The sequence below is a fragment of the Salmo salar genome, chromosome ssa01 (genome assembly GCF_905237065.1).
Source record: "Salmo salar chromosome ssa01, Ssal_v3.1, whole genome shotgun sequence".
NCBI lineage: Eukaryota > Metazoa > Chordata > Actinopteri > Salmoniformes > Salmonidae > Salmo > Salmo salar.
In genome coordinates, this window is record NC_059442.1 from 35,310,413 (window position 1) to 35,454,591 (window position 144,179).

Consider the following 144,179-nt stretch of genomic DNA (forward strand, 5'->3'; position numbering starts at 1 on the left):
CTAAAACAACGTTGGAGGCGGCTTATGGTAGAGAAATGAACATTCGATTCTCTGGCAACACCTCTGGTGGGCATTCCTGCAGTCAGCATGCCAATTGCACACCCTCAAAACTTGAGACATCTGTGGCATTGTGTTGTGTGACAAAACTGCACTTTTTAGAGTGGCCTTTTATTGTCACCAGCACAAGGTGCACCTATGTAATGAGCATGCTGTTTAATCAGCTTCTTGATATGCCACACCTGTCAGGTGGATGGACTTTCTTGGCAAAGGAGAAATGCTCAATAACAAGGATGTAAACAAATTTGTGCACCAAATTTGAGAGAAATAACCTTTTTGTGCATATGGAAAATTTCTGGGATCTTTCAGTTCATGAAACATGGGACCAACACTTTACATGTTGCGTTTATATTTTTGCTCAGTGTAGATTAGATAAAGGCTGGAGTGCAGGAGTCATAGTCAGGCACAGCAAGGGGTTGTGGTATACGATACAGTGGTCACAGCAGAGACTAGGGGGCGGAGACAGCACATTGGTGTTGGCATGGCAACAACAGTTACATTGATGTACATTATTGGACCAGATAATCAGTGTTTGGATTTTTTGTCCATGGTCCCTCCCTCCAGCTCATCTAGCTAGGCCTATGAATGGCCTCAAGAGGAGAGAGGTTGTTGTCTAATCTCATTGGTATGAAAGAGATGGGACATCACAGGATGGTTGATGGTGGTGCTTCTGACAGAAAAGACGCCTGTGAGCAGGTGGTGGTAGGTAGGAGGAAGGTTTTTGGCACCTTCACACTGGGGGGGATAAAGCAGCTTGTGTGTGTGTGTGTCTCTCCCAGGTCAGAGTTGTCGTGGTATGATGGTGAAAGGGAGTATGGGGCTGGAGGCCTCTAGCTCCAGGGCGGTGAGGAAACACTCTGTAGCAGCAGCAGCGTTGCCCTGAGCCTGCAGCACCTCCCCCAGGCTGTTCCACACGTCATGGGCCGTCGAGTTCACCTGCACCGCATCCCGAAGGATCTTCTCTGCCAGGCTGTACCGCTGCAGCTGGTGCAGGATCAGACCCTAGGAGATAGGGAGAGAGAAGGAGTGAGTGAGTGACAAAGTGAAGGAGTGAGAGAGGGGGGTGAACAATGTTCTCTGCCAGGCTGTACTGCTGGTGCAGGATCAGACCCAAGGACAGAGGGAGAGTTAATACAGTCTGTAACACTGACTCAGAGAGGAGCGAGGAGTTTAAACACTTCTGTTTATCACTGCCCAGCTGACTCCGTCCTAGTGACACACAGAGACAAAGAGAGAGAACTGTACAATCACACACTCCATTTAGTCACATCCTACACTCATGTAATCTCATCCTTTCAATTAACTTCTCAAAGCAGCCAGCCTTTAAAAACCAGGCTAAGTAACTGTTAATCTAACACAAAAGGCCAGCCATTGTCGCTACAGTAGACAGCTAAATCATTCACAGAGCAACCTTGAGGCTCTTTCCCCAAGAAACGGGCTCAAACGGACGGACACACACACACACACACACACACACACACACAGAGAGAGAAAAGAGAGAGGAAAGAGATTGAGAAGAGAGCGAGACAGGGAAATAGAGAGCGCGAGAGAGAGGAAGAGAGAGAGAGAGGAGAGAGCAGTCAGCACAGTTAGAGGCCAAGGAGAGCCATCACCTCCACCCTGTACCTCTCCACAGAACTCTGGCTAAATGACAGAAAGAGGTGTGTATGTATATGTGCCCCCTGTCGCTCCCCCGAGTTGACAGGCTGTTGAGATGTGACAAGCCTGCTTATTGCGGAGACCAATGTTACAGACGCCAAAATAAATCCAAAATGAAAAGCTCAGATACAGCAGAACTGACACAGAGTGATGTGTGGCTGTGGTCCCGGCCGCAGCAAGCTGCTCTGAGCTGCTACGCTGCTTAATTAGTCAAATGTGTATGGGAAAGCAGGACTGGCACTGTAGCCAGAGACAGACACCCCTGGGACACGCCACAAGGATAGATGGAGAGAGTGATATTGAGAGAAAAGGAAAGAATACAGAAATAGGAGAAGTCTGGACCCTGCCCTTCCTACATTAACACCAACTCCATTTCAATGGAACATTTAGAGAGACAGAGAGAGACAGAGAGAGAGAGACAGAGACAGAGAGAGAGAATAAAGAAGGAGTAAAAGTCATTGCCCCTTTAACAGCATTAACTGTTAAAAAGTCGCTGGCTGCTGCTACTGCTGCCAGTGCGGCGCATCGTTGGCATCTTCTCAGTAGAAACAGTGAAAACTACATCTAATAACTGTCCCACAGCATCGAAGAGCTGGCACACCACTGCTACAGCATCAAGCTACCAGTCTGGTCCCAACAACGTAAAACAGCCGACTCATCTGCTGCTAAAGCAACAGCTCAACTGATACCACTGCAACCTGATCGATCAAGTAGTGGTTCACAGCAAGTTAGCATTAACGGAGAAACACTACCCGTATAATACCGCCACCAAACTGGAAGACGTGCAGCACCATCACTAGATACGCCCGTCTATGCCTATCAAAGAGCTCAGTAACACAGACTATTTGGGGGATACAGGATCTGTGTTACTGTTGTCGCGATACCAGAATTTTGACTTCAGTACAGATACCAGATTTAGTATCACGATACTCGCTACCATCACAATACTGGATACCAAAACGATACCAGGGCAAAAAAAGATAGGGTTATTAGCCAAAGAACTTGATCCAGATATACATTACCAGTCAAAAGTTTGGACACACCTCCTCATTCAAGGGTTTTTCTTTATTTTTACTATTTTCTACATTGTAGAATAATAGTGAAGACATCAAAACTATGAAATAACACATATGGAATCATGTAGTGACCAAAAAGATGTTAAACAAATCAAAATATATTTTATATTTGAGATTCTTCAAAGTAGCCACCCTTTGCCTTGATGACAGCTTTGCACACTCTTGGTATTCTCTCAACCAGCTTCATGAGGAAGTCACTTATTTTATGGTACTGATCAACAACATTTGCATAGAAAAAGCAATCTCTTCTTTTATAAAAGTGTGCACTGTCTCTTCAAGACCCATGACGTCATTCACAAACAGTTCGAGGAACAAGCAAATATTATCTTGACTGGAAGAGATGTGAGGCGTGGGAGACGAAGGGGAATGAAAAAAGTTTTTGGTCACAATCAGCTTTGAAATCAGCAATATTTTGCGTTATAGTTTGCATATTATCCCAAACAAGGTACTAGGGTAGTGAATTGACAGAAAGTTAGCCTACAAAGCTGGAAGCTACTGGTATCTTCTTGAATTTTATAGTGTTCCAGCCTGTAATGGACATTGTTTTGTTAACAGTAATTAACAGTTTCAACCTTTCTACATGCCGTGTTGCATTATTGATGTGTGTTAACTTCTGTGCAGCATAAGTGGTGATGCAGCCCAGACTCCCAGTGAGTGCAGTGGCTCCTCAGGACAGGCTAGAGCTGGCTATGAGCAGGCACGGAGGAGGCATGGAGGAGGCACGGAGGAGGCACGGAGGAGGCACGGGTACCGGAAGTTGTAAAAAAAAATCTAAAAATCCAACATTCAAACCGTTTTTCATGTTCTAGTATCGAAAAAAACGGAGGTTTTGGTATACGGTGCAACACTAATCTGTGTTACCACACGGACAGACATAGTAGATCCAGGGACAGTATGGTCGTAGCCAGTCCGGAGAGGAAATGAATAGCTCATGAAAAGTGGAGGGAAGATTTGAGGGATGAAATGTGGAGAGGGATCTCTAAGCCTGATTCCTGGATCCAGTCTAGAAGTCACAGCTGTATCAACAGGAACCCTCCCTCCCTCCCGCTCTTCCGCGCCATCCCTCGCCGCGTCTCTTTTTCCGTTTGTCAGTCAGAGTGGTGGAGTGATGCACAGCCCTCCACAAACTGGCCTGTCAAGGCAGAGGGATGGAAAGAGTGGTGGATGGAGGGAGGAGGAGTGTATAAGAGTGTATAAATCGTGCCATACAGTGTGCAAGACCCATTACCACGTCGCTTTACCAGCTCTGACAGACAAACAACATTGTGCATCCCAGACGCGACACACGGCAGAACAATCACACCACCCAGCAGCCAAACACCGCACCCAACGCCATCCATCACACCAGTCACAAACTATTACAGTGACAGTCACCATCCCACCACAAACTAGTCCAGTCACCATCCCACCACAAACTAGTCCAGTCACCATCCCACCACAAACTAGTCCAGTCACCATCCCACCACAAACTAGTCCAGTCACCATCCCACCACAAACTAGTCCAGTCACCATCCCACCACAAGCTAGTCCAGTCCCCATCCCACCACAAGCTAGTCCAGTCCCCATCCCACCACAAACTAGTCCAGTCCCCATCCCACCACAAACTAGTCCAGTCCCCATCCCACCACAAACTAGTCCAGTCCCCATCCCACCACAAACTAGTCCAGTCACCATCCCACCACAAACTACAGTCAGAGGGACGAGGCTCCACTATTCAGCTCAATAAGGGCTGTGTGTGTGTCCACTATGGCAGCAGTCAGGACTGCTCTCCTTAGTGTTTCTCTAGAAGAAAGAGGCTCATTTATAATTCAACAGGCGTTGGAAGGAAGTCTCCACCCAGTGATCAGCTTAGCTTGGTGTAGAAGACAAAATAAGGCATTTAAAACAGACACATTTTTAGATTTCATTTTCAGCAGGATACAGGAGCACGGTCTTTCTACTACAACACAGTTAAAGCAGAGACTTTGACCTGGGAAATCGAACACAGAGAGTAGAGTTATCAGCAGAGAACACAAATCAGGTCATGGTGAATAAGGACTATTTCTTCAGTCAGTCAGCCAATACGTTGCTCTGCTCTTTGCTGCTGGAGGACTAATCCTGTTCCTGTCTCAGCACCATCTCATCCTAGAGACGCAAGGACACAGATCCACACGCGCACACAGTTGAGTGAACAGGCACACACATTAAGACAGTTCTCCACTACAGCCCCATGCATTATCCCATTCTAGCTAGACTGTTTACAGTCACAACACAGTAGAGAAGCTCTAAACTTCTCACTTTTGCACCAAGCTGTACAGATGAGAGAGAGGAAGAGCAAGAAAGAGTGCGAGAAAGAAATAGCGAGAGAGAGAGAGAGAGAGAGAGAGAGAGAGAGAGGTAAAAAGAAAAAGATTGGACAATCCCCCTGCTTGAGGTGCTGACACAGCACAATGTGGTGGGTTCTTCTGCGTTTATTCTGCATTCACCACCAACCAATCACAAGCTCCCATTTTCAAATTTCCATAATTGGGTTTTTACTATGAGCTCATCAGATAGAGATGCTGTGTCTCTTGTTCTTGTTCTCTCTCGGTATCTCTCCCCTTCTCCTCCAAAAGGCCCTTTTCATTAGGCTCAATGCAGCCTTTTCATCCCAAAAGTGTCTCGTTTGTAATAAACAGAACGAAAAGCTAATCTGCTAACAGCATGAGTCAGACCTGCAGTCTCTTCATTCAAAGTGATGAGCAAGCAGCATGGAGGTTTACAGGGTGACAGTAACAATGGGCTTTCCCCCTCTGTCTGCACCACTTGACTATGACCTGAGAGAGCGACTCTGGGAGCTATATGACTGGGAGGCACTATGGCTATGGGACTGGGATGACCCTAAGAGTGACAGAATGTCAGCTGTCAGGCTGCATGGTTGACGTGGCAGTAGTAGGGAAGACGAGAGAGGGAGAACAGAACAGATGTGAACAGAGGGATGTAGAGGTTCTGGACTCACCAGTCTCTGCATAGTCTTGACGTGGGTGGGGCTGATGATGGAGAGAGAGATAGCGAGAGACATAGAAGAGGGGAACAGAAGAAAAGAGAGACTCACCAGTCTTTGCATGGTCTTGACGTGGGTGGGGCTGATGGAGAGGGCCTCCTCATACCAGCGTTTGGCCTCGTCCACGTTGCCCCGCAGCTCAGCCACCTGGCCCCGAATAAACAGCACGTTGTGGGACATGGGGAACAGGTTGGCAGCCTCCTGGGTGCAGGCCGTCGCCTCCGCAGGCTTGCCCATGCCAATGTACACCTCCGCTAGAGAGAAAGAGACAGGAGAGAGAGAGAGAGATTGTAGATCGGGGAGAGGAGGACCGTGAGGCGACACACTGACACAAATAACTAGGACATACACTGACTGACTAACAGAAACGGTTTCAGACAGACCCACAGACACACACTTCCTATGGTAATGGGAGGTGCAGCAGACCAGAGGGGTGATAGCTGTCTCTTGACTTCATGATTTCATCAAGAGAGGAAATGAGAGCTTCTAGCAGGTGGCAGCCAGCCTGATAAATATCACACACACATCTTATTGCTTTGTAAATAGGGACTTAAAGTAAAGCCCATAGATTACATACAGACAGAGACCTGAAAGTGAGTTTTCCAAAAGCAATAAAACACAGACTTATATCCAAAGATCCTATCATGTCTCCTCATTGTCTTCCTTTTGGGTGAAATAGCTGAAAAACTAGAATAATAATTATGAGCAAACATGACCTTATAGTGGCACTGATGTGTGTGTGCGAGTCTGATTGTGCGAAACTGTCCCCGTGCTTCTGTATTTGTATGGATGTGTGTGTCCGTGTGTGTCTATGTATGGCTCTGTCTGTCTGTCTGTCTGTCTGTCTGTCTGTCTGTCTGTCTGTCTGTCTGTCTGTCTGTCTGTCTGTCTGTCTGTCTGTCTGTCTGTCTGTCTGTCTGTCTGTCTGTCTGTCTGTCTGTCTGTCTGTCTGTCTGTCTGTCTGTCTGTCTGTCTGTCTGTCTGTCTGTCTGTCTGTCTGTCTGCGTGTGTCTCCAGGCAGGCTGTTCTCTAAGCAGCCAGCTAAGCCTCCAGTGCTGTCCTCATTTGTTGGTCCCAGAGAAAGGAGGTTATATCCAGGACACCATCCCCCATCTCTCTATTCTCTGGCATTTTGGAAAATGTTCATGGAGCGCCACAGCTCTGCTCAGCCTCCAGCAGCGCGTGGACGAGACTGTTTGAGGTTGGTTCACAACGCCTCAGCAGCACTACTAGATAGGCAAGCAGTAGCAGCTGGATGAGGGAGGGAGGGGACCTTGCTCTGCTCTGGCCTCCGCTTCTGGCATTTCAACGCTCTGCAGTGAGAGCAGGAGAGGATTTATCTCCCTCTCCCTGCACCCCCCTCCTTCTCATCTTCTCTCTACTTGCCTTCTCCCCATTTTTCTCTATCCTCTCTCTACCTTCCCCTTCTTTCTCTCACCCCATTTCCTTCTCTCAATGCCCCCCTCTCCTCTCACAATGCCCCCCCATCCATCCTTATATCTCCCTTTCAGAGCTGATTCAAAAGGGAGGCAGTTTTATTGGGAGGTGACGTCCCCTTGGTGTTCTTATCAATGTGAGTATCTAAGTATCTAAGGCTGGCAATAAGGATAATGACCAAAAAAGCAGTCAGTGTGTTTGTGTGTGTGTGTGTGTGTGTTCTTTCCCACCCATCGCAGGAGGACTGCAAATGAAAGGCAGCAGCAACAGTCCAGGAGGCCCTGCCTGGGATATGTTAACGCTTAACAGTCAGACCACCTCACAGGAACATATCGATTCCATTAAGCTGCTGTCTGCTACCCCACCTCCCCTGAGTCAATGGATTACCACTCCCACACACACCCTGCCAATCACTAACACCACACACATGCATGAACACAAGTGCACACACAACTCCAGGATATCATTTTGGATAATGGATATCATTTTTGGTACACATAATTAATGAGAGTAGGATAAGGGTATAATACAATAACAGCAGGATAGTACAGCAGCATTATACTAACTCCCCTCTGGCTGTCCAGCCAGTGTGTTACTTACAGAGGTGTAGTGACTCAGTGTACTACCATAGCTGTGTGTTATAGTGGTATAGTGTACTACCATAGCTGTGTGTTATACTGTACTACCATAGCTGTGTGTTATAGTGTACTACCATAGCTGTGTGTTATAGTGGCGTAGTGTACTACCATAGCTGTGTGTTATAGTGGCGTAGTGTACTACCATAGCTGTGTGTTATAGTGTACTACCATAGCTGTGTGCTATAGTGGTATAGTGTACTACCATAGCTGTGTGCTATAGTGGTATAGTGTACTATCATAGCTGTGTGTTATAGTGGTATAGTGTACTACCATAGCTGTGTGTTATAGTGGTATAGTGTACTACCATAGCTGTGTGTTATAGTGGTATAGTGTACTACCATAGCTGTGTGTTATAGTGGTATAGTGTACTACCATAGCTGTGTGTTATAGTGTACTACCATAGCTGTGTGCTATAGTGGTATAGTGTACTACCATAGCTGTGTGTTATAGTGGTATAGTGTACTACCATAGCTGTGTGTTATAGTGGCGTAGTGCACTACCATAGCTGTGTGTTATAGTGGCGTAGTGTACTACCATAGCTGTGTGTTATAGTGGTATAGTGTACTATCATAGCTGTGTGTTATAGTGGCGTAGTGTACTACCATAGCTATGTGTTATAGTGGTATAGTGTACTACCATAGCTGTGTGTTATAGTGGCGTAGTGTACTACATACCTGTGTGTTATAGTGGTATAGTGTACTACCATAGCTGTGTGTTATAGTGGTATAGTGTACTACCATAGCTGTGTGTTATAGTGGTATAGTGTACTACCATAGCTGTGTGTTATAGTGTACTACCATAGCTGTGTGTTATAGTGGTATAGTGTACTACCATAGCTGTGTGTTATAGTGGCGTAGTGTACTACCATAGCTGTGTGTTATAGTGGTATAGTGTACTATCATAGCTGTGTGTTATAGTGGCGTAGTGTACTACCATAGCTATGTGTTATAGTGGTATAGTGTACTACCATAGCTGTGTGTTATAGTGGCGTAGTGTACTACATACCTGTGTGTTATAGTGGTATAGTGTACTACCATAGCTGTGTGTTATAGTGGTATAGTGTACTACCATAGCTGTGTGTTATAGTGTACTACCATAGCTGTGTGTTATAGTGGTATAGTGTACTACCATAGCTGTGTGTTATAGTGGTATAGTGTACTACCATAGCTGTGTGTTATAGTGGTATAGTGTACTACCATAGCTGTGTGTTATAGTGGTATAGTGTACTACCATAGCTGTGTGTTATAGTGGTATAGTGTACTACCATAGCTGTGTGTTATAGTGTACTACCATAGCTGTGTGTTATAGTGGTATAGTGTACAACCATAGCTGTGTGTTATAGTGGTATAGTGTACTACCATAGCTGTGTGTTATAGTGGTATAGTGTACTACCATAGCTGTGTGTTATAGTGGTATAGTGTACTACCATAGCTGTGTGTTATAGTGGCGTAGTGTACTACCATAGCTGTGTGTTATAGTGGCGTAGTGTACTACCATAGCTGTGTGTTATAGTAGCGTAGTGTACTACCATAGCTGTGTGTTATAGTGGCGTAGTGTACTACCATAGCTGTGTGTTATAGTGGCGTAGTGTACTACCATAGCTGTGTGTTATAGTGGCGTAGTGTACTACCATAGCTGTGTGTTATAGTGGCGTAGTGTACTACCATAGCTGTGTGTTATAGTGGTATAGTGTACTACCATAGCTGTGTGTTATAGTGGTATAGTGTACTACCATAGCTGTGTGTTATAGTGGCGTAGTGTACTACCATAGCTGTGTGTTATAGTGGCGTAGTGTACTACCATAGCTGTGTGTTATAGTGGCGTAGTGTACTACCATAGCTGTGTGTTATAGTGGTGTAGTGTACTACCATAGCTGTGTGTTATAGTGGTATAGTGTACTACCATAGCTGTGTGTTATAGTGGTATAGTGTACTATCATACCTGCGTGGAGCCAGATCTGAGCCAGAGTCATCCAGGGGTGTAGGGGCCCATGTTTGGGGGCACTGCTCTGCATGGAGGATGCCACCTCTGACAGGGCCTGTTCCACCCGCGACGCCGCCATGGATGTGGCGTGGACCGAGCCTGCAGAGAGAGGGGGAGGAGGAGAGGACGACAGGGGAGAAGAGGGGGTAAGCACAGCAGCACCAGCACCTCCTCATGGTAAAATGATGCAACTGTAGGCTAATGTTACTCCACTCATTCTGCATCCATCGTTCAGGACATTAGCTGCACAAAACTTCACACACAGATGGCTTCATGCCTTCACAAAAAGCTTCATGTTATATAGGCTACTAGTGACAGGCAGCGTTACTAAGTCAGCAGCTATTAACTGTATTATCCTTGCAAACCACTGATTCACATATCCAGACGTATTGACGTACAATAACCTGGCTGTAGCTGTACAAACTAGGCCAACTGATTTGGGACTGGAGTTGGTTGAAAATACTATTTGGAGTGGATACTACTTTCCCCGGCTCTAAAGAGCGAGAGCTTTCATTATTGGCCTTAAAGAGCTTTAGATTAAAGCACAAATGGTTCCTATCTTCAAATCCTGTCAAGAAGATCTAGTGAAAGCACCGGGGCAAAGAAAAGTCCTGTGATGAATTTAGGGGGGAGAGAAAATATCCCTGGCTATAGAGAGATGTTTTTGATAAGGTCTTGCGAGTTGGGAGGAGAGATTGGATTTGTGTTTAAGCTGAAATGCTGCTAAGAGGATTTAGTGAAATGGGAATAGGAATCAGTTTCTGGGTTCTCAATCTGCATGGCAGGCTTTTGGTGAGGCACACACAGCCACTTCTCTCTCTCTCACACACACACACACACACACACACACACACACACACACACACACACACACACACACACACACACACACACACACCACACTTTCTGCATACTGGAGCTAAGTGACTCTTTTAAGCTATAGACCCTTTAACAACCAGTAGCATCCATCTATGGTCCACATGAACCGTTCTATATGGTTATAGCTCTATGATCTGAACACAATAGCTCCTCTAAGAACTCTCTCTCCTACCACTACACATCCTCATCCTTCACTCTGAACACCCACACCACAGGATTACAGGCAGGCAGGCAGCCTTTCGCGTCAAACCGCTTCACTCTTCTCTCTCCTCATATCAGAAAAATAACACGTTTGCTGTCTCTCTGGCTCCCTGGTTATTGACTGAAGCGACAGTCACACATTATGCATCTAAAAACCCTGTCAGTGTCCCAAATTGCATCCTATTCCATATATAGCACACTACTTTTGATCAGAGGCCTATGTAACCTGGTCAAAAGTAGTGCACTGTAAAGGGAATAGGGTGCCATTTGGGCTCAAGCCCTGAGATCGATACACTTCCCTCCCTCACAGCAGCACTAAGCCTACAGAGCCCCAGTCTCAGCCCTAGAGCCCACATTTAGCATGCAGACTGGAGACACCAGCTCTGTTCAAAAGTAGTGCTCTATATCTGGAATAGGGTGCCATTTGGGATGCATCCAGCGTCAACCATGGAACTCCACAGCCGTAGACCACGTCAGCCAAATTGAGCGTATTGGCAAGGTCTGAAGGGCTTTACCTGTTCTAGTCATTCTATTTCTATGGACACACCAACTTGATATGGCTGAAGAAGGTTTAATCGCAGAAGGAAGGAACACCCGGTTGCGTGGAGGGATTGAATGTTTTAAAAGGTCCCTGGATAGATGGAGAAAGAGCACCAGGAGCTCTACCATCAAGACAGACAGCTGTGTGAAGACAAGCAGGCTGTAGAAACTCGTTTTATCCAATGAAGTCAATTAAATGGCACCCACTGCAGGTGAATGGGTCAAATTAAGCCTGGATTAAACCGGTGTAATCTTAACCTGGATGAGTGAAAATGGTAATCCATGCATTTAGGAAAAAGTACACAAACACTCTCTCACACGCGCACACACACAGCGGGCTAAAAGGGTAGCCAAAAGTGCCTTCATGCAAGGTACAAAGCGCAAGGCACTAATAAAGAGCGATGTGGAGGGTGGGTTTTCAGTTCACAGCAGCACAGAAAGATTCGACATGTTCTTAAAGAAACAGTATCCATTTCACCGGGGCATGAGAGGACAGAGCTGCTTCCTCCTCATCCATTCCTCTCTTTTGTTTTGTTTCTAGTGAAGTCCAAGAGAATGTCAAAGAACACCGGGCTGGCCGTATGACAAGAGAGTGGCCTGTGTGTGTTTGCTGTCAGGGAAGCTTAAAGGAAACCTATTAATAGTCTGTGAAAGCCTTGAGGCCCAGCAGTGAAAGTAACTGGTCTCCACAACACAACAGTCAGTCATGGACAACATAGTCCACAGCCCTTTAACTAAACACAAATAAAATTACAAACGAAAAAAACAAAAACACGGCTAGCCCGTCTGGGACTGGTCTGGCTAACGAGCTATGTATTGTATGGTGGAGGGAGCCCATACGATAAGGCTGTGTGTCTGGTGGATAGAATAGAGCAGCCAGCCAGGGGAAATGATACTGCCTCTTTAATTATGGAGCTGCCTACTCCATAGCTGGCCCACCGAGTCGGGAAGCTCAGTGAGCTAATTGTTTAGCTGTAGCACAAAGGGCCTGAGGACAAAAATAAATAAATGAAACTAAAAACTAAAACAAAACAGAAAATAAGGTGAGCTAGCGAATAGCGGCCGGACAGCCTCCGGTACGGTCCACACATGACTGACTGACTTTAGGAGCACAGACAGACAGAGGGGCAGGCAGGTGGTTGGTGGTGACGGATGGATACATTGACTGTGGAGGAAAAATCAGGCCAAGGCCAGGAGGCGTGATACATCAGTCAGAGTCCAGCGTCAGTGGGCAAAGAGAGAGGCAGCGGAGGGAGAAAAGCGCTACTTACAAACTGAAAACATGGAGTAAAAACCATGATACTGATGAAAGTTAGCATCTGGAGGGCTGCCTTTAAAATAACAAATCAACAAACAACAAAGAACAAAGATTACTTAAAAGAGAAAATTAATTAAAGAGGGAAAATTAAAGAGATACAGCTAGGAGAGAACTTTAAAATGACTTCCACTCAACAACAAAACTGAAGTATACTTAACAGAAACATTTCAAAAGACACTAACATTAGTGAATGCTGAAGTTATTTATGCTAAGTTAGTGCCAGTGAAAATGGATCCACACAATGATTCACGATCAATGTGTCAATCCAATCCATTCTAAACTGTTTCTCCCCTGAAGGTTTTTGTGGTTGCTATTGCCACCAGTGCAAGCTTTTCCTTCCTTAAATCACCTTTATCATGTTCCTTATTTAAACATCAAACATACATTATGATGGCAAACATAAAAACCTTGGACCTCTATTGCAGGTGTAAATACACTGTGGTTATTTGAAGTGCCTCAATCCGATCTTTTATCTAGCAGTAAAACATAAAATGGTACAATGGAAGGTGGCGGGGGAAAGATAGTGGAACACCAAAGGACAAATGAACAGAGTGATGAATAGAAAGAGAAAGCCAGGGGACACAGAGAGCTAGATAGAGGAGAGAACATAACAGGAAGTACTGTGACGTGTGTGTGGAGAGTGAGCGTGCTTGAACGAGTGCGGGTGGGTTTTTACCTGTATTGCCGGTAGAGTGTACCTGTAGTTCTAGTGCCTAACCAAAACCTCTCCTCACACTCTGTATCCTACACTTCCTCTGTTAACCCCAAAACATGCCAACTGAACTGACATCCTGTTTGTCCGAGGTTGTCGTTTCATCCTCTCTGTTTGTGGCTGGTAACAGATAAGTGAACCCCAGTCTGTCTTAAAACCCAGTCAGTCAGATAGATTGACAGGATACGGGGCCGTTCATTCTCCTCTCTTTCACTCTTTCTTTCCTTCTCATATCCTCAGTGTCTGCTGACTCATTCAGTCGAAGCCGGACGCGAAGGCCACTCAGGCAGATTAGGGACTTAACGTCGTCCACTCAGTGTCTCCATGGCGATGGGATGGTGATAGGCTGACAGGATCCTGTTAGGCCCACAGGACTGGACACACCTGACTCACTATTGGGCCAACCCAAATCATACTGTGCTGGCTGGCTTTGATATGTTTTCACCTTGTCCTTTCCAGCATGGTTTTTAGCACTGTTAAGGAACTACACATAGAACGCACACCACACCACAGCCCAGAACACTACAACTACTGTATCTAGAGCTTAATCAGTGAAGTCACTTTCTAGATGGCACCTCATTGCCTATAGTGCAGGGTCAAAACTAGTGCACTATGTAGGGAAAAAGGTGCCATTTTGGACGAGTTAAAAAACACACACTCAGCAAGCATTGTTGTGATTGGGCAGTGAGTCGGGCACACCACAACATGCCATTGGCCGCACGTGGTGCAGAGGAGCATTACTATTGGTGGACTGTCGTCGAGGGATGTGGTCACAGAAAGCATGATGGCCGCCGGCCGGCTTCGGGGGATGCAGAGGGGGGTCGGCCTTGGGGGGTGTGATGGGTGGAGGGTGGTGGGAGGGGCCGGTGTGAAAGAGAGGGGAAGAAGGGGAGGAGGGCTCGGACCCCGAGAGAGAGGAGGAGCCAGAGACTAGAAACAACAGAAAAGTAGAAGATGACAGATATATATATAAAACACAGAACATATGAAGACTGCAGCCTTTCCTTAGCAACAGCTAACTGAAAGTAGAGAAAAATGGCATATCTGACTTAGAGACCTTCCAGTTGATCAGTCTGAGGAGTATTTCTGTCTTTGTGGGGAAAAACTCATTCTGATTGGCTGGGCCTGGCTCTCCCGCCCCTACCCAGTCATGTAAAATCCATAGATTAGGGCCTAACGAATTGACTTAAATTGAATGATTTCCTTATATGTAACTAAAAAAAAATCATTGTTGCATGTTGTGTTTATATTTTTGTTCAGTATACTCTGATACGGTATGGTGTAACACACAGATAAAAGCCTTTATTGTGATTGGAAGGAAAAGCTGTTGGATATTGAACACTGCAGTAAAAAACGTTAATATTTAGAAAATGAAAGATGTTGATCAACGGTCACACACTTTGACAGGATGTAGTCTACAGGGTGTGTCTTCACACCTCTGACAGAGACAGAATGGGGAAATACAAGATGTGATGTTTAAATGTCTGGACAGACTGCTTTAGTGACGTTTTTTAATTTTTTTTCTAGAATGCTGAGGAGGCTGGTGAGAGGAGCTATAGGAGGAAGGGCTCATTTTAATGGCTGGAATGGAATAAATCACATCAAACAAATGGAAACCACACGTTGAACTCCATTCCATCAATTCCATTCCAGCCATTACAAAGAGCCCGTCCTCCTATAGCTCCTCCACCAGCCTCCGCTGCTAGAATGGTATTCCTTGGCTGAATCTCCAACCCACCACTTCTACTGCTCTGATCACTCAGTAAAAGGCTGAGTGGTTGTTCGGAGGTTCAGCCCTTAACAACAGCAGCTTGTAGTTTACTCCAGTATGGCCATAAACCCTGTAGCCATGGAGACAGAGAGCAATATACAGGTGTGGTTGTAGATACAGTAGTCATGTTGAGACAGGACACAGTGTGACTACAGTGACATGGATGTACAGTTACCGTAGTAGATTCATGTGTATATATGTAGCTTCTGCTGGAGAGGCTTTAACCTGCATGTCCCTGGGGATTCATTTTAATACATTTTCATGACCTACAGACATTTGAAGGTTTCCGCTTCCCTCATAATGGGATAGCGACCATGTTAAGTAGCCTGGTCACATGATCTGTTGGTTCTCTTGCCAACTCCACTGTCAAGCCCATGATGGCACAAACAGACACACACACTCAGGCTACGTGTTCAGTGTCCTGGGGTAAGCTAGTTTTCTGCTTTATAACTCCTCTCCATTTCTCTATGGTTGTGAGGTAGTGGCAGTGAGGTGAGACTTACCCGTCTCTGGATCACTGAAGTCAGGCAGCGTCATGGCATTGAGAGTCCTTCGGTCTGCTATGGCTCTGTCCAACAGGCTGCTGCCTCGACCTGAATCACTGGATACACACACACAGAAAATAGGTAAAACACCAACTAGAGAGCTAAGCTTCCTGAAAATCCTCCCTGCCCATCTATGCTCTTAGCATGACTGCTGCGCAGGTTAAGAGCTGTGTTTTTGTCTGTCTTAGGTAAGATTCACAGTTACTGCATGGGATAGGTGATGAAACCGAGAGCAACGCTCCAAGTTTAGGAAGGGGTAAGGTAGCGGGCAGCGGACTGAGTCTGCCTCTGCTACAAAGACTAATGCAAAATCCAGTTCATGAAACAGAAGGATGGACTGGATAGTCACGAAGTTGGAGATATCCCCTAGTCAAATGTCACAGGGACAGTTAAACATTCTGATGCATTGTTCTGGGTGGATTACTGGTCCCTGTCTGAACTCCTGCATCTTTCTACTCATTCTGTCATATCCAGGAAAATCACAGCCACGAGCGAAAGGAGTGCAGAGTCCAGTTCTGTCTGTCGTTTGTTCGGGACGGTATATTTCAACAGCATTGACGGGAAACGCAGAGGCAGTAAAACTCAAAATGCGAGACAGAGGAACCGCCATAAAACAGAGCTCCTGACGAACTTTAACACAGCAATGTGTTGGCTGAGGTAAACGCTATTTCACCGTCTATAATGACCAGCGAGTATACACAGACAATACATTATATGAATAGTAGGGCGACAGTAGCCTCGGCCCCTGTCTATGGGGGGTGGGTGAGTGCAGCAGAGGACCAGGAGGAAAGGAGTCTGGTTACTTGTAATTGATCTCCGTGGACTAAACTTCTTCAGTTTAACGATAGTCTGGTGAGGGACTGATCTGTCCACACTGACTCGCTCTCTCTCTGCTGCATGGCTACCATTAGCTGCAGACGAGCTGTGTCCCAAACAGCACCATATCCATATTGTAGTTCACCACTTTTGACAGGAGTCCATAGTGTAGTGCACTAACTAGGGAATAGGCACCATTTGGGTTACGGCTATATGAGATTCACTAACCGTAAGGAAGGGAGTCTACTGATGTAATACGTCATTTAGCTCAATCAATCAACATTGTATTTATAAAAACCTTTTTATATCAATAGTAGTTACAAAGTGCTTTCCAGTACTCTGCTCTCAGGCCTGTGTTTCTCTAAGCAAAGCTTTAGTGAATTTTTTAAAGCGTCTTAAAAAGCCATGGATAAAAAAATAAAAATCAGGGAAGCAGTGCTGCTCGATCTCTCGTGATAGTTAATACCGGTGTTTTGCAGGAGATTGTGGCTAAAGTCGGTGCACATATTTACAAAAGGAGATCGTGATAATGCACATTTGGCCCCAGACTCAGACCAGTCTCACTCGCTCAGTCCTTTTCTGACATTCCAAAACACTACATTATACGGCATAATATTCCTGAAGGTGGTTTGTAATACTGCAGGTTGCAATGGTAGTGTGTCCAACATATTTTACTGCTATTTTCATACACAGTTCCGTTCTATCTAGCGGACAAAACATGTTGCCTGCGTAATGGGTACTACTATACTGTACCTGGGGTTGGTGAGGTTGTAACAGGACTTCCAGATCTGCAGCATGTGTTTGCAGGTGAGCAGAGCCTCCTCAGGTCCTCGACACAATGTCTCCAGCTTCACCTTGGTGAACAACAGGCTGCGGGGAGACACCCAGTTATCTACAGCGTGGACTCTCTGCATCTCTATATAATGATACAACTCAGATAAAAACGTGTAGTAATACAGGCGGTGTGGGAGAAATGTCGTATTTTCCACCCAGCACCAAAGCAATGTGTACACAATGTTGTGAGGTTGCAGAGAGAGGTGAGCACTGCTACACACTCCATCGTCAACGAGTAGCATTAGAATTGTACCTCCAGGGTGCCTGGGAGGAGATCTAGCGGAGGAGGGGTGCATTCACCAAGAGGAGAGAAGCGTTTGATGAAAGCCTATGTGGACACTAATTCGCTCCCAGAGAGAGAGTAGAGTGTCAGAGTGAGAAAATTCCATTGGTGAGGGGTGGTGGACAGTGCTGTGAATTAAGTTTCCATTTATAGACCCCTCCCCCATCTCACCCAGCCTTCTCTCCTAGGCTAACGCGTTCCTCCCAGTGCAGCACTGTGATATAAATACAACACGACCTTACCGTCACCTTTCCATCTCCTCCTCATCCCAACATACACACAACCGCCCTCCCTTCCCAATTTGTAATTTTTTTTATGAAAATAAAACACTAATATATATTGAATACATACAGTTGAAGTCGGACGTTTACATACACTTAGGTTGGAGTCGTTAAAACTCGTTTTTCATCCTCTCCACAAATTTCTTGTTAACAAACTATAGTTTTGGCAAGTCGGTCAGGACATCTACTTTGTGTATGACACAAGTAATTTTTCCAACAATTGTTTACAGACAGATTATTTCACTTATAATTCACTGTATCACAATTCCAGTGGGTCAGAAGTTAACATACACTAAGTTGACTGTGCCTTTAAACAGCTTGGAAAATTCCAGAAAATGATGTCATGGCTTTAGAAGCTTTTGATAAGCTAATTGACAAAATTTGAGTCAATTGGAGGTGTACCTGTGGATGTATTTCAAGGTCTACCTTCAAACTCAGTGCCTCCTTGCTTGACATTATGGGAAAATCTAAAGAAATCAGCCAAGACTTCAGAAAAACAATTGTAGACATCCAGAAGTCTGATTCATCCTTGGGAGCAATTTCCAAACGTCTGTAGGTACCAAACAATAGTACGCAAGTATAAACACCATGGGACCACGCAGCCGTCATACAGCTGAGGAAGGAGAAGCGTTCGGTCTCCTAGAGATGAACGTACTTTGGTGCAATAAAAGTGCATAATCAATCCCAGAACAACAGCAAAGGACCTTGTGAAGATGCTGGAGGAAACGGGTACAAAAGTATCTATATCCACAGTAAAACGAGTCCTATATTGACATAACATGAAAGGCCGCTCAGCAAGGAAGAAGCCACTGCTCCAAAACCGCCATAAAAAAGCCAGACTACGGTTTGCAACTGCACATGGGGAATGAAATCGTACTTTTTGGAGAAATGTCCTCTGGTCTGATGAAACAAAAATAGAACTGTTTGGCCATAATGACCATCTTTATGTTTGGAGGAAAAAGGGGGAGGCTTACAAGCCGAAAAACACCATCCCAACCGTGAAGCACGAGGGTGGCAGCATCATGTTGTGTTGGTGCTTTGCTGCAGGAGGGACTGGTGCACTTCACAAAATAGATGGCATCATGAGGGAGGGAAATTCTGTGGCTATATTGAAGCAACATCTCAAGACATCAGTCAGGAAGTTAAAGCTTGGTCGCAAATGGGTCTTCCAAATGGACAATGACCCCAAGCATACTTCCAAAGTTGTGGCAAAATGGCTTAAGGACAACAAAGTCAAGGTATTGGAGTAGCCATCACTTCAATCCTATAGAAAATGTGTAGGCAGAACTGAAAAAGCGTGTGCGAGCAAGGAGGCCTACAAACCTGACTCAGTTACACCAGCTCTGTCAGGAGGAATGGGCCAAAATTCACGCAACTTATTGTGGGAAGCTTGTGGAAGGCTACCCGAAATGTTTGACCCAAGTTAAACAATTTAAAGGCAATGCTACCAAATATTAATTGAGTGTATGAAAACTTCTGACCCACCTGGAATGTGATGAAAGAAATAAAAGCTGCAATAAAATCCTTCTCTCTACTATTATTCTGACATTTCACATTCTTAAAATAAAGTGGTGATCCTAACTGACCTAAGACAGGGAATTTTTACTGGGATTACATGTCAGGAATTGTGAAAAACTGAGTTTAAATGTATTTGGCTAAGGTGTATGTAAACGTCTGGCTTCAACTGTAAGTATTCACACCCCTGAGTCAATACATGCTAGAATCATCTTTGGCAGCGATTACAGCTGTGTCTTTCTCGGTAAGTCTCAGAGGTTTCCCCACCTGGATTGTACAATATTTGCATATTATTCTTTAAAAAAATAATCAAGCTCTGTCAAGTTGGTTGTTTATCATTGTAGACAGCCATTTTCAAGTCTTGCCATAGATTTTCAAGACGATTTAAGTCAAAACTGCAACTACGCTGCTCAGGAACATTCAACGTCATCTTGGTAAGCTACTCCAGTGTATATTTGGCCTTGTGTTTTAGGTTATTGACCTGCTGAAAGGTGAATTTGTCTCCCAGTGTCTGTTGGAAAGCAGACTGAACCAGGTTTTCCTCTAAGATTTTGCCTGGACTTAGCTCTATTCCGTTGCTTTTTATCCCCCTAAAAACTCCCTAGTCCTTGCCGATGACAAGCATACCCATAACATGATGCAGCCACCACCATGCTTGAAAATATTAAGAGTGGTACTCTTGGATTTGCCCGAAACATAACACTTTGTATTCAGGACATAAAGTTAATTTCTTTGCCAAATGTTTTGCAGTTTTACTATAGTGCCTTACAAACAGGATGCATGTTTTAGAATATTTTTATTCTGTACAGGTTTCCTTCTTTTTGCTCTGTCATTTAGGTTAGTATTGTGGAGTAATTACAATGTTGTTGAGCCATCCTCACTTTTCTCCTATCACAGCCATTAAACTCTGTTTTAAAGTCACCATTGGCCTCATGGAAAATCCTTCAGCGGTTTTCTTCCTCTCTGGCAACTGAGTTTTATAGTGACTGGGTGCATTGATACACCATCCAAAGTGTAATTAATAACTTCACTATGCTCAAAGGGATATTCAATGTTTGCTTATTCAGGTGCCCTTATTTGCGAGGCATTGGAAAACCTCCCTGGTCTTTGTGGTTGAATCTGTGTTTGAAATTCACTGCTCGACAGAGGGACCTTAACAGATGTATGTATGAACTACAGAGACGAGGTAGTCATTCAAATATCATGTTAAACACTAATATTGCACACAGAGTGAGTCCACGTAACTTATGTGACTTGTTAAGTATAACAAGGCTTGCCATAACAAAGGGGTTAAAGAGTCAAGACATTTCAACTTTTCATTTTTAATGAATTAGTTAAAACAATTCTAAAAACATAATTCCAATTTGACATTATGAGGTATTGTGTGTAGGCCAGTGACACAAAATGTCAATTTAATCAAATTTTAAATTCAGGCTGTAACACAAGGCACAGTAAATATTCACAGAACTCACCCTCGGCGTCATGTTTTTACACGCACACACAGGCGTGCGCACACACACACACACACACACTTCACTCTCCCCCAGGGAAAGCCGAAGCGCAATCAAGCTTGTGTAAAAACAGGGCAAAAAAAAAGAATACAAAATTGGAAAATGAAAAAGCGTGTTCTTTTTAATGTTATGTAAGTGGCTGAGGCAGAGATACCGAGGCACAGAAGCCAATACTGTGGTGCCCTGAGGGTACAGCAGACTAAATCTATTAGAGATTGTGAAATTCAAACACCGGAAACAAACAGAGCAGGGAAAAGAGAGAAGGAAAAAAATGAGGATCTCAGAGTTACGTAGAGTCAGCGGTGTGAGAGTGGCAGGGTTTGTGCACAAATTAACCATCAGACAGAGGAGATGGAGAGACGGCAAAGGAAAAAGCAAACGTAGAAATAATCTGTATAGCTAGCACTCTGATTTCCATCAGTAACTAACACACAACTCTGAAAATACAATTCATTGGAAATTGCTGTCTCTCTCTGCCGCCAAAATAACCAAGCGGATCTGTGTGCCGGTCTGTGTGTGTGTGTGTGTGTGTGTGGTGGAGATGGCTGGCATGCCGTACCCACTGCCCACTCCCTCTGCCCTTCCTGGTAGCAAACCCCCCCATCCCCAGCCATCACACTGGTCTAATTAAGGATGCCAGGTGCTGATCTCCCTGATGCCCAGGACAATGTTAATAACACACTGAGCAGAGTGGCATGCTGACTGATCCTTTGGTTAATGTGTTTGTTCACATGCCAGCGCCAACGTTATAGACTAATGCCTCTGTGATGGCCTGCGTGAGTATGAGGAGTTTACATTTACATTTTAGTCATTTAGCAGACGCTCTTATCCAGAGCGACTTACAGTAGTGAATGCACACATTTCATATTTTTTTTTTATCCGTACCGGTCCCCCGTTTAGAGTGAGTATGAGGAGTTTAGAGTGAGTATGAGGAGTTTAGAGTGAGTATGAGGAGTTTAGAGTGAGTATGAAGAGTTTCGAGTGAGTATGAGGAGTTTCGAGTGAGTATGAGGAGTTTCGAGTGAGTATGAGGAGTTTAGAGTGAGTATGAGGAGTTTAGAGTGAGTATGAGGAGTTTAGAGTGAGTATGAGGAGTTTAGAGTGAGTATGAGGAGTTTAGAGTGAGTATGAGGAGTTTAGAGTGAGTATGAGGAGTTTAGAGTGAGTATGAGAGTCCGATGTGGAGAAAGATTCCAGACTCACATGAAGCTTTCTGGGTACTCGCTGAGCGCCATCTCGATGATGTTGAGAGCGTCGTGGTAGTGTTTCTGGGCCGACAGCAGCAGGGCCAGCAGGTGGAGAGAGTGCACGTCGTCTCCCTGCAGCTGCAGAGCCTGACGCACGTACCCCAGCGCCTCCGGGATCTACAGCACACAGATCACATACACCACCGGTCATCCACAGCCAGAGGTGCTGCTATCTGGCCATGCTGGAGAGGACACAAGTATATAGGTACCCTAAACTTCACCCCTACTACATCTGAACTCTTTATTTGGCTAAAGTTACAGTAGAAAGCACTTCTGACCACAAATGTCATTTTAATCACAAACCCCTAACCCAATGGTTCCCATCTCCAGTCCTCCTGTACACCAAACAGCAGTCCCGGACAAATACCTGACTCATTGAGGGCCTGATGATTAGTTGACAAGTTGAATAGAGGTGTGCTTGTCCAGAGCTACAATAAAACATGTGTACTGTTGGGGGTACTGGAGGACAGGAGTTGTGAACCACTGCCCTAACCTAATTTAGGGCAAACAGCTCATGTACTTGCTCAGCAGTTTTTATGTATTCCACCCCCCCCCAACGCCCATCTTGTGAAAACCAATTACAGACATAACAGGGTTATATCTATGCTCTCGCAGCTCGGGCCAATCACACGTCTGAAGGAGTAGATACATGCTCAAAAACAGCTTACTCGTTAACACCTGCTTCCATCTACCCACTAATGACTAATATAAGGTCCTTTACATTTGTCTTCCACTTCCGAAAATCAATGGTATATGTTAGCTGTGAGTGTGTGTGTGTGTGTGTGTGTGTGTGTGTGTGTGTGTGTGTGTGTGTGTGTGTGTGTGTGTGTGTGTGTGTGAGAGAATCAATACTGGCCAACAGATGGAATCTAATCAGAGACTACATTTGGTATTAGAGGCACCTGGGGGTTTTATAATAATACAGTACAATGGTTGTCTATCACTGAATGTAATTACAATTCACAATCCCTCTCTATCCTCTCCTCTCCACTCCCCTCTCCAGACCTGCTCCCGTCAGAAATACACCCTTGACATTTCCGTCTCATGGTTTTTAAATCAATTTTAATGTCACATTATTTCCAGACTCCCCGTGTCTCAAACCAACACTTTATTTGGGTCTTTATCACCATGGAAACAGTCCCGGTCTCTGTATCAGCGGTTAGATGTCATCTCTCTCTCTCTGATGGGAGGATCGACAAGAGATTACAGAGGAAGGACAGGGAGATGACAGAGAAAAAATGAGAAAGACACACGGGGGGGTATAGAGAGGAGAGTATAGAGTTGAGAAAGAGAGAAAATACATGGAGAGAGAGAGAGACCGAAAGAGACAGAAGAGAGAGAGAAAGAGCGAGTTTACATTGACCTTAGATTGACCCGTGTGAAAGATGAGCACCTTTACCTGGTAGGGGGTTGAAGCACTGAGCGGACACACACACACACACACCACACACACACCTATCTACAGGGAGTATCAGTGTTGCTAAACCAGCTCCGACACGCAGAGAAGCTCATTAGTCCCATCCTGACTCTGAGCCACAGTGTGTGTGTGTGTGTGTGTGTGTGTGTGTGTGTGTGTGTGTGTGTGTGTGTGTGTGGTGGCCTTACCTGCCGTGACACAGCCAGCTGCAGGGCCAGGTAGAAGGCAGCCAGGTGGTCTGTGGGGGACAAGCTCTGGGCTCTGAAACAGAGATGAGGAGTAGTGAGTGAGTAGATACAAAGTGTCCTTCAAATACTATCAGCAGGCACCACTGATCCACTATGGCATTATAAAAATATATATATACACACTTGCATGACTGCTGCTGAGAATGCTGATCGCTTGCAGTTTCATAAAGCAGGGAAATGAATGCCCTCACCGGGATGTTTTTAACCACTATCCTACAGTATCAGGTCCTATTACACTGGAACCACCAGGGGACTAACCTAGAGTGAGTGAGGTATCCATCCATCCAATCCCCTACTGAACCAGCCTCCCCAAGCCCTGCCCTGTCTTGGCCTGCCCCAAACCACTTGAGGTGGGCTTAAATGGTTCTCTCCAAACGATCTCTGTGCTTTAACAGGCTCTTTTACACCAGTGCCTAGTTAATGTGTCAGGAGAGTGGTGTGAGACTGAGGAAGATTCAACCTCCATTAGGGGAGCAGAGGCAGGGACAGAGACAGGAAAGAGGAGACACAGGAATGGGATGGGGTTCAGGGGACAAGGAGAGTGGTGTCAGACGACACCACCATTAGAGAGACAGCAGGGGCAGGGAGACAGGGACAGGGGAGACACCCGAGAGAGGGGATGGCCGACAGGGATGTCCATATTGCCTAATTCTTTAAAAACAGGAGGTACGGGGACTCACCTCTGGAATGCACCCAGGGCCTTCCTCTGATACTCCTCCTGCATCCCCCGTAGGGACGCTGTAGGGAGGGAGAGAGAGAGACAGGAAGGGGATGAGGGGTGTGGGAGACGGAGAGGAAATATGAAAAGAGAAAGTGGACAAACAGCAGGAGAGAAAGGAGTAAACAGAGGAGAGAACAGAGAAGGCAGCAGATGGGAGAGCCACATCAATTGAGTGAGCATTTAAGAGCGAGTGAAATGGAGAGAGACAGAGAAGGAAATGGAGTGAAGAACAGACGGGAGGAGAGGAAGGAGATTGAGAGAAGGCAAGAGAATGAGAAAGAAAAAGGGAGAGTGATTAGGTTCAGGAGGAAGGGAAGGGTGCTTACATTAGGCTTCGTTAAGTCATAAATATTCAGCTTGTGTACGCCATATGTTACAGTGGAGATAAGCTGAATGTGGGAGTGAGAGGAGAGCAATGTAGGACTGCCATACACCAGAGATAGTCAGTGGCTGATAGTGTGTCTGGGTGAGGTGTGACTGATAACTGTGGACATTAATGTGTTAAGGTCATGTCACATTAACAATCCTTAAAAATCCTTCCTCTCCTTACCTCCCTCTGACCTAAAAGAACTGAGCAGATGAAAGCAATCCTACTGATTTTCCACCATTGCTTTTACCCGTCGAATCAGTGCAAATGAAAGGGAGGAGACGAGCTCTGGCCCTAGGTGGAATACTGTACGATGTCAGTGGCTGAAAGTGGGAGCGGTCCCTCACCGTCTGTAGCCTTGAGGCTATACACCAGGCCGATGGCTAGGTAACCTTTAGCTCGGAACTCTGAGGCCTTCTCCCCCATGTCCACCACCATCTTAGCAAAACACTCTCCTTCCTCCAGCTAGACAGAACGAGAGAGCGATTATTAGAGTCTTATAATGTAGAAAGTTAATCACATGGGGAAAATGATTAAATTATTTCTATGAGAGATATGCGAGGGTCGTTGCTGGGCTTGTTGTTGTCTCTCACCCAATGGAGTGCTCCGATGCACAGCTTGACAGCTAGCAGGGGAATGGTTGGGTCATCCGGCTTCAGACGGATACACTCCTTCAGTACCTTTACCGCTCGGGCCGACTGCACGCACACACACACACACACACACACACACGGTCAAGGACAGAGTAATGCTGTACATAAATGAAATAAACATGATGTCACAGTAGTGATGTCAGACTTACCTTCCCAGCAGCCATCAGTGAAAGGGCCAGCTGGTACCAGAGATGGAACTCCTCAAAGGCAAACTTCATGGCCCTCTCAAGACACTGCAGACGCAAGACAAAGGTCAATAACACTCACTTGATATCACATTTACATGTCAATTAAAATAGAGAAATATCTGAATTAATACATTACTCAGGCATTACAATGTTACTCAAGAAAGTAAATACATTTTGAGAGTGTCTAAGTCAAACCCATGAAAGGCTTTATTTGAACAGCCTTTGGAGCCTTAGTTTTGATGTCTTCATGTAGAAAATAGTAAAAATAAAGAAAAACCCTTGAATGAGTAGGTGTGTCCAAACTTTTGACTGGTACTGTATACAAAAAAAATACATAATAAATCACCTCAAGGAACAAGGTGAAGTGGCAGGCAGGGAGACATATTTAGATCAACCCAGAGTGTGTGTGTATTTGGAGTATGTTGTGGTTGGAGGACGGCAGGCTGTGGCCACAGCAGATTGTGGCTGTAGTAGGTTGTAACTGCAGGAGGTTGCTGCTGCAGGAGGTTGCTGCTGCAGGAGGTTGCGGCAGCAGGAAGCCGTGTCTGCAGCATTGCAAGGAGCTGCTCTGAAAGGGTTTCTAGGCAGGCTGTGGGGGTATTAGGACTAATCACACACAAAGAGCTTACTGGGGACATTTTAATTGAACAGGGTGGCAGGGTGGCCCAGGCAGAACAATCAAAGGCAGATTAAAAGGCAGTGTAACACACACACACACACACACACACACACACACACACACACACACAACACACACACACACACACTTAAAGCCAGAGGACAGCGGAAGACAAGCAAGGAAGGAGACGGGCCTGTATAATGCTCCCAAGTGTGTTTCAATACAGGCAGATGACTAAAGGCAGCATTTTAAGACACAGGGCTAACACAAACACAACGTTGATAATTCAATACCATACTTTATAGAGCCTTGGCACAAAATACTCCCCCAGGCTGCTTGTTGTTTTCACAAGCCAAACCATTGGCTTTCTCTGATATCACAACCTTGATCAACACAATTCTCTCTCTCAAGGAGAAACAAAGGTTTTTTTTCAAAAGTGTTTTGGATTAGTGTTTCTGATGACTGCAGTAACAGTGTCTTGGAGTCTCTGCAGTTAGTGAGACTTTGTGCTTTATCTCTTGTTCAGTAAGAGAGAGAGAGCAGCGCTGGGGGATGGAGGGATTGACTTCAGAGGGCCTCCAGATCAATGAGATTAGATCCATTCAGCCATCGACCGGACCGCAGGACGGCTCCCGGTTCCAGACACAGTAAATGAAGAGTGGCAGCTAAGGTTTCCAGGGCAACGATAGGACGTGATTGGTCCCAGTGGGCCTTTTCGAGTGTTCCCACGGTTACTGATGGGGTGGTTAGGGGATAGGTGTGTGTGTGTGTAGGATAAGTGTGTGTGTGTGTGTGTGTATGTGTAGGATAAGTGTGTGTGTGTGTGTGTACACACACACACACACACACACACACACACACACACACCCAGTCAAAAGTTTGGACAAACCTACTCATTCATGTAGTAACCAAAAAAAGAGATTCTTCAAAGTAGCCACCCTTTGCCTTGACAGCTTTGCACACTCTTGGCTTTCTCTCAACCAGCTTCATGAGGTAGTCACCTGGAACGCATTTCAATTAACAGGTGTGCCTTGTTAAAAAGTTCATTTGTGGAATTTCTTTCATTCTTAATGTGTTTAAGCCAATCAGTTGTGTTGTGACAAGGTAAGGGTGGCATACAGAAGATAGCCCTATTTGGTAAAAGATCTAGTCCATATTATGGCAAGAACAGCTCAAATAAGCAAAGAGAAACGGCAGTCCATCATTACTTTAAGACATGAATGTCATTCCATGCAGAACATTTCAACAACTTTGAAAGTTTCTTCAAGTGCAGTCGCAAAAACCATCAAGCGCTATGATGAAACTGGCTCTCATGAGGACCGCCACAGGAAAGGAAGACCCAGAGTTACCTCTGCTGCAAAGGATAAGTTCATTAGAGTTACCAGCCTCAGAAATTGCAGCCCCAAAAAAATGCTTCACCGAGTTCAAGTAACAGACACATCTCAACATCAACTGTTCAGAGGAGACTGCGTGAATCAGGCCTTCATGGTCGAATTACGGCAAAGAGCAAAGAAACCACTACTAAATGACACCAATAAGAAGAGAAGACTTGCTTGGGCGAAGAAAGCAATGGACATTAGACCGGTGGAAATCTGTCTGATGAGTCCAAATTTGAGATTTTTGGTTCCAACCACTGTGTATTGTGAGATGCAGAGTAGGTGAACGGATGATCTCCGCATGTGTGGCTCCCACCGTGAAGCAAGGAGGAGGTGGTATGTTGGTGTGCTTTGCTGGTGACATTGTCTGTGATTTATTTCGAATTCAAGGCACACATCAAATCAAATGTTATGTCACATGCGCCGAATACAACAGGTGTAGACCTTACCATGAAATGCTTACAAGCCCTTAACCAACAACGCAGTTCAAGAAATAGAGTTAAGAAAATACTTACAAAATAAACTAAAGTGAAAAAAAAAGTGGATCAAAAAGGAACAAAATAACAATAAAGAGGCTGTATACAGAGTCAATGTGCGGGGATAGAGGTTAGTCGGGGTAATTTTAGGTAATTCTAGGTAAAAGTGAATATGCATAGATAATAAACAGTGAGTAGCAGCAGTGTAAAACAAGGGGGGGGGGGCAATGTAAATAGTCCAGGTGGCCATTTGATTAATTGTTCAGCAGTCTTATGGCTTGGGGGTAGAAGCTGTTAAGGAGCCTTTTGGTCCTAGACTTGGCGCTCCAGGACCTCTTGCCGTGCGGTAAGCAGAGAGTCTATGACTTGGGTGACTGAAGTCTTTGACCGCCTAGTATATACAGTTGAAGTCAGAAGTTTACATACACCTTAGGCAAATACATTTAAACTGTTGTGTCATACGCAAACTTGATGATTGTGTTGGAGGCGTGGGTGGCCACGCAAGTCATGGGTGAACAGGGAGTACAGGAGGGGGCTGAGCACGCACCCTTGTGTGGGCCGTGTTGAGGATCAGTGAAGTGGAAATGTTAATTTCCTACCTTCACCACCTGGGAGCGGCCCGTCAGGAAGTCCAGGACCCAGTTGCACAGGGCGGGATTCAGACCCAGGGCCCCGAGCTTCATGATGAGCTTGGAGGGTACTATGGTGTTGAAGGCTGAGCTATAGTCAATGATCAGCATTCTGACATAGGTATTCCTCTTGTCCAGATGGGATAGGGCAGTGTGCAGTGCGATGGCGATTGCGTTGTTTGTGGATCTATTGGTGCGGTAAGCAAACTGAAGTGGGTCTACGGTGTCAGGTAAGGTAGAGGTGATATGATCCTTAACTAGCCACTCAAAGCACCTAATGGTGACAGAAGTGAGTGCTATGGGGCGATAGTAATTTAGTTCAGTTATGTTTGCTTTCTTGGGTTCAGGAACAATCTTGAAGCAAGTGGAGACAGCAGACTGGGATTGGGAGAGATTGAATATGTCCGTAAACACTCCAGCCAGCTGGTCTGTGCACGCAACTAGGGATGCCGTCTGGGCCGGCAGCCTTGCGAGGGTTAACACGCTTTAAATGACTTACTCACGTCGACCATGGAGAACGAGAGCCCACAGTCCTTGGGAGCGGGCCGCATCGGTGGCATTGTGTTACCCTCATAATGCGCGAAGAAGGTGTTTAGCTTGTCTGGGAGCAAGATGTCGGTGTCCGCAACATGGCTGGTTTTCCCTTTGTAATCCGTAATCGTCTGTTGACACTGCCACATACGTCTCATGTCTGAGCCATTGAATTGTGACTTCACTTTGTCTCTGTACTGACGTTTTGCCTGTATGATTGCCTTACGGAGGGAATAACTACAATGTTTGTTTTCAACCATATTCCCAGTCACCTTGCCATGGTTAAATGCAGTGGTTCACACTTTCAGTTTGGCGCGAATGCTGCCATCTATCCACGGTTTCTGGTTTGGGTAGGTTTTAATATACACCATGGGAACAACATCCCCAATACACTTCCTGATGAACTCAGTCACCGTGCCAATGTAAACATCAATGTTATTCTCTGAGGCTACCCGGAACATATCCCAGTCCGCGTGATCTAAACAAGACAAAGCAGTCACCTCCCTGACCAAGGCCCTTCTACCCCGATTGCTCCGTTTGGCCTTGCGGCCAGCTCTAGAAAGAGTCTTGGCGGATCCAAACTTTTTCTATTTGAGAATGATGGGGGCCACCATGTTCTTGGGGACGTTTACTGCTGCAGAAATTTTGGGGTACCCTTCCCCAGATCTGTGCATCGACACAATCCTGTCTCAGAGCTCTAGAGACAATTCCTTCGACCTCATGGCTTGGTTTTTGCTCTGACATGCACGGTCAACTGTGGGATCTTGTGGGATGGCTTGCAAGCATCCCCCTTTTTCCTTCAAACATAACGATGGTCATTATGGCCAAACAGTTCTATTTTTGTTTCATCAGACCAGAGGACATTTCTCCAAAAAGTACGATTTCATTCCCCATGTGCAGTTGCAAACCGTAGTCTGGCTTTTTTATGGCGGTTTTGGAGCAGTGGCTTCTTCCTTGCTGAGCGGCCTTTCATGTTATGTCGATATAGGACTCGTTTTACTGTGGATATAGATACTTTTGTACCCGTTTCCTCCAGCATCTTCACAAGGTCCTTTGCTGTTGTTCTGGGATTGATTTGCACTTTTCACACCAAAGTACGTTCATCTCTAGGAGACAGAATGCGTCTCCTTCCTGAGCGGTATGAAGGCTGCGTGGTCCAATGGTGTTCATACTTGCGTACTATTGTTTGAACAGATGAATGTGGTACCTTCAGGCGTTTGGAAATTGCTCCCAAGGTGAACCAGACTTGTGGAGGTCTACAATTTTTTTCTGAAGTCTTGGCTGATTTCTTTTGATTTTCTCATGATGTCAAGCAAAGAGGCACTGAGTTTGAAGGTAGGCCTTGAAATACATCCACAGGTACACCTCCAATTGACTCAAATAATGTCCATTAGCCTATCAGAAGCATCTAAAGCCATGACATAATTTTCTGGAATTTTCCAGGCTGTTTATAGGCACAGTCAACTTAGTGTATGTAAACTTCTGACCCACTGGAATTGTGATACAGTGAATTATAAGTGAAATAATCTGTCTGTAAACAATTGTTGGAAAAATTACCTTTCATGCACAAAGTAGATGTCCTAACCGACTTGCCAAAACTATAGTTTGTTAACAAGAAATTTGTGGAGAGGTTGAAAAATGTATATATACATATATATATACACACATATATATATATATATATATATATACACACACATACATATATATATACATATATATATATACATACATACATACATAGATATATATATATATATCTATCTATCTATCTCCAGTGTGTGTGTGTCCTAACCTCAGAGAGCATCTCGTACTGTCCCCGTCGGCCCAGGGCGATGGTCAGTAGGTCGTAGACCACAGAGGCACTCTGCAGGCTGATGATGCGGTCGCTGTTGTGCTCTGGAATCCTGCTTAGCACCGCATCTCTGTTGGCCTGCAGGGAGAACACACACATCATCATATCACACACACACAAGTGACGGAGAAGAATAGAAAGAGGAGCTTGTGTGTGTGTGTGTGTGTGTGAGTGTGGTATTACTTTCCTCATGGGTACCAGAAATCCCCACAAGGATAGTATACAAGGAAAATTATCTGACAATGACAAACGCTATTTTAAGCTTAGGGGTTAGGGCTAGAAGTTAGGGTCAGGTTGAGGTTTAGGGAAAATAGGTTTTTGAATGGAAATCAATTTTAGGTCCCCAGAAGGATAGTAAAACATGTGGTGTGTGTGTGTGGTGAGGAGAAGAGTAGAAAGACGAGTGTTGTGTTTGACTGGGCAGAAAACAGGATGATTGGGGCCCCTGATTTTAAAAGCACCCATTAGAAGGGAAAAGCAGCTTGGAAATCTAACACCCATTTAACTAATGGACCAAAGGAAAGAAAGATAAATATATTAGGCCTTCCAAACATGGACTTCAATGCATTGCTTTGCCCTGCTTTGGGAGTGTGATGGGGAAACTCTACTGAATGAAACAGTTGGTGACTGAGAGAAAAAAGAAATTCACTTTGAATGCATTAACATTTGAACAAAGGGATTTCGTTTTTTATTGTTGAAAAGGTGCGTGATCTGAAAGATTAATCAACCTGCCAGGATAGAGGGATAAAAGATGTGTGTGTGTGTGTGTGTGTAGTCTTACCATAGATTCACTGATCAGCAACAGGAGCAGAGCCTCTTCTGTGTTTTCCTGTGGACAAAACAGACTGAGGGGAGGGAAAGAGAGCGGGTGGGAGGTAGCAAAGATAGTGAGAGACAAAGAGAGAGGAGACAAAGACAGTTAGGGAGTGGGGGTGAACAGAGAGAGAGAAAAAGAGGAAAGAGGGAAAGAGAGGGCAATAGAAAGAGAGGGAGAGATAGTTAGCAACCGATTGTAGAGACAGTGCCTGAAAACCACCACTGTCAGCTCAGCTTGGTTCACAAGCCAGCGTAACATGGGTTTTCATGTGTAGGTAAACTAGCTAGGAGTGTCAGATTCTGCCAATGTAGATACACACAACTTCTTCCTAACCGAGTCAGTAATCCCGACAGGTTTCAAGCAGACCACCATATTCCCTGTGCCCAAGAAAGCAAAGGTAACCTGGCTAAATGACTACCGCCTCGTAACACTCACGTATTTAACCATGAAGTGCTTTGAAAGGCTGGTCATGGCTCACATCAACACCATCATCACAGAAACCCTAGACCCACTCCAATTCGCATACCGCCCCAATAGATCCACAAACGATGCAATCGCCATCGCACTGCACACTGCTCTATCCCATCTGGACAACAGGAATACCTATGTCAGAATGCTTTTCATTGACTACAGCTCAGCGTTCAACACCATAGTGCCCACAAAGCTCATCACTAAGCTTAGGACCCTGGGACTAAACACCTCCCTCTGCAACTGGATCCAGGACTTCTTGATGGGCTGCCCCCAGGTGGTATGGCTAGGCAACAACACATCTGCCACACTGATCCTCAACACTGGGACCCTCAGGGGTGCGTGCTCAGTCCCCTCCTGTACTCCCTGTTCACCCACGACTCCAACGTGCATGACCCCAACACCATCATTAAGTTTGCTGACCTACAACAACGAGACAGCCTATAGGGAGGTCAGAGCCCTGGCAGTGAGGGGCTGCAGTGGAGCGGGTCGAGAGTTTCAAGTTCCTTGGTTTCCACATCACCAACAAACTATCATGGTCCAAACACACCAAGACAGTCGTGAAGAGGGCGCGACAACACCTATCCCCCCTCAGGTGACTGAAAATATTTGTCATGGGTGCCCAGATCCTCAAAACGTTCTACAGCTGCACCATTGAGAGTATCCTGACCGGTTGCATCACTGCCTGGTATGACAACTGCTCGGCATCCAACTGTAAGGCGCTACAGAGGGTAATGCGTGCGGCCCAGTACATCACTGGCGCCAAGCATCCTACCATCCAGGACCTATATACTAGGCGTGTCAGAGGAAGGCCCAACAAATTGTCAAAGACTCCAGTCACCCAAGTCATAGACTGTTCTCTCTGCTACCGCATGGCAAGCGGAACCGGAGCGCCAAGTCTAGGTCCAAAGGGCTCCTTAACAGCTTCTACCCGCAAGCCATAATACTGCTGAACAATTAATCAAATGGCCACCCGGACTATTTACATTGACACCCCCACTTTGTTTTTACACTGCTGCTACTCGCTGTTTATTATCTTTGCATAGTCACTTTACCCCTACCTACATGTACAAATTACCTCGACTGTACCCCCACACATTGACTCGTTACCAGTACCCCCTGTATATAGTCCCGTTATTGTGTTCTCTTTTATTTTATTTTTTACTTTAGTTTATTTAGTAAATATTTTCTTAAATCTATTTATTGAAGTGCATTGTTGGCTAAGGGCTTGTCAGTAAGCATTTCACAGTAAGGTCTACACATGTTCTATTTGGTGCATAAAATTTGAAAAATAAAATTGGATTTGATTTGGCACATGGATTGTGTTGTCTGTACACAGGCTAGTATTATGATATGAGAATATCAATTAAAGTCTGGACAGGACTTTTTCATTCAACACAGTAGTGAAAAAGACAGGCAGAGTGAGCGAGCGAGAGAAAGAGAGAAGAGAGAGAGCCAGTAGACAGACAGAGGTTGGTCCATACTTCTCTCCGGAGTAGACACGTGGCCTGCGGCTGAGTGCGTAGTCCTTGGTGTAGGGGGCTCCCTGGCGTAGTAGGGGGTCATCCAGGGGGGACTGGCTGGGAGGGTCCTCCAGAGGACTCCAGTAGCTCTGCTCACACATCCCCCTCAGCAGGATCTCTGCTAGCTGTCGCGCTATGGTCTACAAAGGGAAACAGAACACACACACACACACACACACACACACACACACACACACACACACACACATATATATATAGTGTTACAGCACATGGGTGCACGTGCGGGTAAGCACACACACTCACACACGCAGGAACAACGCACACAGGCGCACACTAGTACCCACCATTCGTAGGTTCTGTGTGGTCCTGGTCTCTACAGCTCGGAGGATCTCCCGGAAGCGGCCCACTCCCCGGGTCAGGTTACTGCGGCAACAACAAATATCTTAAGGTCATGATCTGTCTCTAAAAGTATGGAGGAATGTTCTGCAAATTTGAGGCCACAGATTATATACAGTACCAGTCAAAAATTTGGGACACACCTACTAATTCAAGGGGTTTTTCATTATTTTTACTATTTTCTACATAGTATAATAATAGTGAAGACATCAAAACTATGAAATAACACACATGGAATCATGTGTAACCAAAAAAAGTATTAAACAAATCAAAATATAATTTATATTTGAGATTCTTCAAAGTAGCCACCCTGTGCCTTGACAACTTGGAATGCATTTCAATTAACAGGTGTGCCTTGTTAAAAGTTAATTGGTGTAATTTCTTTCATTCTTAATGCGTTTGAGCCAATCATTTGTGACAAGGTAGGGGTGGTATACAGAAGATAGCCCTATTTGGTAAAAGACCAAGTCCATATTATGGCAAGAACAGCTCAAATAAGCAAAGAGAAACGACAGTCCATCATTACTTTAAGACATGAAGGTCAGTCAATGCAGAACATTTCAAGAAAGTTTCTTCAAGTGCAGTCGCAAAAACCATCAAGCACTATGATGAAACTGGCTCTCATGAGGACCGCCACAGGAAAGGAAGACCCAGAGTTACCTCTGCTGCAGAGGATAAGTTCATTAGAGTTACAAGCCTCAGAAATTGCATTCCAAATAAATGTGTCACAGAGTTCAAGTAACAGACATCTCAAAATCAACTGTTCCGATGGGACTGCATGAATCAAGCCTTCATGGTTGAAATTCTGCAAATAAACCACTACTAAAGGACACCAATAATGAGATGAGACTTGCTTGGTCCAAGAAATGGCAATGGACATTAGACCAGTGGAAATCTATCCTTTGGTCTGATGAGTCCAAATTTGAGATATTTGGTTCCAACCGCCGTGTCTTTGTGAGACGCAGAGTAGGTGAACGGATGAGCTCCACATGTGTGGTTCCCACCATGAAGCATGGAGGTGGTGGTGTGATGGTGCTTTGCCTTTGACACTGTCTGTGATTTATTTAGAATTCAAGGCACACTTAACCAGCATGGCTACCACAGCATCCTGCAGCGATACACCATACCATCTTGTTTGCGCTTAGTGGGACTATCATTTGTTTTTCAACAGGACAATGACCCAACACACCTCCAGGCTGTGTAAGGGCTATTTGACCAAGAAGGAGAGTGATGGAGTGCTGCATCAGATGACCTGGCCTCCAAAATCACCAGACCTCAACCCAATTGAGATGGTTTGGGATGAGTTGGACTGGAGAGTGAAGGAAAAGTGCTCAGCATATGTGGGAACTCCTTCAAGACTGTTGGAAAAACATTCCTCATGAAGCTGGTTGAGAGAATGCCAAGAGTGTGCAAAACTGTCATCAAGGCAAAGGGTGAAGTATGAACTTTGAAGAATCTCAAATATATTTTGATTTCTTTAACACTTTTTTGGTTACCACATGATTCCATGTGTGTTATTTCATAGTTTTGATGTCTTCACTATTATTCTACAATGTATAAAATAGTAAAAATAAAGAAAAACCCTTGAATGAGTAGGTGTGTCCAAACTTTTGACTGGTACTGTATAGTGGCGATAGTAGATACAGATGCTATACAGTGGCAATGGTAGATACAGACAATATACAGTGGCAATAGTAGATACAGATGCTATAGTGGTGATAGTAGATACAGATGCTATACAGTGGCAATGGTAGATACAGATGCTATACAGTGGTGATAGTAAACTCGGCAAAAAAAGAAACGTCCCTTTTTCGGGACCCTGTCTTTCAAAGATAATTTGTAAAAATCAAAATAACTTCACAGATCTTCATTGTAAAGGGTTTAAACACTGTTTCCCATGCTTGTTCAATGAACCATAAACAATTAATGAACATGAACCTGTGGAACGGTCATTAAGACCCTAACAGCTTACAGACAGTAGGCAATTAAGGTCACAGTTATGAAAACTTAGGACACTAAAAAGAGGCCTTTCTACTGACTCTGAAAAACACTAAAAGAAAGATGCCCAGGGTCCCTGCTCATCTGTGTGAATGTGCCTTAGGCATGCTGCAAGGAGGCATGAGGACTGCAGATGTGGCCAGGGCAATAAATTGCAATGTCCGTACTGTGAGACGCCTAAGACAGTGCTACAGGGAGACAGGACGGACAGCTGATCGTCCTCACAGTGGCAGACCACGTGTAACAACACCTACACAGGATCGGTACATGCGAACATCACACCTGTGGGACAGGTACAGGATGGAAACAATAACTGCCAGAGTTACACCAGGAATGCACAATCCGTCCATCGGTGCTCAGACTGTCCACAATAGGCTGAGAGAGGCTGGACTGAGGGCTTGTAGGCTAGTTGTAAGGCAGGTCCTCACCAGACATCTCCGGCAACAACGTCACCTATGGGCACAAACCCACTGTCGCTGGACCTGACAGGACTGGCAAAAAGGGCTCTTAACTGACGAGTCGTGGTTTTGTCTCACCATGAGTGATGGTCGGATTCGCGTTTATTGTCGAAGGAATGAGCGTTACACCGAGGCCTGTACTCTGGAGCGGAATCAATTTGGAGGTGGAGGGTCCGTCATGGTCTGGGGCGGTGTGTCACAGCATCATCGGACTGAGCTTGTTGTCATTGCAGGCAATCTCAACGCTGTACATTACAGGGAAGACATCCTCCTCCCTCATGTGGTACCCTTCCTGCAGGCTCATCCTGTCATGACCCTCCAGCATGACAATGCCACCAGCCATACTACGCATTCTGTGTGTGATTTCCTGCAAGACAGGAATGTCAGTCTTCTGCCATGGCCAGCAAAGAGCCCGGATCTCAATCCTATTGAGCACGTCTGGGACCTGTTGGATCGGAGGGTGAGGGCTAGGGCCATTCCCCCCCAGAAATGTCCGGGAACTTGCAGGTGCCTTGGTGGGAGAGTGGGGTAACATCTCACAGCAAGAACTGGTAAATCTGGTGCAGTCCATGAGGAAGAGATGCACTGCAGTACTTAATGCAGCTGGTGGCCACACCATATACTGACTGTTACTTTTGATTTTGATCCCCCCCTTTGTTCAGGGACACATTATTCAATTTCTGTTAGTCACATGTCTGTGGAACTTGGTCAGTTTATGTCTCGGTTGTTGAATCTTATGTTCATACAAATATTTACACATGTTAAGTTTGCTGAAAATAAACGCAGTTGACATTTTTTTGTTGTTGCTGAGTTTATAGTGGTGATAGTAGATAGATGATATATAGTGGTGATAGGGGTACAATATGTGTCCACACTATCGGATACAGACCAAGCAGAAAATTGATTATTCTGAGAAAATCTCTGTACAAACAAGCAATAAAAAAAATCTATATATTTCCTATAAAAACTGTGAATATGCCCATATCAGTGTGTGTGTGTGTCACTGAGCTGAGGGAGTCAGTTGATGGTAGGTGTCAATACCCTGGCTCAACACTTCTCTATGGATCAGACACACAGCAATGCTAACACACCTACTCAGCTAACACTCCCCCGCTGAACTGACAACACACACACACCTTTCACATGCATTATCTGACTGCATCACACCATCATGGGATGGTGTTTATGTGCGTAACGCAAGAAAGTATCTTATGTGCCCGTGAGCATTTGTTGTGTTGTCGATGAGTCACACTGTAACTTTGGAGAGCTGCTGACTAGGGTTCAGATCAGTGCTAAACTGCCCAGTAACACCAGACGAGAGAGCAGCCCAGCTCCAGGCGGCTCCTCGCCGCTCTTCTCCTCCCCCATCTCCCTGTCCCAATGACCAGAGAGAAGAGAGGAGGGGCGGAAAACAGTATACAGCCCCAGGCTACGGAGGAGGAAACGCAAATAGAAGCAGAAAAACGCTGAATAAATAGCTCCAACTAAATGTGTGGTGAACAGGGGGTGATGCTGGGGGAGAGAGAGAGCAAAGTGTCAGCATCACTTACTGACTGTCACATCTCTGTAGAGCTAACCGATAGCTTGACCACCGCTCGCACTAGAACCCCAATGTACACTTCTGAAGGGGTCATGTACAGACACTAAGCTAGCTTTGGTCGATCGTCTTTGTGTGTGTGTGTGTGTGTGTGTGTGTGTCTCATGAGTAAACCATGCAATTTCTTATAGTGTGTGTTAACGTGGTGGGTAGGTTTTGCGGTCTTTCATTGGTATGCTCGGCGCAGCTGTTCATTACATGGGAGTACATCAGAATCATTTGTGGCTTGTGTGTGTGTGGTGTGTAATGTGGTGGTGCGTATGTGTTTGCAAATGAGGGCATCATCACAGGCTTAATGCGTATTTGCTGTCAGGCCTCATTTTCATAAATCAACTCAAATCAATGTAGCACTGACAGTAAGGAGATAGGCAGGAAGGAATCTGTGTGTGTGTGTGTGTGTGTGTGTGTGTGTGTGTGTGTGTGTGTGTGTGTGTGTGTGTGTGTGTGTGTGTGTGTGTGTGTGTGATTTGAGAATAAGAAGTGAGGAAGCACAGACCATGTATTCATCCCAAATAGCAACCAATTCCCCATGTAGTGCACTAATTTTGACCAGGGCCCACATGCCTCTGGTGGAACGTAGTGCACTATATAGGGTACCATCTGGGACTCACCCCTTGCATCCATCCAGTTGGTTCATTTGTACGCTAGACAAACTCTTATCCAACCAACCAAACCTTTTCCCTGTAGGAAATGAGAAATGACTCCCTGACCAAGGCCAAGATGCGTCAGATTTAACAACAAAACAATCTGTTCTATTTAACATGACACTTCAATAAAAAGGCATATTATAAAAAAAGTCATAGTTTGAAGAATTGGCTTGGTCCATGCCCAGCCCCAAAGGCCTCCTCCTCGTGAACTACAAAAAAATGCTGGAAGATTTGTTTTATTAATTCGATCCTCAAAAATCTACGAGTAGAGAGAGCAGCACGTGATTCACAGGCAGGAACGCTACTGCATTATTCATGAGCTTAGCAGACACCTTTAGCCACAGAAAATGACCGCTCCTCACAGCCTACACATTAGCCATGTACGCAGCTGGCTATTGATTGAAGACGTTTCCTTTTCAGCGTTGGCATTTTCGAGGATAGGAAAAGCACCTTCCCACTTGAAATACTGTGGGAATTGTGTGTGGACTGTGTGAGAAATTTGTACGTAGTGTGTTTTTATGTCGTGTATATGCCTTTACACCACTATACCAGTGTGTGTGTGTCCCATGTTGTTTCATTAGTGAGAGTGAGCGAGAGAGAGAGCTGTGTGGAGGGGGAGGCTGAGTGTAGGTGAAGATATGTAGCTTTCAACATGAAAGAGAGACTGTGTTGCATCATCTATTAACTATTAGCTTCAGCAGCAGCCTTTTCTTTTTATCTCTTCTCTCTTGCTTTGAAGTGGGAAACAGTTCTCTCCATTTTCCATGGGAAAAATCGACCTTGCTCTAGAACAGTGTCTGTGTACCAAATGGCACCCTATTCCCTATATACAGTAGTGCACTACTTTGGACCAGAGCCCTATGGGCCCTCATCAAAAGTAGTGCACTATATAGGGTATAATGTGCCCTTTGGGACACAACCAGTGTTTCCCAGGCAGAGTGTGGTAAGGATGGGTCCTCCCAGGAGAACCAGCCAGTCCAAATGGATGCTTGAGGAGAATTTAATGGTGGATTTAATATGTAGCTGTATTAAAATGAGAAGATCAAGTTCCGCATAACTTCCATGAGAGATAAATAATTAATGTATGGAAATTGGCAATAGCAAAATGAGCGATTAAGAAAAGGGTTGATAATAGTGTGCATACTAAATTGCACAATTATCTCTTTAAAGTGCATTACTTTCATCCAGAGCCCTATAGGCTTTTGGCCATTGTGAGATGAGCTCTAAGCATGCTGGGATAGTGGAGGTCATGATGTCAGTATGGGGGCGGGGCTACGAAAAGGAAGAGGTCATCATCCACCTTCAGGTCTGATTGAAACACAGCCAGCACACACACACACACACACACACACACACACACATACACACACACACCACACAGCCAGCACGCACTCAGCCAGCGCACGCACGCACTCAGCTAGCGCACGCACGCACGCACTCAGTGCACACAGCCAGCGCACACACACACACTCAGCCAGCACACACACACACAGCCAGCACACACGCACACAGCCAGCACACACAAAACTTTACCACCACACCCTAGGAGCACTACTTCCATATCAACAGATCTAGATAGTCACACACACACACGCTACTGCTCTAACCTACAGGGGAGCTAACCGGCAGGTACCAAACTATGGCTAACTAGATCAAACCACAGCAGCTATGGACCCTGTCTCAAATCCCATGTTCAAGCCATTGAGCCTGCTGAGTCCAATCACTCTTCTTCAGGCAGGCTTGAGGCTTAGCATTTTGGCTTTGAGCTGCAAGTCAACCTGAGTCTCTATGGTACCACAAGGGCATTCATCTCTATGGGGGCTGGGGGGCAGAGCGGAGTGGAGGAATACCTACCATCTGTCCTGAGAAAAATGGACCCTTGGATTGGATGAAAGAGTGTGGAGCAGAGAGGGAAGATTGACAGTGGAGCAGCACACAGTGGGTTAGTGATGATTATTATTACCAGCCTAGATGTCAGTGTAGGTGTATTCCACACACACTCTCAAAAACACCCACAAACACGCCCTCTGTCTCTCTCAGACACAACACGCTCTCTCTCCTACCCGTTTTTGAAGTGGATGACATGTGCCCTCTGAAGTCCCGTCTCCAGGAAGTATCCCAGCTCCTGTTCCTGGGCCACTGGGCCTGGCTTTGGACTGCGGTTCTGCATCCCTGCACTGAGGGCCTGAAACACACAAAACTGACCTGAGAACACGCAGCACAGGCAACACACTGGTCTAGGAACAGTCTGCTGTGAACGCTTGACGACGCAGAGAACAAAGTCAGCCTAGTGTTCACACTGGGCATCAACAATAGATTATCACACTGTATACACAATACATAAAATCAGCCTGCAACGCTCCAATCAGAGAGATAAGAAAACACAACCAAGATAACAGGAGATAATAATAGGACTAGAAGGAAAGAGAGAGAGAAGAGGAGAGTGGGCAGATTGAAGAACCTTGGCTGCTCCTCTCTTCTCACCATCCCCCTCTCCGCCCCCTCCTATCCCTGTCCTCTCCCCATTTTCTCTCCATCAGTCCAACCAGACGGGCCCCATTGTGTTCCAACTCTTCTCTCATCCCTGTCTGTCAAACAGATGAAATCATTTCATCCAGCAGCAGGTAGCTAGTGTCCTCACAGTACCTTGTGCTGCTTGCCTGGCACATGATCGACTGAGAAGGAGAGAGATACAGAGAGAGAGAGAGAGGGAGAGAGATAGAGAAAGAGAGAGAGATACAGAGAGAGAGAGAGAGAGAGAGAGAGAGAGAGAGATACAGAGAGAGACAGACAGAGAGATACAGAGAGACAGAGAAAGAGGCAGAGAGAAAAGCAGAGAGAGGCAGAGCGCTTAGAGCAGCCTGGCCTTATGTAAGCCAAAAGAACAGAGTAGAACAGAACACAGCAGAACAAAGCAGCACTAGCCTGGTTCTGTGGAGATGAGGAGGAGTGATAGATGGCACTACAGCCAGGTGTTTATCTAGGGCCTGTTGCCCTATTCATCTCCTGGGTGTTGTACCAGTGTCTCTCTGCATGCTGTATGGAATCAGCTGCTGGTTCAGTAACAGGGAGGCAGAGGGAGGGGTCTATTTGGGGGAGTGAATCGATGCCACTAGATTAGAGTTTCAATATTGAATTCAAATAGCCGATACAGTTTCATGACATTTTGGAGCAACAACACAGCTCTATCCGGAGGCTTGGTCACTAAAATGACACCATGAGCCAACTAAGGACACAGGCCATCCATTTTTTTTAAATATTTTGTTACAGAGAAAAATCAGTTGTCACATTTTGCTGAGTCATCACTTGCCATTAGAATCCCATTCTGAATGTCTTGGCACTCAATGTTTAGAAAAAAATTCCGCTGTCCCATAAATCCATATTTGTATCTTGTATTTGTAAACGGCATCATTCATACATGGATTTATGGCACAGTGGAAAAACATTTCTAAAATTGAGTGCAGAGACATCATTCAGAATGGGATTCTGATGTAATAGGAGTTTGTTTGGGATTGTTTTGTAGCGTTTTCGACCACGCTTTAGACACATTTTCATAATGCATTCTAGTCAACGGCAAGTGATGACTCAGCAAAATGTGACAAACTGTTTTATCTGCGACAAGCCAGAATATGGGGGGGGGGAGAGAGCATGAGCGAGAAAGAGAGAGAGAGACAGGGAGAAACACAGAGCATTGTCTGCATCATTTCCCATATATGGTGGATTGGAAATGATGCAGACAATTACATTACAATTACAATCTGTAATATTAAAGCTGATCCAACCCCTACATTTTAAAATAAATAAAAATATTTAAAAATAAAACAGCACACAGAAAGAGAGAAAAACAACTGTAGGGGAAAAACCTGTTGGCACAACAAATCAGAGTGGAGAAAAAAGTTGCTGATTAAAACAGCAGCCAAGGTCAGAAAACAAGATAATCAAACCATGGGGCAGTCTGTCGATGCTGCTGGAGACTGGAACAGCTCCAGGACCTTCCTGCCTGATGGACCTGGTCCCCTTCCACCACTACAGTACTAACACTACAGACACCAGCACTACAGATGGGGTATAGGCCTACTGCACTACTACACAGGCAGATCCAACTCCCAAACATTAGTGGATGTGTGGTGAGCATTCTGGTACAAAATGGTTGCCGCTTTGAGCACTGAAAAAGCCCTATATAAATCCAATCAATTAATTAATTAATTACAGCCAAGTCCAATCAGCTTATTGGGGACACCAAGAATGGATAGCTATTCATTAAAAAGGTCAAGCAGAAACTACCCGAGAACATTTGTTTTTTATTTTACCTTTATTTAACTAGGTAAGTCAGTTAAGAACAAATTCTTATTTACAATGACGGCCTAGGAACAGTGGATTAACTGCCTTGTTCAGGGGCAGAACTACAGATTTTCACCTTGTCAGCTCGGGGATTCGATCTTGCAACCTTCCGGTTACTAGTCCAATGCTCTAACCACGAAGCTACCTGCCGCCCAACTAGTTAAGTTGCTGGTGGCTGGTCTTGGTATTGCAACTTGACTGTCATTTTAAAAGAGGATCCGTTATTTTGTTTGTATTAGCCAAGATCCCCTAAAAATGATTTGGTTTGGTCAAAATTATTAGAGCCTCTCCAGCTTCTCCCTCCTGTCAACACATCCAGAAGTAAAGCCAATGTCAGCCGGTTGCTTGGTTACCTTCTCTACTTCCTGTAGGTAGAGCAGGGCGATGTCTCCAGACTTCTCATAGCAGGTAATCACTTCTTGGTCTTTGTCCACGTTACGATTGGACAGGGACGGAGACGCAGCCGGGACTTTCTCTAGACACAGACCTGGAGAGAGGAAGTTCATTATGCTGTATACACATTGTGGCCTTGCCTCTGGTCGGGATAAGACTACACAATGCAGCCTACCAAGGGTTAAAGTTCATGCTCAAGCTTTAGTGTGTGTGTGTGTGTGTGTACTTGTGTGCGTGCGTAGTGTACACTCATCTCTCCTCTCTAGCTGCTTCAAGCCCGTCCTCAGCCACGGAAAAAGTGACACACCCGGGCTGGGCCCCTGCTGCAATATGAATCAGTAGGTGATCAAGGCTCCCAGACAGCCAGCAGAGAGCCCCTGAATGTTTTATCACACGCTCAGAGGACAACGCACTAGCCTGACAGACGTCTGGAGGAGCAACCAGAAACTCAGGGTTAGGTGGCAATGGAAGTGTCTCGTTGCTCTGCTCTGTCTGGGGCCTCTAGGAGCAATGGAAGTGTCTCACTGTCCTGCTCTGTCTGGCCCTGGGGCTGGCTGGGGCCTCCAGGAGCCAGTGTATGGGATCTGAGTCAAGGACACCTCACATCAGCCAAGGACTGAAGGAGATACCTGAGACACCTGGGCCAGATTTCTTTTATAGCAGTCCCCTTCCTTTCTTCTAGAGGACATTGGGACAACAATCATCTTCCACTTCTGGCTGCTGCTTGTCTTGGTTTCACAAATGAAGGCTCTCACTATTTTCTCTAATGTAGTTTCCCTGATTTTGTAACCTGCAAGTGAAAAAAAAAAAAAAAAATGGGGCTTTGTTGTAGTCTGGGTCCCTCGTTATAGGCAGAGTTTTATTTGTATACTCACGTGGTAAGTACATTTTTTTTAAATAAAATATAAAAATAAATAAAATCGGGGCCCTACAAGGATACTCTTTGGTATGGGAAGAGTATCCCTGTCTGACCTTTGTGTAAACTGGGCCGTGTCTGTCAATCACCAGACCATTCTGTTTGTAACGAGATAATATGGAGGAAAGCAACACTTCCATTGTGGCTACACACACCTCATTGTTATGAAATCCAAGCTGCAGTTTCCAAAGCCCCCTTTTAAAACAACCATTAATAACAGATGATAGCCTTAATAACAAATGAATTATAAATAGGTCTAGTCTCTGGAATTACACAAGACTTCGGCAACTGTGTGGCGCTCAAATGGAGCCATCCACTAAAAGGGTCCAAACAATACAAGCCAAACGGTTCATCCATCAACTCCCCATGATTGCTTTACACACCCTGAAACCTCCAGCACCATTGAGGTGCAGACGTCTTCTCATTATAGGACATGACTGGAACATGAATACCGCTGTGTGTTGAGAGAGCGATAAATGGAGGCAGAGAGGGAGATGGAGGGCGAGAGATGGAGAGAGAGGTATTTACGTAGATAAAACAGGAGAGCCGGCAGAGACAGAGAGATGGAAAGATGAAAATGCTCGATCACCCACTATGGCAACAGAGAGAGAGAGAGAGAGAGCGAATGAGAGAGAGACAGAAAGACAGCGAGGAAGCAGCAGAGGGACATCAGCGGCCAGGCCTGTCTTTGCCTTATAAAGATATACCCTGGTGGTGGTGGTGGTGGTGCGGGTGGGTTAAAGACTGCAGCCTGTGGATCCTCTTGTCGTTGTGGGGTTCTGCCCTGCTCTCTCTGTTGCCGTGCCACACATAACTTATTCATACCACTGTGGCACTTTAACAGCCTAATGGGCTCCTGTGTTACTCTAAACAGGCCCGGCCTGAGCCCCTCCTCCCCTCCACTCCTCTCGATTAGGACGCTCATAAACATTTTACAGCAGTAAAGTCTTCCCATTAACCCCCATCGGACAAACAAAATGGCTGGTCCAGACAATGTAACACAACTGACTAATGATTTCCGATGATGTGGTCAACACTGCCTTGCAAAGCCAATAAAGGACTAGATAAGAAATGGCGCTGTTAGCATAAAATAGAGCTTTATCTGAATAGACTTTCATTCTAGATGCTTTAGAAAATCAGTCAGCTTTTCTACATTCAGGTCAAGCCCTAAGTGTGCATCTGTGTGTGTGCCTATTTGGGGTAGGGTTGCCTACGCAAAGTAGTCGTTTCACAGTGATGTATGCTGTATGTGCGACTGCTTGGCATCGTTGGGTGGTAAACCCTAGGGTATGCTGGTGTATGTATAGAGGGGGACAAGTGTGTGTGTGTGTGTGTGTGTGTGTGTGTGTGTGTGTGTGTGTGTGTGTGTGTGTGTGTGTGTGTGTGTGTGTGCGCACACTAGGCTGCTGTATTGATGTGGACAGGGTGAGGCTCCACACTACGGCAGTGCTTCTTCGATCTCAGCTCACAGACAATGTAACGCTGCTGGTCTGTCAGAACTCTGATCAAAGCTCTGCAGTCCTGGCTGACACATCCACTGTGCTCTGCATTAGAAATTGAGAGAGCGAGAGTGTGTGGTATGTGTGTGTTTGCATGAGAGCAGAGGACTCCTCTCGCCACAACAGTGAACCTCTACCGCCACCACATGGCCAAACAACACATTGCCGGGGATACGAGGTCAAGCTGAGAGTACTGGTCCTGCTGTGTCAGTTTCCTCATTTCAGAGACAACACATTTTCCCTCCGTGTCATGTACATTTTCAAATACACACTAGTAACAATGTTGTTCCAAAGCATGATTAGATTACCCATGTCACAGCTTAGGAACAGATTCAATCAAGCTTTAGAAGTACACTCACTGTATACAGCAACGGACATTTAAATGCCGCCACTTCTCCGTCAAAACCATGTGCATTTTACAGCGGTCAAGCCAACACGTTAGCTCAGAGTTCTAAAAGGAGAGGTCAGAGTGCATCCACAGACAGGCCCTTCTTGATGAGGAGATGATGGCATACATCGACAGCGTCCTGGGGTGCCACGGCAGGGCAGGCACGAAGTCCTGACTCGGACTGGCCAGACCAGCAGAGGTAGCTAATACATTCACCCCAGCCTCAGCACTTTCTCAATGACAGGGGAAGAACAGAGGGATTCAGCACCACATATTACGTTGAAAGTTTTAATGTCACATGCACAAGTACAGTGAAATGCCTTTCTTGCCAGCTCTAAACCTAATGTAATACTAAAAATGTGTTCACTAATATGTGTATTAAAAGTGTTTGGTCCCATATTCATCACATGCAATGAGTACTTGTGACTCTACACATTTGTTGGATGCATTTGCTGTTTGTTTTGGTTGTGTTTCAGACTATTTTGTGTCCAATAGAAATGAATGGTAAATAATGCATTGTCATTTTGGAGTCACTTTTATTATGAATAAGGATATAATGTTTCTAAACACTTCTACATGAATGTGGATGCTACCACGGTTACAGATAATCCTGAACGAATCGTAAATAATGATGAGTGAGAAAGTTACAGATATCATACCACCCCAAAATGCTAACCTCCCCTGTTATTGGAATGGTGAGAGGTTAGCATGTCTTGGTGGTATGATATAAAATGCTAACCTCCCCTGTTATTGTAATGGTGAGAGGTTAGCATGTCTTGGTGGTATGATATAAAATGCTAACCTCCCCTGTTATTGGAATGGTGAGAGGTTAGCATGTCTTGGTGGTATGATATAAAATGCTAACCTCCCCTGTTATTGTAATGGTGAGAGGTTAGCATGTCTTGGTGGTATGATATAAAATGCTAACCTCCCCTGTTATTGGAATGGTGAGAGGTTAGCATGTCTTGGAGGTATGATATTTGTGTGTCTTGCTTTTTCACTCATCATTCATTTAGGATTAACCGTAATCATGGTAGCATCAAAATTAATTTACAAGTGTTTAGAAACATTTTCTATTCATTTTAACAATAAAAAGGGACTCCAAAATGACCATTAATTTCTATTGGGCACAAAATAATCTGAAACACAAACAAAACAAACAGCAAATGAATCCAAAAAGTTTGTACAGGTCACAAGCTTGATGTAATCATTTCATGCCAGGAATATGGGACCAAATACTTAACTTTTTACTACTTTAATACACATAAGTGAATTTGTCCCAATACTTTTGGTGCCCTAAAATGGGGGAACTATGTACAAAAAGTCATAGTCATTGTACCATTTCAAATCCAAAGTGCTGGAGTACAGAGCCAAAACAACAAAAAATATGTCACTATCCCAATACTTTTAGAACTCACTGTACATACAACCAGTCAGTTCCAGTAGCATATTTACAATGTGCAGGCATACTGGAGTGATAGAGGTAAATATGTATAGGGGTAAGGTGACTAGGTATCAGGATATACACTATATATTCAAAAGTATGTTCACACCCCTTCAATTAGTGGATTCATCTATTTCAGCCACACCCGCTGACAAGTGTATAAAATCGAGCACACAACCATGCAATCTCCATAGACAGACATTGGCAATCGAATGGCCTTACTGAAGAATGCCATCTTTCCAACCAGTCAGTTCATCAAATGTCTGTCCTGCTAGAGCTGCCCCGGTCAACTGTAAGTGTTGTTATTGTGAAGAGGAAAAATCTAGGCGTAACAACGGCTCGGCCGCAAAGTGGTAGCCCACACAAGTTCACAGAAGCGCGTAAAAATCGTCTGTCTTCCATTGCAACACTCACTAGTTCCAAACTGCCTCTGGAAACAACGTCAGCACAATAACTGTTCGTCCGGAGCTTCATGAAATGGGTTTCCATGGCCTCGCTGCTGCACACAAACCTAAGATCACCATGCGCAATGCCAAGCATCGGCTTGAATAGTGTAAAGCTCGCCGCCATTGGACTCTGGAGCAGTGGAAACTCATTCCCTTGAGTGATGAATCACACTTCACCATCTGGCAGTCTGACGAATCTGGGTTTGGCGGATGCCAGGAGAACGCTACCTGCCCCAATGCATTGTGCCAACTGTAAAGTTAGGTCAAGGGGGAATAATGGTCTGGGGTTGTTTTTCAAGGTTCGGGCTAGGCCCCTTAGTTCCTGTGAAGGGACATTTTAACGCTACAGCATACAATGACATTCTAGACGATTCTGTGCTTCCAACTTTGTGGCAACAGTTTGGGGAAGGCCCTTTCCTGTTTCAGAATAACAATGCCCCAGTGCACGAAGCGAGGTCCATACAGTAATGGTTTGTCGAGATCGGTGTGGAAGAACTTGACTGGCTTGCACAGAGCCCTGACCTCAACCCCATCGAACACCTTCGTGTTGAATTGGAACACCGACTGCGAGCCAGGTCTAATTGCCCAACATCCGTGCCCGACCTCACTAATGCCCTTGTGGCTGAAAGGAAGCATTCCCGCAGCAATGTCCCAACATCTAATGGAAAGCCTTCCCAGAAGAATGGTTGCTGTTATAGCAGGAAAGGGGTGACCAACTCCATATTAATACCCATGATTTTGGAATGCGATGTTCAACGAGCAGGTGTCCACATACTTTTGGTCATGTAGTATATAATATGTAGAGTAGCAGCAGCATATATGACGATTGTATGCGAGTGGGTGTGCATGTGTGTAGAGTCAGTATAAATGTATGTGCATATTATGTCTGTGTAAGCAAATTATGGAGTGAGTGTTTTTGTGTGTGTGTTGAAGTATCAGTGCGCGCGAGTGTGTTGGGCCATGTGAGTGTGCACAGAGAAAGTGAAAAAATCTAATTAAATACAAGGGTCAACTCTTAGAGTCCAAGTAGCCATTTTGTTAGCTATTTAGCAGTCTTATGGCTTGGGGATATGAGATGTTCAGGATTCTGTTGGTGTCAGACTTGATGCACTGGAAGCAAAGAGAACAGTTTATGGCTTGGGCAGCTGGAGTCTTTAACAATTTTCCTGGCCTTCCTTTCACACCGCCTGGTATAGAGGTCCTGGATGGCAGGGAGCTCAGCCCCTGTGATGTACTGGGTTGTCCGCATCACCCTCTGTAGCACCATGCAAACGAGGGCGGTGCCATTACCATACCAAGCAGTGATGCAGCCAGTCAAGATGCTCTCAATGGTACAGCTGTAGAACTTTTTGAGAATTTGAGGGCCCATGCCAAACCTTTTCAACCTCCTGAGAGAGAAGAGGCGCTGTCGCGACTTCTTCACGACTGTGTGCGTGTGTACCATTTTAAAGTCCTTTGTGATTTGGACACGAGGAACAAGAAGCTCCTTGGTCTTACTGACGTTGAGGGAGAGGCTGTTATTCCGGCACCATACTGCCAGGTCATTGACCTCCTCCCTGTAGGCTGTCTCATCATCGATGGTGATCAGGCCTACCACCGTCGTGTCGTCAGAAAACTTGATGATGTGTGTTGAAGTTGTGCTTGGCCACGCAGTCGTAGGTGAACAGGGAGTACAGGAGGGGACTAAGCACACACCCCTGTGGAGCCCCTGTGTAGAGGGTCAGCATGGCTGAGGTTATGTAGCTACCCTCATCACCTGGGGTCAGCCCATCAGGAAGTCCAGGATCCAGTTGCAGAGGGAGGTGTCCCGTCCCAGGGCCCTAAGTTTAGTGACGGGCTTGGAGGGGACAATGGTGTTGAACGCTAAGCTGTAGTCAATGTGAAAATGCTGTTCATAGGAATTCCTCTTATCTAGGTGGGTGAGGGCAGTGTGGAGTGCAATTGAGATTGCGTCATCTATGGATCTGTTGAGGCAGTATGCAAATTGGACTGGGTCTAGTGTGCCTGGGATGGAGGCGTTGATGTGTGCCGTAACCAGCCTCTCAAAGCACTTCATGATTACAGATGTGAGGGCTACAAGGCGGTAGTCATTGTGGCATGAAGCCTTAGAGTACTTGGGAACAGGAATGATGGTGATCATTTTAAAACATGAGGGGATTACAGACTGGGACAAGGAGAGGTTGAAAATTATAGTGAATATGCCTGCCAGCTGTTTGCACATGCTCTGAGAACGAGCCCTGGAACACCGCCGGGCCCCGCAGCCTTGTAGATGTTACCCTGATTAAAGACCTTTCTCACGTCAGCCTCGGAGCGCAAGATTACCCAATCCTAAGGGGTCGGTGGCGGCCCTCACACCTGACACGATGTTGTTATTGTCGAAGCGTGCAAAAGAAATGCATTGAGTTTGTCTTGGAGAGGGAGGCATCGTTGGGCAGATCACAGCTGGGTCTTCCTTTGTAATCTGTAACGGACTGTAGCTCTGCCACATGCTGCGGGTGTCGGAAGCCTTTGTAATAGGATTCTACCTTATTCCTAGATTGTCCTTTTGCTCATTTGATGACTCCGCGGAGGTCATAGCGGGACATCTTGTACTTGTTCCTATCCTCAGCCGTAGCCTCAGGTTTGGTTTCAGATTAGGCTCAACGTCCTTGGGAATTGACTGATGACACTTCCTACCGAGCTAGTCACCAAAATGACTGGACTGGAATGTGTAAAGTAGAGTAAAGCAGTGAAGCAGAGTTGAGATCGAGCTGAGGCTAGGCGGTTGAATAGAAACTAGGGTTATGCAGTGTTTTCCATAAGCGCTGGCGGTCGGCTTAACATCCGATAGACTAATTGTCAACCGGCTACTTTTTCCACTTTTCATTTAAAAAGAAGTTTACATTTGCTAGTCAGAAAAGTCTGCATAGCCTTCTCCCACTAGAATGAACAATATGCATCTTCTAGTTATACAGTATATTGACAGGACAGGCGCCTGTCAGTCACAAAGCGAGCGATGACAGAGAAACACTGCTGGTTTGTCAGTCTGTTGTCGGTCCCGCCTCTCAGTACCGGTGTTATTTTTGTGCACTGTGGTTGGCTACAGTCAATTTTCACAGAGTGAGCTCATGATGCTTCATTGACTCCTGCGAGTGAATTTACACGCAACTGGCAATGAGTGGAAATCCACTTCATTATTGTTTGTGGCACATTCATTTATTTTCTTTTGCGTGTTTCATAGGCCTACAGCCAACCACGGATTCGGGGTGCGTAGGCTATTTACTGTTGCTTGTGTTGACTAGTTTATAAGAGGTGACGAACTGAATAAAGTCCATCTCCTATATCCCTTTGTTATTCAGAAATCATACAACGTAGTTATATGTCTATTGTATCGTGTCGGGACAAGTAAACTAAAGATCTTGTTTGTATTTTCCTAGGATTCAAAGACCATGTCGAGACTTGCCAGTGTCCGCTAAAGTGACTCGTCAGGGTAGACTAGTGATGGGTTGTTCGGCTCTTTTTGAACAGCTCTTTTAGGTGAATGGAACCAAATTGCATCGGTGAGAGAGCCATTCATTTGGCACACTAATTTGAATACTGGTAGGCTAATACTGCTTTTTGGTGACTATCTGCAGATAAATAATGAAAACATTTGATGAAGATGTTGAATCCTCACTGCAGGAACAATAGGTAGTGGAGAGAGAGCCTCATTCTGGTCAAAAATTTGATACAAGAAAACAGATTGAAGGTTATAAAAGCTACTGTCATGATACTTATATGGTATTATAGAAATTGATATAGGCTTCTGATTTGATTAAAGTGTTGACAATGGAGTAGTCATCTGCTGCTTTCTGAGTAGCAAAGCCCATGTTTAACACCTGCTTCATTCTTCAAATCATACCTGTAGGTTGATTCATGGGTACCTGACTTTTATGTATTTTTTATTTATTTAACTAGACTTGGGGGGTGCACAATCTGGCAGGGGTAACTCATTTACTGCAATTCTATATTGTTTCTCAACAGGGAATCCATGTTTACTTGACACAACATAACCTTTTATCTTAGGTCTTTGCCACAATAAACTAAATTGAAAGAGTAGACTAGATTTATTTTTGCCACAATAAATTAACTTGAAAGAAGAACTACTATTTATAAATGTATTACTAATCTACCGCCTTCCTTCCGCCAAATTCCCACCCACAGTAATTGATTGACAGGTCTGAAACTCTGTGACTCACAAACATACTGCCCCCTCCCCTGACAGGCCAAATTCTAAGGGATAGTTCACCCAAATTACATTGGTTTTCCTGTGTCCACAGCAGCAGAGACAATAAAATACATAATTTGAAGAACAAACATCAGTGGCAATTCATATCTTTTAGTAACGCTGTAAAAATTACTTTAACCTCAAGAGAAGACAGGTTTAATGTTAAAAAAGGTTATCTTACTTAGAAAATAGTCCTGATCATACAGGCCTAAACGATATCCAAAACAACTAACACACTGAATTCATACATTTTCAGTAATTGTTATTGTAAAGTCTTTCTAATCAATACCACAAATCATTTTACCAATCTGGGAAGTAAAGTTGTTAAAGTATTCAATAATTCACCTGTGTATTTCGAATGGAATCAAGGCATTAGAATGTACCAGAGGCCATCAAAATAGAGCACATTCTGCAACAACATCAACAAAACGGACCACCCCTGCCCGGAACTTCCTGGCTGGCTCGTTTTTTAAAATTTGGCTGGCTACTCCATGTATTAACGGAAAACACTGGTTATGCAGTGTTTCCCTAACCATACCTCTGTCCCCCTGAAAAAAAGTGTCTAGATTTTGATTTGGGAAATACTTGCAGGGTTCTTCATGCACAGGGTATTTTGGGGCGGGCCACCCAGAGGTTTTATCACGCCCACCACCTATGCCTCTTTTTTAGCCAGGAAAAACCCGGACTGGTGTAATGTGAAGGCATACTACAATTGGTACCCAAGGCTCTTACCTTTGGTAGCGTATGCCTCGGCGATCATGGAGAGACGGTAAACAGGGGCTCCCACCAGCGCCAGCTCATCCAGGGTCACTTTGCCATACTGGTTGATGGCTTCACTGTAGTCTCCCTCCACATAGGACAGCTTGGCCATTAACATGCTGGCCTCTTGCATGTAGTCCGGCTAGGCACGAAAGGAAAGAGAAGAGACAGATAGTGCTGTTTTCTCCTGAACACAAAGATGTGTAGCTAAATGTACACGCTTCAGAGAAAAAGAGGGCATCAAAGCTGCACGAGGGAGTGATGCAGCGTTTTATAATTCAAAGGGGATTCTCTCAGTTTGGGAAGGCAGTGAGCGTAAAGCCAGATACTGATTAAACCAGTGTTACCTTTCGCAGTATTAGAATACCGTTATAAGTGGTAGTTCTGAGCGATTAACTGGAATTTCAGTTATTTTTCGTTTTTTTAAACAACTAATTGACCGATATCAATTCCATTTTGGCCGTTTGTTTTCTGTGAGCTCAATGCGCACATTGCACAGTTTCTCTAGAGATAAATCAGATCCAGCTTGAACTGTGAGATGTAGTATGGAGTTGTTTCCAACAGGCCAATATTATAGGTCATTTAGTGCATAAAACCTGGTAATTAACTACAATGACAATAATCCATTACGCATCCCCTTGTCTGGTCTGTTTGTTTTACGCCTGCTACGTTAGGTTAGTGTGGGGCAGACACGGAGACGGAGAGAAAAATGCGCAATCGTGGATATAGAGCAGCTGTTGCTTCGCTTGGTATCTCTACCTGAAAATACATGATCCGAGTGATTCACAGTTGGTATTCAGCAGTCATAAATGTATGCCTTATTTACTTAGAAAAATGACTAAAACAGTGATCTTATCAGGCAGCATAGGCAGGAACTCTATAGAGATTAGACAATGACTTGGAATGAAATAATAAAGTTATCAAATAAAATATCTTATTCAAGTAATGTGAATAAATGATGGTTAATAAGTGATAAGCAGTAATGGGCAGTCACTACAATCACAGGACTTCTAATAATTGTTTTATTCTGTGTTGTTAAAGCATTCAATCCAAATAATCGAAACCAAAATGGAAAACCGTGATTACTTTTTAATAATTGAACCGAAACAGACCTCAAAAAACACTAATCGCTCAGCATTAAAGACTGCACTACACTGCTATAACACTGTTACAAGACTAAACTAGACTTATAGCACTATTACAAGACTAAACTAGACTTGTAACACTGTTACAAGACGGCACTAGCCTGCTATAACAATGTTACAAGACTAAACTAGACTTTTATAACACTGTTACAAGACGGCACTAGCCTGCTATAACACTGTTACAAGACTAAACTAGACTCTTATAACACTGTTACAAGACGGCACTAGACTGAAAAGTAGACAGATGTATACTAATATAATGGTCATAGGTGAAGTCTACTGTGTTACATCAGCTACCTTGAGGTTCCCTCGGTCCAGGGCAGCGGTCAGGTGCTTGTGGACCTCCACTAGCCTGGGTTTTGGGCCCCTGGGGCTGGCCCCCTGCTTGATGGGGTTCTCCTTGATGTACTGCTGGAGCTTGGCCTCCCCCAGCAGCAGCTCCCCCAGGTCATCTGAAACACACAGTTTAGACTACAACTCTAGTATGCTTCATGACATGTAACATTAGACTACCCTCCCAGTTCAACAGGGTCTTGTATTCAATAGACACCAAATGTAAGGAAATGGACTGAAACCGGGAAGGACTACCTGACCTTGTCCAATAACAAGCGTGTTTTTGTTTTCCAGCGCAAAAAGTTTGCTATGTTTTTCTATGACATTCACTAATGAATATGACCTAGAACAAGCCACTGACTTTTTACCAACTAGGCTAACTACCAGTCATAGGTGGAATGACAACACACATGTTCCAATAATATATCACAGTAAAGACTGATCAGTCAACCCTGAGTAATATGCAGATTCTCTAACAATCTGTACAATACTACAGCATCAGTATTCAGAAAAGTTGATAGGGAGCGGGTCATAATTTCAGCAAGCCATGACACCCACCATCTCAGATTGTTCTGAAATCTAATGTGATGTCTGAGAAATCAAGCTAATTGATTGCACCCAAACTGTTCCATTTAATTTATAGCTTCACATAATATTCAACAAATACAGTACCCAACATCCAATTTGGACCAAACTTATTCTTATCATTGAGTAAAATGGTCAAAAGCCACCTAATGGATAGTGACTAAAATGTTGTGACAACCCTAATAAAATAATACAATTAAAACCATTGCAGTAGCATTTTTTTTATTACCTTCATTTAACTAGGCAAGTCAGTTAAGAACAAATTCTTATTTTCAATGACAGCCTAGGAACAGTGGGTTAACTTCCTTGTTCAGGAGCAGAATGACAGATTTGTACCTTGTCAGCTCGGGGATTTGAACTTGCAATCTTTCGGTTACTAGCCCAACACTCTAACCACTAGGATACCCTGCCGCATGATTCTCAATAAGAAAACATCTCTATATGTAGTGTGATTAGTGACATTTACCATTAAACCCAGACCAATACCATTATTTCAATTGATTTGTTGTTGTAAAAACACCAGCAAATCAGCTCCAAGTAGTTTTAATTTAGGAACTCTGTTCCAAAGCATTGCCACGCATAATACAGAGATATATGTGACCGTATACAAACGTAAGCAAGGTTTGAAATGGTTACGTTTTATTAAAATATTCTGTTTGATCTTCTTGCGTTCAATTTGCAGTCTGAGTCTACACATTTTTTGTAATTATGTTCTGGCCCCCTAACCATCTGCTCAAAAAATATATAGAATTGTCCAGCGGCTGAATCTAGTTGATGATCCCTGCTATACAGTGTGTGTTTGGGACTTTCACTATTTCAAGACCATTAGAGACCATAACATTGAAACCATTAGAACTGCTATAGCCTAATGGTTTGCTTGTATACAAGGAATGGTCTAACTTATCCAGACCTTTTTTTTTTACAGAATAAACCACACACAGAGGGGTCGTTTCCTGGACACAAATTAAGCCTAAGAGAAGGACAAACTGAATTGCTTTCAGGGAGGACTGGCTTGAATTGTGAGGATGACCATACAATTTATTTTCATCATGAGCAAAAGCTATTGGTTTTCTACCCAAAGTTGCAAAGAAAATGTTGTGATCCATTTAATAAGCACAAGAGACCAGTAAAATGGATGTGTTGGCAGTAGCATGAACAGTGGCATCTAGTGGGCATAACGTGGTACTTTCACACTATGGTAAATAGTGCAAGCGACTTCAATGGCTAATTTCTCTGAACAGGAGAAAAACCCATCACTAGATTCACAGGGAATAAATTACAAAAAAATAAAAAAGCAATACTACAAGCAGCATCTCCATGCTACTTGTCAGACATAGAAAACTGAAACTGTATATAGGTTCTTGGGGTAGGATTGGCGTGGGGTGTGGGGGTCAGTGGGTGGCTTTTGATCATTTTATTGGATTCCTCATGTCTTAAGGGGAAAGGGGGGTACCTAGTCAGTTGTACAACTGAATGCCTTCAATTGAAATGTGTCTTCTGCATTTAACCCAACCCTCTGAATCAGAGAGGTGCGGGGGGCTGCCTTAAATTGACATCCATGTCTTCGGCGCCAGGGGACCAGTGGGTTAACCGCATTGCTCAGGGGCAGAACGACAGATTTTTACCTTGTCAGCTCGGGGATTCAATCCAGCAACCTTTCAGTTACTGGCCCAACGCTCTAACCACTAGGCTACCTCAATATTAGGAGGAATTATGGTCCAAATCGGATGTTAGGTACTATACTTATTGAAGATTATATGAATCCTATATCTTTAAAATGGCCAATTTGGGGGCAATCAATTAGTTTCATTTCTTAGAGATGAAATATAATTTGAACAAAATAATATGTTTCAGGAATGCTAATCTTATGTTTCTAACTACAGAAACTACTTTAGAACAATCTGAGATGGTGGGTGTCGAAATCCTCTCGCTTGTCCTTTTTGAGGTGGAATGACTCAGGGATAAGAGCGAAGAGAGGGCAATAGTACTGGCGTCTTTTTGTAGGCACTAACTTCGCCATGGTTCGTTGGACAAAGCCATTGGGGAAATGAATGGAGTTTTTGTACGGTTTTGGGATAAATGCCGAAAATATGGTCTCTGTTGAACCCAGGTTTAGGAGATCTTACACGTTTTGTTCTACGAGATAATTTTCATGAGCAAACCTCACTTTGTGAATTATGAAGCATTTACTGTATGTAATCAAATTAAAAAAAACAAAGCACATAAAGGCTTCATTATTCATGAATATCATGTTAACTGACATACTATAGCAAAGAACAAAACGTATAAGATCTCCTAAGCCTGTGTTAACCTCAGACCTTATTTTCGCCATTGATCCTAAAACCCTATTCTTTTCCCATATGAATGGCTGAACGAACCAGAAGTAACTCATTTCCGGTTATAAGGACTACAAATTGGCGAGCTCTAAATTGGGAGGACCAAAACTGCTGGTTGGAACTGGGCAGGCTAACTCTCTCATTCTCCTTGATGCAAAAAGACAATTCACTACACATTGAGAAGCCTGGTGTGGTGCAATGTTTGTAAGACTAGAAGAAGATTATAGGCCTTGGTTTGTACAAGATTAGTAGTATTATTCAACCCCTCAATGCCACACTTTTTATCATTTTAAGGTGACTTGTAGGCTAATCCAGTTTGTTATGAGTTTAACTGGCCCATTATGCATGACAGGAGAGTGAGACCCTCTGGTCTGACTGACATAGGTATGCCTGTCAATTTACATCAACAAACATACATTAATTCCAAAATAACATATTTCAAGGTGAAGTCAGCAATATGACATCATCATACCATCTCAGTGACTTCCTGCTTACAGGTTTTCCACTAGTTACCACAGTCACAAAGTACAGATTGTCTATATCGTAAAACCTATGAAAACAGAAACGTGCTTTTTAGTCTTCATTTAGGGTTAGGAATAAGGTTAGTAGTGTGGTTAAGATTAGGTGTCAAATTAGATTTTAAGAAGATACATTTTAGAAATAGGCAGGTTCATGACTTTGTGGCTGTGGTAACTAGTGACGACCAACGGAACCCAAATCTGCCAAGAACGCAAATATTTCTCCCCTCCTTGAGGGATACTCATTGCTCAAAGATTTCAATTGAGTTTTTGTTGATTTCATTAAGTAGTTAGTCGCCCCGATGTTATGATGTCATTGATATGCAGCCAGGAGTACAAGTAACGTTCGATTCTTAAACAATGTTTATGGAGTCTACCTTATGCAACTGGTAAGACAGCTAGCTAGCTCAGTGAAATATTTTACAACATTTTCCTGGGTGAGAACGTTCAACCAGTATGCATAGCGCCGGGAATACTCTCTGCCCAAGACAAGTTTAGCTAGGCACACGGTGGTAGCTAGGCTGGCTAGCCCTGGTTTAAATTACAGAAAACTGTCAAAACAAGAAATAGGAAGTGAGCGCGTATGCACACTCAAATGAGCTTTGGTGTTTTCGATAAATAGTTATAAGCCATTACGGTTTTTCAAGATAATTATTTCGTTTTTACAGATGACCTAGAAATGGCTGGCTAGCTGGAACCAACTCGCAATGGAAATTGCATTCACGTTGACGTGGTTAAGAAAGCCCTTGGATTCTGCTCCCTGTCCAGGCCCCAAATCGCTGAATGAACCGCAGAGCAAAAGTAAATCACGAATCGCAGACATATTTCTTACCGTTTGATATTAGTTTGGCAGACAACTGCCGTACAAGCTCTGGTATCTTGTCCCATTGCCCTTCCGAACGGCATCGTTCTATCTCGGTCTCGAGTCGTGACCCAGACTTTCTCGCTGTCATCTTCAGACTCCGGCGTTAGCAGAGACCAAAACACGACAGCCACGAATCATCAGCTGCGGTACGGGTTGGAATGGAAACAGCGACACCCCCGGTAGCTGTCACTCTCACATCTGTCAGATGTTGAACTGTCAATGTTTTTTTTTATTCAGGTTTTATTGCCATTTTCAAAAATGCATGTAAGGACATATTCATAGCTATGTATTATATCACCATGTTTGTTGTGTTTAGCCAACTGTTCTAATGTTTACAATGTACAACCAGGCAGTCATGATGAAATAGAAATACTTTAATACCACACATTCATATTGATACTTTATCCCAAAAGGCTTTACTACATGCTGAAATCTTGCTTCCAAACATATCCCTTCCAAGTAAGTTTTAAGAACAAAACAGTTCATTCTTTTCACACTAACATTCACATTAGTGCCCTACAATACACATTTAAAATATTGAGCTTATTCTTGGCAGTAGAGTTTGGGCAAGTAAAAAAGCCTTCTAACCCAAGTCATATGAATAATAACACTTGGCTGTTTAGGTAGGAGAAACTGGCTGTGGTAGACTGTATTGCTAGAACTTTTATCTATTGGAATCTCCAAACTACTCCAGCTCTCTATGGTTTAGGGGCATATCTTTAGTAAAACCTGCTCAATATAAAAGGTTAAAACATGCAGGCCCACTTTATTTTGTACATTAAAATGATGCTCCAGAGCTTTTGTATAATTTGAGCCAGTAGTTTTAAAATTAGTTCTCATGAACCAAACAGGTCCCTGAAAATTGTGCACAATTGTGTATTACATCATCCACTTAAGATCCTGGACTACATCTTTAAGACACATATTGGTTCTGCTCTAGGCAACACACAGCATCTCAAAGTGCAGTATGAGTGTCATTAAGACAGACGGCAAGAAACAAATGAATACTACATTGGAAGGTGCAAGACATTTAGCCAACTTAAAGATATAGACAGTCATTTCAGGTACCCTACCAGTAATGTAATAGGTGATTAAAAAATACAAGTAGAACTGGCAGAGACGGGTATGGCAAGAGAGAATAATGGATATTTGGCAAGGTTACAGTACATTGGAGGCTGATATACTGTAACTTTCTATAGATCTAACAGTGTTGGTCCATTTATATTTTACATTTAAGCTATGGCTTTGAGCTACTGTTGAGGCAAACCTGTAGAAAATCAGAGTCTGGAAATTCATTTTCTCCATATCTGTTTTTATCTTGCCCACTAAAGATGGCATTGGAACATACAGTGAGCTCCGAAAGTATTGAAACAGTGACCATTTGTTGTTTTGGCTCTGTACTCCAGCACTTTGGATTTTAAATTATACAATGACTATGAGGTTAAAGTGCAGACTTTCAGCTTTAATTTAATTACGGATAGTCCTGAATGAATCGTGAATAATGATGAGGAGAAATATAACACCCCCCAAAAAATGCTAACGTCCAGTTATTGTAATGGTGAGAGGTTAGCGTGTATATTTGTGCATCTAACTTTCTCACTCATCATTCACGACTATCTGTAATCATGGTAGCGTCAACATTAATGTAGAAGTGTTTATAAACATTCAATTCTTATTTACAATAAAAGTGACTCCAAAATGACACAATACATGATTTGCCATTGATTTCTGTTGGGCACAAAATTAACTGAAACATAACCAAAACAAACAGCAAATGCATCCAACAAGTTTGTAAAGTCCCAAGCTTGATGTAATCATTGCATGCTAGGAATATGGGACCAAATACTAAAAGTTTGACTACTTTAATACACAAGTGAATTTGTCCCAATACCTTTGGTCCCTTAAAATGGGGGGGGACTATGTACAAAAAGTGCTGTAATTTCTAGACTGTTAACGCAAACACTAGTTAGCATTGGCTCACAAAACTACCGCTAACTTCCTTGATACTGGATGCAGAGACAAATGGAATCCATGAGTTCATCTGACTGGGGTATTAGATAAAGGGCTTCATTGCCAAAATCCCGAAGTATCCAATGTTTTTGAAATGAATACTTCCCCAGGATGTCGGCATCCTCACCTTGTGGGAAATTCATCTTTCTTGTCAATGCAAATCGTCTGTCCACGGCAGTACCATTCTTCATCATAAAACAACTTTCCCTCTTCTGATCGAGTATTATGCTGCTGCTTTACATTCTTATTGGTGGAGACTGGAATATAATGTTTGGTGCAACAACAAAAAAAAGAGTTGTTAGTCACAAAAAGGTACACACTTCCAAGTTAGTATAGCAACATCTAACTTATCACTTATACTTGTTAATGTTAAATTGAGTTTATTTACGCATGATGCATTTATGATTTGGTTTAGAAAATCAAAAAGACAGGAAGGGATGAGACAGGATCTCAGACAATAACAAAATACAGTGATGACATTACAGCACAATTCTTTAATTCAAAAGAGAAGTTGAGTCTGCCATTAGTCTTACCGCCGTGAGGTCCCAAAGTAGCCACAGCCTGTAAGATATATATTTATTAAAATATGATCATAATAATCATATATATCTAAACCATGCTATGCATCTAAGAGGCAAGGTACCTTTCTGATTGCTGTCCAGTCCTGGAGTATATCCAAGTCTTTTAACATGTAGATAATATATGGTCGTACAAATATTAAGGAAATACTGGTATGTACAGAAAGTGGTTTGGGGTGGACAAGTAAAAGCACACACGACAACAACTCAGACTTAGATTGTTCTAAAATATATATCTCATGCAAGACTCATTTCTGTTGAGACTTAGATGATGAAAGAGGATATCTGACACAAGGACTGGCTTTTTCTTTTTGTCTGGACTAAATTGATCTTTCCTCTTGTTCTTCCTTGACTGCAGCTCATCATTCCAGAGCTATGTGTGAGAAACGAAGGGTCAATGAAGGGGGAAGATTAAGACATGGCACTATCTGCTAATTTCCTGGACACACACTAAGCCTAGTCCTGGACAAACAGGCAAAGCTCAATTAATAATCTCGATTGAAATACCATTTTAGTCCAGGGCTTGCAACTGTGTCTGGGGAAGTGGCCATATAACAGCTGGGTTATGCAGCTAGTGGCTCTAGTAATGACGTGACGGTACCTGAGGTTGTATCCTTTCACTTCTATAGTGGCATCCAGCTTAAGCCAGGCCCAGCTCCAGTACACTTGATCCCTGAATCCACTTGTTTAACAAGCAACGCCTCATTTTCACCTAATTCTCTCATTATGAAAATTAACCACATACTGTAGAGGGAAAACATTAGTTAACAGATAGTGGTTAGTTCGTTAGCTAGTTAACATTTCACACAGATTGCCAGGGTCCAGTAAGCAACTAACGCGTTATAACTTGAAGAACGGCAATGAGTCATATTACCAGTTAATACTATAGCGAAATGGTTAGGTCACTAACGTTAGCTCATCTGATGTTGTAACGTTAGCTGTCTGACTTTATTTGCCAGCTAATTTTCATAAACTCAATAATTTGATCAGATAAATTGGCTAATGTTGTTCAACATTTCTCTGGCTGGCTAACGGAGAATTCGATCCAGCTAGCAATATTCTTAACAATGCTAACACTACTTGTTCCACCACACTTTCTTCCTTACCTCAAATGTTCCAAATGCCAGTTGTTTTTCGGTTACAGCTTATGAAGTACGCTTCATCACCTTCTCACCTCCGTCTTCGTGGTCAGGCTTCTTTCTCACCTAACGTTACCTCTTCGTTATTGTTCAGGGGATGCACTGCTGTAACTGGCAAGCTGTCTTTCCAGTGTGCGCGCTGATTCTGTAAGAAATGTGGTTGTCTCTTCTTCCTTCAGTTGCGTGCTGCGCTGCATTCTGTTGTTATGTGAATGATATAATGAGCCTTGGATACAGCCAGTATTGCTCCACAAGCGCATCACTCGTTCGCTTACTACAGCCAGTAGTTGGATCTCATTGGATCTACACAAATCACGTAGGTCACCTATTTTGTCTCCAAAACGGCGAATTTCGCCAAAAGGTGACGAGCTTGCATCCCTGGGACATGGGTAGATCTATGAAATGTGGACTTCCCAGCAGCAATGCTCACCTCCCAGTGCTGGAAAGCAGCTTGGTTTACACAGTCGTACTTGTTTCTTACAGACTGTACACAGAGCCCCCCATAGATCCCTGGGAAGGAAAATAATTTTACAGTGAGACATGTCAGTATACTGTTTATGCAATTTCCTTCAACTTTTGGATGACAACTAGGAAACCTTTATTTCTCTGGTATTCAATGCCACAGCAATTTGTGAAATCAGTTTAAGGCTACATAAATAACGTGATCCAAAGATTAGCTTGCAACAGACTTACCCCCAACCTTTGTTCTGATCTGCATGTTCTCCTGCAGATTTTCCAGGGGTCCAGGTACTCCAAAGCCTTGCCTACAATCACCTCCTGGAGTTTCGCGTCGACCTGACTCAACCTCTCCTTGTACAACCTGAACAGAAACAACATTGGTTGCAATTGGTTAACCTTAGCTACACTCATCTGTTAGACACACTGATGGAATTTAGAACAATATTTCTAAGTTCAATGCCAATCAGTGACTTGCTGGTCTTTCAGGTCTCCAAATTGTTTCTCCAGATTTGTCATTTCATCAAGGCACTCCTTTCACTGTCCTCATCGTCCATCTCTACTATGCATGCATGATGTCCAATATACCAATTAAACATATTAGCTGCATTTATAACATCTGTAGCTATGCAAATTACTTGTAGCTTACAAACTAGGTTGGTAAAACAATTCTTACCCGAGCTATCCCCATCATCTGACACGGACGAGCTCTCAGTGTCATTCGCGTCTGAACTGCTCCCCTCTTGTTCAGGATAATCGACTTCCATCTCCTCATGCCGGTTACTCCCTTCCTTTTCTTGAGAATGTGCCGGCATGTTGTCTTCCTTGCGTGGATTTTTATCAAAATGGTTGTATCAATGCCAGATAAAATGTGGACCTAGCTATAACAATGCTAGCTAACGTTAATGGGTAGCTACAAATCGTTGTAAAAACTGTTCACTAGCTAACGTTAGCTAGAGAATAAAACCGACAAAACAGAAACACCAAAAATGTACGTTCGCTAATAAGATACTTAACACTAGCTAGCTTTCGAAAACCACACAGGAGTTCATCGGATGACATTGATGTGGTAAAAAATAATGAATCAAATGTGTAGCATAAAGAAAGATAAATAATAAAGAATATAGTTTTATGTCTGATTGAATAATAGCGGTAAGTTTTGACGGGAACGCGAGCTAAACTTAGCCAGCAAGCGTCCAAGCTAAAACAAACAATAAATGTGGTCCACACTGTCAGTGCAGTGGCACTAGGGGTCGTCACTGACTAATTCTCACAGCCACAACGCCTTAATTATGTCTAAAGCCTGCCTATTTCTACAATGTATCTTCTTAAACCTTAACCCTAACCTCAATGCTAACCTTATGACTAACCCTAAATTAAGATCAACAACCTAATGTTTTGTTTTCCTAAATTTTTACGGTGGCTGTGGTAACTTGTCACGTTCGTTCTGGTGCGTGGTTGACGTAGATTTCGATGCTAGGGAATTGTAGTTTCTTTAAAACGATTTCCCCCAAAGTAACTGACGTATATTTCGATGTTAGGGAATTGTAGTTCTTTACAACGACTTCTCCATTAAGTAATCGAACAAAAAGGGAGGAATCAAACTACACTCCGCAGGGTTTGACAAAGCGGCGCACCACGTTAGACCATACAAATCAAATCAGGAAAAGTTTAGATGAGAAAATTCTCTAGAATTTTCAATTAATATGCTGATAATTCAAGCCTACGCGAAACCTTATGTAAGTAAATATCCAGTTACACTACTTTCACTTTGCTAAATTAGCTTTCAGATCACCACTGAAATCACAGAACAGGGGAAAGCAATGTGTTGCATGGCTTCAGGTAATGTGCTGTTACCTGTCCAGTTCCAATCAAATCAGTGCATTTGGAGAAAGGGAGTCATGGACCCTCTTCTATCCACTCCCCCACCCCCTAATTACTGTTGCCTCCACTGTCAAGCTTTTGGCACCGCTTTGGTCTCTCTTTCTCTCTCAAATTCAATAATCGTTAATGGCACGAATGACATGGGCAATGTTGTCAAAGCGGAGTGATACACATAAAAATATTAAAACAACAGCAACAACTCTCTCTCTCTCTCTCTGAATTCAATTAAATGCAAGGGCTTTATTGGCATGGGAAACATATGGTAACATTGCCAAAGCAAGTGAAATATACACTTGATCTCTCTCTGAGACATAGATCTCTCTCTGCCTCTTTTTAGACAGAACACAGACAGAAGTCTGACAGGTCAGCATGATAAACACTTGAAGAAAAAGCCATCATTCACTTTTCCATATAATGTGAAACTTTAGCGTTTTCATTGAGTGATCTTTGAAATTACAATTCCAGATTGATTTCTTGCTTGGGCAACATTATGCAATTTATTAGGTTCTGAATGTCATGTACAATTTGTTAATGAATCAAACCAGCCACTACATGATTTCGCTACCCTATTACGTAGTTGAATTGCTCTGATTTCCATTACCTTGTTTTTCATATCTCAAACTCCGCCATGTTTTGAGATTTTGCGGAGAGGTGTGTTGGTTGGGTTACGGAGAGGGTAGCAACATTTTACATACGCGTTTTTTTCTGGAAAATGCACACCTCTCAACTAATTTTATCTATTTATATACATTTTATCGTCCATAAGACTGTTAGGTCGCAGTAACGTTACATCAAATGACAACGGTCCCACAGCTCACTTGTGGTTAGCTATCGTTTGAAGAAGATTAGAAGGGGCTTGCTCCCTACAAATTCTTTCGTCTCCTGCTTTCGGAATGTTTTCCAAAAAGCCTCATGGGGACGTCAAAAAATCTACACAGAAAGTGTTGGATCCAAAAAAAGATGTCCTGACACGTCTGAAACACTTGCGGATTGTTAGTGGTAAGTCGAAATGAGACATTTGGTCGGCTAGCTAGCTAGGCTATACAGTAGCTTGATGCTACAGCTAAACCAAAGCTATCGAAGCGAGCTCGCGACTTTTTCTGTTGATGCAGAGTAGCTAACATGCCTTGGCTTGTTTCTACTCCATCATTGGACAGATTGGAAGCGTACAGTTGTAGTTAGCCATTATATAATATACTATTTTATTGTATTGCAACGCTTGAAATGAATTTGCTGTGTTGAAATGTGTGGCAAACAGTACAAGTTATGTCAAAGCAATATGGTTGCATACCGATTGTAATCAGTGGTTTAGGATGGTCCATATCTATTCTATTCTGCAAATAAATTGAGATGTCATCCATGATTTGATATACGTTAATCACATTTGTCAGCAGTCCTTGTTTTCCGTTTTGTCACTTGACTTATTCTCAATTTGTGGACTAAAGATGGGACATACAGTGCCTTCAGAAATTATTAATACCCCTTGACTTATTCCACATTTGGTTGTTACAGCCTGACTTAAAAATTGTTTAAATATATGTTTTTCTTACCCATCTACACACTACCCCATAATGTCAAAGTGAAAACATGTTTTTAGAAATTTTGGAACTTTCAATGGGATTCAACTCTGGGTTTTGGCTCGGGCCACTCAAGGACTTATGAATTCTAGTTCTGAAGCCATTCAAGCGTTGCGTTGGCTGTATGCTTGGGGTCATTGTCCTGTTGGAACTTCAATCTTTGCCCCAGTCTAAGGTTGTTTGCATTCTGAAGCAGGTTCTCATCGAGGATTTGTCTGCATTTGGTTCCTTTCTTTGTTACCTCTATCCTTACCAGTCTCTCAGTCCCTGCTGTGGGAAAAGCATCCCTATAGGAAGCACCAGGGACTCTGTCTGTAAATAAGTGGTCAGATGAAGCAGATGCTAAACTACAGGACTGTTTTGCTAGCACAGACTGGAATATGTTCCTGTATTTTTCCGATGGCATTGAGGAGTACACCACATCAGTCACTGGCTTTATCAATAAGTGCATCGAGGACATCCTCCCCACAGTGACTGTACGTACATACCCCAACCAGAAGCCATGGATTACAGGCAACATTCGCACTGAGCTAAAAGGTAGAGCTGACGCTTTGAAGGAGTGGTACTAACCCGGAAGCTTATAAGAAATCCTGCTATGCCCTCCGACAAACCATCAAACAGGCAAAGCGTCAATACAGCAGACCTGCCAACATGCACACATTTTGTGTACCAACTACGCAATTCTGTCCATGTACGAGATCCGAGTTAAAAGTATGCAGAAATGAATAGGGCCTGATTATTATTCTTTTTAAACCATTTTTTATTTTAAAAAATAAATACATCCACTGAGTAAATCTAACATCCTGATTCTCAAGCTGCAACATACAGACATTTACGGAGTTTGTGTCAAGATTTAATGGAGATTAATACATTATTATTTGACGTAGCTGCCCCGTGTCTGCCCCTCCTGTTTCTTGTGATGCTGAGTTTGCTGACTATCAGCTGTATGTAAACACATGGACAAATCCCTTTTCGACTCTGTGTTGTTGTGGAAAGGTAAACACGAATTCTTTCAAGCTAACATTAGCGAACATAAGATGGACATTCAGTGGGCTCTAAAGTGCCAACAGTTCACTTGCATTTGCTAGTGAAAGAAATTAAATGCAAATACGAAAAATAACTCGTGGCATTTGTGTGAGTGTGATATACATTTAATTCTGCGTCCCATTAGTTGTATTTTCCACGTAACATTATGAGGATAACACAACCTGGTAGACTGTAACTGTAATTATGATCCATGTCACAAAAAGCATTACAAAAGTATAATCAAAAATAAATATAAAAATCTTGGCATTAAATGGAGTTGGGAGTTTAGAAGACTGCGCGATGAAGAATGAGTGACTGTCCGGTATTAGCTATAGAGGCAATGCTTCTAAAATGCTGTTGCACTAGATTTGAGATTTCATCAATTTTGAAAATCTGAAATGATGTATGCACTGCAAAGAAATACAATAGACACTTACATAGGCTGAAACAGCGGACTCTTCTAGCAAACAGCGTACCCTACTTAAGCTTTGTGTGGCCAGTTTGCGGTCTGTGTCGATGCGATCATTTGTTTTTGTTTTTATGTTTTAAAAATAATTTTGCTTTTAGCGTTGATTAGGAACCGTGTCTAAAAACCCAATACTTGTGAGCTGGCCCTAGTGATTGGCCCTGTTTGAGAGGTGACAAGCGTTACTCTGCTATAGAGACTAAACGTGGGGGCATGTGCTAAGAAAAATGTTATAGATAATTATCTCCATTCTACACTGCACATGTAATGGAATAAACATACAGATAATCTGTGCTAATTCCACACAACATATATTTATTTTATATGTTCTGTACTTATGAGTATGAATCTTTTATTTATGTTTTGTAAATACCTTTTCAGGGGACTAAACTCAACCAGGTGTGATCCATAATGTTTGTCTAAGCACATGAATCTCCAATTTGCCGCGCACGTTTGGTACTCTAAAAAGTTGGACAGGGTTGGCAGGTCTGATACAGGACTAAGATCAAATCGTACTACGCCAGCTCTGACGCTCGTCGGATGTAGCAAGGCTTGGAAACTATTACAGACTACAAAGGGAAGCACAGCCGTGAACTGCCCAGTGGCATGAGCCTACCAGACGAGCTAAATTACTTTTATGCTCGCTTCGAGGCAAGTAACACTGAAACATGTATGAGAGCATCAGCTGTTCCGGATGACTGTGTGATCACGCTCTCCGCAGCCGATGTGAGTTAGACCTTTTAAACAGGTCAACATTCACAAGGCCGCAGGGCCAAACGGATTACCAGGACGTGTACTCCGAGCATGCACTGACCAACTGGCAACTGTCTATACTGACATTTTCAACCTCTTCCTGTCCAAGTCCGTAATACCAACATGTTTCAAGCAGACCACCATAGTCCCTGTGCCCAAGAACGCTAAGGTAACCTGCCTAAATGACTACCTACCCATAGAACTCACGTCTGTAACCATGAAATGTTTTGAAAGGCTGGTCATGGCTCACATCAACACCATTATCCCAGAAACCCTAGACCCACTCCAATTTACGTACCGCACCAACAGATCCACAAATGATGCAATCTTTATTGCACTCCACTCTGCCCTATTTAAAAACATTATTTTTTACCTTTATTTATCTAGTCAAGTCAGTTAAGAACAAATTCTTATTTTCAATGACGGCCTAGGAACAGTGGGTTAACTTCCTTGTTCAGGGGCAGAATGACAGATTTTTACCTTGTCAGCTCGGGGACTAGTCCAATGCTCTAACCACCAGGCTTCCTGCCTCCCCACACCTGGACAAAATCAACACCTATGTCGGAATGCTAATCATTGACTACAGCTCAGCGTTCAACACCATAGTGCCAACACATCTCATCACTGAGCTAAGAACCCTGGGACTAAACACCTCCGTATGCAACTGGATCCTGGACTTCCTGACGGGCTGCCCCAGGTGGTAAGGGTAGATAACAACACATCCGCCACGCTGATCCTCAGCACGGGGGCCCCTCAGGGGTGCGTGCTCAGTCCCCTCCTCTACTCCCTGTTCACTCATGACTGCATGGCCAGGCACGACTCCAACACCATTATGACGGGTTGCATCACTGCCTAGTATGGCAACTGCTTGGCCTCTGACCGCAAGGCACTACAGAGTGTAGTGCTTACAGCCCAGTACATCACCGGGGCCAAGCTTCCTGCCATCCAGGACCTCTACCAGGCGGTGTCAGAGGAAGGCCTTAAAAATTGTCAGACTCCAGCCACCCTAGTCATAGACTGTTCTCTCTTTTTTTGAGTATTTTCTTAACTGCATCGTTGCTTAAGGGCTTGTAAGTAAGCATTTCACTGTAAGGTCAACACCTGTTGTATTTGGCGCATGTGACAAATAAAATTTGATTTGACCAAGATTCTTCTTGAATGGTTGCTCAGTTTGGTTTGATGGCCAGCACTAGGCAGTCTGGGTAGTAACATATTTTTTTCCATTTTCCCAATGATGGAGACCACTGTGCTCTTGGAAACTGTCAACACTGAAATTGTTTTATACCATTCCCCGGATATATGCCTCATCACAATTCTATCTCGGAGATCTATGGACAGGTCCTTGGACTGCATGGTATAGTTTCTGCTCAGCCATGCACTGTCAACTGTGGGATCTTATATAGATAGCTGTGTTTCTTTCTATACGGAACAAAAATATGAATGCAACATTCAACAATTTCAAAGATTCCTCCCCCCTCAGACCAAGGTGGAGGACCTGAGCTGGTGTGGTTACACGTGGTATGCGGTTGTTATGCTTGTTGGACATTCTGCCAAATTCTCTACTACGACAATCGAGGCGGCTTATGGTAAAGATATGATTATTCAATTCTCTGGAAATGGCTCTGGTGGACATTCTTGCAGTCAGCATGCCAATTGCACAATCTCTCAACTTCAGACGTCTGTGGCGTTGTGACAAAACTGCACATTTTAGTGACCTTTTATTGTCCCCAAAACAAGTTGCACCTGTGTAATAATCATGCTATTTAATCAGCTTCTTGATATTCCCCACCGGTCAGGTGGATGGATTACCTTGGCAAAGGGGAAATGCTCACTAACAGGAAGGTAATACCGTGCACAACATTTGAGAAATAAGCTTTTAGTGCATATGTAAATATCGAGGATCATTTTTATTTCAGCTCATGAAACATGGAGCCTACACTTTACATGTTACCTTTATATTTGTGTTCAGTGTAAGTCATGTCCAAACAATTGAATTGGCCACAGGTAGACCCCAATCAATTTGTAGCGACATCTCAAGGATGATCAACGGAAATTGGATGCACCTGAGCTCATTTTAGAGTGTCATAGCAAAAGCGTGTGAATACATACAGTACCAGTCAAAAGTTTGGACACACCTCCTCATTCAAGTGTTTTTCTTTATTTTTACTATTTTCAACATTGTCGAATAATAGTGAAGACCTCACAACTATGAAATGACACACATGGAATCATGTCGTAACCAAAAAAGTGTTAAACAAATCGAAAATATATTTTAGATTCTTCAAAGTAGCCACGCTTTGCCTTGATGACAGCTTTGCACACTCTTGGCTTTCTCTCATATGATTCCATATGTGTTATTTCATAGTTTTGATGTCTTCACTATTACATTTTTAAAAAATAAAGAAAAACACTTGGTGTGTCCAATCTTTTTACTGGCACTGTATGTAAATAAGTCAAGGGGCATGGATACTTTATGAAGGCACTGTATAATAAAACCAGATTGGAGATATCATTCAATTAATTGAGGGAGTTCATCAAAGAGCTGCCTGCTTGAGAGTCAGGTCAATAGGGGTCTGTTTGGAGGATGGTCTTAGCTCTGTCAGTGACATTGGGTGGTGGACCCTGTGAAAAACAGCTAATTTAAACTGGGGCTTCCTTTGGGATTTGTCAGTGTTTGAATACCCATACTGTATACTACATACTTAATGAGTATATACTATTAGTTTTAGTATACTGTAAACTAACGGGATCCTTTCAGTTGAGCATACTAGCACTTCACCTGTCGACCAGAAGTTGATGCTGTTATTATGCAACTTCTTGCTAGATGGTTAGCATAATAAATGAATAGCTAGACATCTTACAACTTTGTGTGTGTTCGTAAATTCAATCTGGAGTGCCATGTGCTCAGAGTGCGCTCTGGGCATTTGTAAATTCAGAGAGTTGTCATAAGTTCAGACTGTTCAGAGGGAGCACTGCCCGTTCTGGACAAGGAGTAGGGTTGAGCTGAACATTCTGACCCCACAACGGCAGTCAAACATCTAAGCTAACTTGCTAAAGTTGTCTAGCTTGCAAGCTACTTCCAGACACAAATGAGAGAACACCTCACTCTGACCATTTTACTTGGCCTAGCAGAGCTGGTTAGGCTGTTTTCATGTTATCTAGAGCGTTGGTGACTAACTGTGCTGCACGGAAATAGTTTCCACTGCTTGTATACTTCGTATTTTGGCAAACGTAGTACGAAATCGGGGAACTTTTTGCATACTAACTATATCCATACTATGACCTGTAAGTATACTACGACCGGTAAGTATACTACATAGTGCTGTTAGTATGAGTATTCGAACACAGCTCGAGAGTGCAGAGTCCAACTGGGCAATTCCACGGTAACAGTGATGCTGTCAAACAAAAACCAATGATTACAAAGTTAAACAAACCATAACATTCTATGCACAAGGACTACTTTCAACAATTTCCACACAATTTTACTAAAATGCATTTACTTGAACAGTGCAGATCAAAAGTTTGGTTTCGCAAATGACGGCACCAACAGCACAATCAGGTTTTTGTTTGGCATGCATTTTAAGGTGAAAAGTCTGAAGCTGTGTTCGTATACCCATGCTAACATACTGTGTACTATATACTTAATGAGTATATACTATATACTATTAGTTAATTTTAGTATACTGTAAACAAACAGTATCCTTTCAGTTGAGCGTACTAGCTCTTCGTCGGTCTACCTGAAGTTGATGCTGTTGCTATGCATCCTCTTGCTAGCTAGTTAAATCAAATTTTATGTCACATGCACTGAACACAACAGCTGTAGGTAGACCTTACAATGAAATGTTTACATACAAGCCGTTAACCAGCGATGCAGTTAAGAAAATACCCCCCCAAAAAGTAAGAGATAAGAATGACAAATAATTAAAGAGCAGCAGTAAAATAACAATAGCGCGGCTATATGCAGGGGGTACCGGTACAGAGTCAATGTGCGGGGGCACCGATGTCGAGGTAATATGGACACGTAGGTAGAGTTATTAAAGTGATTATGCATAGATAATAACAGAGAGTAGCAGCAGGGTAGAAGGGGGGGGGGGTCAATGTAAATACTCTGGGTAGCCATTTGATTAGATGTTCAGGAGTCTTATGGCTTGGGAGTAGCTTGTTTAGAAGCTTCTTGGACCTAGATTTGGTGCTCCGGTACCGCTTGCCGTGCGGTAGCAGAGGGAACAATCTGACTAGGGTGGCTGGAGTCTTTGACAGTTTTTAGGGCCTTCCGACACCGCTTGGTATAGAGGTCCTGGATGGTAGGAAGCTCGGCCCCAGTGATGTACTGGGTTGTACGCACTACCCTCTGTAGTGCCTTGCGGTCGGAAGCTGAGCAGTTGCCATACCAGGCAGTGATGCAACCCGTCAGGATGCTCTCGATGGTGCAGCTGTAAAACCTTTTTGAGGATCTGAGAACCCATACCATGTCTTCTCAGTCTCCTGAGGGGGAATACGTTTTGTCGTGCCCTCTTCACGACTGTCTTGGTGTGCTTAGACCATGTTAGTTTGTTTGTGATGTGGAAACCAAGGAACTTGAAGCTCTCAACCTGCCCCACTGCAGCCCCATTGGTGGGAATGGGGGGTGTGCTCGGTTCTCCTTTTCCTGTAGTCCAGTCATCTCCTTTGTCTTGGTCATGTTGAGGGAGAGGTTGTTGTCCTTGCACCACACGGTCAGGTCTCTGACCTCCCTATAGGCGATCTCATCATTGTCGGTGATCAGGCCTACTACCACTGTTGTCATCAGCAAACTTAATGATGGTGTTGGAGTCGTGCCTGGCCGTGCAGAGTGAACAGGGAGTACAGGAAGGGACTGAGCATGCACCCCTGAGGGGGGCCCCCGTGTTAAGGATCAGCGTAGTGGATGTGTTGTTACCTACCCTTACCACCTGGGGGCAGCCCTTCAGGAAGTCCAGGATCCAGTTGCAGAGGGAGGTGTTTAGTCCCATGGTCCTTAGCTTAGTGATGAGCTTTAAGGGCACTATGGTGTTGAACGCTGAGCTGTAGTCAGTGAATAGCATTCTCACGTAAGTGTTCCTTTTGTCCAGGTGGGAAAGGGCAGTGTGGAGTGCAATAGAGATTGCATCATCTGTGGATCTGTTGGGGCGGTATGCAAATTGGAGTGGAACTAAGGTTTCTGGGATAATGGTGTTGTGAGCCATGACCAGCCTTTCAAAGCACTTCATGGTCACAGACGTGAGTGCTATGGGTCGGTAGTCATTTAGGCAGGTTACCTTAGTGTTCTTGGGCACAGGCACTATGGTGGTCTGCTTAAAACATGTTGGTATTACAGACTCAGACAGGGAGAGGTTGAAAATGTCAGTGAAGACACTTGCCAGTTGGTCAGCGCATGCTCGGAGTACACGTCCTGGTAATCCGTCGCCCTGCGGCCTTGTGAATGTTGACCTGTTTAAAGGTCTTACTCACATCGACGACAGAGAGCGTGATCACACAGTTGTCCAGAACAGCTGATGCTCTCATGCACATTTCAGTGTTACTTGCCTCAAAGCGAGCATATAAGTTATTTAGCTTGTCTGGTAGGCTCGCGTCACTGGGCAGCTCTTGGCTGTGCTTCCCTTTGTAGTCTGTAATAGTTTTCAAGCCCTGCCACATCCGACGAGCGTCTGACCCGGTGTAGTACAATTCGATCTTATTCCTGTATTGACACTTTGCCTGGTTGATGGTTCGTCGGCAGCTCTTCCCTTTAGCTCAGTGCGAATGTTACCTGTAATCCATGGCTTCTGGTTTGGGTATGTACGTACAGTCACTATGGGGACGACATCATCGATGCATTTATTGTTGAAGACTATGACTGATGTGGTGTACTCCTTAATGCCATCAGAAGAATCCCGAAACATATTCCAGTCTGTGCTAGCAAAACAGTCCTGTGGTTTAGCATCTGTTTCATCTGACCACTGTTTTTATATACCGAGTCACTGGTGCTTCCTACTTTAATTTTTGCTTGTAAGCAGGAATCAGGAGGGACACAATGAGAACACTCTGATCATGTTACTCGCCCTAGCAGAGCTGGTTAAGCAGTTTTCATGTTATCCAGAGCGTTGATGACTAACTGTGCAGCTGGCAACAATTTAATTACGCTTTTTTGCCGATGTTTACTGACACCAGCCATATTCAACGGGTGTTTAGCGCTCGTAAAGTCATTATTCTTCATTGTTCCGCTCTGTTACTCGCAGACGAGTGCTCTGAAATCTGAGTAGATAGCCAGAGTGAATTTACGAAAGCACCCGAATGTCCATTGAGAACGCACAACGACTATACTATTTAGCTAAGCTAAGAATGATGGGAATAATCAAGTCAATAAACATTAAGTAGTTAGTTAGCCTATAGTTAATATACTGGCAAGTTTGATGTATAAGTAGCCAACTAACGTTACCATTAGGTCGCTAGCTAACATACCATACATACTGCTCTAATGATATGCTATGTGGTTCGTAAAGACAGCGTAGCTAACAAATTGTCAGCCAACATAACGTGTAATGTAACTTTATTTTAGAAGTCATTACATTACTCAATATTTTCTTAACATTTTTCATAATTATTTAAAGCAATGAATTTGTATCCACTCAATGTACTTCGGCTGGATATTTTCCGCCAATTTCTTCAAATCTAAAAACAATGTGAAGCCTGCGTGTATACCTCATATTTTGACGAATTTAGTATGACATCTGGGAACTTTTGACATACTATGATCAATAAGCATACTATGTACTCAATTCCCGTCACAAATAGTACAGTTAGTGCGGTTAGTATGAGTATTCGAACACAGCTCAAGTCCCAGAATCACTCTTATCATGGAATTGCAATACTATATTCCCAAAGGGTCCTGAGTTTAAAGCCACAAGCCCCCTTGTTGCATGGCCTGTTCCAAGGCTTTTTTGATATGCTCTTGAGTGGAAATGGAATAGATGGTTGAATGTTGGTTTTGCAGTACCTCTGAAAAAGATCAATGCTTCATGCCATTGTGACTTGTGAGTGAAACATTGCAGTTCCATCTCATGAACCCATTTCCTCTATTGTGTTCAGTGCAGTTACCAGGTTTCCTGTTTCCATTGTCCCCCAGTACAGCAACTACTGTGGGAGCACAGACTGTCATCGTGTCACTGTGCTGCTGTGCCAATAGCAGAGGTTGGAGAGGCGTGTGTGTGCTGCTGAGAAACAACAGCCACATGCTGTGTAATAATGTCATGTTTTAAATTAATGTTAGGCCTAGCGTTTCATTTTATTGGTTGTTGATGAATTAAGAAAACATTGTGTAGGTTAATTCATGTAAAACTATAGGCTAATATCACAACTGTAGTATCTAGCAAAAATACGTTAATTGTGACAGTCTAAAGACATGACTTGAGTGCTGTGCTTTAGCTAGGTAACTGTAAATGCAAATTTTATTTCAAAAGTAGAGGTATTGTTCCCTGGTTTTTAGTGCTGCACACAGTGTACACCTACAGTGGCTTCAGTTTGCCAAGGAGGAGGGAGTAGGCTAGGAACTGCACTCTGTGCAAAGTGGGATGGGTGTGCCCTGACACGCACACTATCCATGGGGAATTTCAGGCCCAGATAAGAATCACGCAATCATGTTGAAGATATAGGCTCGGCCTAATAGAGAGAAGTGTGGCTACCTGACCATAATGGCAGCTACGCAACAGAGGACAAGCTTCAGGCATGACGCCACACATGATGTGTAACCTATGTCAGTGTTTCCCGTAGCTTAATCCACATCCAGGGCTTCTTTAAAGTAACTGTCCAGTGTTTCCTGATTTCTATGAAATATGAACATACAATGTCAGTGAAATAGTTTTCCTTCCAATATATTGCAATTAACTATGTTTAAAAAGTAACTTTTCTGTGTTGGAATGGTGTGGGTGTACCCCAACAATAGAATGGTGTGGGCGTATATCGGTCATTGAAAATATTTGTGCGAGTGGACTGCTCATCAGACAGCATCCTCCTCAGGAGGATGACATCATCCTTTTAGGAAATAGCACGTTTTTTTTAGAATCTCTCTTTTTGAGAGAGGTGGGGAACTTGAAATGTTTTTTTTCTTTCTTCTCAAATGTATGCTTTGGCCACATGCGTATGGGATGAGTTAACAACATTCGGGTATGCGTTAACAGAATATAAACTTTTTAAAAGTGGTATTTTCACTGGACAGTTTCTTTAACCAAAATCTTCAATTGAAAGAAACCAATAGAGGGGTGGGGGGGTCTAGTTATGAAATGTTGATCATTTCAAGCAGCAGTAGGCTAAACATTATGGCAACTGGCAAGTGGTAGCCTAACTCAGAACAACATCTGCCTGTCTGTGTCTTTGGGAATGAGGAGTTGGTAACGTCAACGCCCTGTCCTTTATTGCATTTTATTTACAGTCAGATGCTGCTTAATTCTATTAGCCTATCAGAGAGCAGCACGAGACAACAGTGGACATCACGCTACCAAAATGAGGCTATAACAATCCAATGAGCTCAAGATGATTATTATTAGCATATCTTGAAGTTAGCTATTTCATAAAATGAATGGGGCCCTCTTCTGTTGTATATGTAACTACCATATTCTGTATCCCAAATGGCACCCTATTCCCTATACAGTGCAGAACCATATGGGCTCTGGTCAAAAGTAGTGCACTGTATAGGCAATAGGGGGGCATTTGGGTGCAGCCATAGTGTTGTCGGAGCCAGGCACTGGTCTGAATGCATCATGTAGGTTTGAATAGCCCATGGTACTAGTACTACCACCATGTCAAAAGAACAAATCCAGACAGACAATGTGTATGGTTGGACCTAGTCAATGTTCCTAATCGCAGTAGTATGATTGTGTGTTATAGACAGAGGGGTGGCATAGATTAGTGCTGCTGACTACATTCTTCATGTAAACATGACCGGGGAGAGAGAGGGCCATTCGTCTCTCCTAAGTGTTCTTACCCGCCTGACGCTGCTCTCTTCCACAAACGGTGTGCTTCCCAAATGGCACACTATTCCCTGTTGTGCACTGCTTTTGACCATAGTTCTAGGTCAAAAGTTATGAATAGGGTGCCATTTTAGACGCAGCCACTAGCCTATCTGATAAGGACACTTTTCTCTTCCATGTGTTCTATTTTGGAGGTGGAATAGTGGTTCTGCCTGTTGCTATATCAGCAGAGAAAGTCAACAAGAACATGTCCCCTTCCCTTCCCCAAGCTAGGCTATTGTTCAGGACGGAACATTTCTGGCACACAACTGGGCCAGCTGAGGAAGCTGGATTTTGAGAGTGGGGTTCCGTTTTAGGTGTGTGTGTGTGTGTGTGAGTGAGTGAACTTCAATTTGGTAGATGGGTAATATTTACAAGAATACTTTCTGACAAGTGTAGCTCTTCAGCCATGTCATGTCAAAATTAGTTACCAGTGTCACCTTTGGGCCAAGATGTTTTTTTCTTCATGTTGGATATGTCTCAGCCGTTCTTTGTCCTGCACCCGTCTCAAGCTGGACCTCCGTCTCTCCTGGCTTTTCTCTGAAGGAACGGAAGGCTTATGGCCCAGAGGAAGCGACAGCAGGCTGGTCATGGGATGCGCGGAGAGGTGTTGCAAGGATGGAGATGGACTGTCATAGAGAGTGGCGTTGGGGTTAGGTTGTTTAGGAGAGGTGTCTGAGCTTTGTGTAATGTTACTGGAATGGTAGCCTACACATATTAGCTTGTTCAGAGTCTGTCAAATCAGTTATGTGAGATATGCACCATATCCCTTAGAGGTCAGAGAAGAGCTCTTGGAGCCTGTTGATGTGTCTGTGCGTGTGGCACCAGTGAGAGCATTTCCAAAATTAGTCCTCAAGAAAAATTGGTTCTCAACTCCTGAGTCACTGCTGTAGGCCTAGTATTTTTTCTAATCATTCAGACAAGAGGCAAAAAATAACTGTTGGAAGTATTTTACAAAAGGTTCACTAAGTCACACATCCTCTCTGCATGATTCGTCCATCCTCTCCTCTCTGGGTCTGTTCAGGATTACAGGGGTAAATCATGTCACGGGGGATTTAAAAGCCTCCGTTGAGATTCTCCAGTGTTCAGTAAGACTGGAAAGAAAGGGAGGACAGATGCTTCCATGTGTCTCCCTATTCCTGTAGTGTTTTCCCACTGGCAAGCTTCTCAACACTGTCCTGGCAACGTCCTCCACAAGACCCTACCTAGCTGATTAGTGTGTAAATTAATTTTGGGCAAGCAGGTCCTCAAGGCTAATTTGTTGTTATACTGACCATCTGACACTCAGCCAGGGGTCAGAAGCCTCTGAGCTTCTCTCCCTATGATTTGTGTGTATGTGTGTGTCAGGGTTTCCGTTAGCAACATGTGGCACCGGACATTTGACGACAGCATTTTAATTTACTGGACATTTTGAGAAATGTACCTGACCCCATATGCATTGGGTGCGTAACCAGATTACGGCATCCACCAACTGTACTCAGAATGGCAGAAATCACATTTAGATTATGGTAATTCATATTAACAGAACATGCAAGTCCAGGATGCAACAATGTGCGGTCCGTCTTACCGAATTCGGATGCGCATTTTGAAGGTAATAGAATAACTGTCCACATTTAACTTTTTCTACGCCAACAAGATGAGTAACAAACAGAAAAATAAGTAGCCTCTGTCAATGTACTATCCCCCATAGTAGAAAAGTGTACCTATTCTATTGGTCAGCTTGTCGAAAAAGATATTCCATACAGACTCTGGGACAGTTGTGGGGCGATAGCCTAGATCCCAAATGCATACTACCAGTAGGCCTAGGCTACATAAAGAAAAGTTAAAAAGCAAGGAGTCGGATGCAAAAGACTGGAAAATTTAGCTTAAAATGTTGATCAACTTTTATTTCTTCACATAAGTGCAGCAATGCGCACATGGCAGTAGGCTTTGCATGAATGTTCGTTCCATAATGCAATTAATGGGAAAACACAGTTGTCAAAGCGCACGGCACATGCCAGCGGTTTCCTGTGACAGAGATGAAAACATCCGATAGTAATTTAGAAAGAAGTGAGATCCATTATGCAACAACTAGCATGGGTTGCTAATATGACTAGGATTGTGCATTTGGCTACTGGATGGTAAAATAATTGCCTCCATGGAAATGGTCTGATTTTGGCTAGGCTACTTTGAAGCAAGGTAAGAAATGCCTAATAATATTTAGTAAAACGTTCAGGTTTCAAACAATTAAATACATGTTTTCAAAATGCATACTGCCTCCAGCTCATTGCAAAGTGGTGTGTGATGCACTAACGATGCCTGCCTTCCGTTCCCTGTGCATTTGCTGTTTAAAATGCTGTAGCAGCAGCTCTCACGCTGTCAGACTATCTGTATGCCGTACAAATGTGATAAATAGCCTACATAACGAATATGTAGTCTACAGACACGCCAATTTAATTCCCCCAAATTATGCAAATGAACCTATAGACTGATAAGCATGACCAGTCAAATGTATTTCCATTAATTAATAGGCCCAGAAAATATTATTTTGCAATTTAATGTTTTTCTTCTTCTCTGGCGGCAATTTTATTTATCATCTTTTCTATAAAAAGATATTGTCCAAAGGCCAGCTATTACCTGCTAACGGAAACCCTGATGTGTGTGTGTGTGTGTGTGTGTGTGTGTGTGTGTGTGTGTCCACTCAGCCAGGACAGTGCCAGGGGTCCGGTGCCTCTAAGCGTTCACCTGAGACCATGTCACATGAGACCGTAAACACTCGTCTGTCAGTCGGTATTCTCCGAGCCTTGGCTTAAGATGTCAAGGTCACATTGCTAAGTGTTTGTCCACCACTACCGTTGTTGTAGAAGTGTTGTGTTCTTTATTTGGGTTAATAGCCCCTCGAGGCGGCTAGCTCTGAAGTAATTGATAATGGGCGGGAAAATGACTGAGAATAAGCAGTGACTGACTGACTCCACTTTGAAGTACAGTTACAGCTATAGTAGGGCCACAAGCTTGTTCTGACCATGTGACCTGACCCCTCTCACTCTTTCTCTCACTCTTTCTCTCACTCTCTCTCTCTCTCTGCAGAAAATGCTGAGTCGGGGGATCTGAAGCACTTCTTTGACCAGTACTACTCTCACATCTACTATGTGTTCTTTGAGAACTTTGTCGCCATTGAAGTCAGTCTCAAACAAAAAGGTGAGAATACAAGGTCAAGAATACTCTGGTTGGTTGGCCTGACACGGGTATTGTTTGAGCCACTTCCTCACATTCACTTCTCTTTTGTAGGTCACAAATCGCAAAGGGAAGAACTTGACTCCATTCTATTCATATTTGAGGTAAGACTGTTACTTCTGAAATATTGAGGGGATGTTTTAAATGTCACAGTTCTTGAGAGTGATGGCATCTGACTTAATTGGTCGATAATACACAGAATTCCTAGAAAGTAGAATGGAGGAGGTATAACGGAGGGTTAGCCTAAGCAGGTTAGTGTGTAGGCTACTGTAAATCAGAGATTAGGGTGCTTCTGAATGTTCTCTAAAGTTGGTTCGTTAACTCCTCAATCCCCATGTGTGAAATATCCCCCAGACCGTGAATGTGGAGCCATTGAAACACACATACATTGCCACGTGATGTTATTAGACTGGAGGCTACATTCACTGAGGCCTCAAGGCTTGTAGCAAGATGTTCTGTTTAGATTTCAAGGATCTACATGATCCCACATCTCTCTCACTTACTTTGACAATAAGTATTTAAGATGACTTAGTTGTTTAAGGCACGTGTGTGATATTTATAGACACAGGCGGTGAGCTGAGAGGCTGGTTTTTGGTCCAAACAAAATGGGTCTGTTTCGTGTTTGGCACACTAGTGGCCTTTTATCAGTTGACATGGGGTGTGAATGAGTCATGTGGCATTACATCTTCATAGTCTCCTTACAGGGAGGGCCAAGTCCACATGCTGCAGTTGAGCTTGCAAGTAAGCATTTCACTGTGCTGTTTTACACCTGCTGTATCATGTGCGCGTGACAAATAAACTTTGAAACCTCACAACTAAAATCACTGCCAATTCCCTGAGAGAATTGAGTGTCAGAGTGACAGGGCTTAAGTACATTTACATTGTAGTATTTTAGCAGACGCTCTTATCCAGAGCGACTTACAGGAGCAATTAGCGTTAAGTGCCTTGCTCAAGGGAACATCATCAGATTTTTCCCCTAGTTGGCTCAGGGATTCAAACCAGCGACCTTTCAGTTACTGTCCTGGCCTCTTAACCATTAGGCTACCTCTTTCGGGTGTTGAAATGTGTGGGATTAGACAAACTATTGTAATGTAGGTTTATGTTCACCCCTCCCTCGTCTTTGTTTCAAAGATGTCCATGGGAAGGTGTGTCGTCAACTCACCTCTCCCAGGTTGCCTCATGGTCTTCTTATTGCGATATCTACCGCTTAGCTGGTTACTTCATCCATAACGGAGAGGCGAGGCGTCTGACAGACTACTTGGATAATTGCCCATATATTCCACAACGAAGATAGATTATTTTGTTTCAAAATGGTTGTAATACCGACACTGGCCTAAATACCGTTTCTGACTGTTGTAATTTATGTTCTGTTTACAGAAGATTCTGCAGCTCCTACCAGAGCGAATACACGGACGATGGCAGTTCCACAGCATAGGTACATTTATACTAGGCCCTTGTACATGTTGTGCCATTGTGAGTGTGGACGTCTTTATCAGCTACCGGTAAGTGTGTGGGAGTGCGAGTCTTTTTTTTGGTTTTTTTTCTCTAGATTTTACCTCATGATCAGACATTTGGTCCCATCATGTGTTTGAAATCAGGTTAAGCCAGTTACATGGGTATCGGGCCCACACACTCCTCCCTTGCCAATGTCTCTTAGTTCTGGCTGTAGCTAATTGAGTTCCTACATGATTTGTAACATGCGTTTGGAGTGAGAACGGAAGGAGCGCAGTGCTGCCCTCTCCTCACCCCTCCACTAGGTGGTCTCTCCTTTTCCACTGCACTGAGACCACTGTGCAGTTGGATACAAAGGCCACCCAGAGAAAGACAGAGAATGCCATGGACCTGGGGATGAGGGTCTCCCAGGTCTGACCGAGTACTCTGACATGTACTGGGGGCGGGGGGCTTGCTGGTTATTGCTATTCTGGTTGATGTGAATTGTTTTCCCCTCACAGGCCTCATCCTGAAGAAGCTGTTGCACACTGGGAACTCTTTAAAGGTATATCAGATTGGTCCTTCACTCGTCAGTAGCATCGCCAGTAGCCAACTTGCCTCTGCTTGATGTACAACTGTTGTTTTTGTAATAGTCTTCCTGTTTTTCTGTTCTCTTCCTATTTTGCAATGGTGTTGACTGCTGTGGGCATTTGGTAATGGTATGCTCATAGAAATAGACTGACTAGAGTCGATTTCTATGAGTATGTCCCTGACTGTCTCTCTTTTTCTCCCCTGTAGATCCGAAGGGAGGGTGTGCGTCTGTTCCTGCTATGGATGCAGGCCCTGCAGGGTAACGCGCTGAGAGAGCAGCTATGGATATTTGCCTGTCTGATCCCTGGCTTCCCATCCCCTCAGTCAGAGCTGGGACCCCGTACCCTGGACAACCTGGTGAACCCCCCTCTCAGCCTTCAGGAGAGTCAGTATTAATGCTTTTGTCTCTAAACCTGTTACCTTGTTTGTGACATGTTATTTGGAAGAAGCTTGAGGGCAACAGATATTTCATATTCTAACTGGTATGGCCAATTTCAAACGTAATGGTCGTACAGGCACCCAATTATTGAACACATAACTGTGGGTGTACATCTCAAGGTGCTGATTCTGCTGCTTTTGTTTCTTCCCTTCTTCCATTCCTTCAGCTCAAGTGACTCCAGAAGAGATCAGTCCCCTGGTTCCTCCACAGTCAGGGGATAAGGGCCAGGAAGACCTCACAGGATACTTTCTAGAGGCTCTTCTGAAATACATGGTAAACCAGGTACTCTTCCCTTTATTACTAACACTGCTAACATGCTTGGCGTGGATGCAGCGTTACCTACTACCTACCGGCAAGCCTTTTGTCATGGCCTTCTGTCTGTTTGCAAGTGCAAACGACGGTAACCCCCTGAAAAGTGGCTTACATCATTTTAAATAAGCTTGTGTAGCGGAGTTAAGAAAGTGCCGTAAAGGCCCACTTCACAGCTAGCTTGAAATGTTGCGGATGGAGCCATCCAATCAGTACCGTTTTGGGTGGCTCAACCCATTACAACGTTGTCAAGGAGCACGGTCACGTGTGTTGCGAAGCAGAGGATCACTGGTTCAAGCTCAGTTTGGGGAGGTTGGACAGTGGAATAAGCTAAGCTGTTAGCAACACACTGACCCCCATTACATTTTGCATCTGCATGCTTTTGCTGCAGTGTACTGTATGCTGACACACACTCACTGAGCTAACGGCTGTGCTGCTTTCTCTCTCCGTGGCTTTCCCAGATAAACCCTCCTCTCCCTGCCTGTCTCTTGTCCTGTCTGTTATTCTTTGTTAACAGTAGTCTCTTGTTGTGTTGAGGGTGTTCTCATGAAACCAGTTGCAACCATGGCAGTAGCAAATTTAGTTAGAAAACCATGATGCATCTGCAACAATCAACTATCATTCTGAAGACTAATATGCCTAGTTTATGGCACAGTGCCTTATTTTAAATACACTTCAATTTTGTACATTTCCACCCCGAATTGTCATTACCGAAATGCGTCCGGATTAAATTCTTCAGTTATTTTATACAATTTTACTTTAGAAAAACACAATGTTGCTGTAGTTTGTCCATAAATCATACAAATTATATGCTAGTTGATGTTTTTATTAAACTATAATATTTAAGTTAAAAAAAGTTTGTGGTCATGTTTCTCAATACCGTAACACTTTTTTTCAAGTTGCTTTATTTTTTTAAATAAAGTTTTATCCATGATTCATCTTCTAGAGAAGTAGTCCTTAGATGAGCACATGTTAATGTAATTTCTTCACTTATATGCCTCCAGAATGAGGATCTTATTCTCAAACACCCCCTTGGGAAAAACTTAGAGAGCCATTACCTTACCAACATGGAGGCATGAATCTGCTTTAGTAATGGGGTCAACTGTTTGCTGACTGATAATGGCTGTCTCCTATTACTTTCAGATTGAGCTACGGGTCTCTCATTACCGAAACACAACTTTCTCATTACTGCATAATTTTTAGGTCCATTTCGGCAATAAGAACCTTAATTTCGGTCATGATAATAAGCTAATTCTAATAAGGTATAATCAGTGGGTGTGCTGTGCTGGTAACTTCAATTATTTACTAGGACCACTGCTTACACCTATTGTATCGATTTTTATTTTATTTATTTATTTATTTTTTTTTTTCTGTAAAAAAATCATTATTTGATTAAGTATGGGTTGTCAATAAATATGGGTATATAAACCCCATTTAATTGACTTAAAGCCACAATCTAGAGTTTGTGTTTTCAGCAAAGAGCAACCCAACCATTAAAAATAACATCTGTACAGAAGTTATTATAACAAACAAGATTCAGAAAAGGTTGTGTTGTGGTAATAGGAGAAATGGCAAAACACATTTTAAATATATACTGAACAAAAATCTAAACACAACATGCAACAATTTCAAAGATTTTACTGAGTTACAGTTCATATAAGGAAATCAGTCAATATAAATATATTCAGTAGGCCCTAATGAATGTGTTCAGACCCCTTAACTTTTTCCACATTTTATGTTACAGCCTTATTCTAAAATGGATTAAATATTTTTTTCCCCTAATCAATCTACACACAATATCACATTTATATAAGTATTCAAGCCCTTTACTCAGTACTTTGTTGAAGCACCTTTGGCAGTGATTACAGCCTTGAGTCTTCTTGGGTATGATGCCACAAACTTGGCACACCTGTATTTGGGGAGTTTCTCCCATTCTTCTCTGCAGATCCTCTCAAGCTCTGTCGGGTTGGATGGGGAGCGTTGCTACACAGCTAATTTCAGGTCTCTCCAGAGATGTTAGATTGGGTTCAAGTCCAGGCTCTGATTAAGCCACTCAAGGACATTCAGAAACTTGTCCCGAAGCCACTCCTGCGTTGTCTTGACTGTGTGCTTAGGGTTGTTGTCCTGTTGGAAGGTGACACTTCTCCTCAGTCTGAGGTCCTGAGCGCTCTGGAGCAGATTTTCATCAAGGATCTCTCTGTACTTTTCTCCGTTCATCTTTCCCTTGGTCCTGACTAGTCACCCAGTCCCTGCCTTTGAAAAACATCCACACAGCATGATGCTGCCACCACCTTGCTTCACCGTAGGGATCATGACAGGTTTTCTCCATACTTGGCATTCAGGCCAAAGAGTTCAGTCTTGGTTTCATCCGACTAGAGAATGTTGTTTCTCATGGTCTGAGTTTTTTTAGATGCCTTTTAGCAAACTCCAAGCAGGCTGTCATATGCCTTTTACTGAGGAGTGGCTTCCCGTCTGGCCACTCTACCATAAAGGCCTGATTGGTGGAGTGCTGCAAAGATGGTTGTCCTTCTGGAAGGTTTTCCCTTCTCCACAGAGGAACTCTGGAGCTCTGTCAGTGTCCATCGGGTTCTTGGTCACCTCCCTGACCAAGGCCCTTCTCCCCCGATTGCTCAGTTTGGTTGGCCGGCACTAGGAAGAGTCTTGGTGGTTCCAAACTTCCATTTAAGAATGATGGAGGCCACTGTGTTCTTGGGGACCTTCAATGCTGCAGACATTTTTTGGTACCCTTCCCCTGTTCTGTGCCTTTACACCATCCTGTCTCGGAGCACTACGGACAATTCCTTTTGACCTCTTTGTTTTTGCTCTGACATGTGCTATCAGCCGTGGGACCTTATTGATTGGTGTGTGCCTTTCCAAATCATGTCCAATCAATTGAATTTACCACAGGTGGACCGCAATCAAGTTGTAGAAACATCTCAAGGATGATCAATGGAAACAGGATGCACCTGAGCTCAATTTCGAGTCTCTTAGCAAAGGGTCTGAAATACTTATGTAAATAAGGTATTTCTGTTTCTTATTTTTAAATAATTTGCCAAAATGTCTAAAAACCTTTTTTCGCTTTGTCATTTTGAGGTACTGTGTGTAGATTGATGAGGAAATGTTTGTCTTTAATCCATTTTAGAATAAGACTGTAACATAACAAAATGTGGAAAAAGTCAAGGGGTCAGAATACTTTCCGAATGCACTGGATGGATTTCACATTACCCCACCCGCTGGGGAGCCAGGCCCACCCGCTGGGGAGCCAGGCCCAGCCAATCATAAAGTTTTTCCCCACAAAAGGGCTTTATTACAGACAGAAATAATCCTCAGTATACTGTGTGACAACTGCACATTTTAGTGGCCTTTTATTGTGCCCATCACAAGCTGCACCTGTGTGATGATCATGCTGTTTTATCAGCTTATTGATATGCCACACATGTCAGGTGGATGGATTATCTTGGCAAAGGAGAAATACTCACTAACAGGGATGTAAAACAAATTTGTGCGCAAAATTTGAGAGAAATAATATTTTATAATATGGACCAACACTTTACATGTTTCGTTTATTTTTGTTCAGTATATTTGTTTTCAGTGTTATGTTTAACTCAGACCTTTTCATTAGGTGAGCAATGTTAAAAATATTAGAAATTGATTCGGACAACTTTTTTGGACTTCAAAAACTGTTGTGGTAAAGATAATTTTGGCGTCGGTAGTTGTAGAAATTGTTGTAAAATGCATAATATCTGATCAGTAAACATTACAATAGTTATGAAATCGATAAATACAGATCGTGATCCACGAGGTATTATGGTGGGGAAAGTTTTTCAAATTTGTATTTTATTTAAAAAAATTGTCACGTGCCATTTCATGAGGATCACCCTGTTGTCTTACACCCTGCAGGCCAAAAGTCTGGAGTGGAAGTGCAAAGACAACCACGAGAAGGGCTTCGCATTCCTGTTTGGAAACTTCAAGAAATATTACCTGCCGCACATATTCCCTAACTTTTCCAAGGAGACCAGTTTGTACCATCCCATATTGGGTGAGGAGAACATCTGAATTAGTATGAGATAAACAAACAGAAACTGATTTTTAGCTGATTTTTAGTTTTGCATTATACTATAGTGGTGCAGTGTGCATAGAAGTTCATTGATACCCTTTTTGACACTACTGAGCCGTGTTATACATACGTTCTTCGACATTGCTCGTCCTAATACTTCTATATTTCTTCATTCTTATCATTTTAGCTTTGTGTTGTGTATTGTTAGATATGACTGCACCGTTGGAGCTAGGAACACAAGCATTTCGCTACACCCGCAATAACATCTGTTACATATGTGTTTGCAACCAATACAATTTGATATGACCATATGCTTAAACCATGCTGGAAAGAAAATATCAGAGCCAGCACAGTACGGGTAGCACAATGGTGTGAAAAGGGGATTAGCGTTACATCCTTATTCTCTATTCACCCTCTCTGTCTGCCCCCCCCCAGAGGTTCCATCAATGAGACCAAAGCCTTACTACAGTGTGGTGAAGAAAGACCCAGAGACCAACGAGGCAGTGTACTGTACTAAGGAGAGCCTCCTCAACGCGCGGGTCATCTTCATCCGCTGGCTGGTGTCCTTCTGGCTGGAGCCACGCTCCAACACTGGAACACACATCCCTGGGGTGGACGGAGAGAGGGAGAGTGTGCCAAAGAACATCCAGGTAATCACCATATACACACCTGAGGGGAGAGTTTGCCAGGGTTAGCACATCGTATAATATCTAGGTACATGGATGGAAATTTGTGCCATGCGATATTTTCCATCCCTGTCTAGTTATCGTAGAGAGAGTGCGCCAAAAAACATCTATGTAGGTCATGCAGGCATCATCACACCTGAGGGAAGGTAAGAGGTATGAAGAGTTAGCATAATTATATCTTCACATTAAACACAGGCTCTGGGACAGCTTTTGAGTTGTGATATTGCTCGGTCTGTGGGTTATACTAGTGAACCTCCAACACATGCATTGTGTTACATATATATTTGCCAGGCCTTATCGAAGCTGTAACGGTGGTCACTGATGATTGTGTTTCTCTGGTTGTCTCCCAGAGGGCAGCAGCTGGGCTGGCAGGGCGGGGACATGGGCTGGGGGATGACTTGGGCCCCAGGGCAGACAGCCTGGATGGAGGGATGGGTTGTGAGCAGGAGCAGTCCCACTCCAACACCTCCACCCTAACAGAGAGGGAGCCCAGCTCCTCCAGCCTGTGTAGTATGGACGAGGAGCACCTCACTGACATGGAGGTTGTGAGAAGAGTCCTCTGTTCGTCCAGGACCAATGTCAACTTCATCACTGAGATTTTCCGACAGGTACAGCACACTTACTCACACAGTACATTGTGTTTGGCTGGTGCTGTTTGTAATAAATACATTTTAGCCCTTGGGATCAATACATTTCTATTACTACTACTACTGGGTCATTCCACAAAATCCCCTTTTGGTCCCTTGTTATATTTTAAGTAGAAATTGTGCAGCAATATTGAATTGTAAAAGCCTGTTATATTAAAGCTGCACTATGCCGAAATAGCTCCGACCATTTCCTGGTTGCTAAAATTGTAATAGTTCGCCTAATTTCAGATTACGTGACAGTCTAGAGAATCATTGTACCATCTAAACCGCTGTGAAATATAAAACCAAAAATGTTGTATTTTCAGCTGTTTGAAGCTGGTGTACAAAACTGAAAGTAAAAGACGCAAAAAAAATTATTAATGAACGGGAAGCATAGAAATAGCGTGCACAGAACAGATTTACGGCTTCTTAGACTTGCTTTCAATGCGAACAGATCTATAACTCACATTTCTATGTGAATATGGTCGTGTCACCCAAAACGTTACAGATGTTGCAGCTTTAAATGAAGTTACCTTTTTAATATGAACCACATGGAAAATTCAATAATTCCGATTTTTTTTTTTATATGAATGAAGTCTTGCGAAAGTGGCAAAATTCAGCAGTTTGACTTATACCTCTGTGCCCTTTCTGTGACTTCTAGAAAGGTTTTAAGATAATTAACCCCCAAATGTCTTAATGTTCACGATCATTAGCTAGGTTTCATTCGACTATTCTAAAATCCGAATAAAGAAAATATGCGCATTTTCCCACCAGTGGTTTGTTTCCACCAAACTGACTTGTTGGAGATAAAAAAATCTGTACGTGATTACGTAGTGCACACAAAATGTACTTTTCTGCTTAAGTTTTCATCTACCAAATAAAAATAGCTTTGTCAATCTGCATATAGCAAATGTGCCTGCTTTGGTCTTGGTATGTGCCAACAGCTCGCAGATGCAGTGCGAGAACGCTGTGCAGGTAGGCTTGTCTCCATAATGAGATTATTATGGGGGTTTATTTGTCAAACGGCAGTAAACATGTCACCAGAATCAGGCCCTCAATATTGTTTGGAAAGGAGCATCAAGATCACTGTGAAGTTCATCGTAAATTATTTCTTCTGTAGCCTAATAAACTGCATGGTTTCCCAAGTCGTAGTGGGAGGACCACACACCATATCGCGTGACTCCAAGTTGACTAAATATTTGCGCATAAAGGTGTTTCCACCGCCATTTCTCACTTAATAATTTTACTGATACAAAAAGATACCACCATGTCGAACGAACAAATTATCTGTCAGCATTTATACAATTGTTCCGAAACTTCCTGTCTCCATCACAGATTTGTTTCTTTTTTCAGTATGACTTTATTCACATAAAAACAGGATGGAAACGTGGTTAGTGGAACGCCCTTGTTTGTTGCTTTGACAAAGTCATTTCTAAAGATTTATTTCATGTGATTAGTGCTTCATTGTTGGGTCAAAAAAACCTGTCCCTCATTTTAAGGTCACATGAACTGAACTTTTTTAAATGTATTTTTAAATAATGTTTTCAAAAAAACATTGAACATTAGTCAAATCATAGTGTAAAAGCAGTTGAGCTGGTTCTACTCTTTTTGTTTTTTCCTGGTGTTTTGTGGTGGAAAACTGAGTGGGTCGAGCATAACATGTCAACTCTATTACTCATAGACAGGCTAGAAATGTAAAAAAAAAAATATATATATATATATATATATATTGTGAAGCTTGCATTCAATTACCCCTCCCTGTTGCACACAAGCTTCCATTCCATGTCACAAGGGGATTTATGGCAGATTTAAGATGAAATCGCCAACGCTGTTACTTTATTTGGCACTTACTATATTCTTTTATTTATTTAACCTCCTTGAGATGGGAATACAACATGTTTTTTTTAATAAGTTGAACGTGCTGTTCATGACAATGTTAAAATTAGGTGAAATCAAAGTTTTCACCAAGTTACACTACCCAAAAGGGACTCATTTCGTGGAACGACCCTACATCTACTAGTACTACTAGTACACTAAATATCCCTGTAAAAGTCTGTTGTTGTGTGTCTGTATGCTCCACAGAGAGCCACTAGGATAAACAAGTCTGCTCCATTTGAATCCAGCACAGTGACGTTGTTGTTGTCCTCAGGCCTTCCTGTTGCCGATGTGTGAGGCTGCAGCCATGAGGAAGGTGGTGCGGGTGTACCAGGAGTGGTTTGCCCAGGAGGACAAGCCTTTGTTTATGAGGGAGCCGGAGGAGGAGAGGATCTTTTCCACCGCCGGAGAGGTTAACCTGGAGCCTGTACCCCAGCAGGGCCCAGAGAAGGAAGAGGAGGTGAGGGCTGGAACTAGGGCTATGGGTGGGTGAGGATGGACCAGGGATATTCATTAGGACACACTAAAGACAAAAATGAGTCCAGGTAGTCACTCATGTTTCAGTCCGTTTTCTTACGTTTGGTAATGAACACTACCCTTAAGACAAAGTAGACAGGCTACATCATGTCTTCATGGTCTCTCAGTCTAACATATGTTGTGCATTTGCACTTCTTTCTGTGTCCTCTCAGAGGGTGAATAAAGTGTCTGAGAAAGAGCTACTGGAGTACAGTGTGCGTGCAGGTGTTCAGCCCACTCTACAGGTATGTTCTATTGGCCAACACACACATTTTGCAGAATAGGCAACCATATTAAGTAATTATGTAACGATCACTAGCTTCAATCCGATAGTGTCCAGTTCCATGCCTTTCTTCAACACCGTCATCTCCCCCTCTCTTCCACCCCAGGTGTTTGTCACCAACTCGGCCAATGTGTTTCTGCTGGAACCAGCCAACGAGCTGAAGATGCTGCTGGAGGAACATGTTGACATGTGCAAGAGAGTCCTTAACATATACCGCAGCCTGGTCATGCATGAAACCATGGACCAGAAGACATGGTATAGCACAACATTAACTCTGAGCAGCCCATGGGTTTTAATGAGGAAGCATAGCATACATTTACGGCCAGACCCAATTTGTTCCCCACAACTCCCATTAGCCCTAACCCTTCAATGTTTGCAGATCTGAAGGGTCTGGATAGGTATAAGCAGTGTAGTGGGGAGCTTAAATGTTTTTTCTTATACCTACAGAAGGGTTAGGGCCAAGGTGGAGAGGTAGGGACTTTCTTCTTTTTGTGCAACATATCCTTATGTGACCACTTCTCACTTGTGGTGCATCTGCTTGTCTGTGCATCTGACTGTCTGTCTGTGCAGGGAGCAGATCCTGCTGGTCCTGCTGAGGGTGACCGAATGTGTGATGAAGAGACCTCCCTCAATCATGCCCCACGGCAAGAAGAACATGACCCTCTCAGGGAGACTGGCCGGGGCAGTCTTTCAGGTACACTACGTGCCCTAAATGATACCCTATTCCCTACATAGTGCACTACTTTTCACCAGGGCCCATAGGGCTGATGTCAAAACTAGTGCACCATGTTGGGAAGACGGAACCATTTGGGACACATGCTGTGACTAACCACATGAGGGTGCTTTCTCAATGGTCTTCTCTTGATTCCTTGAATCCTCCCCTTGCTTCCCACTGACAATTTGAAAATAATTTGGGAAATGACAGAGGACACAAGGAATCGAGCAGAGAATTTTGAGAAAGAGCCATGTTGCCTCCACAACCTTCTTCCGCATGAAACCTAACAAAGGGAAGTTTGTAAAGGATGTTTCTACTTTTCATGCTAGTCTTTCTGCCTCTTCCTCTGGTAGACCCTGATAGTGGCGTGGATCAAGGGGAACCTGAACGTGTACATCTCCAGGGAGCTGTGGGATGACCTGCTGGCCGTGCTGTCCTCGCTCACCTGCTGGGAGGAGCTGGTCACAGAATGGTCCCTCACCATGGAGACGCTCACCAAGGTTCTGGCCCGCAACCTGTACAGGTAAAAACAGGAGAGAACGTGCTCAACACACACACACACACTGAGGAAGGCGAAAGCCGAAGGGTTTTGTTAAGACGTTGAAAATAAAGGTTGAGGTTGAGGTTGAAATTGGTTGAGGTTGAAATTGTAACCAAATCTAAGTGAGTGCTGGTCCCTTTTAAATGTTGCAGTCTGGACCTCAACGAGCTGCCGCTGGACAAGCTGAGCGAACAGAAACAGAAGAAACACAAAGGAAAAGGTACAACTCTAACACTGCTTTACTCTCTCTAATGGACACACTGCTTTACTCTCTCTAATGGACACACTGCTTTACTCTCTCTAATGGACACACTGCTTTACTCTCTCTAATGGACACACTGCTTTACTCTCTCTAATGGACACACTGCTTTACTCTCTCTAATGGACACACTGCTTTACTCTCTCTAATGGACACACTGCTTTACTCTCTCTAATGGACACACTGCTTTACTCTCTCTAATGGACACACTGCTTTACTCTCTCTAATGGACACACTGCTTTACTCTCTCTAATGGACACACTGCTTTACTCTCTCTAATGGACACACTGCTTTACTCTCTCTAATGGACACACTGCTTTACTCTCTCTAATGGACACACTGCTTTACTCTCTCTAATGGACACACTGCTTTACTCTCTCTAATGGACACACTGCTTTACTCTCTCTAATGGACACACTGCTTTACTCTCTCCATCACTCTCTAGCTCTCCCTTCCTCCGTTTCTTTTTAATACCACAGAGACGTACCAACCTGTACCCGATTTTTCCCTTCTCTGTATTGGCCACTAGGGGGAGCTCACGAGGGCCAGAAAATGTCTGTGGACCGTTCGTTCTCTAAGGGCTGGAGCAGGGACCAGCCTGGGAGTGGGAGCGGCCAGGCAGCAGCCATGAGGCAGCGCAGTGCCACCACCGCTGGCTCCCCGGGCATGGAGAAGGCCAGGAACACCATACGCCAGAAGACTGGGGGTTAGTGTCACAACCATCAAATTTATCAGACTGCATGTCTATATACTGGAGGGTTGGTTGTCTTAACCTTGTGTCAAAGTGTTTATGGTATCTTTTATGCATTGTTTAAAATGCTGTATGTAATGGTTCCAGTAGATCTATACATGGTACATTTTAAGGTTTTGGTGTGATAGTCAATGCTGCCATTAACTGTCGTCAAATTGACCAAGGCAAGTTATTCTTATTTTAGCCATTTATACATAATCAATGAAATGGGAAATCGGTACTGTGTAGGCGTCCTCCAGTGAAGAATTGTTAAACTGAGCAGGAGGATTGTGTTGGCTCATGGAGGGCTCTGTGACCTGGCTCCTGAGAGACAGACAACCAGACAGCCACACAGACAGGCACCTGCCTCCACACAGCAGCTTGTCACCTTTGCCTTTTCCTTGTCCTCCTCTCTCTGAAGGTCACTGCTCTCTACCATGCTGTCACCGTCTTCACTTTTTCCCCTCACTTTCTCACCTTCTCTCCTTCCTCCTTTCCCCCCTTTTAACTCCCCCTTGTTTCTGAACTCCCCCATTTCCTCTCTGTCCCTTTATTTCATGACCCCTACCGTTCTTTTATTCTCCTACTTCCCCCCCGTTCTTTCACCTCTCCTCCCTCCTTTCTCTCCTTCCTCTCCTCCCTTCTCTCCTCTCTTTGGCGGCCATCCGTCCCTCAGCCCTGCGTAGCTGCTCTACGGGCGACAGCCTCCTGTCCCAAGCCTTTATCCGCAGCGCTAAAAGTGCCCCTGTCCTCGTCCATCACCACCACCCTCTCCTGCCTGACTCTGTCCTCACTCCCCTAGCTGACAAGCTGGCAGGTAGAGCCCACTACTCTACGCCTGTACCTGTGTCTCTATCTGTATCTCCACCAACTTCACTTCTTCACTCACCATCTGTGTGTACTTCTTGTCTGTCTTTGCATATGTGTGTATGCAATGTTTTCTATGCTTGCGACTCCACACAGCCTGCTTGTCTTGAGGGGGGGAGCTCTTGTTTGCTGCCCCACCATTTCATAAACAACTGAAAGGATATTTGTCTCAGGCTTAGACTCTGGGGGTGTGTTTTTCGTTTTTTTTAAATCCTTCTCAGATCAGAAGTGTTTGTCCTGCATGTGGTTTGGTGTGCCTCCCTATTCCCTATCAATGTATGGTTTTGATGACATCTGCTCCAAATGACAGATATTGTCAACTCCGAGCCGATTTCTGAATGAATTGTCATTTGGTATTATTGATGTATTATAATTAGTATTTTTCCTCTGTGGCAGCTGTTTTGTCTTTGATATGGATATTATTTGATGCAACTGAAATATTCATTTATTAACCATGAAAAGGAATGCTGTTTTTGCCATGTTTTGTCTACCATTATTTTTGTATCCGTGAACATGCATCCATAACATGTTTGGTGCTCCTGGTTCCAGTGATATTGGGTTAGAATAAACCATTGATACAAGCTCGCTTCTACCACCTGATCCTATACACATATTAGATGTGTCGGCAATTATAGACATGCAATTGATTTGATTTTGCAATGCCCACAGAAGCTGCATATGGACATGTCTGCAAACTATATAAGATCATATTGCTGGACCACATTGTTGTGTATGTTACTGTTTCCATTCCCATCGCTGTATTTCCTGCATGTAGAGTTAGTAGGACCCATCTCCAGTGAGCTGTGCTCTGTGTCCCCCCTCTCTGTCCAGACATGGACGATCCCCCGATGGCCTCTCGGACCCCCAGGATCCGCCACTGCTCCCAGAGCGAGGATACCCCGGCCTCGGAGTTGTTTTCGGGGTCTGACGACCTGGACCCCCAGGGGTCCACGCTCCCCCGCAGCAGCAGCGCCTCCGACATCATGGAGCCCTTCATCGCCGAGAGGGTCAAAGGTGCACTTCCTGTCCCTGACAGTCCCCCTTCTCACCCCACCACTGCTGTCTCTGTCCTCCACGACCACGCCCTGCACCCCCCCAACCCCCCCACTACCCTAGGAAGCAGCGTAGCCTCTCTGGAGGTGGGGGATAGCATCTATGACCACCTGTGGCAGATGATAGGCCCCCGCCCCCTTGCCCCTGACTGGACCTGTGGTGGAACCTCCTTCTCCTCCACCCTCACCCAGTCCTCTGAGAGAGAGGAGGAGGGGGGGGAGACTGAGGGCGAGGAGGACCTACTTAGCTCTCTCAGGGAGTATCTGATGCAAAGAAGCCTGGAGGAGGGAGGTGGAGGGGGGGAGAGGGGTGGCCCTAGTGAGGCTGTGACGGTACAGTCAGGGTCACAGCAGGTCAGGAGACAGGTCCAGGTAAGGCAGCAGAGCAGCTTGGACTCAGCAGAGGAGGACAGTGCAGAGGCAGAGCAGCAGCCTCCTGAGAGGAGCATTTATGAGTGTCTGGAGCAGAGTGATGACTGGGAGCTGGCCAGCAGGGGGAGCTCTAGTCTAGACCAGCAGGTAACTCCTCAGGGCACAGAGAATAGGGGAGAGCCCCACTTGGTCAGGCAGGATGCCACAGAGTGTGAGTATAATAATGATACAGGAGGTTCAGGCCTACAGGCCCCTCAGCCCCGGCAGCAGTCCCATTCCCTCCACCACGCCCTCAAGCCCAGGTTGGTCCGGGGCAGGCTCAAAAAGCACCACGGGGGAGGGGTGCACGTCAGCTTCCGGCCCTCCACAGAGTCTGTCCAGTTCCACAACCCTCTAGACTCCAAGGAGGCCCACTGGAGGACCAGGCTGCGCCGCCTCAGCCACTTCAGCAGCCACTCTGTAGGAGTGGGGGGGTCTGGAGGGGCAGGGGTGGGTGGGTCAAAGGGTAAAGAGAGGTCAGGAGGGGAGGGGGTGAGCGGCAATGGGGAGCAGCCTGATGGGGAGGCCAGTGGAGTGGGGGGTCATGCGACAGGGCAAGGGCGTGTCCGTCTTGGGCGCTCTGCCCTTCGGCCCCGTGGGACTCGGTCCAGATCCCAGGATGCGGAATCGGGGATCAGTCCCTCTCGGCAGCAGCAGGGGGCTCTGTTGGGCGGTGTGTATAAATCTGTGGTCCATGCTCTCTCCAAGCCCAAGGCCCACGCCTCCGGCTCCGCGTCTCCCCAGCGGCACAGCAAAGCCCCCGGCGGGGCCACAGAGGCGCCCCTGAGGGACCTGTACACTCATGTATTGGGCTATTTTGGAAGAAAAGCACCAGGTGAGAGACTTCAGTTGCGTCGCTGTGCTCCAAGGCACTACCACAACATGGAAAACTAAACGACAAATCAAAAACACAGCACCACCGTTCTATCTCCTCCGTCTTTTCCGTTTTTAATTAACAGTTTTTTGCTGAATGTGGATTGAATTGAAGCTTTTTTTGTGTTTCCTGTTTTAAAGTACTGTAGCTGACACAATCCAAAAAAAGAACCAAAGCCCGGCCGAAGGTCCCCCTTCCTCTCCTCCTGGGACGGCTCCCCCCTCCTCTTCTTCCTCCAGCTTCTGGGACTAAATCTCTGCTGCCCCTCCCCTTCCCTGCCTGGATGCTGCATGCGGCCTCACACGTCCCCCTCAGCCTCCTCACATCATACAACACCATACAGCACAACACATTCACTGCACACACACCGGTCAATTCTACAATCGCATCAGGCCAAAACAGGCTAACTAATTTACAATAGTACATTGACATATAACACACGTAGTGTAGCATTATAACGTCCTCTGAAGTCCATTGCTTTCATTTATACAGGAACATGTGCCTGGAAATGTATATGTCCACTAGTCTGCGCTGATGCTCTGACATGTCATTATACCTCCAACCAGGTGGAGGCAGTTTAGCCCTTCTGATGGAGAATAGGATTTCAACACCACCAACTGGCAGGAAAGCTTTAAGCTGGGTCCTCTTGAGTCACCTCAATGACACACTACCGCAAAGTCCCATGTCTCTTCTTTTTTCTTCCCCTAGGTTTTACTGATACTATTTTAACAGTTAACGCAAAGATTTAGTGGCTTCTTAGGGCAGTAAACACTTTTTTTTAATGGCAGGTCACTAGAACTAAAACCCATTTGGAAGCTCAGACTAACCAGAGAAAGTCACAGGGCGTGATGGGGACAAACTCTTTGCTCTCTGCTTCTCTCTGACAATCCAGCCCAACGGAGAGAGAAAAAGTACATATAATATCCACTACCACTCTGTTTAATAATGTGTCATGGCCTTTTTTGTGTATGCTGCCTCATCTTTCAGTACCTCTTGGCTACCCAGTTAACACACTGGCTACCCTCTCACCTAACCACAGTTGAGTTAACATAGCTTGACTAATCTCTGTTCTGTGGTGTGCTGTACTCATGGCCTCTCTCTCTGGGAATGCATGTGAGTAACTCCTGCATCGCTTCACTGGATGTACCCTGTTGTGTTGGTTGGCTTTTCTTTAAGGTTGTTCTGTTGAGCTTTGTGCATCAGTTACCTTAATTCTTGGTCTCTATATAACATCACATACAACACCACCGTCACCTTACTGTATGGACTGATACTTTTACACAGACACATTTCTGAACTTAACATTCTCCACAGCCTATAGGAATGACATGCTTTCAAGATTTTTTTCCCCAATGCTATTGTGTTGATCTGTATTCTAGTGAGGTGAAGATGCTAGTAGTTGTAGTGCTGTGTGAGTCAGTATCTAGAACGGTGGGGTGAAGTGTATGTCCTTTGCTCTCTGCCTGAACACAGCCAACAAAGAGGACCCTTGTCAGAAGATGCGGCCTGTGTCCAGTGACGCAGGCAACAGCAGCCAAAACTTTGGCGACCTGATGGACGAGTTTATCCAAGAGCGTCTGCGAGCGGGAGGCACCTCTGTAAGTCGCCGTTCTATTCTCTCTTTTCTCTGTATTTGTCTCCCGCGGTTTCTCTCACTCTCTCTCACTCACACACACACACACACACACACACACACACACACACACACACACACACACACACACACTTAGTTTATGAGCTGAGTGAGTAAGTGAATGTCCTCAGCTCATGCTCCCTGAGTGTTAACTTTATTCCAAACATCAGAGTACTATCTTCTCTCTACCCCTTTCTCTCACTCACATGTCCTATCTACTTCTCTTTGCAGGGTATGACCAGGCGTGGCAGCAGCCCCGGTAGTCTGGAGATCCCTAAGGACCTGCCAGAACTCCTGAACCGTCAGAACTCCACACGACCCGTGGACGACCCCGGCGTGCCCTCCGAGTGGACCTCCCCCGCCAGTGGCAGCAGCAGCGACCTAATCAGCTCCGACAGCCAATCGGACTCATTTAACGCCTTCCAGTACGCCAACTGCAAGTTTGAAAGTAAGTCTGACGTCACCATGGCTGCTGCTCGCTCACACTGTAAAAAAACATGACGGTGTAACTAAGTAACATAGTAGTGGAGTGTGTTGGAGTGGATTGTAGCTTGCTCTTGACATGCTGGAGGAAGACAACTTTTTCTGACTGTTGTGTGGCACTGTTAGATTTCAGCTTTGGTCCGGATGGCTGTGGTACGGGGTCGTTGGACCAGGATAACACTAGCCTGGGAGGAGTACCCCTGACTGCAGAGGAACAGGAGCTGTCCAGCCTCACCACCCTGCACATTGACTCAGAGACCAGTAGTCTGAGCCAGCTTGGCCTGTCTGCAGATACCGTCACCATCACAGGTCAGAGCTGCAGATAAACAAATCAGAATACATCACCTTTCAATGTCCACATCACTCATCCTTTTCTACATCTTAGTGACTTTCCTACTTAACTAAAGCACTTGAATCATCTGGAGAAATCCATAATAAAATATGGATTAAATCCAATCAACTATTATTACTACCTAATTAATTACATTCCTTTGTTTGTGACTTCCTCCAGGTTCAGAGAGTGCGTCCCTGATGCATTCTCTGGGGGGTTCCCGCTCTCAGACCCCGTCCCCAGCCACGCTGACCGCTGAACATGTTGCTCTGCAGCACAAGGACCTGCAGCTGGATGAGAAACTACATCACTCTGTAGTACAGACTCCGGATGACCTGGGTAATACACATACACACTGCTCTCATCACCTAACGCACAACACAAAAGCACAACACACTCAGCCTTTTTGGATACTAAAAGTGCCATCCCTCTTCTCTATCCTCTCAGAAACCAGTGAGTTTCCTACAGAGGACTGCAGTGTGATGGCTGGTGGCTCGCTGACCGGTTGGCACGCTGACGTTGCCACGGTGATGTGGCGGAGAATGCTAGGCATTCTGGGAGATGTGAACACCATTAAGGACCCAGAGATCCACGCCCAGGTCTTTGACTACCTCTGTGAGCTGTGGCAGAACCTGGCCAAGGTAGGGAACCATACGGGAACCAATCCGACTGTGTACTCCATACATTGACAGGCCCTTAGATTGCGTCACACATCAGACTGGTTCACACAAGATACTCACTCATGACATTCACTCACTGTCTCTCTCTCCCCTCTCTCTCTCTGCCTCTATCATTCATTGTGTGTGTCTCGCTCTCTCTCGCATCAGATCAGAGATAATCTGGGGATCTCTCTGGACAACCAGTCATCTCCTCCTCCCCCGGTCCTCATCCCTCCCCTTCGGATCCTCACCCCCTGGCTCTTCAAAGTACGTACCTCTCACCGTTCCCTTACATAATCCGTTCTGGAAAAGTCACTTCACTTCTTCACACGTTATCCTCTGAATTTCAGGGAAACAAATGCACAGATGCAGGCGAGTGTTCTTTTTACCATGACCCTGATGTAAAAGTGAACAAAGTTATACTTCTACTCTTGTATCTGTGTCACTGACTGCTTGTTGTCCACTGTACAGGCGACCATGCTGACTGAGAGGTACAAACAGGGGAAGCTGCACGCCTACAAGCTCATCTGTAAGATCATGAAGAGGAGGCAGGACGTATCGCCCAACTCGGACTTCCTCACACACTTCTACAACATCATGCACTGTGGCCTCATGCATGTCGACCAGGTGTGTGTGTGTGTGGCAATCTCCTCACGTCATGGTGAATATTGGTCTCCCTCTCTCACACACTCTCACTCTCTCTGGGTTTCACAGGACATAGTGAACACCATCATTAAACACTGTTCTCCTCGGTTCTTCTGCATCGGCCTTCCCGGGGCCACCATGCTCATCCTGGACTTCATCATCGCAGCCAGCAGAGTCACAGCCTGCTCTTCGCTCAACGTGAGAACATCACCACCATTTACCCTCTGATTCCACATACACAAAAATAATCAGGGCTCAACATTGTCACCAAAACATACTCATTTGCCACCCTTTGACTTTGCAGTGCGACACCAATTTTTAAGTGGTAGCTAGGGTGCCAATGAATTTTTTTTTTTTTAGCTGGTCAAGTCAGTTTTTGGTTTACAATAAAAATACAAAAAGTATTATTATGACATTCTGACAGTAATGTGCAATTGACCAAAAACAAACCATATGAACGTGTCTGCCTGTCCCTGTCTCGCTGTCGGCTGCTGTGTGTGCTAGCCACTCCCTCTTCCTACTGTGCACAACGACGTGCATTCTAATAATCACAACCATGTGACTGTTGTTCAAAATGCAATTGGCCGAAAAATATACTATTCTATTTACAGAGAGGAGAGTTACAGCTGTCTGTGAATATATCATTTATCACATCTCAATATTGAGTTAATGGCACCACTTTACAGCCGGAGTAGGCTATGTAGTACACTATATATACAAAAGTATGTGGACAGCCCTTCAAATAGGTGGATTCGGCTATTTCAGCCACACCTCTTGCTGACAGGTGTATAAAATGGAGCGCCCAGCCATGCAATCTCCATTGACAAACATTGGCAGTAGAATGGCCTTACTGAAGAGCTCAGTGGTTTTCAACGTGGCGCCGTCATAGGATGCCACTTTTCCAACAAGTCAGTTTGTCAAATTTCTGCCCTCCTTGAGCTGCCCCGGTCAACTGTAAGTGCTGTTATTGTGAAGTGAAACATACTTTTATAAGGCCAATCATTGCGCAACAATTCTAAAGGCAATCGCGTGTTAAAAACAGTTTTGATGGCTAAAATTAAATAGAGCAAATTTTGGTAATTGAAGCGCGCTTCTCATTCAAGTGCATAGGCAACCGTAGGCAGGCTTCAGCATAGTAGATTGACATAGGCCAGTGATGAGATCCAACTGGGAATTATTTTTTGTTATCAAAGCTCTAGTTTTGAAATATAAGATGGTCTGAGAATAACAATACTGGCAGGCCAGGCATATAGCCAATATGCTGTGATAATCTATTTGGCCTACTGCCCAAACCTCGTTCCTACAGAACTGTTTTTATTAGGTTAATGTTACATTTCTTTTAAGTCCATATAAAAAAATATATAAATCTGAGTGGTAGATCTCGGCTTGCTTTTTGACTGCGAAAGTGATCTTGACTCAGGACATTTTGCTCACCGCTGCTGTACACACTTCTGCATGCACCACACTACACTGACCCCCAGTACAGTACAATAGTCTGTTTCCACACCGTTATCTTCTGTGTTTGCCCATGACTGGATTGCAAAGGATAGTGTTGTGATATGGATTTAAACTGTGGATGTGAGTTGACACCCGTCCGTCCGTCTGTCAGGCCCCGCGGGTGGAGGCTCAGATCCTGCTGGGTTCTCTGGTGTGTTTCCCTAACCTGTATGAGGAGCTGCCCGCCCTGCACCCCACCACCGCTGACGTGGTCATGACCAAGTTCAGAGACGTCAAGGTAACTGTCCTCATGTGGGGTGGTTGCTTAACTGTTGTCTTCAACCTGCTTTACTCTATTGCTTCAACCTGTAGGAACCGGTTCCAGAGAAGTGTACCATTTTACATGGTCAGAGAGAGGGGTATATTGAAAAGATAGGAGGGGGACAGAGTTTGTCAAAGGGCAGTGGGCGTTGAGTTTATTACTAATACTGACAGGGGCATTAATGACCTGGAGGTGGCGTCACTAACCACTAGATCACTAGTAACCGTTAGACCACCTAACCCACATACTGTTTGATGTTGTATCAAACGCACATTAAACCTAATTACCTTTTTTTTTTTTTTTCTATCTCTGTGGTACTGAGGGAGCAGCAGCGCCAGCCTAGCTAACTCTCTAATGGGTGATTAGCTATGCCACAGGCGCCCATTCACAGGACCTTGTTGTTATTGGGCCGCTTTTGGTTGATTGCTGGTTAAAGAGCTAATTCCATGCATGAGAGCGTTTCTTATTTGGACAGAGAATTTCACACGATGGCATCTGATAGCCTGGGTCTGGCTATGAATGACAAAGCACTGGTTAATTCAGCAAATAGGCAGTCTGCTTTTTCGTTGTGTGCATCCCTGTTTTCAGCAGACCAACAGATTTTGCTGGAGCCCGGTTCTTCATTGGAGAATAAAACCGGCTGATTTGTACATTCATCTGTCGATTGATTGATTGACTCTGTTCTCTGTTTTAGGAACACATCATCAAACACATCCTGAGTTCAGCCAGAGATGAGCCTTCAGCCCCAGCCAGGTATTTTTCTCACGTCTCGAGCTCTTGAATTAAACGACAATCAACATTTACATACTACACTGACATAGATTTATACGAAAAACATACATAGACATTTGTGAGGTAGATTACTAGCATATGACAGTAAGCAGTCTTTGTCTCTCTGACCTGAGGAAGACATCTGCCCAGCAGATTAATGTAATAATAATGGTGATAATGGTTGTGGTAGACAATAGGTCATGAGAGCTGGGGTTTTGGCAGGGGGAAGTAATCAATGCTGTCAGATTTGTCTGGTCATCCATACTGTAACCTAGCCAGACAGACAGATTAAGCCAAGTGTCATCTGAAGTAATCCACTGACTGTAGGCTTATGGGGGAGTGAGGAGTAGTGTACTCCCCCTGCCGCCTACGGTGTCCCAAATGGAACCCTATTCTCTTTATAGTGCACTACTTTTGACCAGAGCCCTATGGGCCCTGGTCAGAAATGTTACACTTCATAGGGAATAGGGTTCTATTTGGTGGACAGTCTCTGTCTTCTGCAGGACCAGGCCCCCTCAGTGGAAGAGGTGCTAGTTTGAGTGTGCGTGCCACGGTGTTAGAGAGCTAAATACTGAGAGACCTGGGGGGGCTGGACGTGAGGGAATGGGGAAGAGGGTGTCACTGTTTTGGCTGTGGTGACATTTAAAACAGTCCTTGGTTATACTGTGGTCTACACAGCATATTGTCCTTGTTCGTCTCATACAAGGTCAGACTGACAATGACATTACCAGTTGATTAAGCTTTTACATTGCATTTGGAAAGTATTCAGACCCCTTCCCTTTTTACACATTTTGTTACGTTACAGCCTTATTCTTAAAGTGATTAAATTGTTTTTCCTCATCAATCTACACACAATACCCCTTAATGACAAAGTGAAAACAGGTTTTTAGAAATGTTTGCAAATGTATTAAAAATAAACGGATACCATATTTACATAAGTATTCAGACCCTTTGCTATGCGACTCGAAATTGACCTCGGGTGCATCCTGTTTCCATTGATCATCCTTGAGATGTTTCTACAACTTGATTGCAGTCCACTTGTGGTATATGAAATTGGTTGGACATGATTGGAAAGGCACACACCTGTTTATATAAGGTCCCACAGTTGACATTGCATGTCAGAGCAATAATCAATCCATGAGGTCCAAGGAATGGTCCGTAGAGCTTCGAGACAGGATTGTGTCGAGGCACAAATCTGTGGAAGGTTACCAAAAAATGTCTGCAGCATTGAGGTCCCGAAGAACACAGTGGCCTGCATCATTCTTAAATGGAAGAAGTTTGGAACCACCAAGACAATTCCTGGAGCTGGCCGCACGGCCAAACTGAGAAATCGGAGAAGAAGGACCTTGGTCAGGGAGGTGAACAAGAACCTGACGTTCACTCTGATAGAGCTCCAGAGTTCCTCTTTGGTGATGGAAGAATCTTCCAGGACAACCATCTCTGCAGCACTCCACCAATCAGGCCTTCATGGTAGAGTGGCAAGATGGAAGCCACACTTCAGTAAAAGGCACATGATGGCGTGCTTGGAGTTTGCCAAAACGCACTAAAGGACTCTCATACCATGAGAGACAAGATTCTTTGTTTTGATGAAACCAAGATTGAACTCTTTGGCCTGATTGCCAAGCGTCACATCTGGAGGAAACCTGGCACCCTCCCTACTGTGAAGCATGGTAGTGGCTGCATCATGCTTTGGGTATGTTTTTCAGCGGCAGGGACTGCGAGACTAGTCAGGATCGAGGGAAAGATGAACAGAGGGAAAGTACAGAGATATCCTTGATGACAACCTGCTCCAGAGAGCTCAGGAACTTAGACTGAGGCGAAGGTTCACCTTCCAACAGGACAACAACCCTAAACACACAGCCAAGACAACACAGGAGTGGCTTCGCGACACGTCTCTAAATGTCCTTGAGTGGCCCAGCCAGAGCCCGAACTTGAACCCGATCGAACATCTCTGGGGAGACCTGAAAATAGCTGTGCAGCGAAGCTCCCCATCCAACCTGACAGAGCTTGAAAGGATCTGCATAGAGGAATGGAAGAAACTCTCCAAATACAGTTGTGCCAAGCTTGTAGCGTCATAACAAAGAAGACTCGAGGCTGTAATCGCTGACAGAGGAGCTTCAACATAGTACTGACTAAAGGGTCTGAATACTTATTTCAAGGTGATATTTCAAGGGGGTTTTATACATTTTTCTAACATTTCTTAAAAAAGAAAACACCGTTTTTGCTTTGTCATTATGGTGTATTGTGTGTAGATTGAGAGGATTTTTTTATTTATTGTTTAAACTATTTTAGAATAAGGCTGTAACATAACAAAATGTGGATAAAGTCGAGAGGTCTGAATACTTTCCAAATGTTAATGTTGGTTTATGGGTTAACAAGTTTAACATGTGACATAATTTATAATGGTCTAAGATGTCTGTTAAAAAAACAGCCCAATAGACAATGAAGAGGAGTTGTGTTTGCCCCCGTCAGGTGTGTGGCCCTGTGCAGTCTGGGTATCTGGCTGTGTGAGGAGTTGGTCCACGGCACCCAACACACTCAGATCAAAGAAGCCCTCAACGTCATCTGTGTCACTCTGAAGGTAGCTATATATAATATGCCACTTTAGACAAAAGCGTCTGCTAAGTAAAGTGACTAATAGTTCTGTGAGTGAGTGAGTGGGTACATTTCTAGTATGTGATCGTTGCAGGAATTGAACCCATAACCTTGGTGCTTTTGGCATCATCTGTCATGCAAAGTGACTTGAATTTTGAAATGTGTTGCCTTGCCTTCATCCCTTGCCATGGGAAGTGTTCTGTTGCAGTCCCTGGTTAGAAGTAGCACAGCAGCAGAAGTCTCCCTGTGGCCTGCCCTGGTCTGTGTGGTGTTTACTGGCACACTTAGTTTTAGCCTGCCTGGAGAGAGAGAGCGATGGGCTGCACTGAGTAGCCAGAAGAAGCTTACTGACAGTACCGACTGGTCTGGGCCCCCCCCCCCCCCCACACACACACACACACACACACACACACACCACCCAACTCTAACCCAGCTAAATCTGGCCCGACTGTCAACATGTTTGGCTTCTCCACTGCGCTCCACTCTCCTCAGACAGAAGGCTAATCCAGTGAAGAATGCATGCTCCACCGACCTCAAGGAATTATTATATTTCTATCGTCTGAAATGAGGGCGCTTGCCAAACGGCCCCCCTTCTCTCCCTCCTCCTGTCCATACTGTTATCCAATCAAATGGAATGGCTGGTGATCCAGCCCATTGTTTTGTGTGGGCATTGGCACTGCTGGTCTGGAGAAGCACTCTGCAGTCTTCCTGAGCCAGGGTCACAATGAGAAGGAAAGGAGGGTCGTCTCCCTGAGCCCCTCACACACCCCTCACACACTCACAATGGCTCTTCCTCAATTGTATAATAGGTCCGTCCTCTCTTCACCTCCTTTCCTTTATTGCACTGATCTGAAATAACTGGCCAGGTGAAAGCCTGTCACTTTTTCACCTATCAAGTCTTTTCAAATTGGTGCAGATGAAGGGGAGGAGATTTTTAAGCAATTAAGATAGTGCCAGAAGGAGGAGCAGGGAATAGGAGGGTTGCCTCTCCCTGTGCCCTTTCAGCCTACACCTCTCACAATGAGAGGAGGGTCGAGCCCCCCACCCTCCCTCTCAATGAGTGTTTGGGCCTCTTCCAGTCAGCAGAATTAGGCTCATCCACATCTTAATCCTGATCACAGATCAAGACAGTCTCTGACACAATGTGCTGTTTTTCTCCTGTCAGCTTGGCTCTACACCAGGGATGGGCAACTTTGATGGGGGGTGGGGGCCACAAAAAATTTGAACTCATCATGAGGGGCTGCAGTGGCTCGTGGGTCTGCGTACCCACATCCATACTCACACATGCAGTCAGAGCCATAGCCTTTTGGGGGCCCTAAGTTAAGTTGTGTTGGGGGAGGCAGTTTTATAGCAAGTTTGCTGCAATTCTACCGTTTTGCCATGGAGTGGAGAGAAGATTTAGCAATTTTGTAACTCATTTCATGCAATTCTAGTAATTATGCCATAGGGTGGAGAGAAATGTTTGCTGTTTTTAATATGGTATCTAAGTGAGTGACTAACAAAATCAATGGCCGCCCCCCCCGGTCGCTAATTCGACCATCTTTACTACAATCTACAAAATGTTAGCTGACAAGGGCTTATTAAGTGACTGTCATTTACTGACAAAACAAGCGAAAAAATGCTAATGCAACCACATCTCGAAATGGCACATAGGGTATTCTACTATTCTAACTCTCAACAGTAAGTTGAGATGTTTTTTATGTGTTTTTGGCGGGGGGGGGATTGATCTGCAGACCTACAAAAGGGGGGGCCTGCGGGCCGCAAGTTGCCCATCCTTGCCCTACACTACTCTACATCTGCTGTGTGTTTTTGTCTGTTTTTTGTTTTTCAGTTTCCAAATAAAACTGTCGCGCTGGTGGCCTCCGACATTCTGCACTTGCTCATAAACTATGTCGATGACCTTCAGAAATTCCCCCCAGACACTCCAAAGAAAATAGTTGAGGTAAATTTGGGTGTCCATTTTTATTTATGCATTAAGGTATGTAAATTATTTCTGGAGCTTTTCAAGAGTATCCTTTTTAAATTACAAAACAATACAATATCTTTTTGCTTTCAATTTTTTTTAAACTCTTGTTTCAGATCCTCATAGCGACCGTAACTCACCTACTCCCCACTACAGAATCTTCCCCTCATGAACTGGACAAGAGGGTATGTCACCTCACCTCATACACAACTCTCCTAGTCAAATGGAGACCTATTAATAATACAACGTTACTGTTAGTTTTCTGTTTACAGTACTGGCCTGACACGTTTTTTTGCAGAAGCACAATTCATTTTCTGTCATGATCCAGTATTTTGTTCTCTGATTTATTGATGTAATGAAACTGTATTTGTTGTGGCCTGTCTGTCCCTAGTTGGTGGTGTCTCTGCTGTTGTGCCTCCTGGACTGGGTGATGGCTCTGCCTCCTAAGACTCTGCTGCAGCCTGTCCAAACACTCAGCCCTGACAAGGACAAGCCAGACAAGTCTGTCCTCAGCTGTATCTATAAGGTATGCCCAATCCAAAAATTGAACTTTCTAAATGAGCTTTCTGAAGTAGCGTTGTGAATTGATTGACTTCAAGACAATATATACAGTTGAAGTCGGAAGTTTACATACACCTTAGGCAAATACATTTAAACTCAGTTGTTCACAATTCCTGACATTTTATCCTTGTAAAAATTCCCTGTCTTAGATCAGTTAGGATCACCACTTTTATTTTAAGCATGTGAAATGTCAGAATAATAGTAGAGTGATTTATTTCAGCTATTATTTCTTTCATCACATTCCCAGTGGGTCAGTAGTTTACATACACTCAATTAGTATTTGGTAGCATTGCCTTTAAAATGTTTAACATGGGTCAAATGTTTCGGGTAGCCTTCCACAAGCTTCCCACAATAAGTTGTGTGAATTTTGGCCCATTCCTCCTGACAGAGCTGGTGTAACGGAGTCAGGTTTGTAGGCCTCCTTGCTTGCACACGCTTTTTCGGTTCTGCTCACAAATTTTCTATAGGATTGAGGGCAGGGCTTTGTGATGGCCACTCCAATACCTTGACTTTGTTGTCTTTAAGCCATTTTTCCACAACTTTGGAAGTATGCTTGGGGTCATTGTTCATTTGGAAGACCCATTTGCGACCAAGCTTTAACTTCCGGACTGATGTCTTGAGATATTCCTTTAATGTGTCCACATAATTTCCCTCCATCATGATGCCATCTATTTTGTGAAGTGCACCAGTCCCTCCTGCAGCAAAGCACCCCGACAACGTGATGCTTCCACACCTGTGCTTCACGGTTGGGATGGTGTTTTTCAGCTTGCAAGCCTCCCCCTTTTTCCTCCGAACATAACGATGGTCATTATGGCCAAACAGTTCTATTTTTGTTTCATCAGACCAGAGGACATTTCTCCAAAAAGTATGATCTTTGTCTCCATGTACGGTTGCAAACCGTAGTCTGGCTTTTTTATGGTGGTTTTGGAGCAGTGGCTTTTTCCTTGCTGAGCAGCCTTTCAGGTTACGTCTATATAGGACTTGTTTTACTGTGGATATACATACTTTTGTACCTGTTTCCTCCAGCATCTTCACAAGGTCCTTTGCTGTTGTTCTGGGATTGATTTGCACTTTTCGTACCAAAGTACGTTCATCTCTAGGAGACAGAACGCGTCTCCTTCCTGAGCGGTATGACCGCTACGTTATCCCATGGTGTTTATACTTGGGTACTATTGTTTGTACAGATGAACGTGGTACCTTCGGCCATTTGGAAATTGCTCCCAAGGATGAACCAGACGTTTTATCTGAGGTCTTGGCTGATTTCTTTTGATTTTCCCATGATGTCAAGCAAAGAGGCACTGAGTTTGAAGGTAGGCCTTGAAATACATCCACAGGTACACCTCCAATTGACTCAAATGATGTCAATTAGCTTATCAGAAGCTTCTAAAGCCGTGACATCATTTTCTGGAATTTTCCAAGCTGTTTACAGGCACAGTCAACTTAGTGTATGTAAACTTCTGACCCACTGGAATTGTGGTACCGTGCATTATAAGTGAAATAATCTGTCTGTAAACAATTGTCATGCACAAAGTAGATGTCCTAACCGACTTGCTAAAACTGTAGTTTGTTAAAAAGAAATTTGTGGAGTGGTTGAAAAACAAGTTTTAATGACTCCAACCTAAGTGTATGTAGACTTCCGACTTCAACTGTAATGCCGACATATCCGATTTTACTTGTACAAATGCTAGCAGGGATCTCTGCTTCACGTTGACCGTAGCATATAGTGGGGTGTCGAGCACAAACCATGTAGTATTTCTTTGTGTTTAGGTTTTTTTTATTTAGTAATGGACCTATTAGCAGAGGCTTTCTGTGGCAGGGCATCTGTCTATCTGTCTCTGAAGTCATTAATGGTGGAACAGTTCAGGACTGCTTCGTTACATCTTTAATACAGACTGTGGGGACTCCTTCCTAATGCATGCCACAGCTGGCACTGAGTGCACCCGGAATCACTCACTGCTCAGTAGTCAGTCCTCGGTAGTCAGCACTCAATCACGGCATTCTCTCTTCCCATTACCACCCTCTCCGTCTCCATGGAAACGCACAGTGACGGGATTGGCAGATAATTTAATTACTTTCTCTCTTTCTCTCTCTATAGAAAGCTACAGTCATGTGAAATATGGTAGTGTTAATTGATTGATTTCTTGGGGCTTTCTCCGATCTCCCCTTTCTTCCCTTCTCTACTCCCAGGTGCTGCATGGCTGTGTGTATGGGGCCCAGAACTTTAACAGCCCCAGGTATTTCCCCATGAACCTGTCAGACCTGACCAGTCCTGACTACGACCCCTTCCTGCTGCTGGAGAGTCTGAAGGAACCAGAGCCCCTCCACTCCCCTGACTCAGAACGCTCCTCCAAACTACAGCCTGTCACCGAGGGTAAGAACACTACCTGTTCTGTTGCTACTTCTCCTTTTCTCAGTCACATTGTCATCTCTACATATCCTACTCGTTCATGTTTTAGTCCATATAACCTCATGGATATTCAAAAGCCCCTTTTTAGAAACATCTTGGTTGCACTTTACACTACAGAGTAACTATAACCATGTTATTCCGATCCTGACATTTTTGTTTCCCCACTGAAATAATACCAACTATCTGATGAGGAGAGAGAAAATGGATGAGCTGAGTCCAGTCAGTGTGGCTGCTCTGCTCTGCCTCAGGTCTGGCCTAGCCCTGATATGTCTAGCCTTCTTCCTCATGGTGTCTAACGGAGGGTACCACTATATCAGTGCTAGGTGTGGCCTGGCTTGTTAAAGGTAGCAGTGCTAAGGACTGAATGTAATGTGAATGCAGCTAGGTTCCTCTGTGTCCTGACTCCTGTGTTAAATTCAGAGCAGCAGGGAGCCTCTGTACCTGGGCACCTGCAGCTTTTTCCATCAGGAGAAAATGACTAATCATTGGAGCACTTTGTGAGGCATGCTGCTTTCCTTCCAAAGTTAGCAACTAACTGTCTTTCTCTCCGGTCCTCTATCTATAATCCTCTATCTATCCATTTATTTGTTTATTTCACTCCTTTTCTTTTGGTGTGGCAGAGGATGGATGGAGGGAGGGAGGGAGGGAGGAGGGAGGCAAGATGTTACCTTTTTATTTATACAGGTTTACCTCATTGAGATCAAAATTGCTTATGCAAGAGACACCTGTACCTAAAAGGGCACGTTCGATTTTGTTGGAGAGAGAGGGAGAGAAACCTGTCGTCATGTTCTGTCGATAGGCACATTCTTTTTCCCTGTAATGGCTCGCTCAGGGTTTGTGCAGCTCTGTGGGACTGTAATTATGCTTATTGCAAAGGGATGGCTGCTAGCACACTGAGTGTGATGGCATTGGCTTGTTCTCTGCATGGTGCCACACAGAAATGTAAAGAGATTCTCAGTTGGAGCCATTGAGGTATCTAGTGTTCTAACTGGAATCTAGCGCTCTACTACACAGACCTTGATTTCTTCATCATACCCTAAATGTGCTTTGATTGGCTAGATTCCACAGACAGAGTCCTCTCCCTCATCCCTCTACACTCTGTTGGAGATAAACTCTGACACTACAAATACCTGGTCCCACTGGGATGAGCTGATAACTACATGTTATTGACTGACTGACTGGCTGACTTCTCTTTTTCTATCTCTTCTCTGTTTATTGACACTGGCCTTGAAATGTCAACATTAAACAGATTCCAATACATACCCCTGTTCTAATTGTAGAGCTCTTCCTCTCTTTATCTTCTTATTCTTCCTCTCTCCCTGTAGTGCGGAGCCGTATTCAGCATGGTCTGATCTCCATCGCAGCCAGGACAGTCATCACCCATCTTGTCAACCACCTTGGCCACTACCCCATGTCTGGAGGCCCTGCCACCTTAACCAGCCATGTCTGTGAGAACATGGACAACCCATACAGCGAGAGCCCTGACCTGGCCCCAGAGCTCTTCGACGGGCCCAACCTGCAGTTCTTTGTCCTGAACGGTACCACCCTCCTGTCCTGTCTCCAGATCCGGGCTGAGGACGGTGTGCCCGGCGGTGGGATGTCTGCAGGCCTCACCACTACCAGCGCCTGTGTGAGGGTTATTGTTAGGGATATCTCCGGCAAACACTCGTGGGACTCGGCTGTACTGTACGGCCCGCCTCACTGTGCTGCTCCTAACCAGCCCCTGCACCTCTACAGTAAAAGACCTGCAGAGAGAACGAATACAGATGGGGAGAAGAACCGAGCAGGGGAGCTTGGAGAGAGGGAAGAAAATGAGAGGGAAGAGGGGACTGCACTGGAGGAGGAGGAGGAGGAGGAGGAAGAAGAAGTGGTTGTGGTGCTGGGAGAGGATGAGCTGGGAGAGGAGGAGCAGGGGGAGGCTGTGGAGGAGGAAGAAGAGGGGGAGGAGGAAGGTGCCTTGGAGCTGATGGCCCCGCAGGCCAAGCGTGTGTGTCGGGAGGTGGTTCCGTCCTGGGACTCCCTACGAGAAGATGACGTTCTAGATGAGATGCTGCAGTACCTGGGCTACTCCAGCCCCGAGTGTCTGCAGCGCGCCGGAGCCCCCCTCAACATCCCCGCCCCGCCCCCTGTCTGCGTCTCGGAGAAGCAGGAGAATGACGTGATCAACGCCATCCTGAAGCAGTGTGCTGAGGAGAGGGACTTTGCGGTGCACAGGGGGAATGGGCTGAACATGAGGGCTGTGGAGCAGGGGGAGCCGGAGCCCCACAGGCCCCAGTCAGCCTTCTACTACTGCAGGCTGCTACTCAACATCCTGGGCATGAACTCTTGGGAGAAGAGGTGAGAGACCAACCACACCACAAACTAGGGTCCTGTACAGTGGGGCATGAAGCAGGAGAACATTTTTTTGAAACTGAGTGAAAGCGAGGTACTACCCTGTCCAAAATGAAAAGCCCATTTTCAGTTTCCATTTCAAACCGTTTCAAAAAGTTTTGCTACATTGTGCCCTACTGAACACAACCAAAATCATAGTTTACAGTTGATTTAAGTTTTTATAATGAAATAGCTTTATTCTGTAGGTATTAGTTTAGAGAACTGGGACATTTGATGAAAATGTTTTAGAAATCCAGTAGATTCAGGTAGAGGATGGGTATGTGATTTAACTTTAGCTTGTCGGCTTTGGCTTGTTTTCCTAGCTTGTTCCAGGTACTGTGCTAAATTCAGATAGTGGGAAACTGCATTCTGTGTCACTGCTACCGCAAGCCTTGTTTGTCTCTCAGCCCGTCAGATTTAGTATAATCAGCTTAGACTAGATAGTCCAGCTCTCGCACTCTCTCTCTTTGTCTTTCTGTTTATCTCCCTCTTTCTCTGTTCATCTCCCTCTCTCTCTGTGTCCGTATGTCTGTCTCTCTCTGTTTCTCTCTATAATCTCATCCACCTCATTATCACCACACTTCACTTAAATTACTTTACTTAGATTCATTTCCGAAGCAGCTATTTCTGATGGCTTTTCCCATTGCATTGATGTCTTTGAAGTATTATCTCATTGTATTACGAGAGATGGATGCTGGGTCTTTATTGATGAGAACTAATTGGGCTAAATGGAAACCGCGCATCACATCGAGCCCTAATGGCCGTGTTTATCAGTGAACACATGTTTTCTCCATCCATCTATCCAGGAGCAGTGCTCGACATAAAAATAGCCCTTCCATTCATTTCTCCCCCTCATTACTCGTCCGAAAATATATCTTTAACAGGTTTGTGTGTTTTGAAGGGGGGGGGGGGGGGTTATGATTGTGATTGGGGGGGGTTTATATATAAAGATCTCTTTATCTTATGAGTGGAATGGAGGGACAGGCAGTAGAACATACATTTATTAGCCTACTCCCATCATACAAAGGGAGAATAAAAGGACACAGACTTTCAAAAACCCTGCCTCTCTCTCCTTTAAAAAAACATTTTATTCAATCACAATTTTAAATTTAAAAAAAAATGCATCACTTTCCTTCTCCTGGCATTCATACCACATTCAGTGTTTCCCCTTGGGTTGTTTTCAGCAGCTGTGGCAAAGTTGGGGCGGCCGGTAGCCTAGTAACCGAAAGGTTGCAAGATCGAATCCTTGTGCTGACGAGGTAAAAATCTGTCGTTCTGCCCCTGAACAAGGCAGTTAACCCACTGTTCCTAGGCTGTCATTCTAAATAAGAATTTGTTCTTAACTGACTTGCCTAGTTAAATAAAGGTTAAATAAAAAAAGTTAGCGTATGGGGCGGTAGTGGGCGTGGCCAATAATTGCGGGGTCTCAACTAAAGTTTTTAAAGTCTCTCTTGGCTGCAGATATTTTATTATTTGCTGTGTTAAAGCTAATTTCCTGCAATTCTACACATTTTTTTCCATGAGTGGCTCAAGCATTATAACAAAAATATATACATTTTTAACCCTTTTCAGACAGCCAGCGGAATATCACCTACAGTACCTCGCGTAGTACACCACTTGTCCCTTAGCCACCGGTGACCATAGCAACAAAATAAACAAACATCAACGTGCGAATAAATAATCGGTATAAGACTATAAGCATGCATACAAACGTATTTACATGCAACATAAATTATTCATCCAAAATGGATTAGAAAACAATTATTTTAGTTCAAACGTGACTCTGTAAACTGATAGTGTTAGCTAGCTAGAGTGAGCTGGTGCTGCTGTTGGACATGCGTGCCGACGTATCACCACTCAGGCAACGTTTTCTACTGTGATTGGTCAACAACGACAGCACCGCTTCAAGAATAGAGCAGAATCCTATTTTCTCCGCCTCGGCTGCTTTGCTTCCATGGGCACGAGCACCACTGACCGCTCCGCCTGGATAGAATTTTGCCACCGTCTAGGCTTCATTGAAAATGAATGGTCCAGCCTTTCTAGTGCACGCTGTCTCTTAGCGCCTTTAGACTCTGTCTAGTTTTTATTGGTGATTGTTCGTTTTCAAAGATGATCTTATCAAAAATATATAGCTCCTTTTATCTTTTCTACATACTTTATCAGGTTTTAGTAGTTTAAGTTTACACTGACAGCATTTTCCATCCTGAAAATTATTTTGACTATAGTGGAAACACTGCCATTTATTCCTCGTTAGACTAATATATTGCAATTCACTCTCGGGGGTAGCGAGCTTGCAGGAACTGTGTAATAACGGCCTTTCATGCTGTTCCCGCTTGCCGCCTCTGAAATGGCTCACTTTCAATGGAGAAAATGAAGACCATTACGTTGTAACAAGCTAATATAGAGGCCTATACTCAAATGGTGAAAGGGTGGGAGGAGGAAAAACACCACGAAACAAAGTCCTTTCATGAAAGTAGTCGTGGCTTTTACACCCCCCACTTGAGGACCTCTCGCCTACACTAAGCTGCTAATGTTCAAGCTCCAGATGGGAGAACATAAGGCACAATTTAAAAAACTCCATATCTCATGTTGTGACGCCGGTAACTAAGATCTAAGCTTATTGATTTCTCAGGATCATCTGTGCGTTGCTTGCTATAAAGTAGCAGAGTAGTTGTGTTTTTAGCTAAAATCTTGTGAGTGATGATTTTGGGGGGCTTCTCAGTTGTTTGGCTGTGGTTTGACTCGATTGGTCTGATTTTCCAGGAAATACTGTGACTAAAACAAAGTGGTGGTCATTTAGGAGTGTGGGCCTGTTAATGGGCGAGAGAGAGTCTGGAGGGAGAGGTCTGGGGCTACTCAGTGAATGTATGTGGACTATAGCCCTAATCACCTGATCACTGTCTGCCTGTAGGGAGTGAGGATGCAGGGCCTTGTTGTTGAATAGACTAGAATAGATACTTTATTGTCCATACTCCGTGTGTTGTTGCAGTCAAGCTTGATAATCTTTAGAATCTATACCAAGACCTCACGGTGTTGTAAATATAATCTGTAGGCTATGTAGAATCTACGCCACAATTCTTTATGCCAATGGCATATACACTTGTTTTCTGTCATAGGAGCAACTTCCATCTCCTGAAGAAGAACGAGAAACTGCTTAGAGAGCTGAAGAACCTTGATTCCAGGCAGTGGTAAGTTACTGTTTCTCTTTCAGACTGAAAAAGTGACTGTTTTACTTTTAGGAAACAACAAAAATGTGTCCTTATCTTTCTCTTCTTGTTCATCGTCTTTTCTCCCAATGCCCCTCTTTTCCTCTAGTCGTGAGACTCACAAGATAGCTGTGTTTTACGTGGCGGAGGGGCAAGAGGACAAGCACTCTATCCTGTCTAATACCAGTGGTAGTCAGGCCTACGAGGACTTTGTCTCTGGGCTGGGCTGGGAGGTAAGACAGACCCCTACTCTCTGCACTACAACCTTTCAGCATCACTGTATATAAGCCTTACATGTATCATTAATAGTGAGTTATATTAATATTACGTTGTATTGTTTCTGCCTCTTGGAGGGACTTTGTGACGTGGGTGGTTAAGGTTAATGTATGGTTGTGTCCCTTGCTGATGGTCCTTTGTGTGTAACAGGTGAATCTGACCAGTCACTGTGGCTTCATGGGAGGTCTTCAGAGGAACAAGAGCACGGGTCTGACCACGCCTTACTTCGCCACCTCTACCGTGGAGGTCATGTTCCACGTCTCCACACGCATGCCCCCCGACTCTGACGACTCACTCACCAAAAAGGTCTGTTATGATGTTCCAGGAAACGGCAGTTGACGTCTGTGTGAAAAAAGTCATGTCTGACAGCATCCTGTTATGCTCTCTTATTGAGATGCACACAATCTGTCTGTACCGCTCACTCCCTTTTCACCCAGTCAGCAGGGTGTAGGTTATTCTGTGTTGCCACCTTAGATGACCACTGATCCCCCTACAGAGAGAGAGATACCCAATGTCTGCTCTGTGTCTTACACAGACACCACTCTGTAGCGCTTGTCTGTACCACCCGACTCTTACAATGCGGAAACAAAAAGACAGTCTCAGACGACACTGTTCATAGTCCACTACTAACCATTATATGACCAGCTCTCTCAGGTGGCTCACATTTCTACCTGCAGAGAGCTGTTTCTGTGTGAACATGATCCCCACAGAGAAACATGCCATGTTTTGCTACAGAAGACTAGAGGAAATGAAATGTCCTTCCAGCAACCGGGGGAGTGGGGGAGAAATAATATTCTCACCTTCATCCCCCTCTCTCTCATGTCCTCGTGAAGCCCTTTCCCCTTCTGTCTTGCTTCATATCCCTTTACCTCACTCACCTAATTATTTCTCTTTTCTCCTTCCCGTTGGAACACGGCAGCGTTTCTCTCTCTTTCCCCCTCCGTCACTTTTACCTCAGACTTCACCTCTCTCCGTTGTTTTTGTCCTCTTCTACAAATGTCCATCTGCATTGGTATTATTTTTCAGCAGGCAGGCAGAAATGGAATAAGAGCGCAGAGGGCTTGGGCTGTAATGAGTTTGTCTGTGAGGCCGGCCCATGATACAGCCTGTAGCCATAAATGGCCGCGGCGATGCAGGATGAACAATGAAGTATCGTTAGAGCTGTCCCCTCACTTCCCCTAGCATTCGTCTTCAACAGTGGCATTACACACACAGCCCTGGCCAGACACTAAGGTGCTGCTAATACGAACAACAGACTCATTAATGAACGCAGACCGACAGCAGGGGAATATTGAAATGGGGTGTGTATGTTTTGGGAGGAACCTAGTTTGACCTGAGAAAGACGTTCATGGGGGGGCGTTCTAATTGGATTACAGCGATTGCCAATAATACACACGCATAGCTGCAGTGATTTCATGTTGAGTATAGTAGATGAGAGGATTGGGATTGTACCAGAGGAACATTGTGGTGTATAATGACTTGTAATAAGCAGATGGATCGTTAGCTGTGAGTTTTAATTTCCTTCCCCTTGTTCTGCAGCGGCTTAGATGAGCTGAGAGGGGTGTCTTTTATCACAGTCTGATTTGAGGGGTTGAATAACGACCTGAAACACCACTGATTGCTTGCTTCCTGTGAGCATTGTCTGGTTCTTCACTCACACTGCTGATAATGTGAACTATCATGCATCCAGTCCGTCAGATGACCTCTAAGATATGACCCTAAAATGAAGGAAAATTCTTACCACCGTATCTCACATAAGAGCCTCCCATTTCATTGCTCAAATCAGTCATTCCATCCTCCAGCCCCCCAAAACGCCTGTCTGTCTTCATGTACTGCACCAGTCCTCACCGCTCTACTTATAATTCGTTGCTGCAATTAAGGTGGGTATGTATGGCAGCAAAGCAAGGTTTGTACACTACATGGCCAAAAGTATGTGACACCTTTTGAAATTAGTAGATTCGTCTATTTCAGACAAATCGAGCACACAGCCATGCAATCTCCATTGACAAACATTGGCAGTAGAATGGCCTTACTGAAGAGCTCAGTGACTTTCAGCGTGGCACCGTCATAGGATGCCACCTTTCCCACAAGTTAGTCAAATTTCTGCCCTGCTACAGCTGCCCTGTCAACTGTGAGTGCTTTTATTGTGAAGTGAAAACGTCTAGGAGCAACAACGGCTCAGCCGTGAAGTGGTAGGCCACACAAGCTCACAGAATGTCACCGCCGAGTGCTGAAGCGCGTTGCACGTAAAAATCGTCTATCCTCTGTTGCAACACTCACTACCGAGTTCTAAACTGCCTCTGGAAGCAACGTCAGCACAAGAACTGTTTGTCGGGAGCTTCATGAAATTGGCTTCCATGGCCAAGCAGCCACACACAAGCCTAAGATCACCATGCGCAATGCCAAGCATCGGTTGGAATGGTGTAAAGCTCGCCGCTATTGGGCTCTGGAGCAGTGGAAAAACGATCTCCGAAGTGATGAATCACTCTTCATCTGGCAGTGCGATGAACGAATCTGGGTTATTGCGGATACCAGGAGTACGCTACCTACCCCAATGCATAGTGCCAACTGTAAAGTTTGGCGGAAGAGGAATAATGCTTTGGGGTTGTTTTTCATGGTTTGGGCTAGGCCCCTTAGTTCCTGTGAAGGGGCATTTTAACGCTACAGCATACAATGACATTCTAGACGGTTCTGTGCTTCCAACTTTGTGGCAACAGTTTGGGGAAAGCCCTTTCCTGTTTCAGCATGACAATGCCCCAGTGCAGAAAGCGATGTCCATACAGAAATGGTTTGTCGAGATCGGTGTGGAAGAACTTGAGTGGCTTGCACAGAGCCCTGACCTCAACCCCGACTGCGAGCCAGGCCTAGTTGCCCAACATCAGTGGCTGACTTCACTAATGCTCTTGTGACTGAATGGAAGCATATCCCCGCAGCAATGTTCCAACATCTAGTGGAAAGCCTTCCCAGAAGAGTGGAAGCTGTTATATCAGAAAAGGGGGGGACCAACTCCCTATTAATGCCCATGATTTTGGAATGAGATGTTCGATGACCAGTTGTCCACATACTTTTGGTCATATAGTGTACGTGTGGGTGGTGGGGGGGCCCCCCAAACCCCCTTGTTTGTCCCAAATTTCACCCCATTTCCTATGTAGTGCACTACTTTCGACCAGAGCCCAATAGTGCACTATATGGGGAATAGGGTGCCATTTTGGATCACATGTCTGTCATAGTGAGGGGCCTGGAGCGTAGCTCTCGCTCCTGCTCCCCCTTCACCCGGCGGTCCGCGCTGCACATGGCCATAATGTAGCCAAATTAGATCTGGCCGTGGCTGTCCCCCTGGTTAAACTCATATCATGACTCCTCAGCAGCTGATTGGATTTGGAGAGGCTGGAGGAGATGCTATCCAACAGAGCAATCTGCAGCTAGACACTAAACCATGTTAACCAGACACTAAAGCGTGTCAGCTCAGCCAGCAAGAGAGCGGCCAGCAGGCGCGCACACACACACACACACACACACACACACACACACACACACACACTCCAGCCCGCATATTTATTCGTTTGTTGTTTTGACTAGTACCGTTCCCCCATCTCCCCACAGACAGTGACAGGCGTATCGAAGGTTGAAGGCTGAGAATACATCCACACCCTCTGGGTCTTAAGATTTATGAATGAGGGCTGCTGATGTGATATGTGAAGAGGGAGATGTTTCATGCAGCAGCTATCTGCTCTGCAATGGATGAGGATTACATTTTGTGAATTGCTGGGAGGAAAGAATGAGTTTCCTATTTGTTGAGAGCAGAGGATGAGAACAAGGTGCTATACAGGCCAGGGTCATGTTCATTAGGGCTCAAAACAGAAACATTTTATGAGCTTTTATTATTAGATAAGTCCATGTAGTCCCTCCTGGTTTCATCAGTTTTTGTACCTAATGAACACACTGTGGCCCTCAGTGATTGAGTGAACGGTAAGATGGAGAAAACGTTAGAAAGATGGAGTGAAGGTGAGAAGATGGAGTGAACTGTGGAAGATGGATGGGTACTGGGGTCTAAAGCAGCGTGTGGCGGGGGCGGCACCTGTCACTCTTCAAGGTTAATGATAGAGGAGTCTTAGGCATCCAGCGACCTCTCTGCCTGCCCCACACAGGACACAATGTGTTAGAAGATCCTGGATGAATGAAGGAGCCTTAGACACTGTATTCAGTGTTTCACAGTAGGAGTGCTGATATAGGAGCAGTTTTCCGTTTTAGAACACAATGAAAAAGATTATATGAACAGGGGGTGGAAACTGATCCTACATCAGCACTCCTACTCGGAGATGCTTTTTGAATAGGGGGCCCTGAGAGAATGAGAATCAGACAAAGACGGCCTTAGTTTTGACATTCATCGGGGATGCCAAGCTCCAGGCTCTCACTTAAAGTGTGACTGTGTTCAATCGTCCTCTGCCATGTGAATGAATTACATGAACTTGAACACTATTTTTGAAAACGTCAACATTGACGTCCACTCACCCTGTTGCTCTCTCTCATCTCTTCCCCTCTCCTCCTCTCATCTATGTCCTCCTAGCTACGCCATCTTGGGAATGACGAGGTGCACATCGTGTGGTCGGAGCACTCCCGAGACTACAGGAGAGGCATCATCCCCACGGAGTTTGGCGACGTCCTCATCATCATCTACCCCATGAAGAACCACATGTACAGCATCCATATCCTCAAGAAGCCAGAGGTGGGTTCAGATCTGTCCCACATCCACCCGAAACTCCCATGTCTATAGATGTTTTCTTCATCACATTAACATTATGGTATCCTAGATTCCATTTCCTATCATTGCCCTTGAGCAAGGCACTTAACTGCTTAACTGCTCCAGGGGCGCCGCATCTTGACTGACCCTGGCTTCTAACCCCTCCTTTTTGTGTGTGTTTCTCGTGGGGGGTTGGATTAAAAGCAAAAAAAATAGAAATGTCTTTGTTCTGAAAAATGACAATGGACAATAACAGCTATTCCTGCTGCAGTGTTCTATTTTATTTGATATATATATTCTATATATCTCAAATAAACATGTCTCGCGGCACTCCTGCTTCCTGCTCAGTTATGTCCGGACTAATCGGGTCAACAGGATTCTTAGAATTAAATTGCGGTATGGATATGGCTAGAAGATGGGTCTGTCCCTTCAGAGTCTGGGGAAATGTGGAAAGATGACCAGATAAGGACAAAAAAGAGGTCTGGCTTTCATGAAAGTCAATTCTGGCACTGAAACAACATCAGCCATAAAGTGCTTTTATGTTATTTTATCAAATGAACATTGCATTCCCTGGGATCTGAGAGACGAAGATCACTATTTACTGTTATTGGTTTATAAAGTTTCTTATATCGTTCTGGCTTTATCTAATCAATGGTAACTTCCGGTGTTGTTTTCTCTTTCTCTCTCTTCGTCCCTCTTTCTCACTCTACCCCCTTCCAGGTCCCATTTTTCGGGCCGCTGTTTGATGGAGCCATAGTGGATGAGAAGATCCTTCCCACCATGGTCCGGGCTACAGCCCTCAATGCCAGCAGGGCTCTAAAATCCCTCATCCCCCTCTACCAGAACTTGTATCCTTCCCCATCTCTCTACCCTGACTCTGCCTACCTCAGCCCTGTCCAGCACACTGCCTGTAGGGGGGAGATAAAACCACAATACACTGCGTGATCTGTTACGCCTATCCTCGCCTGTGGCTAGTGCTGTCACGTTAACGTGTTTGTTGAGCTTGTTATTTTTCACTAGCAAGGGAGATCAGTAGAGTGTGTGTCACCTTGCTGTAGAGACGGGCAAAGGAAATAGGTTGACAGACAGACCAGCTCCTGACTGCACTGCAAGCTAAGGAGACGTAATGGTTGAACAGCGTCTCTCTCGATCGATAATGATCGATGTCTCATCCCCTTCCGCACTGTATTTTTCAACATGCAGAGCTTCACATTCTGCTTGGTGCAAAGAGGTGACAGCATTTTTCTCCAATAGACCGCAGGAGCCTCTGATCATTGCCCATCGTCTCCTAACGATGATTCAGAGCAATTTGCTTTTGAAATGGTTGGGTAGTGATTTCTATTTTGCCGCCGCTACTTTGATTCACACCAGTGCCAATATCATGGCTGCTCTTAAAAACATGAATTTTACTTGATCCCTTTGAATGGCACTTTTTTGGAGTGATTACGTAGATTTATTTTAGCCAAATTGTTTCAATATTGTTTCAATAATGAAATGCTTCAGTAGCAATTTATTTCTCGTGGCCTCTTTCTTTTCACTTTGAACTCACCATTACTAATAGCATGGCTTTTAAACTCAGTCCATTACTAATAGCATGGCTTTTAAACTCAGTCCATCACTAATAGCATGGCTTTTAAACTCAGTCCATCACTAATAGCATGGCTTTTAAACTCTGTCCATCACTAATAGTATGGCTTTTAAACTCTGTCCATCACTAATAGTATGGCTTTTAAACTCAGTCCATCACTAATAGTATGGCTTTTAAACTCAGTCCATCACTAATAGCATGGCTTTTAAACTCAGTCCATCACTAATAGCATGGCTTTTAAACTCAGTCCATCACTAATAGCATGGCTTTTAAACTCTGTCCATCACTAATAGTATGGCTTTTAAACTCTGTCCATCACTAATAGCATGGCTTTTAAACTCAGTCCATCACTAATAGCATGGCATTTAAACTCAGTCCATCACTAATAGCATGGCTTTTAAACTCTGTCCATCACTAATAGCATGGCTTTTAAACTCTGTCCATCACTAATAGCATGGCTTTTAAACTCAGTCCATCACTAATAGCATGGCTTTTAAACTCTGTCCATCACTAATAGTATGGCTTTTAAACTCAGTCCATCACTAATAGTATGGCTTTTAAACTCAGTCCATCACTAATAGCATGGCTTTTAAACTCAGTCCATCACTAATAGCATGGCTTTTAAACTCAGTCCATCACTAATAGCATGGCTTTTAAACTCAGTCCATCACTAATAGCATGGCTTTTAAACTCAGTCCATCACTAATAGCATGGCTTTTAAACTCTGTCCATCACTAATAGCATGGCTTTTAAACTCAGTCCATCACTAATAGCATGGCTTTTAAACTCTGTCCATCACTAATGTTGGATCTTTTGAATAGTAACATATTTTTGTCAAATAGTTTCAATATTGTCCAATAATATCGCTGTAACAATGTTACAAAATGTACGTAATGTCAATATGAACGTTAATGCTTCAGTATATTATACCTTGACTCAATAGAAAAAGCCTCCAGCAGTTTCTATGCCATGTAGAAATACACTCAAATCTATAACCAAGTACCACTTTGCCCTCCAGTCCAGTTTGCTTCTAGGTACTGAAGCTTCTAGGTACTGATTTATTTTATTCCTCCCTGGAAAGTGCTACTATGTTGACCACTCAAGCTCACATGCTTCAAATCCCCACCTCTAAATACTCTATCTCAACCCTCTAACCCCTCTTTTCAAGCTCTTCTCTTTTCAAAAAAGGATAATACTGCTTGAAAACAAAGCAAAAAATAAGGGGGTAAAAAGCCATTCGCATCTGCCATGTTCTCGGAGCGAATGATTGTTTGGCTCGGCTTGAGACTGCTCGCAGCAATCTCACCCGTGTGTGTGTGTGTGGGGGGGGGGCAGAGCAGGGCTCGATACTGGACTGGGCTATTGATTGGCGTGAGTTGCACCGGTCGATGGGCCTGACAGCCAGAATTACAGTAATCTGTCATTATCGACGGATGTCTTTCCAGACTATCTCTCTATCTGCCTCCAGCCCCTCTTTGTTTTGTTTTCTTCCCCTCTTTTTTTTATTTTCTTTTACTTCAGCTTTTCTCACTCTTTTGACAAAATGTGTGTGAGGGGGGACAGAGATCTTGTCTTTCAGCAGGCAACTAATTGAAGTCTGTTTAAGGGATGATTCATAGCGATGTTTTAAGTGTGTGTGTGTGCGCGGTCGCTGCTTTCGTGTTTGCGTGTTAAGGGAGATGTTCTCTAAATGCCTTCCACTGAGGGGCTTTTAGGGAGCACTGAGGCAGAAGGAATTGAGTGGTCCCACTGGACCAGCAACACTGTGACACTGAGCAGTACTTAGTTACCTGTTGATAGAGCAGCAGAGCACAGCCAGTAAACGGGCGGGCGGGCGGGCATGTTGGGCCACTTTCTCCTTTCATTCCTCAACAGTAGATGTACAATGGTTCTGCAACAACAACACCCCCCACCACCACACCACCACCTCTGACGGATCGTTCTTGTACAATGTGAACAAACAGCATTATTGACTATGATGATTGTAATGACGTTATTAGTGAAATCCACTGGAGAAAAGGATTTCCTGTCTTCCTCTAAGGATGATTGGTTATTTCCTGTGTTCTGCTGTGTTCTGGAATGAGTCCTTGTTTTGTTTTACGGAACAAATTTAGCATTCAGTGCTGTAATTTTCCTTTTTCGGTTAGGAAACAGGGTGCAGCGGGTTGGAAATTGAAGACTCAACCAATATACTATTGAAAGGTGGAATTACATATTGAGTCCCTATTTAATAATGTATGATCTCTGTGAGTGGACTTGAAATCAGGTCAAACTGCGTTACAGCAGCAAACTGGAGCTTGTAGTGATGGTGTGACGTAGGTTAGTTCCCCCACAATCCCCCTGGAGTGCAGCGGTGCCCAACCCCGGAGCAGCTAAGTGATCCTGTTCATAAAGGAGAACACTGGGTTCTTTATCTCCTCCAGAGACTGCCCGCCTGCCGACCGCCTTGCTTTGTGAAACCACATCAAAAGAGCTTTTTCTCCTCTTATTCTTTTCCTCTTCGTCCTCTGCGTACCTTTTCTGAACGGAGCAGCGCCAGGGGATGAAGCCTGCTTTTTTGTTTGAGTCGTAGTTTTAGATGTTGTGAACACTCTCTCTCTGTCCGCCATCTATCCCTTTACCTCTCTTCTCTCTCTCTCTCTTCTGCCTCTTCTCCCCTCCTGCACGCGCCCGTCGACCCCGCTCTCTCTTCCACACTAAGTTTCAGTTCATGCTCTTGGCCCCGGGGCTCGTCCATCTGCCTCCACTCACTGATCCCTCATTTGCCATGACTGTGAAATCAGTGCTTGGAAGGGAAAAAAGGGCCCCCTTTTTCTGCTGCTGGTCTTAATGTCTGGTGGACTCAAATAGCAGATAGCTGCTACAGTACCTGGCGTCAGGCAGCGCTGCGAATCATGGCACGTCATGGAGCTGCTGGGCAAACACAGGCAGAGAGAGGCTCAGGGTAACACAGGCAGCATAACCCAGGCCTCTATCCTATCGCAGATATCAGGCTTTTGTTGCTACATTGCTAAGAGTAATCCAAGGGTCATGTAAACAGCCAGTTTGGAGATCTGTTCTGTGGCAGTCACACACACACACACACACACAATGCACTCCCTCCCAGTGTGTTTGGGGGTAGTGTGAAAAAATGCTTTTAGTGTACCAGCTTGGAAAGTTGTTAGCTAGCATAGTACAGGATAAGTTAACCATAGGCCTGAGCGGCGCGGCAAACGGAGTGACCACGCTGGTTAGTTAGTGTTAGAATGTTTGGGTGTGATTTAGAGCTAGGTTGACCTCTCTGGCCGTAGGGCCAGGGGCTCGACCATCCACCCTCTAGACCACCTCTACAGCCGGTGGACCATGTGGTCTGTCCGAGGTAAAGCCCCTTGATAATGTTCAACAACACATCCTCTGGTCTCCCTCTGTTTTGCCTATCTGGTATGTGTGTTTAGGAGTATAGGGGACTGTCAAGCTGTTTGGAAGGCAGACTAAAATGTAACTGTGTGAGCCGCGGCCATCTTCCATCTGTCAGTGGCCGATTGTGGAGCCGGGGAGACAATGTTGGTTGTGGAGGAGGAGGGGAGAGCGGAGAGTTGCTAAGCGGCTTCCCCATTGGCCCTGCCAGTCCAGTGGTTTGTGTGCGAGCCAGTGAGAGAATGGCGGTAGGGACAGCCACACACACACACACACAAACACACACACACTGGCTTCTGATTGGCAGCAATCACTGCCCTGCTGCTGGGGTCAGCATATGGTGGAGCGTGATAGTGGAGGGATAGAGGGAGCGTTGGGTCAGTGCCTTCCTCCCTCTGCTCTGGCTCTGCCTTTTCCAAAGGCAACTGAGCTGATGAAAGCTTTGGGCTTGGGCTCCTTTTGTCCCTTCGCTCTCCCCCACACACAACCAGGCCCAGCCAAACGCCTAACGAGCAGCGCAGCCACACACTGCTAGCTCCCACAATGAGCCCCATTGTATCCCAGTAGCACTGCGGCCTGCTGGACTGTGTGTGTGACAGGGGGGGCTTAGCTACTCGCTAATTGTTTCCTGTCAAAGTATAAAAGGGGGGCGTAAATAAAGAAACATAGGCTGGGGTCACAACTAATCGCTCTCTCCCACTCCTCTCCGATTTTGTTTATTTTCTGGCTGGCTTTGACCCTAGCTGCTCTGTCCTCCTGACCTCTGTGATGCTGATGAGGACTCTGGCTGCATGGAAATATACTTATTTATTAATTTAGCACAGACAACATAATCTGTACACTAATTCAGATATGTCTCTCGACTACCGTGCTCTCTCGTACATTGTCAGCCAATTGAATTTAGATAAGAAGTAGATCTGATTATCGATCTAATTGCAGTCTAATGTGAAATTATATATCAAGATGCATCCATGAGCACATTATTCTTTTCCTATGCATAATTATCATCTTAATGTCGTACTATTTATACAGTTGATATCAGTCAGTGTTTATGGAACGTCTTCAACCTTGTTTTTATCTCCTAGTTAATCATTTTCTAGTTTTCCAGCTATGTTGTTGTGTTGCCTCTTTCGTGCCTCAGCATCAGAACTGTGCTCACACATAAGCTAGAGGCATAATGTTTTTATAAGAAGGTTTGTTCTGTCAGCCCCCCTCCTGGTTGGGGAAAGTGGGTAAACAAGCTAACCCCTTGGGGGGCTGGGAGGCACGGATGTGGAGAGCGGGCTCTCTGACAAGGTGTTTAGGATTCGCCGCAGGTTGGCTACAGGCGCCGAGATGAGGTGTGTGTGTGTGTGTGTGTGTGTGTTGGCCACGGGTCAGTTGTATGCTCGTAGATGAGCTGCCTGACTGGTAGCCCACAGCCTGAATCAATGCAAACTACCTGTGACCCATCTAGGCCCAAGACCACCAGCTGCCTGGATAAACACACTAGAACCACATCAGAACAGAACCAGTCTTCACACAGTAGCTGTTGTTGCTACTATAGAGCTGACTGTCCTAGATCATTATAAAGACAGGCTTTTTAAGAGCACACATCTCTTAGTGGCTTTCAATCCTCAACAACAAAAATAATTGAAAAGGTTAATGTGACGGTGTTGTCCTCACTGTTGCTTCCTTTAGGAATGTGTTTTTAAACCAATAGAGAAATGCACTATAATAAGGAAATGTATCATCTGATCTGTGGCTGTACAGTTCAAATTAATAGAATGTATGTATGTATGTATGTATGTATGTATGTATGTATGTATGTATGTATGTATGTATGTATGTATGTATGTATGTATGTATGTATGTATGTATGTATGTATGTATGTATGTATGTATGTATGTATGTATTGGCTGTATAAAACGATTTATAACTGATTCTCCTACATACAGAGCACAGTCCAGGTGGAAAACAATTGACAGAAACGCATGTAAACTGCCCCACTTTCTGCAATTCATGAATCATAATTACCAGGTACGTGCGTGTATATGCGTTTGTTCATGCCCGGGATAACATTAGCACTCCCTCCTCTGTGCCCTTAAATGTTACATAATCGTTGAATTTGCGTCAGCAGGCACACGGTGTGAGCAGTGAGCACCGTCTCACCATCGGACGGGGGGGAGAGAGAGGCAGAACGGGCGACAGATAAATCAGGGCTGCAGGTCAGGTCAGAGCAATATTTCACAGGCAGGCCAGGCCTCCAATTGGGTTTGGTAGGAGATTAATAGGAGTGGATCTGACTCCAGAGGGCCCCAGATCTATGTCTGTGTGGCCCCAGGCGGAGAAGCATTAGCTGGGCTATCTCTCCTCTCATCTGGGGGCTGGGGATGGAGCGAGGGGGGCATTGGCTGTAATGACAAGGAGGGCTATGGCAGCCAGCCGCAGCACCCTCCATCCCTTCGTCCTCCTCCCAGTAATAAAATCACTGTTAGGGCTTCGATATCACAGCCATCAGATGGGGGAATAAACCGATTACCCTGCACTTCAGGGCACACACAGATTTCTGTAATCATAGTCTGTAAAAGTCCTTAAATTAAATTATGTGATGTTTTTTTCTTTCTCTCTTTCGGCTCTGTTCTCTCTACCATTGCCCTGTGGCACAGAATAAAGCAGGTAGCTATACGAACACTGCCAGTCAGAATCACTGATGTTGGGCCCATTTCTGCTACCCCATATTATTATTATTTTTTAACCATCATTCAATTTGATCATTCTCGTGCTGTGAGATAAGCAGTGGAGTCCTAGGATTCTTGTAGTCGCTGGTCCGATGACTAACGCTGGTCACGCAGGTGTCTGTGGTTATTTCAAAGTACCGGAGCTACGTCCAAAATGGCATCTTATTCCCTATATAGTACACTACTTTTGAACAGAGCCCAGAAGAAATGTATTGTCAAAAACCCCGACCTTCACCAAAACCCTATTGTTGGGCCATTTTACTGTTCGGGATGCTTCAGTCGATGAGCCTAATTGTCAGTAGATGTTGAATGTAATGTGCGTTCTAAACTGGGTTGATGATCATGTCCATATTGGCTCTCTGCTATTCTAGTGGGGCCCCAGTGGCCTGGCTGGCACATTGCAGAGCTGTATTGAGGCAGTGTTGCGGGACAGTTAGTGAGACATTGGGAAATGTGTCCTCTCTCTGTAGCTATGCTCTCGTCTCACAATAGAGAAGTGGGCTCTCCACATTCTGCATGCGTTTTCTTTCTGAAGATGCCAGCAGTGCAACAACACCCCACTTAGGACCGCTAGGTTAAAATAATAGAGCTAGATGTGGTGTGAGGGGGAATGAGCAAGTGTACAATTTAAAAAAATCCTCTCTCAGCTGGTGTGTGTCTGACACCCTGTACGTGTCAGTTCGGTCCCCTAGCTAGGCTTACACCTCTCCCCTCTCGTTTACAGTTGTAAATACCAAGGGTCCATACGGTTTGGAATAGTGCCACGTTAAAACAATTCAATGCTAGCTAGCTATTTGACTCATTGGGCACCACAGCCTGATATGTGCCCTCTGTACAGCTCATGCGTATTGTCTGCATTAACTGACGGGTCAATTCTCCCGACGACTCTTCTTTTTACAGATGAAGTATGTGTTTTTTTTTCTTTTTTTTCTTTACAGTTTCACTTGTCATTGTGTGTGAGCTCTGAGGTTTGTAGCAGGCCAGTGATGGGCCTGAGTTCTCTCTGTGCAGCAGGTCACTGATGGGCCTGAGTTCTCTCTGTGCAGCAGGTCACTGATGGGCCTGAGTTCTCTCTGTGCAGCAGGTCACTGATGGGCCTGAGTTCTCTCTGTGCAGCAGGTCACTGATGGGCCTGAGTTCTCTCTGTGCAGCAGGTCACTGATGGGCCTGAGTTCTCTCTGTGCAGCAGGTCACTGATGGGAGTGCTGCTCTGCTCAGTGGAGAGACCAACGCTCTTGGCCCTGAATCTCCAACTGGAGAGGAGAGCAACGGCTTGTTTAGAGCAACACAGTGCTCTGGAGAGGCTGGCAGCTCTCTCCTCCTGGCACACTCACTCCTTCATAACGGGGAAGCAGGGAGGGAGGCAGGGCACAACGACAACAAAAAGAGTGATCAATTTGGAGGCTATCAGCAGCAGCATGTTCTGTGTGCTGAATTAACACAGCGCCAGGGAACTGTTCCTGTAGCCCACCACGGTCCACACACACACAGCCTCCACCACACGCGCACACACACTCTCCACCACTGATAATGTGCTAACAAGCTCGCTTCTGGTGTCTCTTCACTGGCAATTTGTCCTCTTTCCTCCGAGAGCCGGGAGTTGAGCGCGGTGACAATGACATGCTCGGTAGGAGGGGGGAGAAGCCAGGTGCATTTTTCCCTTGTTTCCTTTTTGCCTTTCATCCACAGGGAAAATGAGTTTCTGGTGATACACAAAAGCCCCCTTTCTTTTCCCCCTCTCCTCTCCTGCTCCACTCCCCACTCGAGAGACTGGAAGGCTGAAGAGAGAACCATGCACATTCTCTAAAGACACTTTTCTTCTTTAACAAGCTGTTAAAAGTAATGCCCATCAAATTCAATTACAGTATATTTGTAGCCGGCCAGGGCATGTTTGATGGTTGAAAGATGTATAATGCAAAAATCTGTTTTTCTCTTCACCTCGTTTTTTTTTTTTGTAAGACACAAAAGAGCATCTCAAGTCAACAGTGCAGAGGATTAGTTGTCGTGGTGATGGCTGGCATTAGTGACGCGACACCAGGGCGAGTTGGCGGACACACGCAGAGCAGGGACAGACGAAGAGGAGAAAAGGAGGCTGAAATGATTACCATTAAATAACGCAGCAGTGGCGCTTCTACGGCTCACTCCTCTCAAAACTGAGGTCAGCCACAGCTACTGTTGTCCGACAATGCATGTTGGGCTACCTACATACAGGTCCCCCAACGCAGCACTTCACACAGTAACGTGTGTGCAGTGAATGAGGGTTATGTACAGTACTGATACTATACACTCAGACAGGCATGTGTCCTAAGAAACACAGGCTCTGCTACTGGGTTGGAACGTACTTCATACAGTAACCTGCCTGGGTGTCGTTGAATGAATCAGGGTGATGCACTGATGTCAAGACCCAATTGACGCGCGCGCACACACACACACACACTGATATGTTTTTCATTTCATTGGCTCGGTTAAACTGTAGAAAACCTGTTGACTTGATGAAGCACTGTGTTGCAGAATCTGCCTTTTCCCTCCATCTCAGACATCCATCCAGAGAGGTGATTGGTTGTGTTGTTTTCCTCCCGGTGTTAGTGTGCCCTGGTGTCAGAGTGACGTGTTGTGTTGGAGCCGTGTGGGGCGTCTTTGTCTCTAAGTGGCATGAAGAGGTGAGGTGTTGGCGTCTCATCTGGTGGCTGCTGGCTGACGTGCATTAACTTGTTCCTTCATTATTACTTTGACACACACACACAGGCGCTCACACAGAACACACACCCTGCTCCAAGGCCTTCTCACAGCCCTGAGTGGCATCTTTGATAGCTTTAACAGTGAGCAGGAAGTGGGGTGCTGGGAAAAGGCAGGTGGCAGATCCACTGGAGTGCTGTCCTCCCCCCGCTGTGCAGCCTATCACACTTTACCATGTTAGACGTCAGACTGTGTGTGTGTGACCGTTTAACAATGTTTTGCTGCTGTTCCTTGTGTCAGCGATCGCCAGGTGGCTCCTCACCCTGCGCAGTGAAACACTCGGCTGTTCCCAAAATATCCTCTCCCCCTCCTCACTCCAGCAGGAGAGGGTCCTCACCCTTTGTCTCTGTCACATGCTCTCTCTTTCTCTCTGGTTGTCTTTACCTCCCTCTCTCTCCACTTCTCTCGCCCCTCTGCCTGCTGTGTTCATGTGGGAAAGCCATATGCAACATCCTAACTAATCCAATTCAATCCATTAACAGAATACCATCATTTTTACTTAACTGGATAATAGAGACAGTAAAAAGGCAATTGTTGCCAAATGTCATGATATTGAAAAGCCAATGTTGGGTTCCTAACACACTTTTGATATTCTGGGTTGGACGGAGATGGTTGTGACTTGTCTCTCTTTACCTAGGAGCTTCTAATAGCAGTGGATGGTTGTCATTATGAGCAGAGAGTCTCTGATTAGGGAGACTTATTTGGTTCACACACACGGGAAGAGAGGGTAAGATTTAATCACAACTCTGTCGAATAAGTATGTGGGTACAATGCTGCACAGGTAATGCAGTCCCGAAGGGCATTATTTACAACCTGATTTTTGTATCTTGTATCTCCCTTTTGAGAGAGAGGTCCTGTGCCCTAATGTCTTCCATACTGAATGACCTTTGACCCTTGACCTGTGGACCAGCTACGAGGAGAGAGCCCGTTACCTGGAGACCATCGTCCAGCACCACCTGGAGCCAACCACCTTCGAGGACTACGCAGCGAGGGTCTTCTGCCCCGCCCCCTACCACCACCATCTCTCAGACCCCGGTATGACACACTCTCTACTCCCTCTACTCGGTCTGTAGCCCATCACAGTCCATCTTTCATATACTGCAACCAGTGGTGGAAAAAGTACCCAATTGTCATACTGTAGTAAAAGTAAAGATAACTTAATAGAAAATGAAAGTCACCCAGTAAAATACTACTTCAATAAAAGTCTTAAAGTATTTGGTTTTGAATATGCTTAAAGTATCAAAAGTAAAAGTATAAATAATTTCCGATTCTGTATATTAAGCAAACCAGACTGCCCAATTTCCGTGTTTTTATATTTTACGGATAGCCAGGGACACACGCCAACACTCAGACATCATTTACAAGTGTGTGAATTGTACCATTTTCCTGTCCTGCTAAGCATTCAAAATGTAACGAGTACTTTTGGGTGTCAGGGAAAATGTATGGAGTAAAATTACATGATTTTCTTTAGGAATGTAGTGAAATAAAAGTTGTGAAAATATACATACTCTAAAAAACTAAGTAGTACTTCTAACGTGTTTTTACTTAAGTACTTTTGTAGTGTTAGTTAGCAGTAGAGAAGTTTGGCCTGTTTGAGAAATGATCCACAAATTCTTCTGTGTAGTTACGAGTTAGGTATTGGCGTTGAAAACCTCCTTCACTTACTGCAGTAACCTTAACCGCACTAGTTCTGTCTATGCACCTGTCGTTTCTTTATGTATTCTGTAACAATGCACACCAAGTGTTTCCCCTGGACAGACCCACCCTCCCCCCCACACACTCACACGGAACAGTTAGCCACGTCTCACACTCCCCTCCATAGCGTAGTGCCCTCTCTCCCTCCTCAGTTAGGGCCCCTCATGGAGTGATAAGTGCTCTGCCAGGACCTGGACTTGTTTGGCTGACACACCTGGTCTCATGGTCCAACATCACATTGATTCTCTCTCCAGCTTCATTGTCTCTGCTCGGTGGCGACAGGCTACATCACATTGATTCTCTCTCCAGCTTCATTGTCTCTGCTCGGTGGCGACAGGCTACATCACATGCATGCCGGAAATGAAAGGGTCAGTCAGCCGGAAGACTTGTTCTTATATCCAATCTTAAAGGAGAGCATTATACTGTGACACAGAGCAGTTCTCTCTGTCCTCTTCTTTCTAATGTTAGTCATGGATGTAAGGTGTGTGCTTATTAAAAGCAGTAGCTTACATTAAGACAGTAAAATAAATACAATATTGAATTTTTTTCAAAAATCCCTAAAGATTTTCAATCTGTCCATGACATTGCTTTTTGACAGTTTGAATTTGCGACCCTTTCATTTGTAAAAAGATGCATGTGTATTGTACATGGGTTTTTGTTCCGCACAGTGAGAAAAATAAGCATGTTTTGTGGCTGAAAAATACCCCAATATTATTCTGGTAATGTAATTATGTCATTGACTTGTGCTTTAACAAACGTTAGTCTCCTAGTACAGAATGTGATGAGTATCTTTCAGCCCTAAAACCTTGCCTTTATGTTGATAACACCAGTCCACCACGGACTCTGTTCCTCTTAACCCCAAATGATCATATTTCTGTTTTGTTTTTTATTTTTATTCCCTTTCTTTTTTTTGGTTTTCCATTTTTATTTTTTTGTTTTTATTTTCCTTTGTTTCCCCCTTTAGATCATAATCTATCACTTGTGTATATCTAAAGGTAAGACTCCTGGAAACCCCCGCTCCCTTCTGATTCACTTGTAACAATGTTATGAACATCCTACTTTTCCCCATACCTATCGGTCTCTCTCTCTCTCCACTGACCAAATCTGCTGATCTCAATCGTTTCTTGTTTCTTCTCCATCATGTTGTCAGATGAGTGTCTTAACTTTAACATTGAACCTCAGACCTTGCATGCTTCCACCATAACAGGCTCAAGCCTTTTCTCGTGTTGTCCTCTGTTCATCATCACTCCCACTCTGAATCCTGTGTTTTGATTCTAACCACTATCTTCCTCTGTGTGTTCCTGAGCATGAATTTACTGGAGCTCTGCTTCTTTACCTTTTTACACGTGTGTTCACTACATCTGAAATGTTCAGTAATTGTTAGGCAGTCAAGTCTGTTTTATGAGCCCAGTCAGAGCACAGTACAGTTGCTCTCTATACTCATGGACTGACAGACGCACACACGTTATGTAGCCATTGAAGATGGCTGGCCCTGAAGATCAATATTTAAACAGCGTAAACGTTGGTAAGTAAGTGGAATCATTGCATTAATGCGCCAGTCAACGTGTGTGTGTGTGATGATGTGTTTAGGTGGTGCTTCTGCTGTCTTTGTTCTCTGTGCACCTTCTATTGATTCCCCCTCTGCTCACACCTCTTATCTTTTCTCTCTCCTGTTGTCTTTGTCTTCTTCTTTTTGCGTTTTTCCAATTCTTTCCTTGCTTGCTCTACCCCGCTGTACCGCTCCATCCCTGCCTACTCCTTCAAACTGCTTCATTACTTCCTCTTCCCTTTTCCTCTCCTTACCCATTTTCCAATTCACCTCTACTGACCTCTGTTGTCCTGTTGTCTCCTCTTCTACTTTCTTCTCCTCCCCTCTCCCTTGTGGCTTTGTGGCTTCTCTTCATCTTCCCCACCAAAGAGAGCTTGATATTTCTGCTCCTTCCCAAAACTCCACTAGAAAACATTGGGCTCGGCAAGGTAAAGGGCAAAGGCTTGAAACGGAAGGTCTTTCATGCTAGCTGTGAATGGTACGCTAAAACATGAACACGGCAAAGTACCTTTTTTTCTTGTTCCTTCTTCCCCTGTTTCCTTCTTCTTTAGTGTCCTGTGTATTGTTCTCTGACGGTCTAGGTGTCATATCCCTGTGTTTTAATATTACCACCATAGTTGTTTGGATTCATTTCATGCACATTGATGCTTTGATTCATCACAGTTAAAAAGAGCTGACTGTATTCTCTGTATAATACAGTCACTAAAACACAAGTCAAAACAATGATTTTCAAAGAGATGTAACACCTCTACCACTACAGTAGAAATTAAAGTGCATGTACTGACTTTCCCCTGGCTTTCCTTAGACTAAGGCTAATATGAGCTGGGGACTAACCTCAGAAAGGCAGGGTGTAGACTGGAGGAGTAAGATCCAGTAGTATTTGGGGGGGGGGCAAGCAGCTGGCCCTGCCTTCAGCATTGCTGTTTTATTATTGACTGTAGTGGGTTGGCTGGGCAGGTACGGGGGGACTCTTAATGCCTGTGCTCTCCTTCCCTCCCTCTGTTTCTTCCCCTATCCTTCATCCCTCCCTCTCTCCTTTCACAGGCTCATGCCTCGAGAGTCAGGAGGGAGGAAGTCCAGCGGCAGTGCAGCTAGACGGGGCCGACCAGTTAGCCTCGCCAATGTCCCCTCGTACTAGCAAGAGCCGCATGTCCGTGAAGCTCCGACGCTCCTCCGGCTCGGCCAATAAGACCTGATCGGACATTCCCTCTGCTGACCGTCCTCCACGCAACGCCCTGCATGAGGTCACAGCCTTCAGACTCTCTGTACTGAACAGCTAGGACTGCACTGCAACTACCAGCCTTTACCTGCAACTACCAGCCTTTACCTGCTAACAGTGCTGCATCGCATGTTATGTACCCCCACTATATGGACATGCCTGCCCTGCAGGGTCAGAATCAGCATCACCCCTACTGCACCACCCTTCCTAGATGCAGGATAAGGCCTTGAACAGAGCCAGACCCTCAGGGGCCAGCCCAGGGGCCCCCAGGACTTGTGCTAGCAGGGCCTCCAACAGAATAAACAAGTCCCCTGGGCAAGGTTAGCTAACTATGCTCACTACCACCACAAACTTTATGCTAAATATAATATACTTAGATATATAAAAGAAGCAGCATCGGTTTGGTTTTGTATAGAAAGCATAAAGGCAACATTCATTGTAAGTCGCATTGTTGATGGTTGAAATCACTTGATATTAGACTGAGATGGTGAACTACAGTGTGGTCTTTCTCTGCTGTTGTAGCTGAGCAGAGTGGCTAATATCCTGTCCTCCTGGCTCTCTGGGCCCCTGGCTCTGGGCACCTGACTCTCTGCACCCACTAGGAAAGGGATTGTAAGAGTTTGTAAGAAAGGACAAAGAAACACAAAGTAAGAAAAGCTTATTTGTCATATTTGGTCACTGTGTCCACCGTGAGACAAATGTGTATATATATATTTGTACTATATTCTGTATATACAGGAGTTGTCACTTTCTTTACACTTGGACTGAAGCAATGTCAGCCAGTGTTCAAAGATGAGATGAAAGTTTTGAAGTTTCTTTCTAGAATTGTGAGATGGAAATTGTTTGGTTAAAGTGAAGCACTTACGTTTTGGTTTTGGTTTTCACGCTGAACGTGTAACTGAGTTTGACTTTGAGTATAATATTCACTACTGTTCTTTTGAGGGTCACATGTATTTTTTTTAATCGAGATTGTAAAATTGTTTTTCACCTGATAAAGAATGTTACTGATTATTTAGTTTTGTTCATATACAATGTGTTGTATTGAACCAGCCCTTTTTTCACTCATGATGACTTATATATATATATATATTTAAGGTGTGTAGTGTTGAGGACCATATCTGGTCTGTACATATTTGAATATAGCTGGCCAAAAAAAACTAAAAGTCTATTACCTTCAAGATACGTAGACCAACGGTTGGATGTGTGATCAGATCTTCTGCTTGCTTTTCATATAAGAGGTCTTCTGCCTCGGACGTCATCACAAAGCTTGCCTGCTGAAGTTGGCCAATACAACACTGTACTGTAGCTTTGTCCACAGCTAGAAGAAAAAGCTCATTGCTGTTATGGTCGAGTGTCTGTCTGTGCAACAACACAAATGAGGATGGAAAGAGGACCATCTATGTTATGGAGACATTCCCTCCAGTAATGTATTGGTATTAACACAGTATGTACTGTATAGGAGCTTAAACAACCATATACCGTTTCTTGACTGTCCAGCTCGCTAATAATCACCTAAATTAAATCTAGACAGGAAGTATTGAAAATTAGCAAGACGATTGTTTATTTTTTGCAAATTTGGACTGCGAGGGAATATTTAAAAAATTCAGTGTGGCCCTCTGGACCTCGTTGAAGACCGAATGCCGTCCCTGGGGCAAAATGAGTTTGACGCCACTGTTATTTATTTGGGTTCTTCTGAAACTCCAGCTAGGGTCTGCAGGTGGGCTTCACAGCAAGCTAATGTGCTACCTGTCTAGAACACTTCTCTACTGTCCACTTCATGTATTGTAGCAGGTCTTAATCGTGGTCTTCTGGCCTGCTTCTCAAACAACACCTGTACCTGGGTCGTTCTTGAGTTCCGATGGCATTTTGGGAAGAAAAAAATGTATTTTTTCTGTATATTTTTTATTTAAATGTATTTGGGTACATCTTTCCATTCTAAATCAATTAATATGGCAGCTTAATGACTTTAAATAATGTTTACCATTATGATAACATTGTGCCACCAGTAGGAGGAGTAACACCGACGAGACATTTTAGGTTGAGGATTTTCTTGTAAGGTCATTAAAAATAATTTAAGTGATATGATTAATAATTTTGCTCACAATGTAATTTCCCTTCATTTAAATTGAGTAACACCTGTTGGATTAAAACACCAAATTATCAATGGAATCCTCAAATTTATGACATGCTAAAAGGGTGTGATTCGCTCTACATTTTCTTTAACATAGACCCCTCCCTCAATAGGTTTGCCACTGGAGGGAATGCTCAAGGTCGTTGTATATCTTTGCAATGAGTGATTTTCCAGGCGGTAACACCACTGACATAAAACTGATGGACAGTTTGATCTATACCAGGGGTGGGCAAGTCCAGTCCTCGGGGGGCCTGATTGGTGTCACACTTTTGCCCCCACCACAGCTAACACACCTGACTCCAATAATCAAAGAATCATGATCTTCAGTTTAGAATGCAATTAGTTTAATCAGCTGTGTTAGATATAGGGATGGGGGAAAAAGTGTGACAGCACTCCGGCCCCTGAGGACTGGAGTTGCCTATCCCTGATCTATTAAATACTTTTGTTCACTTTCTAGCATTCAAAATAATCGATCTCTAAATCCTCAAAACATGTCAATACAACTTTACATCACTACTGGAAAAAAGCCAATTTGCTTATCCTTAGTACATTAAACAATGCGTAAACATAACGTTTTGCAGTATAAAGGACTTAACATTGTTTTACTATTGATAAACCGTTCCCTATAAACAAAAACATGTATGATGTGTAACTATTTGTCATTTTAAAGTGTGTTTTGTGGTTGCGAAGGCAAGGGAGGCAAATCCCACTGCAATTCAAGAACGACCCACCCCTTTGTCACTCCAGTTGCCAACTGTGTCCAACTTTACGACACACTAGCAGAGCAAACGCTGCATTTTTATCTTTGAATTCTGCTATTATTTTGTGCTATACTTTGTCGTTATTTGCTTTCAGCTATAGGTTCTCTCCTAGAGAGGAAAGGGATTGTAAATACCTGTTTTGGATCTTTTTGGTTGTAATATCTTTTAAAAACTGCTGCCATGTCTAAGGTCAAATCCATGTTCTTTTTGTGTTACGTTTGAATATATGAGCTTGAAGTCCGTTCCGATAGAGTTATTATTATAAGATGACCGAGGATGAGAACTAAGAACTTGCCAGAGAGAGTGAAGAAATCATGCTGCATCCTTACTTAAAGCTGAGGAGATTGGATAAGATTGGTTTGCTCTCTCCCTACACTCAGATGCGACTGAAACTTGTACATAGTGTAAAGTAAAAAAAAACTTTCTCATTTATGGAGTTATACTGTATGTTACTACTGACCAAATACAGCATGATGCCAGTAGGCCTACTAACTGCATGTGTTGGTATAACATCTACACACACGCGCACACAATCACACAAAATGAAATAGTATTGGCATACTTGTATCTATACATTTGTAATGGCTGTCCAGAAAGGGAGTGGGTGTGCAATGGAATTTGACAATAAAAAGTATTCTTACCACCTGCTTGTTATTGGAATAGCTCTGTGAAAATCTAATCAAATACTGTATAGTAGCCATCATTATTATGCACAGACTTGTGTTTATTGACAAAGTAAGTTTTGTTCATGTTCACTAGGCTACATATTAAAATACAACATAATTGTAACCATCGTCATCATGAAGGCATCTATTGAGCAATTACATTTTATAGAATAAATACATTTTTAAACTCACTAAAACAGTTTTATACTCTAACAGGTAAGCTTGATTTTCTGTATGAAAATACATCTTGATAGCCTTGCTGGTTTAGAAATAAATTCCACAACTATACTGAACAAGCACATTCAATTTCCATAGGAACTACATTTAAGATAAAGGTGGTGAGGTCTGATACTCTTGAGATGGCCCATTCACAGGACCACCCTCTTATTTTCATTACATGCTTAAAATGACAGCTCTTGAATATTTAAAACATTGTATATACCCATTTTCACTGTTAAATGTTTCAACAATCATTACACTGTAAATCAATCAATGTACATTAGTGAATATAGGCCAAAAGCAAGTGTTAAAATGTGGTCCTAGTGGGCTGTCGGCTAATCTGTCACTGTTAAAATGTGGTCCTAGTGGGCTGTCGGCTAATCTGTCACTGTTAAAATGTGGTCCTAGTGGGTTCTAGGCTAATCTGTCATTGCAACAAACAAAAAAAATACAATTTTGTAATGAAAATAGGCTATTGTTTTTGACCTGATCAGGTAGTATAATAAGTTACAATACAATCACATGGTGTACAAAGAAAACACATTCATACTTTCATATGTAGTAATGAATGAATCCACTTGTTGCTCATGGGTTACAGTAGACTAGGCTACTAGCAGCCTGGCCGGACTGCCATCTGTAGCAGCATCACCTGCCGGTTCTCTGTAGGGTGAGACTTGTTGATATGCCTCGTGAGCCCAGGAGAACTGAAGAAGGTAGAGGGGCAGTGCTTACAGGTGAATATCTGTTGATCTCCCTGTGTGAGGTCTGGTCTTATTAAGTCTGGTCTTACCAAGTCTGGTCTACCCGCAATCTTCCCTGGATTCATTAGAATGTCGTCTCTCATTGCATGCCAAACTCTGTGCTTGTCCCGAATTTCAACGGATGGGAAATGGGCACCGCACAAGTGACAGGGAAACGTGATTTGCCCACTCTCTATCTGGTTATAGGGCGAGACTTTGATTGTCTCGTGCGCCGCAAGATGTTTCCTCAGATACGCTTGTCTTCGGAACTTCTTGCTGCAATAGCGACATTCGTAAATCTCCTCAACTGTCCCGGAGTTCTGTAAGAAGGGAGAGGCAACGTCAGTCTCCGGACAATGCATTGTGCTTGAGCTGTCACCCGCTCTGATGTGCAGGTCCATGCTTTTCTCTGTGACCCGGTAGCGCGGATCGAAGGGCGGCGGACTCTCCTGTGCCCTCCTGAGTAGCTGCTCTTGTCTGTGGGAGCTGTCCACCGTGATGGACCGCTGACAAATGGAGCTGTCCAGAGAGACGTGGTGCTGATTGTTAACTCTCAACTCGCTCGCATTCTCTTTCCCTTCCACGGATGTCCTCTCGTGCAACTGTGCCTCCGGTTGTGACTTTTTTGCGCTCTGTGCCTCTCCGTTGTTAACCGGACGAGGCTTATGCCACCTGCGATGAGAGGCCAGGTTGGCAGGACAGCTGAAAACTTTGTCGCACTCGGGACAGCGGTACTCTATGCGCACAATCCTGGAGCACTTGTGTTGCGCGAGGGAGAAAGGGTCAGGGTATTCCTCTTTGCAGAGCTGGCAGATGAATTCTCCCAACGGTTTCTTATTACCAGAAGATGCTATAGCTGCTTTAAATTCAGGGGTCTCCTTCTTAATTCTCAGCCCAAGCACTGGTGAGGTGGAGATTTCATCCTCTAAACTGAGCTTCCTGATCACTTTAGGCTTTTTGGATGCTGGCTTGGTCTTGCGCTCCGGCTCCATGTACGTGCGTTTCATAGCATGATGGAGAGACGGGTAGAGGTGCACAGGTGGGTCGAATTTCATATCAGAGTGTCCAAAGGGCGCGTGATTTAGTAGAAGTCTCTCTATTGAGGACACGGGCGTGCTTATCGGGAACGGCTCTGTCACGATTGGTGAACTCATACACCGGTCGAAGAAAGATTTTTCCAGCTCGGTGCCAACTGGTTTTATCGGGCTATAGGAGAGGTCAGCCCGGCCAGGAGATCCGTCATGGTCCGGTTCAGTGAGGGGATAGTTTAGGGTGTATTTCCCAAAGTCCTCCCTGATCTCCACCTTGTCTGCGCTCTCCGGCAGCTGAACCTGGTCCGCTTCAGCCGGGTCGCTGGTCCATGGCTCTCCAAATGTACCATCCTCGGATAACGGCACAATTGGGCACGCATTTGGCACACCAGTTCGCCCCTCCGGTGTATGCACAGGCATGTCCACTTTTGGCAGTTCGTTGTCATTACGAGTTCTGTAAGAAGCCGCTGAGCCGCGTTTGCTCCTCTTCACTAAAAATCCTCTGGGCATCTTAACGCCGGAACAGAACAGTTCCTGGGTCAACTTTGAAGTGCCGTTACGCGTGAAAGAGCACTCGCGGTCGCTTTCTGATAGGCGCGCAGGCGAGGTGACTACTGACAGGTGAAAGGGACAGAGGACACTGCCACATCGACGATCGTGGCTTGTTTTTTATCTTTGGGGTCGCCTTCTGTTTTTTTTGTGAAGTCACGGTTTGTGGCCAAGCCCTGTCCAATCAGCACGGACAGTGGAGTGGGCGACGCTCGAGCGTTTAAGAGACTATCCAGTTACAAAGGCATTACTAATGTGGAGTGGATTATTATAAATCAGTTACACACTTAACATTTTATCATCCCATTGGTTTTCCACGTTCTCCTTAATAACCCATCAATAACGTTACAGCTTGCCTAGTGATTCACGATTTGCAAGATCGGATCAGAAGATGCCCTAAAACGTTAAATTAACGCTATCCATATTACATTGACATTAGTAATGTATAACAATAAAAAAAACTGACCATGCAATTATATGTTTTGTGATTTTTCAATGTTTTCTCTGTGATACCGAGATGCTTTGGACTATACTATCTCGTAGACAGTCAAGTTTCTGCAAATACATGAATGTCCTTTAGGAACAGTATGTGTTTAATAAACTAGCCAAATGCAAGAAAAAGCAGACTGACCTCCAGAATTTGATCAAATATTGTTGGAAATTACAAAATAAGAAATAGCTCATAACATTTTTGTTGAATCCTAATAATGTCATTGCATATGATTAATATTAATATTATGCCACAAATACAACAAGGATAGGTCGTTATTTCCTAAATCATGTTGATTATAATGGAGTGACTCCCTCTCTCCAAGCAAAGTGCGTAATGAATGAATGATTTGCTTCCTCACGCGCCTAACCTTTCTGGGAATTCTTTATTCGGATTTGAATTATCCTGCTGTTGATAAGCGACTAGCAATTAAGATGAC

General features: G+C 44.3%; 3 protein-coding genes across 13 annotated transcripts; 1 reads left to right on the forward strand and 2 right to left on the reverse strand.

The window, feature by feature from the left end:
• Positions 1-209: 209 nt before the first annotated feature.
• ttc7b (tetratricopeptide repeat domain 7B) lies at positions 210-59,654 on the reverse strand. 2 transcript variants are annotated; one of them, XM_014193280.2, is made up of 21 exons: positions 59,452-59,654; positions 55,145-55,299; positions 53,676-53,844; positions 43,965-44,098; positions 41,334-41,455; positions 34,519-34,597; positions 34,175-34,353; positions 32,187-32,250; positions 31,346-31,483; positions 25,881-25,964; positions 25,672-25,776; positions 25,426-25,543; positions 24,671-24,728; positions 23,931-24,003; positions 22,282-22,442; positions 17,408-17,524; positions 15,797-15,894; positions 14,264-14,452; positions 9,831-9,971; positions 5,866-6,068; positions 210-1,059 (listed from the first exon to the last, which is right to left on the reverse strand). In XM_014193280.2, the coding sequence occupies exons 1-21, from the start codon at positions 59,570-59,572 to the stop codon at positions 838-840; spliced, it is 2,730 nt and encodes a 909-aa protein (XP_014048755.1). In that variant the 5' UTR covers positions 59,573-59,654; the 3' UTR covers positions 210-837. The 2 variants fall into 2 exon arrangements, with proteins under 2 accessions (XP_014048755.1, XP_014048763.1); XM_014193288.2 differs by lacking the exon at positions 14,264-14,452 and having other exon boundaries at positions 214-1,059.
• A 6,517-nt stretch (positions 59,655-66,171) lies between these two features.
• On the forward strand, positions 66,172-140,689 carry ralgapa1 (Ral GTPase activating protein catalytic subunit alpha 1). Of its 10 annotated transcripts, none has more exons than XR_006769663.1 (44): positions 66,172-66,550; positions 81,442-81,552; positions 81,643-81,692; positions 82,966-83,023; positions 83,541-83,584; positions 83,818-83,995; positions 84,216-84,331; positions 88,259-88,397; positions 88,851-89,065; positions 89,452-89,709; positions 91,877-92,062; positions 92,292-92,363; positions 92,508-92,656; positions 92,972-93,095; positions 93,470-93,639; positions 93,810-93,877; positions 94,446-94,622; positions 95,323-95,463; positions 96,345-97,811; positions 99,324-99,448; positions 99,715-99,931; positions 100,093-100,275; positions 100,478-100,636; positions 100,745-100,938; positions 101,125-101,223; positions 101,428-101,583; positions 101,671-101,799; positions 103,211-103,336; positions 104,055-104,113; positions 106,604-106,712; positions 108,558-108,668; positions 108,806-108,874; positions 109,081-109,215; positions 111,438-111,621; positions 112,983-113,994; positions 117,144-117,215; positions 117,343-117,466; positions 117,660-117,815; positions 122,077-122,235; positions 122,971-123,098; positions 133,602-133,726; positions 134,641-134,754; positions 135,351-136,413; positions 136,980-140,689. XR_006769663.1 is itself a non-coding variant. In XM_014193195.2 (44 exons), exons 1-42 carry the CDS (start codon positions 66,445-66,447, stop codon positions 134,748-134,750), a joined length of 7,770 nt encoding a protein of 2,589 aa, XP_014048670.1. In that variant the 5' UTR covers positions 66,172-66,444; the 3' UTR covers positions 134,751-134,754; positions 135,351-135,381; positions 136,980-137,089. The 10 variants fall into 10 exon arrangements, 9 of the variants coding, with proteins under 9 accessions (XP_014048670.1, XP_045573232.1, XP_014048676.1 ...); XM_014193195.2 differs by having other exon boundaries at positions 135,351-135,381; positions 136,980-137,089; XM_045717276.1 differs by having other exon boundaries at positions 135,351-140,689.
• A 60-nt stretch (positions 140,690-140,749) lies between these two features.
• Positions 140,750-143,371, reverse strand: insm2 (insulinoma-associated 2). The gene has a single exon (XM_014193254.2). The coding sequence runs from the start codon at positions 143,209-143,211 to the stop codon at positions 141,541-141,543; it is 1,671 nt and encodes a 556-aa protein (XP_014048729.1). The 5' UTR covers positions 143,212-143,371; the 3' UTR covers positions 140,750-141,540.
• Positions 143,372-144,179: the final 808 nt, after the last annotated feature.

Bases quoted from the DNA above. Each gene is read 5' to 3' on its own strand.
- ttc7b (XM_014193280.2), bottom strand. From the start codon at position 59,572: ATGACAGCGAGAAAGTCTGGGTCACGACTCGAGACCGAGATAGAACGA. The intron at 41,456-43,964 runs GTAACCAAGCAA...TGTGTGTTTCAG, and splicing joins ACCTACAGGAAGTAGAGAAG to GCCCTCAGTGCAGGGATGCA. The intron at 9,972-14,263 runs GTAATGCTCCTC...CTCTCTCTGCAG, and splicing joins TCGACGACAGTCCACCAATA to GCTCGGTCCACGCCACATCC.
- ralgapa1 (XM_014193174.2), top strand. From the start codon at position 66,445: ATGTTTTCCAAAAAGCCTCATGGGGACGTCAAAAAATCTACACAGAAA. The intron at 93,640-93,809 runs GTAAAAACAGGA...TAAATGTTGCAG, and splicing joins CTGGCCCGCAACCTGTACAG to TCTGGACCTCAACGAGCTGC. The intron at 122,236-122,970 runs GTGGGTTCAGAT...ACCCCCTTCCAG, and splicing joins ATATCCTCAAGAAGCCAGAG to GTCCCATTTTTCGGGCCGCT.
- insm2 (XM_014193254.2), bottom strand. From the start codon at position 143,211: ATGCCCAGAGGATTTTTAGTGAAGAGGAGCAAACGCGGCTCAGCGGCT.